Source organism: Balaenoptera ricei, chromosome 3, assembly GCF_028023285.1.
Source record: "Balaenoptera ricei isolate mBalRic1 chromosome 3, mBalRic1.hap2, whole genome shotgun sequence".
Taxonomy (NCBI): Eukaryota; Metazoa; Chordata; class Mammalia; order Artiodactyla; family Balaenopteridae; genus Balaenoptera; species Balaenoptera ricei.
This window is the reverse complement of record NC_082641.1, coordinates 51,610,646-51,731,660: the sequence shown is the minus strand read 5'-3', so window position 1 is coordinate 51,731,660 and position 121,015 is coordinate 51,610,646. Positions and strand designations below refer to the sequence as shown.

The window sequence follows — 121,015 nt, the reverse complement described above, 5'->3', positions numbered from 1 at the left end:
ATTGCTAATCTGAAAGAAAATTACCAGCAGGAAGCTGAGACAGTTATCTCATGGAACTACACCTGAGAAAGTCCTTTGGTAGGTGACAGGGGAGTAGGGTCCGCTCCTAACAAGATACATTGGCATACCTAATGGGAGATGGTGAATTACCCATTGCAGCTCTGAACCAGGATAGGTTATTGGGACTTTGAGTGCTAAATGTAATTTTAGGACTTGCTATAGTGAAAGAAGATCTATAAATCTTGGAGTATGTCCACGGGAACTACAAAATTGATCCAAGGCCGGGAAACAGGCACTATGAATAAAAGATAAGGTGGCTGAATTTATTTACCTTAGATATGGAAAGCCTAGCTAGGGAAATTAGACAAATCCCCATCTCCATGAATAGCTACTATAGCCCTCCCCAGACATGGAGGTGAGACCTGAATTTATTAACAGTCTTCAGTTGTACAAAGGACAATTGCACGGAAGGTGTTACTTTCACACTGAGGCTAAGGCAAGAGTGAGCACAAATTAACCAAGCAGACGTGATTTAGGTCACGCATTTAGAAGAAGGTGCTGAACACCAAGGCTGGGCTTATCTGTTAATAACTCTGCATGTATTTTTTTTAGTAGGAACTAGATTGAAGCTAAGGGTTCAGTATAGTGGAAGGTGGGAGAGGGCAGAGATGGGAGCTGAGAGCGTGCCAGATTGGGCTCCTTCATAATTTCTAAAACAATGGACCTGAAGTGAATTAAACTTCACGGGATGAAAATGAACGGCATTCAGGAAAGTATATTAAACTTGAATCAAACCTGATTTATGAAAATCAGGGTTTGAGGACCAGGTAAATTTGGGAGTGGTTACCTGCTTTGCAAAGGAGCAGTCACCGTAGGAGTTTTTAAATAGCATATTCCCACACTGTACTACAAGTATTTGATTTAGAAAATTGTGATTTTTCTCGTATAACTTTCAAGGGTACATCTTGATATGAAGCTAGTCATACCTATAGCCATGCATCAATTGCCAACTCACTGGAATACATCTCTGGACTCCAAGAATAAGGCCAACAACCAGCTGGTGTGATCTAAATAGAGGTATGCATCGCCTTTTGAGATCTCTTCCAACTCTTTAATCCTTTCACTTTCAATCAAAACAACTAGAAGACAATTTCAAGGATAATTTCCATAACATCAGATATTAGGTTGAACTATATGAAGCTGCCATTTTTTAGGTCAAAAACAGTCAAATATCAGCAATTTCATATAATTCAACCTAATATGATAATTATTCCATTAGTTTGTCTGTACCTCTCTTGCCCTTCACTAAAGCTAAAAGCTTGAGTATATTTACTTTTCAGGTCAAAATACTGGTGGACTTATAAATGCCTGTGCACATAAATACTGAGAAATTATAGGGTTGGGATTAAAGATGCATCTTGGATAAACCATGTATATAGCTCATCCTTTTATTGTGCTGGTCTCTGGTGCCTCTTGTCTGACTTGAGGAATTTCAGACTATGGAAAACAAGAAAAGAAGTCCAAAGGCTTCATCTTTCAACCCATGGGAAATTCTGTCTGGGACATGGGCCAAAGGAAGAACAAGAGAAAATATAACAAAATCTGTATCATGTTACAAGTTTAGTGGAGGAAGAGCACAGCAGAGCTGTGAGCAGAAAAACAAAGCGTGTGGCTTCCTCCTTTCTAAAATAGAGTATTGCTTAATGTGTCCTGCTTTTAAGATTCCAAGCATAAGACAAGACACCAAGTACACGTTGGAAAAGTCCTATCTGCATAGTCATCTAAAATGAGACAAGCTTAGCTTAACTAAAAACATTTTATTAACAATGTAAAATGTTAAGTATTTTTACGATCTGAGCTAATTCCAGCATGCCCTATAAGATTTAACACTATGCTGATGTGCAGACATCATGCTTCAAATTTCAATTAGAACAAAATATGATAATACTCAATTTTACATTTGAGGGTAATTGTATATGTTACTACACCATTTCCTAACTGGATTACTTCATTCTCCAAGAAGCTGAAAAAGACACCATTGGATTGAAAGGAAATTAGTTGCCCATATGCATTGTAGGCAGCTATTAGGATTATTGTGTATTTACAAAATTTAAATACTTTTCATATATGGTTTTTGTTGCATTATAAATTAAGATATTTTTACGTTGAAGCTCTTAGGTTCTGACAGAGTGGAAGACTAAACGTAAATGAGTGCAGAGAAAGCAATAGGTTGAGGTGGTGTACGTTTGATTATAATATTATTCCTAATATTGGTTGGATTTTGAACAGTTTTGCAGTTTTAAATAGATTTCTATATTTAAAGACTCTCATATGTGATCATTTGTTGACATGAGATCAGCAAGAGCTATAGATATACTATTATACACGAAATAATTTTTCTCTGTGTAATACTTAAAAAACCTTTAAATAATTTAAAAATCATAATTCTTGCATCTGTCATGGTGTGGTTTGGAGCAGACATGCACAATGTCAGCTTTAAAAATCCTTTTAAAAACAGCCTGCTTTTCGAATCTGTCTTTTTTTTTTCTTCTTGACAGCAGCTGCTTTCAAATGTAAAATCATTTCTAAGGGCAGCGGGAGGTGGATAAAAGTAATAAGGAAGCATAGAAAACATAGTCAAAAACCAATAACTGTGGTTCAGCTGTCTGGAGGTCCTCGGGTTCAGTGATATTTTCAGGTCTTCCTAGTGGTGGTTTCCAGGAGGAATCACCTAGCTTGAGACGAGACAGCACAGCCCAAAGAACCTTCTCTTCCGTCTTCTAACCAGGGGGTAGGGAGTTAGATTTAGAAGGCTGCTGTCATCTGTGATGGGATAGAATGTACATATGAGTGAGGTACAGACAAAACAACGTGTTTTTTATGAATTGGCCTTAAAAATCCACCATCCTTCGAATCCAACTTTCTCAGCCTTGGCACCATTGACATTTTGGACCAGATCATTCTTTATTGTTGGGGGCTGTCCTGAGCATTGTAGGATGTTTAGCAGCGTCCCTGGCCTCTACTCACTAGATGCCAGTAGCACTCCCCTACCAGTTGTGACAACCGAAAATGTCCCCAGATATGGCCAAATGTTCCTGGGGTGGCGGTGAGGGTGAAGCAAAGAGCCCACAGTTGAGAACCACTGCTTAGAGTTAAATCTAAACTGCTTAGAGGCAGTTTTTCACTTGGGAGATGTATACTTCTTTGAAAAAGCCCATGCTTTGGAGTAAAGCTGGCTTCTTTCCTACACTTTACCACTTACTAGTCCTGTGACTTTGAAAGTGTCACTTAAGCTCGTTAGGCTTCATTTTCCCCATATGTAAAATAAGGCTCAGTAATACATACCCTAGGTGAGAATTAAATGAAATAATCTATTAAAAACATTTAGCTTGGGTGGGGACATTGGTGCCTAGCATGGAGGAAACGCTCAGTAAATATAGCTATTATTAACTATTTTCCTTTACATAGGACCTTGTCTTACCTCCATTCACCTACTTTATGCCTCGGGAAGAAGCTTCAACTATTTCTTATTGAGTCTTTCCCTAGCACTTCCTATAGATATCTGCACACAAGGGCATTCAGAGAAGATTGTCAGCTGTTGAATTCACAAGTGGTGGTTTGAAAATTTTAATATGATGACAAGTAGAGAAAGAAATAAACCAGTAAACCAAATACAGTTTAATGAGCTGGGTTTTTGGGAAATAGTGCAGTTCGACAGAGACTGTGGGTAGAAACAGCCTGTTGGAGCGGAACTGGCCAATGTGGGTTGCAGAGGCTGGAGAAGGACCACAGGGAAATAATCTGGAAATTGCTAGCTGGGGCAGCGCTAAGATATGGTCAGAATGGAACTAGGGGCAACAAAATGGCTGGTTGGCTGGCAACTCTTATATACCTAAGCTTTGCTGGGATTCGTTGCACTGCCCTCCCAGAGCAGAGCTAAAATGTTCCCTCCTTTCCCTATCCTAATGTTGAAGATGCAGGACCTTGAAAAAGAGCCCAGAATCAGGAGTTAGATGAAGTGATTGATATAGTGAAGAATTGTGCCACACTTCAATAAAACTGGCTTGTAGATGAGGGTTGGTTTTCTTGATTACTGAGAGCCTAGACGCTCAGGAAACTATCAGGAACAAATGAGTCTTGGCTTTCTGGTCCTCTTACATAAATTGTCATCCAAGTGCCCTGGCTTTCCCTCCCCATCCCCCAAGGCTCCCATGTGTCATATTTATTTGTAAATTAGCATCACCCACTGAGTTGACAGTGTTCCTTGGAATGCTGCACTATGTTACACACGTAGATGAAACTAGAGTAGCAAGTCAGAGCCAGGGAAGAAAACAGGTGCCCCAGCTGGGCACATCAGATTAATCAAACACAGCCTTCCCCCCCCCCAGGCTCCCCAGATTAAAATCCTCTCTTAATACTCACACTCTGCTGATGTGGAGAAAAACAGGACTCTGTCTTTTTCACAGTGAAAAATAATTCACTATAATCTGGATGTCAACATTTTGAGGCAAAAAAATAGGACATCTCTCTTTTACAGTTAAACTTGCCCCAAATAGTTAAGATGCTGAAAGCAATGTCAAATCCTATATATAAGCCTGATTTCTCAGAAGAATAACTGAGATGAATCATAATATATTTGGAGCAGATAGAAATGATAACCATACTCTCTCATCATTTTTAGGACTCTTACTTCTTTAACCACCAAATGACCAGTGAACTTAACCTAATTGGATATGACCAAGATACAGCAGACCCTGAAGGGTAAAGAATTTTATTTTTTGGTATCTCTTTGAATACTGACTACACTTCCCAAAACTCAGGTTCAACTGGAAGTTAGTGCTTCCTTGGAACAGAATCACCAAAACTATGAAGATACTAATAGGAAAGAAAAATCTTATTTCTATTTCTATGAGATTTGGAGATCTATTTCCTGAATTCCCATTTATTTCCTGAATTCCGTATATGCTTGCCTTTCTTCAGTCATTTAAGAGACTTGGGAGTGACCTCACTGGTATTTATATATTATACAATAAAATGCAATTCTGATGTGTATTGTTCCCACTACATGAGGAAATGTCTACATACGTTGGTATGTTGTATTTACAAAGAAAGTGTGCACGTGTGTGCTGTGGTGGTATATTTGCTCTCATTCTCTCTTTTTTAGATATTAAAAGCACACAGGTATTATGAGATTTGTATCAAGACTGACCCTTGTATCTGTGCATTCATTACAGTGAATCAAAAAACATTTGTGCTATTGAAATTCTCCTCATTCAGTCTTCTTTTCATATATATATATATATATATATATATATATATAAAACATTCACTTGTGAGTGCTATATACACACATGCACACACACATACGTATATAGCATTCATAAGTGAATAGGAAGTGTTAGGATTGATGAGAAAGTGCTCAGATGTTAAGCGAAGGACAGACTGCCTATTAAGGACGACTGCTGGTTTGGGGCACCTTAGTTGAGCATTGGTGACACCTTTGCCTAGCCTGGAGCTTGTCTGATCATCACCTAGGGCTGAGGTGACACAAAAGCTCAAAAATTCTTGGCAGAAATTCAGAGCAGCTTTCTACACTCTAGGAGGCTGACACCTGCAGTAAATGCAGAAATTCACTGAGCAGTAAGTCTGCCTGGAATGGCTTGAAGTCAATTCAAAGCTAAGGAAAGATGTCTTCCCACATACTGAAATCCTGTCTCTGAAGTGAGGGGCTGTCAACAGAATGTGAGCAAAATGGGATGTTTCCCCACTCATTCTAAACTTTCTGCGCTAATCCATCTGAACTTGCTGGGAAATCTTTGATTTTTATTGGAAATGTTTGAGACTTTTATGGTATCTTTTCTCCAAAGTGCATACCCTCAGAGAACTGTAACTTAGGAGAGTTTTAAATGTGAAAATAAAAAGTGAGAAAGGGAAGAGGAGGCAGGAAAGCATAGCAGAAAGTGAAAGAAAAGGAGAGTAGGGTATTCAGCCATCAGTAAATTCAAACCCCAGTCATTTAATGTTTAATTCTTGGATGTTCAATGTTTAATCCCTACTAAAGCCAGGGATGCTGGAGTCCCCCAAGGTACAGTAATACCATTTCTCTATTGATCAAATTTCTTTTGCCAATAAAAGATTTTTTACATAAATGATACGTTAAGAAACAGAAGGACATGAACATGAGAAGTTTTCAAATAATAAACTGAGTGTTTGAGTTTAAAGCTATGTTCTCTAAGTCAAGAGGAGTGTTTATAATGGAACTGCAGTTGCACATTTCTAATCTGTTAAAAAAGGAGAACTTCAGCTAATCCCAGGGTTCCCAAGCATAAAATGCATCAGCTTCATCTGAGGGCTTATTAAAACACAGATTGCTGGCCCTACCTCCAGAGTTTCTGAATCAGTAGGTCTGGGGTGGGCCAGGCAATCTGCATTTCTTACAAGTTCCTGGACCTGATGATACGGCTGGTCCTGAGACCACACTTTGAGAACCACTGAATTAATCAAAGCTCTATGAAGTGTAGGGCTCTATGTCAGGTGCTGGGGGTAATACGAGATGGGTCCAAAGAGAAAGGTGAACCTTGGCCTCAGGGATCTTTGAGTAACTAGGAGGCTTCATTAGAAATGCCATTACAGAGATACAAATACAATGCTTTGAGAATTCCCAGAGGGGGAAATTACTCCCATCTGTAAAGAAGACATTTGTGGAAAATTCCTGGGGCCTCGGTGTTCATGCTGGGCTACAAGGTATGGGGAGAACTTGGACATTTGGTGAAGTAGGGGGGCAGGCGTTCGGGATGGAGAAAGCAGTGTCAAAGGAGGAGATCAGGGCAGGTCAAAGACAGGGAGGTCAAAGACAGCCTGAGTTTGGGTCCAAGTAAATGGTCCAGTCTGGCTGGAATGAAAGGCATATGAAGGAGGGGATGGTCTAAAATAGAACTACTTAGAATTCCCTAAATAAGACCATTCCTTCCCTTGCCTCCCTGCCTTTACACACACCATCTCTTTTTTCAGAAAAGTCTCTTCAGACTGCTCCGTGCTCCTACCTTCCTTCATGCTTCCAAACAATTGCTATAGCCCTTGGTACATTGTCTGCTTCCAACCCTGTTTAGCCACCATTCTATGAGCAACTCTTTATGAAAGACTTAATAAATTTACCCTTTCTGCCCACCTCTTCAGCTCCCACTTACTCCTCAACCCTCCTTAATTAGGCTTCCGGGCCCCCAATTCCAAGTAAGCTACTTTGGCCAACCTCACCAGTGACTCCCTTGTTGCTAAATCCTATGGACACTTTCAGTTCTTATCTAGCTGAACTACCCCACACTATCAGCCATTCCTTCCGTGCAACTTTCTTATTATACTATGATGAGTTTCTTCTCAGTTTTTTTTGTAAACTGCTCTTCTTTCCCCTCAAACCTTACATTTTGGTATTTCAGGGCTCTTCTCTATGTACTCTCCATGGGTGGTCTCAACCATTTTTAGGGCTTCGATTACCACTACGCTGCTGATGTTTACATCTGTATTTCCTGTCCTTCTTCTAGCTCGCGTGTCTCACCTCAGCGTAAGACATGTACATCCATCACAACCACTGAGCATTGCTCTTGGAGTCCCCCCACATCCAGAACTTCAACTGTTCTGTCCTCTACCTCTACTGGTACCGCGCTGTTCTAATTTAGTGATTGACACCATCATTCACTCTGCTTTCCAAGTCTGAACCCAGGTTTCATCCTTGATTCTGCCTTGGCCTTATGTACATCAGCCAACTGGTCATATCCTCTTCTCCAAGCCCCGGTCTTTAGGTCAGATTGTAAGCATTTCTCACCTGTCTTATTGTACTTGCCTACTAACTGAATCCCTCCAGTGACCTCAGGATAAAGTCCAAACCTCTTAACGTGAATTAGAGGGGCCTCCCCCAACCTCTCTAGTCTTTCTCTCTCTTTTCTTTTTACATATACTGCAATTTTATTTCAATCGCACAAACGAAGTTAGCATGTAGGAAATTTAAATGAACAGTACGGTAAAAATAGCAGAGAACCAAAAACTCTAATAAGGAAGTACACCTAAAGCATGAGAATTCAACATTCATTAGTGTTTCATCTTCAGTTTTGATTGACACTTGATGCTTGCAAAATTTTGAAACAAACTTTGAGATCATGATGACTATTCTGAAGAGATTTCAGCACCAGCACTAAGATTTGTACATTCAGTTGGTTTGCATTGACTTGTTAGCCATTTACATAGTGTATAGTACAGATTTGTCACAGGTCAGATCACAGTGTTGAAGGAAAGAAGTACCTTCCCGTAATTAGAAAGGATCCCCTAAACTGCACTCAGCTTAAGACATCCAATGTACAAGAGCATGAAAACCATCATAATATTGTGCCTCCAAGGAACATAGTTTTGATAAGGAAAATAACCTAAGCTTCTGTTTCCCATTTTAATTACTGAAATCTCTAACAATGACAAAACTGTCACATAGGACAGTAAATGTATACAGTAATTCAATCAAACTTCTTGGAAAGAACACATTTAGCAATCTGGGATAATGCAGAACGACAGGAAATAAAACGTGATTCAACACTGGTTCTTTTTGTCATTTTACACAGACATCATGTTAATATTAGACCAAGGCACAAAACATTTAGTGCATAAACCAGTTTCTTTTTTAAGATCTAGCATTTTTACTACAGTCTTTTATCTTACTTTGGACCACTTGTACCCAGTACTCTATCCTACTATAGACTGTTTAACTTAATCAACAAAATCAAAAGTGATTTCTGAGCAGATTTATGGGGGACATAAACATTTGTATCATCAAAGTGTTTGCATAACCGAAAGTACAATAATAAAGATGAAAATGCCACCTATTTCTTTTAAAAAGTGGTACTTCATAAGCTCGCTGCATCTTTAATGTCTTCACTATTGGATGACAATGAATAGTTGATAGAAAAAAAGAACTGTATACTTGAATTACGATAGCTCATCCATCACAGATCTAAAAATGAAGTTTCTACAGAAACAGAACTATTTCAACAAGGGAAGAAAATTCCCTCATTCAAACCTCTTTGAAGTGGTAATGGCTGCAAACTTGCAGCACTTAGAAAACTATGCTATCAACAAGTTCTGTCTTTAAGAACTTAGATTAAGAAATCTAGATAGCAGATGAAAGTGGATTATTTCTTCAAAATTTTAGTAAAGCTACTGGTAATCAAAAGTTTCAAAGCAAATATGGCACATAATAACTCAAGCATAAATCAAGATGGAGAGCCTGGAGAATTTTGATTTCCTAAAATTTCAAAAAATTCTATCATTGCAACATACAGGATTTCTCCCCTATTTTAATCTTAGAAGTTTCAAAGAAAAGGGAGTGGATAACATACACACACGTGAGTGCCCACACAAACATGCACGCACGCATGCACACACAGTGGTAAGTAGAGTATCTAGTTCCTTCTTCCCACCACCTAAATCTCACTTTATTTATTAAAAGAAAATTATGCAGGACCCCCCTCACTGTTTTCCCTTTATCTAATGATTTCTGTGACCTTAATTGCTGCCATCACTGTTACTTTTCTAGTATTTCAACATAAGATTCAAAAGCAGCTTTGTAGTCAGGAATGTGTACCTGAACACCTGTATAACTGCAGGGCGCCAAGGTAATAACTGCCAAATTCAGGGATGGAACTTTTGAGTTCCACAGTAAGATGTAATTCATGTGAAGCTCAGAATCATGTTTCAGACCACTGAACTTACTCAAGTTAAAATACAAATAGCTGAAGACATGATGTAAAAGATTAAGTACTTGATGCTGTTAACATATTTACCAATTAAAGTCACAAAATATTCCATATTATTATTCATGCAGATAACTGAGAACGAAGATAGTGCAGAAATTAACTTTAAATAAAAAATTATTCCTTCCCTTCCTTCCACTCCCCTATACTCTACAAAATGTTTTCCCTGGGACTAGGCCTTGAAAAGGCCACTACATATTAGTTTGACATGCATTACTGTCTGTAATTAAAAAAAGCTAATTTTGTGGTGGTTTTTAAATTTTATAATTTATAATTACATTATAAAAATGTCCACATGCATAAATCTAAAAAAGGTTGAAAACCTACAGTGAATCTACAATATATTGTTTTACATTTGACCACTGGTTTGTGTTATGTAGGAGTCACAGATTTGGTAAAGCATTGTAACAATTTAGGAAGGCATCTAAATCTTTAAATTATGGACAAATTTTATGTTTGAATCTACAAAATTGCATGAAGGCTAAACTTGAGAGACTTCCTATCATTCTAAAATTCCTCACTCTGAACAAATCATTTTTAGGACACTTTCTTATAAATATCACCCTTTGAAAGCACATACAATTCTGTTTGTTCCACATTTTATGATCTTAACCTACATAGGGCTGAACTCAATTATTCATGGAATATCAAATATGATAGGAAGACAAACCTGAGAGAAACATTTACAATACAATAGCATAACTTGCTAAATTCCTCATCACCATTCTCTGAAAAAAAACTTCTCAAGCCTTTCTCCTCTTTATTTTAGCAATGGATTGTGGAAAATGTGCGATTTTCTCTTGACATGAAAATATTTCAATGCACGGTGATCTTGCCTGATAGATTCAGTATTTTCTGCATAACTGATGCAGGAACTCCTATACGACTCTCTTCCATCCTGTTGTAAAGGTCAGAAAAAAGCAGCAAACTGGGAGGGAAACAGCTTATCACCAGGGTAGTAATGTCTGAAGGCTTTCAAAGTATGTTGTTTTTTCCCTGCTTTGTCTCCATTTTCTTCTTACAGCTCACAAAATGTAAGGGTTTTGTTGTTGTTACTATAGTTGTTCTTTGTAGGTTTTTTTCCCCTTTCTCCAGATTAAAGTCCTATCTCTCCTTAGTTTGATTCTCTATGCAGTATTTGACTTGCTCAGTTCCTGCCTGACTGCATCAATGAGCTCTGCTTTTAGCTTAGTTAATTCTTTTCTCATTTCATCTAAAACGTCCTGCTTCAGCCTGTCATAGTACAGTCCCTCCGCCTGGACTCCGTTGGCACTGGGCTGTGACGAGGGCGCAGATTTTGGTCTGTGTAATGAATCATAGGACGTGTTGTCAAAAACAATCTGATTTTTCCTTGGAGAATCCCATCTGGAAATAACAGGTGACTTGCTGCCATTCATTGTATTTGTTCTTTCCCAAGGTTTTCTTGTCGGTTCAGGTGTACTTGTTGAAGAGGCCTTAGAAGTTACAGGCTCTGAATCTTCATTTTTGTCCTCTTTTTGTTCTGTTTCTGTTGTTGATCCCTTTTCAGCAATTCTTCTCCTCCTGGCCAGCAGGGCACTCATTTCTTCCACTAAACCACTACCCCCTAACAGAAGGGATCCATTTCCACGACCCGTATCTGTTTTAGATGAGGCCGAATTCACACCAGTGGTGTTCCCTCCACTTGGAAAGGAGGCATCCTCCATCCGTGACACTCTCCTAAGTTTTGCTCCAGCAACCGCAGCTGCAGGTCCAGTTAAAGGGCGATTGTCTTCAGACATGCATCCCGAAAAATATCCAGATGCCGGGAGGGGAGGAGCAGGAGGTGGGGGGGGGAGGAGGGGGTACCTGATTAGGAAGAGGTGGTGGAGGAGGCGGAGGCGGGGGCTCTGAGGACGGAAGCGGAGGGGAAGGAGGGGATCCTGGGGGAGGAGGAAGCGCAGCTGATGCCTGGGCAGGACCTGGTGGGAGTGGAGGAGGGGGTGGAGGTGCAGGTGGTCCCAAGACAATGCCCTGTTGGGTTGGAGTCTCGGCCGGCTGAGAGGCTGCCTGCGAGCCTGGCTTAGAAGCAGAGGAGTCTCCCAGCACAGGGTTTAGAGGAGTCTCCACAGAGGCAGGGGCAGCGGCATTTGCCATTCTTCGCTCTCGCTCCCATTCCAGCTGCGCCCTTTCTAGCTGCCCTTGCCGCCCTCTTTCTGGCCTTTCCCGGTCCAGTCTCTCCAGCCTCTCCCGCTCCAGACGATCCTGACGTTCCCTTTCTTGTGTCTCTCTCTCCAGCTGCTCCTGTTCTAGTCGCTCCCTCTCCAGCCTTTCCCTTTCTAACCTCTACCTCTCCAATCTCTCCCTTTCCATCCTTTCTCTCTCCAGCCTTTCCCGCTCCAGCTCCTTTTGTCATTGCTGTTCTTGTAGTTGCCTTCTTTGAATTTCCAATTCTTCTTGTGATGGGCCATTCTGAACGTCAGCAGGCAGTTGTGAATTTTGTCTAGGCAATGTTGGCCTTGTTTCCTGTGAATGCAACACTTCTAAGACGTGCGTCATGGCACTTGCGAAGACATTGGCATCATCTTTGCTGCCAAAGTTGAGACCATACACCTGTCTAGCAACCCACCATTGGTGGAAGGTCTGTGTAGCTTGATTGTACTTCAACCCTTTAGGAATGGCACAGTATATCACGACCTGCTGGTCCTGAATCTTCCCACCCACCACTCTGAATGTGTTGTTGCCTGTATGATGATATAGATGAACTCTGATGAACCCCGTTGAACCACCAGCTGGCACCCACTTTTTATTGGCATCATCATAAACCATCACAGCAGCTCTTGCCTGACAGATACTCTGTTCACTTATTATTTTAAATGTATCCTGCCACTCCCTTCTGGTCTGCAGAGTTTCTGCTGAAAAATCAGCTGATAACCTTATGGGAATTCCCTTGTATGTTATTTGTCGCTTTTCTCTTGCTGCTTTTAATATTTTCTCTTTACCTTTAATTTTTGTCGTTTTGATTGCAATGTGTCGTGGTATATTCCTCTGTGGGTTTATCCTGTATGGAACTCTCCATGCTTCGTGGACTTGGATGATTGTTTCCTTTCCCAGGTTAGGGAAGTTTCCAGCTATTATTTCTTCAAATATGTTCTCAGGCCCTTTCTCTCTCTCTTTTCCTTCTAGGACCCCTATAATGCGAATGTTAGTGTGCTTAATGTTGTTCCAGAGGTTTCTTACACTGTCCTCATTTCCTTTCATTCTTTTTTCTTTTTTCTGCTCCACAGTAGTGATTTCCCCTACTCTGTCTTCCAGCTCGCTGATCCATTCTGCTTCATTTACTCTACTATTGACTCCTTCCAGTGTATTTTTCACTTCAGTTATTGTATTGTTCAACTCTGTTTGGTTGTTCTTTATATTTTCTAACTCTTTGTTAAAAAATCCTTCTAACTTATCCATTTGTCTCCCGAGTTCTTGGATCACCTTTACAATCGTTACTCTGAACTCTTTCTCGGGTAGATTGCCTATCTCCACATCACTTAGTTCTTCTGGAGTTTTATCTTGTTCCTTCATCTGAAACACATTCCTCTGCCACCTCATTTTGGGTTAATTACGTTTCTCAACTTTGGAGAAGTAGCCTTCTGTAGGAGACATCCTATGGGTCCCAGCAGTGCACTCACCCAAGGGCCAGGGGCCAGTGGTCCCAGGGTAGTGTCTGGCCTGTGTTTGCAGACTGCAGTCTACTGGATCATAGTTTTCTTCCTTCTGATTTCTGCCCCCTGGTGGGTGAGGCTGGTCTAGAAGCTTGTGTAGGCTTCCTGGCAGGAAGGGCTGATGCCTGCCCACTGGGTTGGAGCTGGGTCCTGGCCCTCTGGTGGGCAGGCTGTGTGATCAAGAAGTCTTTAGGCAACCTGTCTGCTTATGCCTGGGGCTGTGGGGCTGTATTCCCACCCCTTAGTTGTTTGGCCTGAGGCATCCGGCACTGAAGCCTACAGGCTGTTGGGTGGGGCCAGGTCTTGGTGCTAAAGACCCAAGCAAGATGTCTGCCTCAAGGAGAGTTCATGCCGATGAATAATCCCCAATATATCTGCCACCAGCTTTTATGGCCCCAGCATGAGCCACAGCCACCCCCTCCCCCCTGCCTCCCCAGGAGACCCTCCAAGACCAGCAGGTAGGTCTGGCCCAGGCTTCTATGAGGTTACTGCTTTTGCCCTTGGTCCTGGTGCACGTGAGTTTTTGTGCAATCCCTTTAAGAGTTAAGTCTCTGTTTCCCCCAGTCCTGTGGAGCTCCTGCAAATAAGCCCCACTGACCTTCAAATCCAAATGCTCTGGGGGGCAACTCTTCCAGACCCCCAGGCTGGGAAGCCTGATGTGGGCCTCAGAACTCTCACTCCTGTGGGAGAGCCTCTGCAAGGTCACCCAAGGCGGGGTGGGGGGGGGGAGGAGGTTAAGGATTTGATTATATTTCAAGTGCACCCCTCCTACCGTCTCGTTGTGCTTTCTTCTTTATGCCTTTAGATGTAGAAGATCTTTTTCTGTAGGTTCCAGTCTTTTCTATCGATGGTTGCTCAGATGTTAGTTGTGATTTTGGTGTGTTCACGAGAGGAGGTAAGCTCATGGTCCTTCCACTCCTCCATCTTGAAAGACTCCCTCTAGTCGCTCTCTTAAGCCTCTTTTCTTTTTTTAAATTTGTTTATTTTATTTTTGGCTGCGTTGGGTCTTCGTTGCTGTGTGCGGGCTTTCTCTAGTTGCGGTGACTGGGGGCTACTCCTTGTTGTGGTGCGTGGGCTTCTCATTGCAGTGGCTTCTCTTGTTGCAGAGCACAGGTTATAGGTGTGCGGACTTCAGTAGTTGTGGCACATGGGCTCAGTGGTTGTGGCTTGCGGGTTCTAGAGCGCAGGCTTAGTAATTGTGACGCATGGGCTTAGTTGCTCCACAGCATGTGGGATCTTCCCGGAACAGGGCTTGAACCCGTGTCCCCTGCATTGGCTGGCAGATTCTTAACCACTGTGCCACCAGGGAAGCCCTTAAGCCTCTTTTCTAACCACTTTCCCAAATAATGAAGTGCTTGTAGTTCATCAAAATGCCCTGCTCTGTCATCTCCTCAGACACCTTCACACATTCAGAATCTTCTGCCTAGACTGTCTTCTTTACATCTTTTTCTTTAGCTAATTTCAATTTATCCTAAAAAATCTCAGCTCAGATACTTTCCAAAAAGAAATTCTCCTTCCCCATTTACAACTAAAATCTGACTAGGTGAGAATCCAATATGCACTTGTAGCAACCTGTATCTAACTAAGTTGCATTTTAAGCACTATTTTTTTTTCTGTCTTTCCAATAGTATGTGTGTGTGTGTGTGTATCTCTGTGTGTGTGTGTGTTATCTGTGTGTGTGTGTGTGTTAGTTGTTTCCAGAGTTCACATGTCATACCCTGAAGGCTCCATCACAATCTGTGCAAGGGGAGGCTTATGTCATTTGAAAAAGCTTCCCAGGTGATTCTCATCCCATTCTGTCCTGTTGAGATGGAGAGCCTCTAGGGAGAGTCATCCCCAGCACCTTACACAGAATCTGGTGTATTGTAAGTGACTATCACATTTTGGATGATGGTGGGGACAAGGAATGATGAGGTGAGAAGTCTGTTTTTCCTTCAATGAACAATGTGTAGACACATAAAATTTGTGAGTAGTGGCTCAACATAATTAGAGTAATGTATTTAGATACTGACGTGTGATCAGTGATGAGTGGATTAGATTGGAGGAGAGGGGTGGGGGGATAGCATATGTCATGCTGAATCCTGGGCAAAATGTTGTAGAGATTGCAAAGGACCTGGGGTAACCAGTAAAACTGCCTAGAGTGGAATTCCCTGGTGGCGCAGTGGTTAAGAATCTGCCTGCCAATGCAGGGGACATGGGTTCGATCCCTGGTCTGGGAAGATCCCACATGCCGTGGAGCAACTAAGCCCGTGCATCACAACTACTGAGCCTGTGCTCTAGAGCCCGCGAGCCACAACTACTGAGCCTGCATGCTGCAACTACTGAAGCCCGTGAGCCTAGAGCCCGTGCTCCGCAACAAGAGAAGCCACCACAATGAGAAGTCTGCACACTGCAACGAAGAGTAGCCCCCGCTCGCCACAACTAGAGAAAGCCCACGCGCAGCAACGAAGACGCAACGGAGCCAAAAATAAATAAATTAATTAAAAAACAAAACAAAAAACTGCCCAGAGTGACATTCAGACACCAACTTGAGGCACAGAAAGTCTTTATATGAGGTGCTGGGCAAGGACCTAAAAAGTCATCTCCAGGCTAGCAGGTGGCATAACTGCTCAGTGTTCTTCAGCCAGATGCCAGAGAACTCTTCCGCCTGCCATGGCTAGGTTGGTTCTAGTTATGCACGTCCAGACTGGAGTGGATCAGGGGTGTAGAGAATGGGGGAACTGTTCCTAGACCCAGTTTAGTCTGGAGTAGGACTGTCTGTGGGAGGAGGCCCGTTCTAGAACAGCTACAATTCCTGACTGATCCACTTCAGACAGACTCTAATGCATGGTACCACCAACCGAATTCTAGGCAAGAGTAAATGTATTGACACACTGCACAGCATTCATGAAGTCAGAATTTTGGAAAAGGTGAAACTGTCTTTCAGGCTTAAATTATTTCTGCAGTGTTTTGTCTGATTACAGCCTGCATTTAGAAGATGCTTGTCCTTCACTTTCCCATCTCCTTTTAGCCTTTGTCAGTAACTTTGCAGGCTCTACACAGGTGGTTCCATTTGTAATCCATTTGACACAGCAAGACTCTCATAATTAATGAAGCTCTCTACAGCACTGCCAGTGACCTGGAATGTAGGACAGGAGAGGTGCTGAAGCAGAGGAAAGGACAGCGGGCTGAGAGCCAGGAGACCTGGATGTTGCCGGGAGGCTGCCGGGAGCTGGAGCCTAGCAAGGGAGTTTTCTTCTGTGCACCTCTGTCTCCAGCCTTAAACTGGAAGCACGGAAGCAAAGGTCCCGTCTCAAATGGAGGCATAATCACTAACCATTACAATTCCTGCTCTTGGCCACCTTCCTTTATTTGTCACTGAAAATCAATTTAAAGCATATTGTTTTTGAGTCAAGTTTTGATTGTGGTGGGAAGGCGGGAAGATAGGATTCAACCTTGAAATGCTAAAATCAACATGGAAGAGTTTTTGAGTTGAGGGACAGGATGGAGTCTGGAGAACAGGGGATTCAAAGCATTTCCAGGGTGGGTTCCCCACCCGCACCCCGTACGTGCCCGGCAGGATTTCCACATGGTCAGGGCTTGAGTAGGAAAAAGGGGGACCAGGAGCAGTATCTCTTCCCTTTTTCTCTCTGCTTCAAACTCACGTGTAAATGGAATGAAAAGAGAAAGGAAAGAAGCAGCCAGAAGGAAAACAGATGGCTCTCTATAATGCTTTTCATCCAGTTAGAATTATGTTTTGACAATAAGGTCCTACAGAAAAAAACTGGAACACGTTTTCCCACATTTCACCCCACACCATTTTCTGCATAGATTAGACCTGTTTAATAAATAAATCGCCTGAAATGAATTCCAGGAAGGTCATGGGACAGCCCCTATGCTCTATCTTGGTATACGCAGAGAGAGGGATCTGACTGATCTGCTTATTAAAATAGTGCCGCATGCATCTGCTAAAAAATGTTCCCATGGTGACTCCAACAGACCTGCCTTCCTTCAGGCCTTCTCAGACACCCCAGTGGAGACTCGCATTCCCCTTCCCCACCGCTCCGCTCCCAGTGACGTCATGCTGTCATGCCCAGAACAGAGATGTATCTTCACGTGCTAAGGGTTCCCATTTCTCCCCCAAATGAAGAAATCTTAATTTCCCACAAGACTTCACCTGAATTTTAAAAATTATTTTAAAATCATACAGCATTACTCCCTCCTGAAGAAGTCCTTCTATCTCCTAGCTTTTTCCTTTTCATGGCCCAAATGCATTTAGGATTCAAGTCCTGGGCATCACTTGTTTCGATTTTTCCCTTTTCACTTGTGTTTTTACTCATAGTATCAATCATTCATTACTATTATTATATTTTTAAAATGTATTTAAAATTCTAATTATTTTTTCCATTTATAAAAGTAATACAAAGTTATACAAAATATTTCTACTATAATTCTGGATTTTTTTGGCCACACCACTTGACATGTGGGATCTTAGTTCCCTGACCAGGGATCGAACCCACAACCCCTGCAGTGGAAGTGCAGAGTCTTAACCACAGGACTGCCAGGGAAGTCCCAGTATTTCTATTATACTTTTTATGATTATAAAAACGTCCTAAGTAAAGAAAATAAAATTTCTGTTTTTCCAATAACGCCTGATTCAAAAACTGTTTGATGAACTTTCACTAAATATAGAGGGAATGTTTCAGATATTTAATTTAAAATATAGGCTATGGCATCCATGAAACTCAGCCTGTGGGGCCCTGGGTTATCCTCCTAAGCAACTGGATGTGAAGTAAAAGAAGAGGCCCACGTGCTGTTGGTGGGGGGGACTTGCCCTACATAATAAGAAGGTGAGGATAGCTTCAGACATGAGCCCCAAATCCAAAGTCTCAGGGATCAATATTCTGGAGAGCTGGCTCAGGATCAACCTTTCATGGACGCTACACATAGTCTGCTTCAGAGTGAAATGTAGCAGGTATTGTTCAATTTGATGATGATTTGGAGTTTTCCTGAACTAGGTTGGTGGGCCAGCTGGTAAATATCAATAATAACAATAACAATAATAATAATAATAATGCATCTGTTGAGCGCTTGCTCTCTGTAAGGTTGGTAGTAGGCATTGACAAGTCTTTAATCATTTAATCCTTACAACAATCCTCTGAAGTAGGTGGTCTAATTTCTTTTTCAGGGATAAGGAAATGTACATTTCCAGAAGTTAAACTACTTGTTCCAGGAAAATGGCAGAGCAAGCATCGGAACCCAAGGCTAGCCTTAACCATGCTTATTTCTAGCAGCAAACTTGCATGCTGTGTCCAGAGGGCTCTCATCACTACAACACTCTGTAGTAAAACACTGTTTTCTTAAAACCCTACAAAGCCTCCCAAACACTGTACCCATGACTCAAGCCAGGAACCCTCAGTCAGCAGGCCCTTCAGGGGGTGCTTGCGGTTACCTGATGCACCATATTGCCGGTCTCTTCTTTTCTTTTCTTTCTTTTTTTTTTTTTTAACTTTTCTTATTATTCAATTTTATTTTATTTTTTAATTGAATTTTATTTCTTTTATACAGCAGGTTCTTATTAGTTATCCACTTTATACCTATTAGTGTATATATGTCAATTGCCCGCCTCTTATTTTCTGTTACCTGCCTCCGTCCCTTGCAGCTCAGGTCACACTACACTGTCTGGTGTTCTCACCTCCACCTCTCCACCTTCTGCCACGCTGCTCCTTGAGCCAAGCGGAGCTCCTGCTCTGCTCCCAAATCCTCTCCCTCCTCACCCAGAGGCAAGCAGCACCCTGCCCTCCCTCCTGCCTGGGCTTTGCTCGGTGGAAACGAGGTGTATCTTTCTTACTTCTAAAAACCCTCTCTCCACCCTCTATGGACCACTCTCTGAAGCTGATGCTTCCCTTAAGGCTGCTCTGGCCATATGTGCTTATGATTATTATTAGTCCTTTGTACATATCTTCAGACTCTGGGGCTGCAAAGTTGGTTGCAGGTTGAACAAACATTTAATGTTTATGCTGGGTGTTATTCTACTACGTTCCGAGCATTTCTCTAGGTACTGAAGAGAAAACAGTTAACAAAAGCATACAGAGGCCTTTCCCTCACAGAACTTACATTCTAGTGAATATCCCCTTTCCCTTTCTGTGTTTCTGCTTCCTTTCCTGGTGTATACTCCCATAGGATAGTTCCAGAGACAGGCTACCGGGGATCACATCCCAGCCTTTCTACTTACAGTCTGTGTGACCTTGGCCAAGTTAGTTAACCTCTCTGTGCCTCAGTTTCCTGTAAATTGGGAAACATGAATAGCATTTCCCTCAAAGCTGTTATTAGAATTAAATAAGTTAATGTAGTTAATACATCTAAGGTATTTGGGATAGTGGCTGTGATATTGTAATTTATATATATTTGGTCTTTGACCTCATTCTTGGCACAGAGCTACCAAAACTCTGGGAACTTCCCTAGAGAGCAATAAAGATCTTTTGTTATGTTAATGATGTGACTTTTGGAAAACACCTGAGGATGGGGGCTGGTTGCTAGGAGAACCAACTACGTGATTGGAGGGTTAGAAATTTCAATCCCACCCCCTGACTTCCAGGGAGGGGCGAGGGGCTGGAGGTTGAATCAATTGCCAATGGCCAGTGATTTAATCAGTCATGCCTGTGTAAGAAGCCACTATAAAAACTCAGAAGGACAGGGTTTGGAGAGCTTCTGAGACTGGGGAGGGTGGTGCTCCTGGAGAGGGCATGGAATTTCTGTGCCCTTTCCCCATGCCTTGCCCTATGCATCTCTTCTATCTGGCTGTTCCTGAGTTATATCCTGTAATAGTAAACCGGTGGTCTGGTAAGTAAAATGTTTCTCTGAGTTCTGTGAGCTGCTCTAGTGAACTAACTGAACCTAAGAAGGAGTTCATTGGACCCTCTGATCTATAGCTGGATGTCAGAAGCTCAGGTGACAACCTGGACTTGGGATTGGTGTCTAAAGTTGGGGGTGAGGGCGGGCAGTCTTTTAGGACTACTGAACCCTTAACTCGTGGAATCCGACGCTGTCCCCAGTTAGTGTCAGAATTCAGTTGAACTGCAGGACACCCAGCTGGTGTCCGATAATTGCTTGGTGGTATGGAAAAACCCCCATACATTGGAATTGGATGCAAAATCACAGTGGCAATATATGTTAATTACTATTATTACTTTGTTTAGGTAACACACAACACGTAGATGGCAGGGATCTTCCTCTGGAAGTGTTCTTAAGTCTCTTCCACTTGGCTGTAAACTTCTTAAAGGCAAGGGCCAAGTCTTCAGTCCTTTTGTGTTTGCCACACATGGTGTAGTGCTTTTCACAGCGTATACAATGAATAAATGCTCTTGACTGATAGGGCCCATGGAGGTGTGTGCTGTGGCATCAGTGTTTCTCAGCTCCCCCTCAGAGCAAAACTGCATTCACCTGATACACTATTCTCATTCTCTTGTCTTAAGGAAAGACAACTGTAGGCTCAATGCCTTCTATTGCTTGTGTAAAAAAAAAAAACTTGCTTTAATTTCTGAAGAAACAAGACCCAAGGTTATCATGTTAAAAACATCCTCTGCCTCAAAGAGAAATGACAAGACTCACCTTGATTTTTCAATGGTAAAGGCATAGTTTCCCTGAGTTTGCTTAAAAGGTTTTTCATTTCTCGCATGTCTCTGTAAAATTGATAAAAAGAAAAAATATCAACTGTAAATTTTTGAAATGTAATCTCAAACCGTCTGTTCTGTGAGACAACTGAAGGACAAAGTCTGTGCCTAATTGTACCAGCTCGAGCTTCCAGTAGGCAAATATTGCATTTATTTTGCTTTTATAAGAAAAAAGAAAATCTGAGTTGGGTTGGCTCTGGAAGGAATAAGAACTACTCTGACAAACGTGTCCGCAGGGCATTCTGCTATAGGAGCCCTCATATCTACCTTCAGTTGGACCTGGATGAGATCAGAGAAGAGCCTCTGGTAATGAGGACAGTACTTCACGTTTCCGAGGGCTCCTGAAGGGCACACAACTAGAACAACAGGGGAACCCTGGGCAAAGCTGAGGCTGGGTGATGATTTTCTCATCTGGTCCGAGGGCTGTCCTGCCTGTGTGGGTTCACTCCCTGTCGTCTCTCATTATTGTGATTGGAATTCAGAGTAACACAGCTGTTAAGCATTCCCAAGGGTCAACACATTAAATTGACTTGGAATGTTTTTAATGTGCAGCCCAGTTTGAGACCCACAGATTTCTTAGGGCAAAGTGATAGGGAGAAGCAAGGAAGCCCCTTCCCAGACCAAGTCTACTGTGCCTACTTCTCCCAGTCACGCCCACCTCCTTTGCAGAATCTGAACTTTTACGCTGAACTGAAATACCTCCAATGCTGAGGGCTAGACTCTCCTATTATTATTATCAGCCATAGCTTGCTCTCTGACAAGCTTACAAGACTTGGATAGAGATTCTGTGCAAGGTTTCTGAAAAGGAAAGAGGCTTTGCTGAAGGATTACACACTGACCATGGCACTCTGGCAGATATTTCTTCCTGGGAATAGAGCAAAGCATTTTCTACTTTATAAATTAAGAGAAATCACTCATCATTTGTCTATAGCTCTATCAAACTGTGCCAAACAGCTTTATTGTTTGAATTGTTGGATTTCCAAGCATAGACAAAATCCCAGTTTTATTAATAGCACGTAATTACCACATGCTTCAATTTTCTATAAACACAGAAATTTGGTAATTAGCTTTAGAATTATATTACAATCTGAAAGTAGAACTACAATGGCTCTAAATGTCACTGTGTGATACATTTCTAAAAATAAAAAAATAGTGTTCATTATCTTGTCAATGACTCAACCCCACACACACAGAGCCCTCGATGGAATTGCCTAGTATTCATTCAGCTGCTTCGTGCTGGCTCTGGGGACATCAGTAGCAAAGGACAAGATATCAGTGTGAAGGCCAATAAACAAGGGGCTTGTCCCTCTGCCTCACAGAATGGAATTTTTAGCATCTAGATGCGTTTATGATTATATTATTGTTATTGCTTCCTTTTCCCAAATGAAATAGAATCACTGTAGAATCTCTTCTTCCCAAGAAAGAAACTCCCTCTCTAGCTGTGAGCCACTGCTTGTTAAGACAAATGCATTAACTCACTTTGACCACTAAGGGGCCATCATCTACATCCTGTGAGAGTAAGAGAAGACAGCTCTTCGGAAAGCTGTCTGTGAACTGGACAGAGCCCTCAGCCCCTGACTGGCAACTGAATAGGCCATTACATACACCTGAAATCTGAGAATCTACTGGAGGCATCTTTGCACAATTTTGAATTCTTCTCCCTTAAACAAATGGAAATTTTGGGACCCAGCCTGGTGGGTGAGCTGTGATGGGTATATAGATCCACCTTTCTCCCTTCCCAAGGAAGCACTCCATTTTCATCTCCATGGAGATGCAAGGCTGTTGGAGTGGGCTAAGCAGAGGCCTGGGAGCCCACATCTCCTGGAGGTTCTGCAGTCATTCTGCAGATGGATTTGGACCCCTCACCGTCTCTCATCTCAGTTTCCTGAGAGCTCTGTTTCTGAATCTGAAAGAGAAAATCTCAACTCTCTCTAGCCCCTGAGTATTAACTAGAGGAGGATTGGCAGTCTATTTAGGGTAACTTCCCACTTACCTTTCAGTGTTCTCAATGTCTGTGGAAACCTGCCAGGAATGTTGCTGAATATCTACAGGGGATGATGAGGAGTCCTCTAGAGCAGGTGTTTCAGCACACTCTTCAATTTTGCAATCCAAACTCTTGGTTCCCCCTCCAGGCTCCTTTCCTAAGGGGGTTGGTGTTGGTAAAGAGAAGGGGATAAGAAATCATAAATGCAAATTCTATACCCAAGATATCATTGCAAACGTTGGCTATGCTTTGAGTCAAATGCTCCATTAACCCTAGAAACTTCTTTGAATACTAAAATTGTGTGTGTGTGTGTGTGTGTGTGTGTAGCATATTTTCACAACATTCTGGGAAAGGTATCTGAGGTCAATGCAACCTGAAGATCAAGATTAAAGTAAGGGCCCTGCCTTTGATGGAGTATTGGTGCTTTGTAACCCATTCTTTGTGAGTTAGATCGGATTAGCTACGGAGAAGAGATTCAGCCTGTGAAATTGTGCTGCATCTTTGGTCCTCAGATGCAGGGGCAGGTAAAAGGGCCAGGAGCAGGTGACGCCCAGCAGGAGGAATAGGAGCCCTGCTGTTCCCTCTGATTCTGACACTAGCCCTCTGGGCCTGTGAGAAGCAGCAGAGATTATGGACCTGCCTTCCATTTCCTTGGCTCTCCAACCTCCTTCAGTGTATCATTCTATGAGGAGAGAGCCCAATCTCAAGATCCAGCCTCACTCTGCTGAGACCACAAAGTGCCATCAACTAAAGCACCATGTACTGGGTAGCCGTCCACAGTAGTGAACTGCCAATGCAGTAGTAAACTGCCAATGCACTAAGACTTGTATTTACCGGGACTGATCTCAAGGGAATAAATCAATACTTTCTGGAAACAAATCTCCGAATTGGTTAGGCCATAAATTCATGTGAAATTAAGTGGGAATTATAGTCTGTGGCCCCGATATCCTCTGTTAATGTCTTTTATTCTGCCTTGAACTCCTGGGTATCTGCAAGGGTGTATCTTGCTATCATGGGAATGGCATACGAGGCCCAAGAACTGGGTTTTAATTTTTTATTTGTGTGTGTGTGTGTTTTTCTGCTGCGCCACATGGCTTGCGGGATCTCAGTTCCCTGACCAGGGATCGAACCTGGGGCCCCAACAGTGAGAGCGCCGAGTTCTAACCACTGGACTGCCAGGGAATTCTCAAGAAATGGGTTTTATTTATTTATTTTAATTTTTTTAATATACCTTTATTGTAGTATAATTGCTTTACAATGTTGTGTTAGTTTCTGCTGTACAACAAAGTGAATCAGCTATATGTATACATATATCCCCATATCCCCTCCCTCTTGAGCCTCCCTCCCTCCCTCCCTATCCCACCCCTCTAGGTCATCACAAAGCTTCGAGCTGATTTCCCTGTGCTATGCAGCAGCTTCCCACTAGCCATTTTACATTTGGTAGCGTATATATGTAAATGCTACTCTCTTACTTCATCCCAGCTTCCCCTCCCCACTCTGTGTCCTCAAGTCTGTTTTCTACGTCTGCATCTTTATTCCTGCCCTGCCACTAGGTTCATCAGTACTGTTGTTTTAGATTCCATATATGTGCATTAGCATATGGTATTTGTTTTTCTCTTTCTGACTTCACTCTGTATGACAGACTCTAGGTCCATCCACCTCATTACAAATAACTCAGTTTCGAAGAACTGGGTTTTAAACCTGGCTTTTTCAGTTGTTCATTAACTCACTCATAATATTTCCTGAGTGTCAGCTAAGTATCAGGTACTGGGTTTGGTACTAGAGAGACAGAGATGAAAGAAAGGATAGTCTTTGTCTCATGGAGCTTAAAGTGTTAGAGATAGACAATTTAAAAAATATACAAATAATTATAAAGCTGTTGTATAATATTATGTAGTCTGGTATAAATGGTAGCTATATTGTTGCTTTCACTCTTTCAACCAGTTTTATTTGTATTATGTAGCTACATCTCCAGACTGGTTGTTAAGAAATCGTTACAGCCAGTATCATTGAATATTCATGAGATAGCAGCTCCACGTGGTTACCTCATAGCTCAATTTCCCTAATCATGATATGATTGTTTTTGTATGTTTAAAAAAATAAAAAATAAAACAAAAACACTTATGAAAAGGAAGGCTGTTTATGGTAAAATCTAATGGGAAGCTTTTCCCTTGGATTCCTGACCTGAAGGCGACTAGCAAAAATCTCATCCCTGTCATTTCTAACCCATGTAGTAGCAACACAAGGAGAAAGAGACAAGCAATTAACTGGTAATTAACTGTACAGCATTCATCAGCCTGTAGTAGAGATGGACCTCTGAATATTCAGCCAAAGCACAAACACAAGTTTACTGATGAAAACTTTTGATCCTTTTGTGTATACTTTATGCACATTGATCCTGGATGATGGAATTGCTCTTCCAATTTTATGGCATTGCTGTTGGGTAGAAATTAATTAAGTACATAGCATATTACCATTAAGTACATAGCATATTACCATTTCCCAGTTGGAGGGCATTGACCTCTTAAAAGCACTTGCATTGAATCTCCTGGTAGAGTGCACGCATGCAGTCCATTTGGCACCTACCTCTGAGCAGTCAGCCTTGGGATGTGAGTCTGAGCAAGAGTGGCTAGGACTTGAGAGAGAGACAAAAGGGTGGTGTTCCCCCAAACAGCACTCTGCTTTTCAAAGCTCTAAAGGACAGGGCCACCTGAAAGCACACATGGCTCCTGTTCTGCTCTTTTGGGTTTGAAATGCCATGGAGAATGGAGGATGGTTTGGACAGCAAATGGTGGATGAAGAAGATTCACACAAAGAAATTCTCTGCTTTATGGGCTCTGCTTGGCGTGGGGCCACTGTAGCCCCTACCCTGTGGTCAGGACCTTAGAGCCCAAAACTTTCATTCATGGGAACAGGGAGGACTCAAGGTAGTAGCGTGATGTTCCTTCTTGGAGTCCTCTATCTCCTTCATATGTATGCCTCTTATACACGAACACATACGTAAAGTCCAATCCACAACCACTTTATGTACACTTACTGCCTGTACTAATTCTACTTACATAAGACAAAAACATTCTAAAAAAAAAGTAACATAACTATTCATGTATTCCTGAAACATGCCTATGAGCTTGCAATGCCAAGTACACCCTCCTTTCCCTCATTTTCAGAGACTAGATATAACTCTGCTAATGCGGATGCACAAGAATGAAAAATTTGGATGCTGGACTTGCAGTTTGGTGCTTTCTGTTAGCTTACAAAATCTCTGCAGAATTTTGATTATATTATATCTTCTCTGGCTGGCACATCTTGAAAGACAGGAGATTGATAGGAATTGTAGGGGTTTTCAATTCCAGAACATATGTGGGGAGATCATAGTTGCTCTCATTTACTGATAGCACTGACTTTACACTGGGCATCCTTTCCCACTACAGTCCCTGTTTATTGCCTTCATAAAACACTTATCACTAATAGAAAATTATCTTATGTATTTGCTAACTGGTTTATTATTTGCTCACCCCAACCCCACTCTCATCTCCCATCTCCCCATCTCCAAACTGGATGTGTAAAGTCTGTAAGGCTAGGAACCTTATCTGTTTTCTTCAGTTCTGTAAGTCCAGTACCGAGGATGACAGCTTACACATCAGATGATTTCAACAGATATACGGCATCAAAAAAAGTAATTATAGTATATATGTTATGCAACTTTCTTTGCCACATTATTATGGTTAGAGATACTTTCATGTTAATGCATACTGATTTATTTTATGCTTTTAAATGGATGCACAGTATCCCCTAGTAAGGCACTTACATTGTAATTCTTCCCTTTCTCTGGAGTATGCCAGTATTTGTATGGGACAGATCCTTTAAAGTAGAAAACTTGGAAAAAGTATATGTATTCACATTTTGTACTTTAATATATATTGCCAAATTGGCCTCTGAAAAGGCTATGCTAATTTACATTTGCCTTCCACCAACTGTAAATGAGAGAATCTATTTCCCTACACCTTTGCCAGAACTTCATATTATCAATATTTGATTTTTGCTTATTTGATGAGGGAAAATAGAATCTCTCATTGAAGTTTATTTTCACCTCTTTTATTACTACTGAGATTAAATGTATTCTTCATAAGTGGATTGGCTACCTGTATTTCTTCTTTTCATTTTCTATTCATATCATTTGTCCATTTAAAAAATAGAGCTGTCTTCAGGACCAGATGGCTTCACAGGCGAATTCTATCAAACATTTAGAGAAGAGCTAACACCTATCCTTCTCAAACTCTTCTAAATTATAGCAGAGGGAGGAACACTCCCGAACTTATTCTACGAGGCCACCATCACCCTGATACCAAAACCAGACAAAGATGTCACAAAGAAAGAAAACTACAGGCCAATATCACTGATGAACATAAATGCAAAAATCCTGAACAAAATACTAGCAAACAGAATCCAACAGCACATTAAAAGGATCATACACCATGATCAAGTGGGGTTTATCCCAGGAATGCAAGGATTCTTCAATATACGCAAATCAATCAATGTGATAAACCATATTAACAAATTGAAGGAGAAAAACCATATGATCATCTCAATTGATACAGAGAAAGCTGTCGACAAAATTCAACACCCATTTATGATAAAAACCCTGCAGAAAGTAGGCATAGAGGGAACTTTCCTCAACATAATAAAGGCCATATATGACAAACCCACAGCCAACATTGTCCTCAATGGTGAAAAACTGAAACCATTTCCACTAAGATCAGGAACAAGACAAGGTTGCCCACTCTCACCACTATTATTCAACATAGTTTTGGAAGTGTTAGCCACAGCAATCAGAGAAGAAAAAGAAATAAAAGGAATCCAAATCGGAAAAGAAGAAGTAAAGCTGTCACTGTTTGCAGATGACATGATACTATACATAGAGAATCCTAAAACTGCCACTAGAAAACTACTAGAGCTAATCAATGAATCTGGTAAAGTAGCAGGATACAAAATTAATGCACAGAAATCTCTTGCATTCCTATACACTAATGATGAAAAATCTGAAAGTAAAATTAAGAAAACACTCCCATTTACCACTGCAACAAAAAGAATAAAATATTTAGGAATACACCTACCTAAGGAGACAAAAGACCTGTATGCAGAAAATTATAAGACACTGATGAAAGAAATGAAAGATGATACAAACAGATGGAGAGATATACCATGTTCTTGGATTGGATGAATCAACATTGTGAAAATGACTCTACTACCCAAAGCAATCTACACATTCAATGCAATCCCTATCAAACTACCACTGGCATTTTTCACAGAACTAGAACAAAAAATTTCACAATTTGTATGGAAACACAAAAGACGCCGAATAGCCAAAGCAATCTTGAGAAAGAAAAATGTAGCTGGAGGAATCAGGCTCCCGGACTTCAGACTATATTACAAAGCTACAGTAATCAAGACAGTATGGTACTGGCACAAAAACAGAAATATAGATCAATGGAACAGGATAGAAAGCCCAGAGATAAACCCATGCACATATGGTCACCTTATCTTTGATAAAGGAGGCAAGAATATACAATGGAGAAAAGACAGCCTCTTCAGTAAGTGGTGCTGGGAAAACTGGACACGTACATGTAAAAGAATGAAATTAGAACACTCCCTAACACCATACACAAAAATAAACTCAGAATGGATTAAAGACCTCAATGTAAGGCCAGACACTATCAAACTCTTAGAGGAAAACATAGGCAGAACACTCTATGACATAAATCACAGCAAGGTCCTTTTTGACCCACCTCCTAGAGAAATGGAAATAAAAACAAAAATAAACAAATGGGACCTAATGAAACTTAAAACCTTTTGCACAGCAAAGGAAACCATAAACAAGACAAAAAGACAACCCTCAGAATGGGAGAAAATATTTGCAAATGAAGCAACTGACAAAGGATTAATCTCCAAAATTTACAAACAGCTCATGCAGATCAATATCAAAAGAACAAACAACCCAATCCAAAACTGGGCAGAAGACCTAAATAGACATTTCTCCAAAGAAGATATACAGATGGCCAACAAACACATGAAAGAATGCTCAACATCATTAATCATTAGAGAAATGCAAACCAAAACTACAATGAGATATCACCTCACACCAGTCAGAATGGCCATCATCAAAAAAATCTACAAACAATAAATGCTGGAGAGGTTGTGGAGAAAAGGGAACCCTCTTGCACTGTTGGTGGGAATGTAAATTGATACAACCACTATGGAGAACAGTATGGAGGTTCCTTAAAAAACTAAAAATAGAACTACCATACGACCTAGCAATCCCACTACTGGGCATATACCCTGAGAAAACCATAATTCAAAAAGAGTCATGTACCAAAATGTTCATTGCAGCTCTATTTACAATAGCCAGGACATGGAAGCAACCTAAATATCCATCAACAGATGAATGGATAAAGAAGATGTGACACATATATACAGTGGAATATTACTCAGCCATAAAAAGAAACGAAATTGAGTTATTTGTAGTGAGGTGGATGGACCTAGAGTCTGTCATACAGACTGAAGTAACTCAGAAAGAGAAAAACAAATACCATATGCTAACACATATATACGGAATCTAAGGAAAAAAAAAAAAGGTCATGAAGAACCTAGGGGCAAGACAGGAATAAAGACACAGACCTACTAGAGAATGGACTTGAGGATATGGGGGTGGGGGGAAGGGTAAGCTGTGACAAAGTGAGAGAGTGGCATGGACATATATACACTACCAAACGTAAAATAGATAGCTAGTGGGAAGCAGCCGCATAGCACAGGGAGATCAGCTCGGTGCTTTGTGACCACCTAGAGGGGTGGGATAGAGAGGGTGGGAAGGAGGGAGACACAAGAGGGAAGAGATATGGGAACCTATGTATAAGTATAACTGATTCACTTTGTTATAAAGCAGAAAGTAACATACGATTGTAAAGCAGTTATACGCCAATAAAGATGTTAAAAAAATAAAAATAGTGCTGTCTTGTTGATTTGTAAGAATTCTCTCTATGTAATAGATACTGATCATTTCCACTGCAGGTGAAACTAAATTACTACCATCTGAGATTTGGAACTTTATTGAAGGATGACTCATTGATTACTTTTTCAGTACTGTCTAGGTATAATGGTTTATTAAAAGATTTTACTCTTCTTGAGTTAAATTTGATAACTCATTTGTCCTAGAAAATTATTCACTAAATACATTTTTAATAGTATGGTTTTCTATTGTAACAGTTTCATATCTCTAATGCTGTGTATTTATGGCTTACAGTTTCTTTGTACACCACTGTTTCTTGGATTCCATATCTTCCTGTTTCTTGGATTCATTTTAATTTTGCTGGAACATATCTTTGGCTAATTATTTCAGAGGAGATCTCCGAATACAAAATTTCTTAGTCTTTATATTACTGAAAATACTTTTTCTTCTCTCTCTCTTGCTGTACGCACACTTAAATTCTAATTGGCTGGATATAAAAATCTATGTTCTAACTAAGTTTCTCTCACAACTTGGATATTGTTCCCTTTCTTCTATCTATACCCAAGGATGCTATGTATGTAGCCTGTTTATGGCCCTCTGAAATTTTTTTATCTTTAAACATTTGAGTTATGAAATGGTTCCTAAATATGTCTAGCTATGGGTTCTTTATATATTACTCCTTTTTTTTGGCATTTGATTGGCATTTGCAATCTACTTTCACCAATTTTTTATTTTGAAAATTTTTTAATCCTATAGCAAACTTGCAAGAATAATACAATGAATATCCAAATATTCTAGTTTAACCAATTGTTAATATTTAGCCATATTTTTCTTTTATCTCTCTTGGTCTCTGTGGGTGTGTGTGTATTATATATATATATAGGTTTCATATATATGGATTATGTGTATAACATGTATATGTATAAATGTATAATATATATAATTTTTTGTTGAACCATTTAAGAGTTGCAGACATTAATGTTACTTTATCCCCAATACAACATATAACTCCTAAAGAACAAGAATGTTTTCCTACATGGCCTTAAAACAATTAGCACATGAAAAACTTTATTTAATTTTGATTTAAATGATTCAATTCAATTTGATACAATGTTATTGTTTAATATATATATATTCTATATTGAAATTTCCCTATTTGTTCCAGTAATGTCCTTTATAGCTTTTTTTTTTACATTGAAGGATCCAAATAAGGATTATGTACCACATTTAATTGTCATGTTTCTTTATTCTCTTTTAATCTAGAATAGCATCCTTGTCTTTTTTCATTTTTCATGACATTGATATTTTTGAATAAAGAGTCCGGGCCAGTTGTTTTAAAGAATGTCTTTAAATTTGGATTTGTCTGATTGTTTCCACAAGTCTAGGTTCAGAGTAAACATTTTTTGCAAGAATATTATAGAAGTGATATTGTGTCCTTTTTAGTGCATTGCATTAGAAAGCATACGTGTTTGTCCCATTATTAATGATGTTAAGTATTGACTACTTGGTTAAGGTGATTTCTTCCAGCTTTTACCATGGTAGAGGACTCTTTTTCCCTTTGTAATTATTAAGTAATCTATGGAGTGATTTATTAAGATGTTATAGCCTTTTCAATATAAATATTTCTTTAGGTTTGCAAAAAGTTTTTCTATTTTTCTTAATTATCTATTTCTCTCTGTTTTCTCTGCTCTTTCAGAATCCTATTTCATGTTAGAGTCTCTGGATCTTAATTAGCCCTATATTCTATATTCACTGTGGGGGGCTGAGTTCTGGGAGAATACCTAGACTTGACCTTTCAGGTCCCTATTTTAGGCTCTCAGTATTTCCATTATAATAATTGTTAAGAACTGTGAAGGGTCTGAGATTTTCCTCTACCTGTGAATTAACCTGCCACAATCTCATGGATCCTGGAAAGAGACACGAGACTCCTGGGTTAGAGACAAGGAAAATTTAGTACTCACAAAATAGTAGTACAGTATCAGCATTTGTGTTAATTTCTTGAGTTTTAATTCCCACAGGGAGACACAAGAAGAGCCAGATCATTATACCTCCACACACACACAGGAGACAGGAACCCTGAGATTAAGGATCCGAAGTCTTCTATAAGCATGTCTGCCCTTTGCGCCAGAGGGAAACATTTTCATTATACTGAATCGTAAGCATGCCTTGCTCTGGAGGGGAGGCACTGTCTCTATTTTTCAAGAACATTTACTAAATAAACATCCTTGAAAAGATAGTGTAAAACAAAGGGCAGTCAGTGCCTCACTTTGCAAGAAAAACTCTGTTCCCTGAAATGCAAGAGCCTCAAGGAGAATTGTCTCCCAACACTAATTAAGCCATCTATTAAAATTTTATTTGATGGGACTTCCCTGGTGGCGCAGTGGTTGAGAATCTGCCTGACAATGCAGGGGACACGGGTTTGATACCTGGTCCGGGAAGATCCCACATGCCACGGAGCAACTAAGCCCGTGTGACACAACTACTGAGCCTGTGCTCTAGAGCCTGTGAGCCACAACTGCTGAGCCCGCGTGCCACAACTACTGAAGCCCGCACACCTAGAGCCTGTGCTCCTCAACAAGAGAAGCCATCACAATGAGAAGCCCACACACCGCAATGAAGAGTAGCCCCCGCTCGCCGCAACTAGAGGAAGCCCGCACACAGCAACAAAGACCCAACGCAGCCAAAAATAAATGAATAAAAAAAAAAATTTTTATTTGATGGATAACACTTTCATTTCCAACAAATCTGGTTGCTTCCTTTCTGTTACAGTTACTGCTTTTGAGGTATGACAGACCTAAAATAAATCTATTGATTACATTTATATTTTAAATTCTTCATCTGTTTCTACTTTAAAATTTGTTCATCAAGTATTAGTTGTTTGCGTGTTGCCATTTGGTACCTCCCTTTCAGGGTGTTGATTTTTCTTAAAAATCTGCTCATCCCTGGATGTCTGTTCAGCTTTGTCTTTGAGGATCTCTCTTTGCCCATCATCCTGATGAGTATCCTCCTTCTGGTGATTGGAAAAGGGGCAGGATGTGTGGCTGGACAATGTGTGTCTAAAGCTTGTCTTCTGGGTGCTTCTCATCTCCATTGATAAGTTTACCTGGGCACACAGCCTATTTTTTGGGTCCCGTGTTTGCTTTGAGCTTCCTGTTTACAACTCCTACTCCAAAGAGATATGTGGAACAATTTAGCCTGGGAAAAAACACTGGAGTCATGTGCTCACTTTCTTGTTCCTCTGCAGCAGTCCTTATGGAGGATTCGAGTTACTTCACCTTCTGTTCTGCTTTGCTGCCTGGTCCTGACACTCACAGCAGGTGTCCTCCTGGGGTAAGCAATGATGGTCTTGGTTACTCAGTGTGGGGCAGCCCAGCTTTTCCTGAATGCAATTTCAAACATTCATTTCCCTGACAGCAGTTCCAGAAATCCTTCCTGTGATTTGCATTTGTTGACTCCTACTTTGAAGTATCTCTGGAATTGATTTTATTTTTGTAGTGTTTTTCTCCTGCATGAATTTCTTTTGTTTCTTCTTGAGTTTCTTACTGGCTGTGGCTTCATTTCTTCATTTATATCCACCAATCCAATCCCTGTTGCTTTCTAGCTTTGAGAAATTCCTCAATTTCTGGTTTGTTTAAATCATACTTCCTTGTTTTTCAGGGCCATGGGAGACTGTTTTGTGTCTGCCGTCCTCTTTTTTTTTTTTCCTCTTACAATTAGTAGGGCCCATTTGACAGAGTTATGGCAAATGGATTCTGAATAAGAGTGGTGTATGCCTCTTCCAGATTGGCTTCTAAAAATCTTCCCATGGGAACGCCCATGCTTTCTTTTCTCCCCAGACAATTGGATGGATGTGGGGAATAGAAAGAATAAAAGGGCCCACCCCCCCCAGCTCTGGCATTGGACTATGACAGTGGTGAATAATGAACTCTCATTGTTCTCATCCATTGAGATTTGATGATGTTTCATGCAGCTGTTACCCTACCCTGACAAATACAAGAACGAATATGGATTTATCGTTTTCATTATATCTTTTGCTGTTATTTCGATGGATTTTTAGTAGGAGGGAAAATATACATATGAGTTCAGTCCAACACCTCTGGACAAGCTTTTTTTTCTACAATTATACTCCCTCTCATTTGACAACAGATGCAGAATGAAAGCAAAGTCCTTTGCTTATTCAGTAATTATGAATTGAAACTTTATCTGCTCCAGGCACTGTACTAAATGCCAGAGATACAATGGTGAACACACTCAAGGTGATCAACTCTGGAGAGGACAACAGACAACAAATCAGGTGTCTACCCCTCAATGTAACACGTGCCTGGGGGACACATTGCATGGGCATAGGCCCCGCCTTGGAGAGCCAGGAAAAGGTTTCTGCAGGAAAGTCCCATCTAAGTTACAAACCAAAGAAAGCATAGGGTAGACCAAGTGAAAGGGATGGTTGTGGAGTGGGGCAGGGTGGACAATATGTTTCAGGCAGAGGGAGCAACTGGAAAGAACTTCCAAGTTCAAGTTCCTCGAAGTAGTTCAAGATGCCGTGTGTGTGGCCGGCAGGGTATGGGGGGCAGATGAGATGGGGTTGCTGGTGAGAGATGAGGCTGGAGAGGCTAGCAGGGCCGGTCCATAGATGCTCTTCTGAGCCACATTAAAAAGTTGGCAGGGGAGCACCTCACAAACCTGGATGTTGGCCTATCTGAGTTCTGCATCCCCAGCTTCCCCCCTTTGACCAGTTATCCTTAGAAGGAGCACCTGTTTCTAACATCAGGTGGGCTCTCTGCTCTGCTCTCAGGAAAGGGTCAAGCTGCTTCTAGATGGTAACTTCAAGTCAAAGTTTTACTTTGCCCAAGAGTGACTATGCATTTAAAATCACTTTTTATTATGAAATGAAAGACTCTGTCCCCTGAAACATCAGTTTCAGGCCTCAGTGAACAAGTATTTTCTCGGGGAGGGGATGGAGGGGGAGGGGAGAAGGAGAGCCTTTAGAGCGCCTTAAAATCTCACTAAGCTGGCTTCACCACTGTTGAGAACCAGGATGTCAAAAAGTTGGCCACTTTCCTCAGGGCCTCGCAAAGCTTTTGGCCTTCAGCTCCTTTGGGATTTCCATGTATTTTTAGCCTGTTTATGGATAATATAATAGGCATGTTTGAGGAAAAGTTAAGGGAAACCACACATGAAGCACATACCAGTTTGGAAGGCTGGTTATTCTTATATTTGTGAGAAATGGTCAGTTGTTTAGGAGGAACAAAAACACATCTGACTGTGGGGCAGCCTCAAGAGTCCCACAGATCTCTTTCACCTCAGAATTCCTAGGCATTGGCCTCAGAAGACTGGGGTCCTTTATTTAGAGTGGAGGCCCCTTTATCACACTCTACTCTGGAGACCTCTTTCCTCCTCTTGATCTCATTTCTCCCATCCTCTTTCTTTTCTATTCATATTTTCCTCTCTCCATTTCCCCTTCTCCTCTCCACTCCTTGCTTGCCTGCCTGTCTTCAGCCTATAGTGACAGGAGGAAGCATTGCCATAGTGTCTCCTTGCAGGCCCTGAGTTTGGACTCCGATGTCCAGCAGAGTCAATTTTATCCATTTGTGTAAATTTCCCTAGGAATCAAAACAAAACAAACTAATCTTCTCTGAGCTAATATTCTGTCACTGCACTATCATTTCCTTGATGGCAGGGGCAAATTTCCTATGTCCTTTGTGCTCCTGACACATTATCTGCTATGATACTATACACAGGGAAGGCTCTCGGGACAGTTTTCATACTGACTGTGAACAACTAAATGAACACAGTTTACATGAGATGCGTGGAAGCTTGTCCACATGGTTACTCTCACTCTCATGCATTTTCATAACGGGTAGGAGATTTATAACTCCATCCAGTGTGAAAAGGACTGGGGAAATGTAAGCTGTTTGTTAAGTAATCCACTTTTACTCTTGCATTTCCAAAAAGCATGTAATTTAAATAGAAATAAGTTATATTAGTTCAGTTAGTTGTTTGCCTGTATTAAAAAATAGTTTCAAAGGCTTTTCTACATTGTGGTAAGAAGATATTCATAGTGCCATAAAACACGTAGTGGAAAATAATACTTATACCATAAACAGAAATCCATTCTTGTCCATACACTGGGAAATAAACATTTTCCGACACAGAGCTATTTCCCTCCCCGCCCTGTGTCCTTCTCTGTGTTCCTTATGACACTGTAGTCCTATCATTGACCCCAGAGTAGTAGTCATCTTGGTGGTTCCATTAGCTGAGTGAGGAAGCAGAATCACAGGGCACAGGAGAAGAGCAGACAATGGAAACACATTTAAGAGAGGTCCCTATGAGGCTTTCACTGCTCCATTTCCAACCCCTAAGGTAGAGCAGAACAATGTGCAGACGGTATTGACTGTATAGTTAATTAATTTCAACTTTCCTTTAATGGGTATCATGGATAAATCATGCTCCCTTTGGATCACAGCAAAATATCTTATAAATCATTAAGTGATCTATGGAATTAACTTTCCCTCTCATCTTAAAAGTAACTCTCTGAACTTATTTTGGTAAGAAATTAAATATACAATAAAATTTAGCCATTAAATATGGTATTTTGGAATATGTGCACCAATCATTGTCAGATGTGTGGATAAAATTCAGCCCATGGTGCTAGTATCTTTCATTTCCTGATTTGATATGTTCTCTTGCCTTTCTCCAATGTAGCTTAGTGGGAAATGGTCTGGTGTAGTGGAACAATCATGAACTTTGCAGTAGGATTAATGTGCTCTGTGACCTTGGACAACAAGTTACCTCTTTGAGCCTCAGCTTCTCCATCAGTAAAATGGGAAAAACGATACTTGAGGATGAAATAAGATGACAGGTATAAAGCACCTGGCAAGTAGAAAGTATACAATAAGTGGAAGCTATTATCATTGCTGTTATCCTAGTCCTCAGCTGACATCTACTTTGACAAAAGGTGATGAATATTGTGTCCTGTTCACTGTGTGGTATTGATGTATGAGGACACGGAGACAGAGTAATAGATGGTGTTAGATTGCCCTTAGATTCCAGAAGTTGGTTATATTTATGTTCTTCAGATAGTACAAGCTTGTTCTGATCTTGGGTCCTTTGCATTAGATACGAATGTTTACGAAGTTGTGTCCTTCTTGTCATTAAATCTCAGATTAAGTTCTACCTCCTCGGAGAGCTTTGACCATCCCTTCTAAAGTAGCCACCCAGTCATGGTCACTTTCTATTACATTACCTATTCTAATTATTGACATTGTAATTTTAGTGTTTGGGATTTTTAGAAATTTTTCCCCCTATTTCTCTGCACGAGACTATATACTCCATAAGAACAGGGATCTCCTCAGCCCTGATCGTTTCAGTCTCCCAGTACCTTACATAGGTGCTCAACAAATATTTGTTCAAAGAACAAATGCATGTTTCCACTCATAATTTGAATCATAATCTATTTTAAGATTTATTCTGCTTCATTTCTTCTAACCTAATGTTCTATTTTAGTATCAGTTGCCTCATTACATTGGAAAATAAGGCTTTACTTGTGGTTTTATTCTATTTCTGTCTTTGTGTTGCTTGTTTCTTTTATTGGTGTGGGTCTTTTTTTTTACGTTTCTTAATAGGAGGCTGGAATACCCTGGAGTCTTTACTGCTCATATTCTGTTCTTTGTCTTAAGTTTATCCTCTTTTTTCCTGGATGGATGGCGGTTCATTAATTTCTTATGAGAGCATCTTGAGCTCTCAGCTCCCACTAGATTTTGACATTTCTCTCTTCTTTCCCCCCCTTTTTTTTTAAAATTTATTTATTTACTTATTTATTTTTGGCTGTGTTGGGTCTTCGTTTCTGTGCAAGGGCTTTCTCTAGTTGCGGCAAGTGGGGGCCGCTCTTCATCGCGTTGCGCGGGCCTCTCACCATCGCGGCCTCTCTTGTTGCGGGGCACAGGCTCCAGACGCGCAGGCTCAGTAGTTGTGGCTCACGGGCCCAGCCGCTCGGCGGCATGTGGGATCTTCCCAGACCAGGGCTCGAACCCGTGTCCCCTGCATTGGCAGGCGGATTCTCAACCACTGCACAACCAGGGAAGCCCTTCTTTCCCCTTTTGTGACTACATTTCCTCCGCATTTTTTCTCTCTTTATATATCCTGGTGGCACATTGCAGGGGAAGAACCCATCTTATCTTAGGGGGAGGAAGGGAGAATGGTATACCTCAAAGGACCTGGGGACAATCTGGCTGTAAGTGATGGCAGAAGAGTGGAGCAGAGTCAGAGAAGACCCTTGAGAAAGCAAGGAGAGATGAGAATAAAGATGAAGGAGCAAGTTCACATGTGAAGGGGGGCTGCACTGTAGTGCTCTCTCTTCTCTGCTCCTTTCAGAATGGAAAGGTTGTCAAAACTGACTGACCGTGGGGAGAATGGGAGAGAGGAAAGCTGTGGTCAGAACGGCAGGATCATCCAATTCTCTTAGAAATCTGGCTTCACTTTCTGCCAACAGAGTGAATGAAACCCGTGGTCGCATTTTATCTGGTGTCAGGAAACAGGCATTAATGGTCAATATGATACATGGATTCAGTTGTGGGGAAAGACTTCCTACCTAATTAACTGTGAAGAAGTGAGAGAAACTATTTTTCACTATACACATAGAAATTAGACTTTGTCAAGTAATGGCCCAATCTAAAACTTAAAGTGTTAAAATATGAGATTACACAATGCCTGAAATTATTCCCATCTGTCATCTTCTCCACAGTTTTTCAGAACCACACTCTGCATGGTATATTCCAATAGCCTTTATTAAATGTGGATTTTTACCTCATATTACCATAATTTAATTTTGTTGGCCATGAAATAAGATGATCATCTTAGTACTGTTTGTCTTCATTTTTTTGGGCAATAGCATGATCTTATAAAGTATAAAAGATTTCCAAGTAGATTGTACCAATCAGACTTATGAGACAGCAAAAATTCAGAAACATGGTGCATGCAAAAAGCATGAAGGTCCACTGAAGATGTTGTTAAGGACAAAGAATACTTATAATTTGCTTAATTGGGAGAGAAGGACAATCTTCATTATTAAATTCAAGCTTTCTGCAGAAAATGAGATTTAAAATGATTTGAGGCTTATTTTTCCCAGAAACAAACCATACTCCTTGCCCCTGCGGTAACCTTGTGTGACCTTTTTCTTCAAAGAGTAAACACATGACTACTCAATACAACAGTAAAACTAAATGTAATATTCAATACTTTCTGGACTTACGGTGGCAGTCAGGGAGGTAATTAGAAATAAAAATAAATTAAGGGGCTTCCCGGGTGGCGTAGTGGTTAAGAATCTGCCTGCCAATGCAGGGGGACACGGGTTCAAGCCCTGGTTTGGGAAGATCCCACATGCCACGGAGCAAGTAAGCCCATGCGCCACAACTACTGAGCCTGCTCTCTAGAGCCTGCATGCCACAACTACTGAGCCCGTGAGCCACAACTACTGAAGCCCGTGTGCCTAGAGCCCGTGCTCCGCAACAAGAGAAGCCACTGCAATGAGAAGCCCGTGCACTGTAACGAAGAGTAGTGCCCGCTCGCTGCATCTAGAGCAAGCCCACATGCAGCAACAAAGACCCAATGTAGCCAAAAATAAATAAATAAAATAAATAAATTAAAAAATAAAAGTACAGATAATTGTGAAACAATTTGGCTTCAGAATCTAATCACAACAAAAAATTGACCAGAGACTCTCATATAGAGCCCAAATAATGACTCAATTACAATTCCTTTTTTTCCTTGATAGAAGACAAAGAGTAAAGAAGAATTGGCCAAGCTGTAATAAGAAATTAGGAGGGAGAAAAAATTAGTTAACCTAAAAGTTATCAAAATACCAATTTTTACCATAGCATTAAAAGAAACATACCAGAAAGAAATTCTAAGCAGAAAGAGATTTCGAGTGTTATAGACTAGAATGGGAATCACCATACCCCTAAGACTCTGAGGACTATACTCATCCCTCAGTATCTGTATGTGTGTGTGGGGGAATGGCATGTTGGTTCTAGGACTTGCCATGGACATCAAAATCCATGGATGCTCAAGTCCCATAGTCGGCCCTCTGTATCCGTGGTTCCATATCTGTGGATTCAAACAGCAATAGATTGTAAGCATAGTACGTGATCTGCGGTTGGTTGAATCCGTGAGGGCCAACTCTATTTGATTTCTTGAAGGGACTGAGTGAGCTCATCTAGACAGGACCCCTCCTAGCCCAAGGCCACACTAGAGATACCACTGTTTGGATAAAGAGTATATTATCTGGCATCTTAATTCTTGGTAGACAGACTTCTGTCTAGTGGTGATAAAGAATAAAGCATACAACAAAGTTGAAAGTATGTACTTAGGTGAGTAAGAATAGCCAGGTAAGGGCTTGAAAGTTTCCATTATTATACATATGATGGGGTGATTTCCTTTTGTTTCAAAGGTAGCAAAACAGTTATCCATCTTCACTGTGTTTCAGAATCACCTGGAGTGCCCTCAGATTCTGATTCAGTGGGTCCTGGACAGGATTCATGAGTCTCCATGTTTATCCAGCACCCTGGATAATTTTGAAGCACATTTTCTAAGGATTTACACTTTAAGTAGTAATGATTTTAGAAGAATCAAATAGAAATCCAACTGGAGACTTAATCCTACAATGGGGAGAAATCAAAGATTCCATCAGGTATATTCTTTTTAGAGTCATACTTAGAGGGTTAGGTGCTAGAGCAGGGAGCAGGGGTTTATTATTTCTAAAGGAAGAGGCAGGGAAGGATAGGGATCAGAGACGGACAGTGAAGATAGGAGGCAGTGCAGACCACATGAGCTGATCAGTTAAGAGATGATGTGTTTTTTATTTGTGTGGTCAAGACCAAATACAATAAGGAAGAACCTGGATGAGGGAATACCTTTTACTTTTAAGCAGAGAGCTAGCAGAGAAGAGTCTTCCTTTCAAAAGTCATTTGTGAGAAGACAGAAAGTAGGAGTGGATGGCAGGGAGACCAGGTGAAAAACCAAGGAGTTAGAGTGAGACAGGGAGTGCGGGTCACATGGTGTTATGGATAATCATCAAGGGCGATTTCGGGGGCAACGTGGGCATGAAATACTGCAAGCACAGCCAATGCAGACCTGGGGAAAAAATGGCCCATACCCAATCTAGTCAACCATGATTAGAAAGAATGCAAATACTACTCAGTGTGTGTGTTTATGTGTGAATGCACGTGTGTGTGTTGGGGGGTGATGGTGGCAGTGTATGAGAACAGAGAGGACAAACAAAGACATTGGGCCAATGACAACTGTTTGGGTCATCAGTGTGTCTGAGTATTCAATTTTCTGATCAGGACTCCTGAGTGTCAAGGGGATAATCTCTCCAAACATGAAGTAAAGGTGGAAACCCGTGAAAATTCAGCCTTTAGAAGGAAAAAGAAAAAGATAATATTCATGTATCGAGAAAATAATCTCTCTTTGGAGCAGCATAGCATAATCTTATTTTTAGTTCTGCCTTGTGCATACATATGTGTGTATGCAAGATTTGATTTTTACAGGTACTTTATCATGTCATCTAGTTCCTCTCAAATTGCATGCTCATTTGATTTCATATCTCTTCTTCAGCTGCTTCTTCACCTGAAAGGTCTTTCTTTTTCCTTCCCTATCTGAACCCTATCCTCACAACCTAGCTCAAGTCCCATCCTTTTGAAGAGATTTTCCCTGATTATTACAGTTTACTGACCTTTTCTATCTCTGAATTTAAATCATAGACAAAGATTACCTTCTGTGCATCCCTCTATTTCTTGATCTCAAGCACAAAATGTTTGCATTCAGGAGGCTCCCAAAAATTATTGTTCAATGAATTAGCAAAGAAAATATAGATTGAATCCTGCAGTGACAGAAACTTTTGGCTTCCTCCCCAGCATCCATTCCATTCCACACTGTCCCTTTATGCAATAGCCACTGGTTGGGTGGGGTTGACTCCTCTCCTAGCTCCAGGAATGGGCCTTGATTGCCTAAACCAATCAGTTTAATTCCATCCCCTTGGCTACCGTGATTGGTTCAAGTGTAGACATGTGGTCTGACCTGGTCCAGTTAGAACAAAGCTCAGGACACTTGCTAGTCTATAATGGGAGAAATTCTCTCTGTATGCATATGTGATGACTGAAACTGTTGGAATCAGTTTGCAAGTGTGGGGGAAGGGCAGCTTGAGGGTAAAGTCAACCCCCCGCCTCCCCGAGAAGGCAGAACATCACTCAGAATGGGAATCAGAAGTCTGATCAAGCCATGCTGAAGCCACTGCTGCCTCTAGAGGTTTCATTCATTTAAGCCAATATAGTCTCTTTATAGTTTAAACCAGGGAATGAGATTTTGTTTGTTGAGTTCCCCCTATTTTTAAATCTTTGGGACACAACTTGTAATTTGTCGTCTTGCAACCAAATACATTTAGGGAAATAGCAGCAATCTTGGATAGCATTTACTACCCTAGTTAAGATCATTATATATTTTTGCTGCCCATGCTGATTCTAGCCAAAGTCATGTTCACATGTGGTAAAATAATAAATTTGAGAATTGTTTCTACCACAATTTCTATTCAAGATGATCAATGTTCTTATGTACTTTGATAGTACTGATATAGACTTCTTTTATTCATTTATATCAAACATTTCCTGAACATTTATATCCATTCCAATTGTGTGTAGATAGACAAATGGTACACATAGGCCTTTGCAAAAAATGAGGTTTTGTTTAACATTTCTCAGTGTTTATGGCAACATATTAAATGAAGATACCTTTTCGATGAAATTGAAGAGACCCCAGCAGACACATGGATTTTAGCATCTCTGTTGTGTACATTTCTAAGCAGCATTGCAGCTGGATGTAGAGCCGACAGATTTCTGGATGGATCTCACCATCTTCTGGGCTGCAACAGAATGAAAGAGAAAAGCTGTGGACAGTCTCAAGATTTCACTCATCAGCCATTTGTCTCAGCTCTGAGAGGAGAAAATGCCCACTAAAGATTTCTAAAGCCTTGGGTCTAAAATATAGGACTTCTTGCTTTCAAACCAATAACCAAGGTCACAGTTCTTACATAAGTGTCTTTCTGAATAACAGCTCATAATATTTTTCCCCTTCAGCAGCAGATTTCTGCTAGGAGCTTAAAATCATAAATGTTTTAAGTAATTGAAAATATCAGACATTTTCAATTTAACTGTTGGAACAAACTTCCAAAATATATTTAAACCATAAGACTATCCTAGCTTGCAAGAAGAGATTAAAAACTCTTATTTTTAGAGAAACTAACGAAGAGCTATTCAGCTACCAGTTAGATGATAGCTCTTTAATATTAAGGCCCTAGCATAATATGGTTAGAGAGCCAAGATACAAATTATTTTTATCAGTCTTTTGTCTCAGTCTAAAGGACATCCTTTATTGTTTGCTATGGTTAATTTATCAAAGGCTAAGTGTTTTTAGTGAAAAAATGAAAAATTTATGAAAAAAGAAAAGTAATAAAATTCTAATAATTTTGCTTAACAATCTAAGCCTAAATAAATACTGAATTTATGCTCTAAAATTTATTATAAAGTACTTGAGCCTTTCTCTATTAACTGTGGTAAAGCAAACAAATGTGAATATGATAAAATATGGAGTGATCACTTTTTAAGAGGAGAGAAATTAGTTGTTGATAGAACACTTTATTTTAGATGCAGGTAAAATAGCATGTATTGAATAAAGCGAACTAAACAAAAGGGATACAATTTAGAGATAGATTAGAAATGGAAGAAGTCTAAAAGGGAACTCTGTCAAATGTCCTAATGTGTTATCTTTATTTTTATCTCCATTCATTTAAAATGCAATGAAATCTGACTAAACAATGCAGCATTTGGATTTGATTCCTTTGTAAAGTGGTCAGTGGCAAAATGTCAGGGGCTATTATCAGAAAAAAAATGGTGGCTTCATTTTTATTTAAGTTCGGGAATCACACTATAAAGAATTTGTATTTACATAGCACTTTACAATGATAATAAGTTGACATTTTGAATACTTATTTAGTAGATGAGCCAGGATTATTCAACTATATGGCTTATATTACACAGGAAAATGCAGAATTCTTTGCCTGAGTATGAGTGATGCCTGCAAAGTTATTCTATGTCTTTCCCGTGTCAGAACAAAGGAACTCAAAAGAATTTATATGCAAAATTTGGCTTTATCTGAAAAATAAGAGCCTACATTACTTTCTCATTTGTGTCTCATGGGTCCAGCCCTAGGCCAACGCTGGAATCAAGTATATCTTTGGCGAAAGTCCCAGATTTTCTTGCAGAGCTTCTTCCCCCAGGTGCTTTCCACCCTCAAGCTCTCCTCCTGCTCCCTGGAGTTCTCCCCCATCGCTCTGCCACACACACACAACGCCTCATTATTTCACATCATCTTCAGCCTTTCAAAATGTCTCTGCGTCTGTCCCCTCCCCTCTCCTCATGGCCCTGCTAGACTCTGAAGGAATAATGGGCATCAGTGGTTCATATAATAAAAAGTGATCCTGGTATATTACCTGCTAACACATTGATTTTGATAGAAAAATCTGAAGGTAATGTCTTATCCCAAAGACAGGCTAGCGGGAAAATATTTTAAAGCAGGCAGGTCTTTTCTGTGCTGCTTCATCGTCTCCATCATAGCTGCTTATTTTCACCTACGTATAACATTGGCCCTAGTGGCTCATATGCAGATTAAAAAAAAACTATAAAGAGTCTGTGGTATGTATTGTACATTTGATGAATGGGACAATTAGCCAGTACAGTATCGTTCCAAACCATGGAGTATTCTTATTTTCAGAAGTACAAAATATGTGTTTTGTGGCTTAGTTCCAAAAATATGCAAACTTCATATATATATATGACATTTTATGTAATCTAAACAAATGATTACTGTATTAACAAATCTTTAGAGCCAATATATTATTTTACAGCTGGACTGTGAGAGACAAAGCAATGTATTAAGTGCTTTTGAAAAAAGGCATGTCAGAACAGAGATTAAAATGCCTAACTCCTATCATTTCCTTGGGTGCCAGCTTCTTAATGCCTCTGTAACCAACGGAGATTCTCTAAACTGTGGAACCATTTTGCCCTTCTTACATGTTATGGGAGGAAACTGAATGGATGCCGCCAAATCAGCCTAACAAAAATTAATTGATGCTAAAGTTGCGTTATAAATTTTCTGGTTAAAAAATTCTTACATATGCTCATATATTATCCTTTAACATCTTGGAAAATTGAAGTATAGAGAAAGAAAGAAACTAGTCAAAGAGCAGTGGACAAGTTATCTTTTGTGTTAGTGTTTCCCAAGGCCTTGACTAGGCTACATTAGCCTCAGGTCTTGTACAATTTATTTCTCCCACTTTAAGAGCTCTAAGCTGTATTACTGCTACTGATTACTAAAAGTTCATTCAAAGAAAAATTGCTGAATGGGTTATAATACATCTAATATCATGATCAGTGGGCTGAAATACATTTTTGAGAAGAATTAAGAGCATTTAGGTTATTTTTGTAACAAGTGAGCAAGAGTCAGAGCCTGGAGAATGGAGGAAAGTCAAGAAAACAGCGACGTGGAAACTTGAAACTTCCTAGGGATAAGTTATAAGGCCTAGGGGAGATTTCACATTGAAACAAAATTAGGCCTACATACTTACTCCAGGAACTGAAGCAACTTAACTTAGAGGTAACTTTACCATGTGTGACTGATGCTTAGTCTAAAATGATTTACTCTTATTAATCCAGTTGAGGTCTATGAGAGTCACCCTGAGGTGATGCTCATTTAATTCAGTGAAAGAAATTTCATAAGTTAGTGACTTAGGTGTGATTATTTATTTATTTTTCTGTTAAGCAGAAGTCAGGAGCTAACCTGATCATTTTGATTAATTTGAAAGCCTAAGTATTAATAGAAAAACACCCTAAAAATTAACTTCGACAATATTTCAGTGATTTAGAGCTCAAGTTGAATCCCAAAACTTTTAAAATAACTGCCAAGTTATGAACCTTTCAATCAACTCTTTAAGGATGAGAAACAGGATTTAATGTCTTAATATTAGGACTTAAGAGACCTGCACTGGTGTAGTAATAGGGGGACATGAACACAGACATTGCCTAAGTCACTCCTTGATAATGGAAATGCTCTCTAATGTGAATATTCTTATTTTGTAATTCAAAAGTAATATGATGAACACCCACCAGAATGACTAAAATTAAAAAGACTGACAATGCCAAATGATGATGATATGGAACAACATCTCGTACATTGTTGGTAGGAGTTAAAATGGTACAACGCCTTTGAAAAAAGTTCTGGAAGTTTCTTATAAAACTAAACATATACCTCCCTATGACCTGGCAATTCCACTTCCAGGTATTTACCTAAGAGAAATGAAAATCTATTCATAAAAAGATCTTTTTAAGAGTGTTCATAGTAGTTTTATTTAGAATAACTAAAAACTAGAAATAGCCTGGGTGTCTGTCAAGAGGAAAGTGGATAAAGAAACTAGAATATCATACATCAACTATACTTCAATTAAAAAAAAAAGAAACTAGAATATTCCTACAATAGGATAATACTCAATAATTAAAAGGAGTAAACTCCTTATACACAAAACAATACTGGTAAATCTCAAACATATAATCTTGAGTGAGAAGATCCTTATACAAAAGAGTAAATACTGTATGACTCCATTTATATGAAGTTCTAGAACAGATAAAACTAATCCATGGTGATAAATATTAGAACAGTGGTGGAGAGAGTATCGACTGGGAAGGGGCATGAGAGGGAACTTTCTAGTGTGAGGGTAGTATTCCATATCTAGATAAAAGTTTGAGTTACCTGGGTGGACACATTTGGCAAAACTTATTGAACGGTACACTTGAGATTTGTGCATTGGATTATATGCAAATTTCATTTTTTTATAAAAGAACCATAGGCAGTGATATTTCATAAAGGAAAGTACAGATGAGTTCAAAGTTTGTCCCGAAGCTTTTGCAACATGTACCTGGAAAGTATTACTTAAGTGTAAAGAAAGAGAAAATTGTAGTCAGAGAGATTTTCAGTATATTACAAAACACTTATTCCTTAATTTTGTATTAAGATGTTTTAAAGCATGTTTCACATGGAAGTTGTTGTTAAGATGACTTTAAATTAAGTTATAAGCACTTTTCTTTTAAATATTGTATTTTCTCTCCTTTATCCTTTTCAACCCTTTCAACTGAGGCATAATAAATAAATGAAATTAAAAAAAAAGAACCATAGGCAAATATTGAACTCCACTTAAAGATAAACATGCTGAACTGTTTAGGTGTAAAGTTTCCTGATGTCTGCAACTTCAGAAAAATAATACAGATTGCGGAGGGATAGAGGGATGAACATACAGATAGATGTGTGGTAAAGCAAGTATAACTTGGCATAAATTGAACAAAACAACTGGGAAGCTTTATGACTAGTAAGGTCAAGTTCAGGGGTTAGCCTACTGGGGATTTTGGTTATGAAATGCCTTGGCCCTGCATCTGTCTGCTCTTTTGCCAAGCTTGCCAGACTTGGTGTTTTGTGCAGCTGCTAATAGCTTCTTAAAAACCAGCAAAATGTTTTTTATTTTGAAAGTCTGTCCCTAATGCAGTGGTTTATATATTTAGATGAAGGCAGAAAGACATAATAAAAGGAAAATGGGTTCCGGAGTCAGAAAACTTAGCTCTAAATATAGACTTTGCTGTGTAGAATTGTGATTGTAGGAAAACCACTTTAAGTTCTCCAAGACTCAGTTTCCTCAGCTGTGAAATAGGCATAACAACTATTCAAGACCAAAGTATCTAAAGGTTGGTGCAAGAATCAAATGAGATCATGTATGGGAAAACAAGTAAAAACTGTGAAGGATTGTTAGAAGTTGGCTGCAATCCATCTAAATACATCAAAGTTGTGTATAATCTTATACACAAGCCTTATGGTTGTGTATAATCTTTAGTATTAAAACTTCTCTGCCATTCTAAAACATTATTTGTTTACAGCTACCATATATGGAGCTGAAGGAGACTTTGGTTAAATAAACATACCCTTAGGCTGAGAAAGAAAGGTGTGACCCCATTGACAACCACTCAGCATTTCACAGACTTTGGTGATGACAGATAAACACTTGGGGGTTGTCAGCTAGCAGAGATGGAAACCAGAACTCCTGTTGCAGCAAATATATCCAAGTCGTTCTTCTCAGAACCACCTCTGTTGTTGGCTGTTAAGCCAAATGGCAAGGAAAGACTCAGGGAACCAAATGGGATGAGGGAAAGGGATGATATTCTTTGCTTTATTTTTCAGAGCAAATAGCTAGGGAGGAAAGGGATTAACTGACCTACCCTAGGATAGTGATCTCTGGGATATCTCTTCAAATACCCCCAGTGGTTTCCTCTCAGATAGATTCCACTTATACAAGGATATATCCTAATTCTGTGCCAAATTCAGTGAAGGCTTCAGAGCCCAGCCTTCATACGCTTTCATGAAGGAGATTTCTCAAGGAGGCTCCATGAGTTTACATAATCAGTGAATAGTCAGAGGGCAGAGAGGGCACAAGTGTGTGTGTCTGTGTGTGCACGTGCATGTGTGAGACCCAGTTATTAGTTTAGGTTTCAAATTCTTAAATGTAATTACAGGGTCTATGCAAGTTCATAAACACAGAACAGATGGCAGGTACCTACTAAACGACTATACTCTTTCATACCAAAATAAGCCCTGCAATAGAAAGAGGAGCCCAGTTAAGCAGAAGAACAGAAACAAGATATTTTTCAAGGTATCTTTATATAATAATAGTTGACTCTCTCTTTTGTCTCCAATTTTCTCATAATCTTCCTTTTAGTGAATTTTTATGAAACTTGTGTTTTAAGTGGCAATCTCCTATATTTTCTTGATAGAGAGTCATAGCAAGTTTGGTTCCCCCAGGAGCCTTTGAAGAAGTAATTGCAGTAATCCCCTCACTTCACCGCATGTCAGTTTCATGGGAGCATATGGCTTGGTGACTTTCCTGGCCACTGAACACGAGTCTGGATCAAACTCTGCCCTGGTGCTCTTCGGGTTCAGTCAGAAATGAAACTTGACTTTTAACAGCAGAGTAAAACCTGTAGTGCAACAGAATTATCTTTTGGTAGCTACTCTGCATACCTTTTGCAAAGCAACAGGCCTCAGAGGGGCTGCACCTTTTATGATTTAGGGCTGTATTCTGGTCTTCATCTCCCTGTTGTTTTGGTTTGCCCTCTGGCAGGACCTTTGACATTTCCCCATGACCCAGTTGAGAGGTTGATAAATAATGGGTAGCATTACCAAGCACCTTGTTCATTTTTTTTCCTATTTAAAGAGTAAAACCTATATTTAAACATATTCAAACACTTTCAAAAAATCAATAGCCATCAGTTTCCTGACATTGTGATACTTACAATGAAATAAGACTAAAAATATTACTATTGAATTGTAAATCATCTTTTATTCATCTTAAATGTTACTGTTTAAGGCATTACTGAGGAGAGCTGGGAGTAGGTGGTGACCTTTGTGATGCCTTTTCGGGCATATCCCAGGGCATCTGAGGTTGAAGGAGTTAATGGGCTGAACATCATAACTTTTTTTTCTTGATACCTGAAACTCATGCTTATTGATCAGGAGAAAACTAACATTTACAAGGCACTATTCCTTCCATTTCCAGAATAAAATATCTTATTCTGTCTTGGCTTCTTCTCCCACCCTTCCATTCTTTTTGGCTTGAGAGTCTTTTGGCCTTTCCATTTTTCCCTTTGATTTTCTCAATGTTTTTCTCTTTATGGTCTCTGGTTGGGACTTATGTGGGGTCTGCAAACAGCTCTTTAAGCCTTGACTCTCCAGGTCTTGTGATTCTTACAGCTAGCAGACGGAAGCCTGTGGCTGGTGGAATCTGAGTCTTAGATTCTTGAATCTTTGCTGAGATGACAATCAGCACCATGGGTTACATGGCGACAACCAGCCCTATCCCACTGTAGCTAGGATCAGTTTATTTTTAAATATATATGTATATACATACTTACATTTATATTTAAATTAAAGAAGTATATATATGTTTCCACATTTTAATTAGAAAATATTTTTTGCATCAAAAATCAAGATTTTCAACCTCTAATGCTTATTGTTTTCACCTGGTAGCAATGATCTTCAAAGATCAGTTATCATTCAATGATCATGTGTTACACTGGAAAGAACTCAGCTCATTAATTTTCACTATATTCAAAGTCTGGGTCATTAATTGCAGCAACTGGTTAATTCCTGCTTTTATCCACTGGAATTTTAAGGTTCAACATATTAAACTGTTGGTTTATCTAAATGGCATTTAGCTCCTCGTTCTTAATTATGTTATTAAGCTAGGTGATGCTGTATTTTTCTTTAGCTAAAGCTACAGGCTTCATCAATATTGCCAGAACAATGACATGACTTTAAAACAACCTGAGGTAACTGGGCTGACCAAATTTAACTCATTCAATTAATCCAAAAGAGAGTTTTTGATTAAAAGAAAAAGAAATTTCCTCATCTCATTTAACTGGACGGCACAAAATGTTGATCAATACTTTAATATCTAATGATAACAATTCAGTATAGTTACATATACTAATATGTATAGTTATAGAGTAACTAATTGTCAAATCCATTGTGGTTGTGGCTTCCTCTTATATGTGAGACACTGTTTATCTAGAGTGATGGCCTGAGGGGTGACAAAACGTCATGAGAGTCCAAAATATAGCTCACACAGGCCTGAAATTCTTTCTTTTTGTTTTTTTAGCCTCAAAAAACGATTAAACCAGGAAGGCTCTTTGGGGAGCGTTTAGGAAAAGGGTAGAAAGATGACATCTGTTTATCATATAAATAACAATGGCAAATACATATAGCTCCTCCTATGTGCCAGAGCTTCAGTGCTGCCAGTTTAGCTCTCTGGCTCATTTTTCAGTTTACATGAAGGATTTTGAGAAGACTTAGAACTTTTTTAGCATTTTGAGTCTACTTTTCCAACTTCAGACTCCTACCCAATGCTAGAAGTTCTTCAAACATTATACCTAATGGGATTCTCTCGTGTTATTCTGTCTTTCTATTGGCATGCAGTGATAATTTGTATTTTTTGTGTAACTCTCAAAAGATGACACTTCATGCCAATATGTTAATGTGCGTTTCTAAGACAGATGTAACAGCTATTTTCTACAAAAAGGCAAAAGCTTTATGCAAACAGAAGAGACCAGTATCTATACACATGGAAAATATCATATACTACCATGAGTTTTTTTCACTGGACTATAAATTCCTTGAGGCCAGAAAGTTTATCTTATTTATCTCCATAACCTCCAACACTTAACAGATTGTCTGGTACATAGTACGTTCTCAATTAAACAGTTCCCCAAGGCAGCCTTAAAAAGTAGCGCCTACATGATATGAAGAAGCTGAAGGCTGGAATTACAGTGCTTGGTTCTGCCATCACCAGGTCCATTTCACAATTAGAGATTGGTATCTTAAGAATTTCCTTTCTTGCAGCCTTATTTTTTCTTTAAGCTGTTTTATAAAAATAATTCATATTAACAGACATTTTATGTAGATAAGTAAAAAAAAAGGAAAGGATGACTTATACTAATACCAGAGGTATCCATTATTAATGTTTTGGTATATTTCCTTCCAGATTAATATCCCCAAGAGCATGAAGTTTTATCCATTACTTCTGTTCCCCGAGCACCTAGCAGAGTGCCTGGCTCACTGAAGGCTCTCAACCCATGTTTGTTTAAATGAATCAAACTGAACGCTCAAGGCTGACCATGTATGAATCCAAGTGTTACATGTAGTGTTCTCAAAGGGGCAAGGCTAGTAACTTCAGAGTGGTCAAGTCAGTGAAGGAAGCAACGGTAATCTGACTACCTGAGGGGGAGAGTCCATTTTACAGCAGTAGCTCACGTTTTCTCAAAGAAAGAAAAAATATTAACATAAAGGCCACCTTCCAACCTCCATATAAAGCATAAGTGGTCCTGCATCAAACAGTTCTGGGTTTAGATCTTCATTTCATTACTTGTAACTGTGTGATCTTGGGCAACTTTCTGAACCTCTCAGTGCCTCAAAAACTGAATTAGGATAGTAATACCTGATTCATAGCATTATTGAAAAGATGTAAGTGAAATAATAGATGGGAATTATATGGTCATAACAAGTACAAATGAATGGGGGAAGTATTCCAGGGAGGCAATTCTGCATGTAATACCTAGACATCTTTATGACTTTGTTACAGGCTTTTTTCCTATTTAATTATTAATTCAAATAATATTTATTGATTTCCTGCTATTAACAAAGGGACAATCTGGAAAAAAAAAAGGAAAGCATTACTTTTTCTGGAGTCCTTTTTTAAGAGTTCATGGAAACTCCCATTATCATCCTATGGTGTTTTTATTTGATGATAACATATCGTAAAGTCTCCCCTAAGACATTAATTTTTCTGAACAGTGACAGAAAACTTTCAGTCTTTTGTTTCTTCCTTGATGTGGTATCATTTTACTGCCATCAGGTTTTCACCTTAATGGCTCCATCATGGAGATCTGCATATAATTTTTTTTTTCTTTCTTAATGGTAAAGTATAATGTGCCATTAGGTGAAACAGAACGAAAGGACTCTGCACCCCTGCCAATAGTTAGCTCAAGAACAGAAATAGCTCTTCCAAGCAGACAGACATATGGGCAGGAGAGAGTGATTAACAAATCTTTAGGTCAGTCTCTCCAATAGAGGCATTACTTCTGATTTTCAAAATAGTATGAGTTATGTAAGATCATTAGCCTTTAGCTAGGAAAAAACAAAAAGGGTCGTGGGCTTCACTGTCACAGGGCTTGAGGGTAGGAACTCGCTTTATTATTTCTTGACATTTGATTCAGCATTAGCAAAGTGCAATAAAAAGGAACATTTCATGGGAGTTTACTAGGTGCCAGATACCACGCCAAGCACTTACATCTCATTTAATTCTCCCAGTGAATCTGAGAAGTAGTTACTGTCCTTATCCTTAATTTACCGATTGAAGGAAATGAAGTTTAAGGGAGGTTAAAAAACTTGTTCAAGGTCAAACAAATTGTAAACACAGTGACAAGACTCAAACCTAAATTTATGCTTTTAAGTAGTCCGTAATATTACCAGAACTGAGTGCTCAGGAACCGAACTGTATTTATATCTTTGTCACTCATCTCATGCATAGTTATTGAGAGCATACCTTATGCAAAATATTGTGCTAGGAATGAAATAATTTTTTTTCTACTTTTTCTTTGTTGAGGCCCTTAATTATTGTAGCTTAAGTTGGCCCTACTCCTAGTTCTTCAATTTTTCCATTTATAATAAGTGCACAGTGATATCTTCTGCCTGGCTCAGGGAAATGCATAACACTAAGGGAGCATAAGTGTATAACACAGGATGCACGCCAGGCTAGTGCAAGCTGGTGTATGTGGGGGGAGCGGGGAAGACTGCCAATGAGGACAGTGTGTCCCCTAAGCCCCCAGGGGTTCCTCCATCTAAGCAGAGCAATGAGAGTTGGGAAAGGGTGTGTTAAATATTGGGTATGGAGTTCTCTTTCTGGCTTTTTGTGCTCTTTTCTGATGCACAAACATGGATGGACTGAGTGGGGAGTGGGGAGGTGCCCTTGATGCTGTTCATGGGCCGTCACTATTCTCTCTTTTGCCTACTGAGAGGGAGAAGTCTCCAGCATGCAATGCAGAGGGCTCTTTTTACCACTTTATTATAAATGTGAGAGTTCTGTGCCCAAGAGGAGGAATAAACACTATAGATTATTTGCAAAGCATTTTAGAAGTGAGCAGTGAGATAAATATATTAATGCAAATATATGACATTGTTGGTGGCTAATGGCTCAGCCGACTTAGACCATAAGAGTTTTAAAATGTTAGACAAGTAGTCTTCACACTTTGTATATCATGCATCCCTATCCATAAAAAAATAAAGTATGCACTCCTACTATACATGTATTTGTTGATGAATCATACATATATAATGATATTAACATATCGGGCATATTAAAATATAAAAAAATAGAAATTAGAAAAAGAGACCATAAAATATAAAGTTATAATATTTTCTTTCAGATCATCTTGCACACACTTTGAAGCCCACAGGCTAAGATCAGAGGTTCTCAAACTTTAATGTGCATTAGAATCACTTGAAAGGCTTGTTAAACCATAGTATGCTGGGCTCCATCCCTAGAGTCTGGGCTGTGGACTGATCATTTGATTTCTAATAAGTTCCCAGCTGATCTAGGAAACACACTTTGAGATGCAACAGGTTAGCCTAATACAGCCTTACCCCTTAGGGAAGGTATGCAGCATCCAATGGAAAGAAGCAATAATGATGGCCAGTAGAAAGGCTGATATTTAAAGCAGACGACCCTATGGAGAACCCCCAAATCATAACACACAGCCACAGAACTGATTTCATTAAGCAAAAGCGTCTCTTAATGGAATCCAAGTATGTTCCAGGCACACAGAGAGAAAAATGTTTTCAGATAACATTCCAGATACACATTAAGGAAATCTTAGTAAGTGGATCCAAACCCACACCTTAGCTCAAACTTAAGCAGATGGAAGACCATGGGAGGTTCCAGGACTGCAGTGATACAGCGTCCCACATGGCAGGCACCCCTGAGAAGCCAAGCATGGCTTGGCAGATTCTCCTGAGAGGCCTCCTGGAGGGTGAGCATTCAAGTTGCAAATCCTATTTGGTTTGCTCTCCAGGTTTTACTGGGCAAGGCTTTATCCTAATTTTAAAAACGCCTTGTTTTAAAACTTCTGCTTCATGTTGGCCTTCTTTCCTTTCTTGTCTTTGAACTCACATCGCAACACTCTTAATGCAAACTGACATCTTATTGCAAACCAAAGGAAATGCAGTAACACCGACTTTACAGATTAGTATATGAGTTAATGAAGAGCCCCCAAATGCTGAGATGACTGGAAAGTGACGCTGTTCGGGCAAGGGCAGGGATGATAACCTCTGCCTCCTGCCCTGAACACATTCCTTACAGGGGTGCTCATTTGGACGCCAGGGGGAAAGTCAGGGAATGCACAAAAGTATGTTCGAGCTCACACTACTAATATTCCAGAGACTCATAACAGAAACCAAATGTGCCTACAGCTGATGAAAACTGCTTGAAGGTTGTGAGGCTGCAGCATGGACTGGGGCCTGCAGTCTCAGTGCAAAGTAAAGACAACTCCTCTCTGTCTTCGTGAAAGGTAAAAATCCTGCTTGTGTTCTCTGGACCTGCTGCAAAGAGCACTTGCACAAGGGTGGGAAACATCCTTCAGCGGAGTGTAACAGGGAAACTGGAAAAGTTGATCCAGGCAGGAAATGGAAGAATAATAGAAGCCTGGCTGACACGAAGACAGAGGGAAAGGACCAATGGGGACAATTCTGTGTGGGGACTTAACTACATTTCATGGTGGAAGGTTATGCATGCTGGCTGCTAAAGCTGCAGTGAAACATGGAATATAGCCCATTCTTTCCCAGGGGTTTGGGTGGACAGGAATTAATTTCTATTGAATTTTTACACTACCATTTCTCTCTGTCTTGTTTTTATTTTTTATAAACAGTGCAACTACTCTGTGTGAAGAATGTCATTCCTCTTCCAAGTTGATTACTTTGACTAGTGTGTGCTTAAGTTACATTTCCCAACATGAATATGTGAAGTCTCTGAGTGATATACACACATTCATTTCCCTCGACTGTGAATTATGAAAGGCAATTTCTGTTGCAATTTAAACATGTCGTCTAATTAAAGATGCAAATCTGGGCTTCCCTGGTGGCGCAGTGGTTGAGAATCTGCCTGCCGGTGCAGGGGACATGGGTTCGAGCCCTGGTCTGGGAGGATCCCACATGCCGCGGAGCGACTGGGCCCGTGAGCCACAACTACTGAGCCTGCGCGTCTGGAGCCTGTGCTCCGCAACAGGAGAGGCCGCGATAGTGAGAGGGCCGCGCACCGCGATGAAGAGGGGCCCCCGCTTGCCGCAACTGGAGGAAGCACTTGCACAGAGACGAAGACCCAACACAGCCAAAATAAATAAATAAATAAATAATAATTAAAGGTGCTAATAATTAAAAAAAAAAAAAGAGACTTTAGCCCATATCAATTTCATTAAAAAATCTCCCACTAAATTAAAAAAAAAAAAAGATGCAAATCTTGAAATGTTTATCTTTTTTCACCATTCTATCCTTGCTTTTACATACACACACACACACAGAGGCACACACAGATATTCTTATGTCAAGCATGCAGTGTTCTACCAGAAAGGAACAATGTCAAAAATAATAGCAAGGATAAAGAAAAATAATCACCCAGTCTACATGGAGCCAAGAGAAAGACTTAGAAAACAGAGTCAGAAGTTGTAAGGCAATTTTCCCAAGCATCAAGCAATATTATATTTGTTTGCTCTCTGAAAATGAGAAAATAGTATTATGACAAAGTTAAAATCATTTTTAGATGAAAAACAAATTATGCCCAAATCCCACATCTTAATGTATCTAAGTTAACTTTTGTGACAAATTTTCTAAACTTTGACTATCTGGGTATTTGCTTTTGCTCAGTTAGAATAATTGTAGGCCAATTTTGTATTTCTTGTTTTTTTTAAACTTATCACCCTATTGTAAACATTTTCCCATTTTAAATAATTTCAACATGGTAATGAGGGTTAAAAAAAACCAAATGTCTGTCCTCCAGAGCAGCATTGTTCAGCAGACCTTCCTGAAATGATGGAAATAGTCTTCTGCGCTGAGCAGTGTGGCAGCCACTCGGTTCATGTGGCTGCTGAGCCCCTGAAACAGGCTAATGTGACTGAGGAACTGAATTTTTAACTTTTAAAAAATTTTATTGATGTATAATTGATTTACAATGTTGTGTTAATTTCTGCTGTACAGCAAAGTGAGTCAGTTATACATATATATACATTCTTTTTCATATTCTTTTCCATTATGGTTTATCACAGGATTTTGAATACAGTTCCCTGTGCTATACAGTAGGACCTTGTTGTTTATCCATCCTATATATAATAGTTTACAACTGCTATTCCCAAACTCCCAGTCCTTCCTGAATTTTTAATTTTATGTAAATCTAAATTTCAATGCCTCCAGCATTATATAAGTATACCAGTTTCACTGCAGAACTACCAAACCTGGATGTAATTATTTTTTGACATTTTGCTAATTTACACTGTGTAAGATTCTCTATATTATTTTACCATGTGCTTTATCACCTATTAGCAGAGTTGAATCTTTTCCTTCATGTTTGCTTACTCCAATTGTGTGTTTATGCCCTTTGTCTATTTTAGGCTGAAGTCTTTGCTATAAATCCCATGCAATGTATTTCTTTATTTCTGGCAATAGTTCCTACTAATTTTATATGCTCCTTTTTTTTTCTAATTTGTATCCCCTAGAATTTCAGTACAATTTTTCCATTGTATTTTTTAAATAAGCATTAAAATATTTCTGCATTTTTACTTACAGTTTCTTGTTCGAGGGTTTAAAACAATTTTAGTAAGATTAACAGGTTCGCCTGTATAAAAACTAAACTAGTATTAAAACAAGAGAAAGATGCAACCAGTGATTGCACTGAGTAAAATGGACAAAGATATTTGTATAATATATGAAGCTCATTCAGTTGATAAGAAAACAATCCACTGAGAGGCGTAGCAAGGTTTTTTGCTCATTTTTTTTTGTGTGTGTGCCTATTAACTGCTACACATTTTATTCTATTGGCATCTGGTCTCAATTTTTGTTGTGGAGAAACCTGCTTTCAGTTTAATTGTAGTTCCTCTGTAGGTAATGCCTTTTCTCGCTGGTTGCTCTTAAGGTCTTCCTTTTTCCTTGGGTCCTGTTGTATCATTCCATTCTATTTTCTCTTTCTTATACTCTTATTAGAAATATGTTGGACTGTCTCATTCTAGTCTTCATGTCTTCTTAACCCTTCTTTAGTTCTTCTTTTGTGCCTTTATTATGATTTAAGACATGCATACTCTAAGTCATTATCAGGTAATGCTATTAACTAAAGTTCTTGGAGAGTTAAAATCCTACTGTTTATTTTGCATGTTATTCTTACCTTTTGCTGGGTTCTTTGTGTTTTACAATTTAAGCTTGTTCTCATTTTCAGCAGGACTTTATCTGTAGATTCCTGAGAAGTATTGCTTTTACACTACAATAGCAGAGTAAAGCCTGGTTATAATTTCTTAGAAGGCCAAGTCAAGTAAACATCGTGATTACTTGTGCTGGTGGTACATTATGCATGGACTACCTTTTCCACAGAATGAAGGAAGGAAGGGAGGAAGGGGAGGAAGGGGAGGAAGGAAGGGAGGAAGGGGAGGAAGGAAGGAAGAAAGGAAGGTCTACAAATTCAAGTAATACTAGGTCATCTGTAAGATTAACTGGGAAACTCCAAAAAGAGAAGATAAAAAGGCTAAAAAACAAAAGCACCAGAGATTCATTAATGTAAGAACTAGCATTAAAGTGTTATGTTTGCAGGTTTGAATTTGACATTGATTCTTCCATGGAAGCCATCATTAGGAGAGGAAAAAAAGTGAATCCTGATCATTTATTTTTCTCTGAACAATATGAGACTTGAAACAAAAATACCCTGATTTAAGATTATCTGAGCATTTACCACTATACCATGACCATGTTCAGAAACAGAATCAAAAGCCTCCAAATAGATAAAACCATCAACAGACACCTTAGAAAGAAAAAACAACATTTAAAAGTCCATAAAAATCTTCAATTTAAATTCAGACCCAGGTGTAAGAATTTGATGTAGACCACAAAGAAGAAATTCTGATTCCTGATTATGTTGAATCATATCACATAATTGCTTCATGTGTAGAAGAAATTAAAAATGAAGATGTGTTAGGCATATTAGGCCAGTTATATTTTAAAACTTTTGTTTTACAAAAGCAAAGAAAAATTCTGCATTGTTGAGAAATTAGTGCAAAGGCAAAAAAAAAAAAAAAAAAAAAAAAGGGTGGGGGAGTAGAAAAGAAAAGAAAAAGAAAAAGGAAAAAACCCTGGAACGCAGTAATATACATTCTACTTGAAAGGCCAAATAATCAAAAAAATGTCAGAAGTAGTTAATATAGGCTGAAAACTGAATGAATTTTGGAAGGCTATTTAGAAAATATTGCTTAGGAAAAATAATCAGAATTGATAGAAGAAAAAGGAGTTAAAAATAAAAAAAGATAATTTTCCTAATATGTATATTTTAAAATATCATTTGGGGAACTGTTATTCAGGGGATATACTTTTTACATTAGATCACATTATCAACATTTTGTGATCATCAAAAGCATAGTTTATTGAGTGTGGAGGTAATTTGCTTTAAGATATACCTTAAAAATAAGGAAAATGAATTCTGTAGATAAGAGATGAAGAGATGCATTGATTTTTCAAAAATATTTGACAAAGGTGCATATCCAGATTCTGATTAAGGAGAAAAGGTCAAGTTTGTAAGATATCAGACATGGAGATGGTATGCTAACCTGATACTGTTTGGGTACACTGGTAAACTTAATATGAGGATGTCAGGTTAACAAATACATTTTAAAAAGAAACTATTTGTGAACCAGATGATACTTAATTGGAAGACTTGAAAAATTGGCCTAAAATTTAAAAAGTGAAGGATTTTAGATTAACTACAAAGAATAGTGTGCTAATATGTAATGGACTAATTAATTCAATATTAATTGCTTAATATATAACGAAAGAAAAGAAAGATGCAATGTTTCACAAAAAATTGCAGCAAAACACACTGTATGATGCTGATTTAAAAAAGATCAGAAGCTGCATGGAAAAAAATCCCTTTGGTCTTATTAGCCAAGTGCTGATCTGAAATACTTTTTCTGAATACTTGATGTCTGAAAATGAATTGAAGCACACTCCTTTGTTCTGATATAGGCTGACTCCCATAAATATCCTTAAGACAAAGTATGTTTCTGTAGAGAGTAATCTTTGTCTATTTTAGTACTGTGTTGGCAAAAGGGGTCACATTCTAGAACGATGGTAACAAATAAATGGAAATCCCGATACAGATACAAGGTGGTAATGACTGGGGTTTCAACAAAATAAAATATCATTTCAGTGAGCATTTGGTTTGAGAAATTGCTGATATGATTTTATTCTGGTTTAATTGCTTTAGAAAATACTATTTTGATAGGTTTAGGCTGCTTCATGTTTAATATATTTAAAAGTGTGTTTGTTTTACAAAATGAGGAATGTTCTATTTATGGTCTGAATGTTTATGTACCCTCAAAATTCATATGTTGAAGCCCTGACCCACAAGGTTTTGGTATTTGGAGATGAGGTCTTTGGAAGATAATTAGGGTTAGATGAGGTCATGAGGGTGGTACCCTGGTCTGATGAGATTAGTGCCCTTATCAGTAGAGTCACTAGAGAGAGTTTGTTCTGTCTCTCTGCCATGTAAGGACACAGTGAGAAGGGAGCCATATGCAAGCCAGGAAGAGGGTTCTCACCAAAACCCAACCATGCCAGCACCCTGATCTTGGACTTCCAGCCTCCAGAACTGTGAGAAATAAATTTCTGTTGTTTCAGCAGTCTGCCTATGGTAGTTGTTGGGTGGCAGCCTGAGCAGGCTAAGACATTCTACTAAAAAGGGAGGGCTATATTCTTCAAAAATGGAAATGTCATAAAAGACCCAAAATAGTTTATAGAAATATCCCAGATTAATGGAAGCTAAAGAGACATGGCAACTAAATGCAATACCTGACCTAGAGTGGAGCTTGCACTGGAAAAGGAGAAAGTGCTGTAAAAGACAGTATTAAGTCAACTGACAAAAATGGACTATGGATGGTAGATTAGATGATTCTTGTTTCACTGTACATTTATGAAGTTGGTAACTATACTGTGGTTATGTGGAGTAGCCCTATTCTTAGGAAATATACACTGAAATATTTAGGCATAAAGGGCCATGATGTGTGCAACTTACCCTCAAATGGTTCAGAAAATAATCATATATATAATGACATGTACATATATAATGATAAAGCAAATAGGGTAAAATATTTACGAGTGGATAAAATATTTACAATGGGTATGCAGGTATTCTTTGCACTATATTTTTGCAACTTTTTTTATAAGTCTGAAATTATTTCTAAACAACAAAAATTATCTCATTTTGAAATTCAGGCAGAAAGGTTTTAGGTTCTTTTCAAGGTGATGTTCAGTAAACGGTATAGTCATACTGGTTTCAGTCCCTGAAAATAACAAACCAGTCACGATCGGCTTTGTTAGCAAGATGCATTTCTTAGATAACTGCTTAAAAAAACAACTCCTGAGGATCCGCGGAAAAGTCAGGAGTCCTGATCCCCCACTCCCCACCCCTCTCCTCTGACACAAGGAAAGAAGGCAGTTTATCCCTATGACCTTCTCTTTGTTTAATTATAAAAGTATGAGATCAGACTTATTTCAAATGCCTTCATAGGGTTTTGTGGAGATAATGTGTGAGAAAGTACTTCACACTTACTGGTACATAGTTAGATCAGACAGAAATACAGCAGGAGCTACAATCAAGTAGGGTTTGAACACTTTTCTGTGTAGCAAAAGGAAGTAGAAAACACTTTTCTCAAAAGACTGGCAAAGCTACCCAATAGGTCACTCTTTTAAGGGTAACATTTTTTCCTTAATAAGAAATTAACACATACTCATCCTAGAATCTTAGATAATTAACTTTAAGGAAGACAAAAGAGTCACCCATGATTCCACACAGTAATTTACTGTATTTTTCATATGTTTTCCTTAGTGAATATATAAATATAAAATTCATAAGTTTAGAATGAATGGGATCATATCATAACTAGTATTTTGTAAGCTGCTTTAAGAATAATGTTACATTGTGAACACTTTTCCATGTTAATATACCCACAGAATTCCTTTTTAAGGAAAACATCCACAAATCTTTGAAAAAATACATGACTGTTTCCTTGGGATAAGTCACTACAATTGGAATTTCTGAATGAAAGGTGGGAATTGTTTTTACAGCTTTATTGAGGCATAATTGACCAAAATTATATATATTTAAGGTGTACAATGTGATGTTTTGATATATGTATACATTTATGAAATGGTTACCACAATCAACCTAATTAATATATCCATCATCTCACATAGTTACCATTTGTGTGCCTGTGTGGTGGGAATATTTAAGATCTACTCTCTTAGCAAATTTCAAGGTCACAAATACGGTATTGTTAACTGTAGTCGTCATGCTGTACAATGGATTTTCAGAATTTATTCATCCTGCATAAATTAAACTCTGTAGCCATTAGCCAACATCTTCCCATTTCCCTCACTCCACGGCCGCTGGCAACTACCATCCTACTATCTCCTTTTATAAGTTCAATTTGTTTAGATTCCACATATAAGCGAGATCATGCAGTATTTGTCTTTCTGTGTCTGGCTGATTCTACTTAACGTAATGTCCTCTAGGTTCATCAGTGTTGTGGTAAATGGCAGAATTTCCTTCTTTTTTAATGCTGAATGATATTCCATTATATATATGTATATATGGCATATGTGTGATAAATAAAATTGTTTTAAAGATTATTTATTTTATTTATTTTTGGCTGCATCGGGTCTTAGCTGCAGCCCAGGGATCTTCATTGAGGCGTGCGGGATTTTTCATTATGGCCTGCAGGTTCTTCGTTGCAGCGCTTGGGCTTCTCTCTAGTTGTGGTATGCAGGTTTTCTCTTCTCTAGTTGTGGCATGCAGGTTCCAGAGCGTGTGGGCTCTGTAGTTTGTGGCACGTAGGCTCTTTAGTTGAGGTGCACGAGCTTAGTAGTTGTGGGGTGCGGGCTTAGTTGCCCTGCAGCATGTGGGATCTTAGTTCCCTGACCAGGGATCAAACCTGAGTCCCCTGCATTGTAAGGCAGATTCTTTACCACTGGACCACCAGGGAAGTCCCTAAATAAATGTCATATGTCACATTTTCTTTATTTGTTCATCTATCCATGGACAATTAGGTTATTTCCATGTCATGGCTATTATAAATAATGCTGCAGTGAACATGGATGGCAAATATTTCTTTGAGATACTGGATCTCATTTCTCTTAGATATATATATACCCAGAAGTGGGATTGCTGGATCATATGGTAGTTCTTTGTTTAATTTTTCGAGGAACCTCCATACTGTTTTCCATAATTGCTGTACCAATTTACTTTCTCACTAATAGTGTTCAAGGGTTCCCTTTTTCCCCATCTTCATCAATAGTTGGTATATTTTGTCATTTAATAGTAGTCATAGTAACAGATGTAAGGTGATATCTCATTGTGGTTTTGATTTGCATTTCCCTATGACAAGTAATGCTGAGATATTTCTCAAAAGGAGACATACAAATGGCCAACAGGCACTATATGAAAGGTAGGAATATTTTCAAGGCTTTTACGTTGCTAAATAGACATCCATCAAGATTAAACTAATTTATGTTCTCTACCAGCCACTTATGATAATATTTAGATTTCATAATTTTTTCAATATTTGGCGATCTAATTTGCATTTCTTTGATTACCAAGAAACTTGGAAATGTTTCCACAAATTTTCTGATCATTTTATTTCTTCTTTCATGATTTGGGATTTCATGTCCTTTGCCTATTTTATTCACAAAGTGTTTATCTTTTTTACTGATTTGTAAAAGCCATAAAGGTAAGTTATAAACTTATTTCAAAAACATTTCTTGAAACTATTTTTCTTAGTATGTTTATCCTTTAATTGCTAAATAAACAAATAGCTACAAAAATTGATTCATAAAGAAATTAACTTTATAATTAATACAGAAAGCATTCTTAATACCATCTAATATGCTTCCAAATTTTATCAATGGTCCCTAAATAACTTAAAAAAATTTTTAAACCAGGAATCAATCAAGGCTCATCACACAAGGTTAAGTCTCTTTCATCTCCTTTTAATCTACAACAGTCCCTTGTCTTTTTTTTTAAATTTAATTTAATTTATTTTTTTATACAGCAGATTCTTATTAGTCAACAATTTTATACACATCAGTGTATACATGTCAATCCCAATCGTCCAATTCATCACACCACCACCCCCACCCCCCACCACTTTCCCCCCTTGGTGTCCATACGTTTGTTCTCTACATCTATGTCTCTATTTCTGCCCTGCAAACCGGTTCATCTGTACCATTTTTCTAGGTTCCACATATATGCATTAATATACGATATTTGTTTTTCTCTTTCTGACTTACTTCACTCTGTATGACAGTCTCTAGATCCATACACGTCTCAACAAATCACCCAATATCGTTCCTTTTTATGGTTGAGTAATATTCCATTCTATATATGTACCACATCTTCTTTATCCATTCGTCTGTCGATGGGCATTTAGGTTGCTTCCATGACCTGGTTATTGTAAATGATGCTGCAATGAATATTGAGGTGCATGTGTCTTTTTGAATTCTGGTTTTCTCAGGGTATATGCCCAGTAGTGGAGTTGCTGGATCATATGGTAATTCTACTTTTAGTTTTTTAAGGAACCTCCATACTGTTCTCCATAGTGGCTGTATCAACTTACATTCCCACCAACAGTGCAAGAGGGTTCCCTTTTCTCCATACCCTCTCCAGCATTTGTTGTTTGTAGATTTTCTGATGATGCCCATTCTAACTGGTGTGAGGTGATACCTCATTGCAGTTTTGATTTGCATTTCTCTAATAATTAGTGATGTTGAGCAGCTTTTCATGTGCTTCTTGCCCATCTGTATGTCTTCTTTGGAGAAATGTATATTTAGGTCTTCTGCCCATTTTTGGATTGGGTTGTTTGTTTTTTAATATTGAGCTGCATGAGCTGTTTATATATTTTGGAGATTAATCCTTTGTCCGTTGATTTGTTTGCAAATAATTTCTCCCATTCTGAGGGTTGTCTTTTCATCTTGTTTATGGTTCCTTTGCTGTGCAAAAGCTTTGAAGTTGCATTAGGTCCCATTTGTTTAGTTTTGTTTTTATTTCCCTTACTCTAGGAGGTGGATCAAAAAAGATCTTGCTGTGATTTATGTCAAAGAGTGTTCTTCCTATGTTTTCCTCTAAGAGTTTGATAGTGTCTGGTCTTACATTTAGGTCTCGAATCCATTTTGAGTTTATCTTTTGTATGGTGTTAGGGAGTGTTCCAATTTCATTCTTTTACATGTAGCTGTCCAGTTTTCACAGCACCACTTATTGAAAACAGTGTCTTTTCTCCATTGTATATCCTTGCCTCCTTTGTCATAGATTAGTTGACCATAGGTGTGTGGGTTTATCTCTGGGCTTTCTATCTTGTTCCATTGATCTATGTTTCTGTTTTTGTGCCAGTACCATATTGTCTTAATTACTGTAGCTTTGTAGTATAGTCTGAAGTCAGGGAGTCTGATTCCTCCAGCTCCGTTTTCTTCCCTCAAGACTGCTTTGGCTATTCGGGATCTTTTGTGTCTCCATACAAATTTTAAGATTTGTTGTTCTAGTTCCATAAAAAATACCATTGGTAATTTGATAGGGATTGCATTGAATCTGTAGATTGCTTTGGGTAGTATAGTCATTTTCCCAATATTGATTCTTCCAATCCAAGAACATGGTATATCTCTCCATCTGTTGGTATCATCTTTAACTTCTTTCATCAGTGTCTTATAGTTTTCTGCATACAGGTCTTTTGTCTCCCTAGGTAAGTTTATTCCTAGATATTTTACTCTTTTTGTTGCAGTGGTAAATCGGAGTGTCTCCTTAATTTCTCTTTCAGATTTTTCATCATATAGTGTATAGGAATGCAAGAGATTTCTGTGCATTAATTTTGTATCCTGCAACTTTACCAAATTCATTGATTAGCTCTAGTAGTTTTCTGGTGGCATCTTTAGGATTCTCTATGTATAGTATCATGTCATCTGCAAACAGTGACAATTTTATTTCTTCTTTTCCAATTTGTATTACTTTTATTTCTTTTTCTTCTCTGATTGCTGTGGCTAGGACTTCCAAAACTATGTTGAATAATAGTGGTGAGAGTGGACATCCTTGTCTTGTTCCTGATCTTAGAGGAAATGCTTTCAGTTTTTCACCATTGAGAATGATGTTTGCTGTGGGTTTGTCATATATGGCCTTTATTATGTTGAGGTGGGTTCCCTCTATGCCCACTTTCTGGAGACTTTTTATCATAAACGGGTGTTGAATTTTGTCAAAAGCTTTTTCTGTATCTATTGAGATGATCATATGGTTTTTGTTCTTCAATTTGTTAATATGGTGTATCACATTGATTGATTTGTGTATATTGAAGAAGCCTTGCATCCCTGGGATAAGTCCCACGTGATCATGGTTTATGATCCTTATAATGTGTTGTTGGATTATGTTTGCTAGTATTTTGTTGAGGACGTTTGCATCTATATTCATCAGTGATATTGGCCTGTAATTTTCTTTTTTTGTAGTATCTTTGTCTGGTTTTGGTATCAGGGTGATGGTGGCCTCATAGAATGAGTTTGGGAGTGTTCCTTCCTCTGCAATATTTTGGAAGAGTTTGAGAAGGATAGGTGTTAGCTCTTCTTGAAATGTTTGATAGAATTCACCTGTGAAGCCATCTGGTCCTGGGCTTTTGTTTGTTGGAAGATTTTTAATCACAGTTTCAATTTCATTACTTGTGATTGGTCTGTTCATATTTTCTATTTCTTCCTGGTTCAGTCTTGGAAGGTTATACCTTTCTAAGAATTTGTCCACTTCTTCCAGGTTGTCCATTTTATTGGCATACAGTTGCTTGTAGTAAGTAGTCTCTTAGGATGCTTTGTGTTTCTGTGGTGTCTGTTGTAACTTCTCCTTTTTCATTTCTAATTTTATTGATTTGAGTCCTCTCCCTCTTTTTCTTGATGAGTCTGGCTAATGGTTTATCAATTTTGTTTATCTTCTCAAAGAAGCAGCTTTTAGTTTTATTGATCTTTGCTATTGTTTTCTTTGTTTCTATTTCATTTATTTCTGCTCTGATCTTTATGATTTCTTTCCTTCTGCCAACTTTGGGTTTTGTTTGTTCTTCTTTCTCTAGGTCCTTTAGGTGTAGGGTTAGATTGTTTATTTGAGATTTTTCTTGTTACTTGAGGTAGGCTTGTATAGCTATAAACTTCCCTCTTAGAACTGCTTTTGCTGCATCCCATAGGTTTTGGATTGTCGTGTTTTCATTGTCACTTGTCTCTAGGTATTTTTTGATTTCTTCTTTGATTTCTTCATTGATCTCTTGGTTATTTAGTAACCTATTGTTTAGCCTCCATGTGTTTGTGTATTTTACGTTTTTTCCATGTAATTGATTTGTAATCTTATAGCACTGTGGTCAGAAAAGATGCTTGATATGATTTCAATTTTCTTAAATTTACTGAGGCTTGATTTGTGACCCAAGATGTGATCTATCCTGGAGAATGTTCCATGCACACTTGAGAAGAAAGTGTAATCTGCTGTTTTTGGATGGAATGTCCTATAAATATCAATTAAATCTATCTGGTCTATTGTGTCACTTCAACCTTCTGTTTCCTTATTTATTTTCATTTTGGATGATCTGTCCATTGGTGTAACTGAGGTGTTAAAGTCCCCCACTATTATTGTGTTACTGTCAATTTCCTCTTTTATAGCTGTTAGCAGTTGCCTTATGTATTGAGGTGCTCCTATGTTGGGTGCATATATATTTGTAATTGTTATATTTTCTTCTTGGATTGATCCCCTGATCATTATGTAGTGTCCTTCCTTGTCTCTTGTAACATTCTTTATTTTAAAGTCTATTTTATCTGATATGAGTATTGCTACTCCAGCTTTCTTTTGATTTCCATGTGCATGGAATATCTTTTTCCATCCCCTCACTTACAGTCTGAATGTGTCCCTAGGTCTGAAGTGGGTCTCTTGTAGACAGCATATATATGGGTCTTGGTTTTGTATCCATTAAGCAAGCCTGTGTCTTTTGGTTGGAGCATTTAATCCATTCACGTTTAAGGTAATTATCGATATGTATGTTCCTATTACCATTTTCTTAATTGTTTTGGGTTTGTTTTTGTAGGTCCTTTTCTTCTCTTGTGTTTCCCACTTAGAGAAGTTCCTTGAGCATTTGTTGTAGAGCTGGTTTGGTGGTGCTGAATTCTCTTAGCTTTTGCTTGTCTGTAAAGCTTTTGATTTTTCCATCAAATCTGATTGAGATACTTGCCAGGTAGAGTAATCTTGGTTGTAGGTTCTTCCCTTTCATCACTTTAAGTATATCATGCCACTCCCTTCTGGCTTGTAGAGTTTCTGCTGAGAAATCAGCTGTTAACCTTATGGGAGTTCCCTTGTATGTTATTTGTCATTTTTCCCTTGCTGCTTTCAATAATTTTTCTTTGTCTTTAATTTTTGCTGGTTTGATTACTATGTGTCTCGACGTGTTTCTCCTTGGGTTTACTCAGTATGGGACTCTCTGTGCTTCCTGGACTTGGGTGGCTATTTCCTTTCCCATGTTAGGGAAGTTTTCAATTATAATCTCTTCAAATATTTTCTCTGGTCCTTTCTTTCTCTCTTCTCCTTCTGGGACCCCTATAATGTGAATGTTGTTGCACTTAATGTTGTCCCAGAGGCCTCTTAGGTTGTCTTCATTTCCTTTCATTCTTTTTTCTTTAGTCTGTTCCACAACAGTGAATTCCACCATCCTGTCTTCCAGATCACTTATACGTTCTTCTGTCTCAGTTATTCTGCTATTGATTCCTTCTAGTGTAGTTTTCATTTCAGTTATTGTAGTGATCATCTCTGTTTGTTTGTTCTTTAATTCTTCTAGGTCTTTGTGAAACATTTCTTGCATCCTCTTGATCTTTGCCTCCATTGTTTTTCCGAGGTCCTGGATCATCTTCACTATCATTATTCTGAATTCTTTTTCTGAGAGGTTGCCTATCTCCACTTCATTTAGTTGTTTTTCTGGGGTTTTATCTTGTTCCTTCATCTGGTACATAGCCCTCTGCCTTTTCATCTTGTCTTTCTTTCTGTGAATGTGGTTTTTGTTCCCCAGGCTGCAGGATTGTAGTTCTCCTTGTTTCTGCTGCCTGCCCTCTGGTGGATGAGGCTATCTAAGAGGCTTGTGCAAGTTTCTTGATGGAAGGGACTGGTGGTGGGTAGAGCTGACTGTTGCTCTGGTGGGCAGAGTTCAGTAAAACTTTAATCCGTTTGAGTGCTGATGGGTGGGCCTGGGTACCCTCCCTGTTGGTTGTTTGGCCTGAGGCAACCCAACACTGGAGCCTACCTGGGCTCTTTGGTGGGGCTAATGGTAGACTCTGGGGGGGCTCACGCCAAGGAGTACTTCCCAGAACTTCTGCTGCCAGTGTCCTTGTCCCCACAGTGAGCCACAGCCACCCCCGCCTCTGCAGGAGACCCTCCAACACTAGCAGGTAGGTTTGGTTCAGTCTCCTCTGGGGTCACTGCTCCTTCCCCTGGGTCCCGATATGCACACTACTTTGTGTGTGCCCTCCAAGTGTGGAGTCTGTTTACCCCAGTCCTGTCGAAGTCCTGCAATCAAATCCCACTAGCCTTCAAAGTGTGATTCTCTAGGAATTCCTCCTCCCATTGCCGGACTCCCAGGTTGAGAAGCCTGATGTGGGGCTCAGAACCTTCACTCCTTTGGGTGGACTTCTGTGGTATAAGTGTTCTCCAGTCTGTGATTCACCCACCCAGCAGTTATGGGATTTGAATTTACTGTGATTGCACCCCTTCTACCCTCATTGTGGCTTCTCCTTTGTCTTTGGATATGGAGTATCTTTTTGGTGAGTTCCAGTGTCTTCCTGTCGATGATTGTCCAGCAGCTAGTTGTGGTTCTGGTGTTCTCGCAAGAGGGAGTGAGAGCACGTCCTTCTACTCCGGTATGTTGGTTCCGATTTTTCAGTCCCTTGTCTTTTTTCCCCCGTGACATTGACTTTTTTTAAGAGACCATGTCAGTTGTCCGGTAAATTGTTTCACATTCTGAATCTGTTTTTATGTGGCATTATTTTACTCAAATACACAAATTTAAAACTTTTAAAATAGTTAAACGTGTCAAACATTTTATTACTTATGGTCCTGGCTTTGGTGTCATTTCTAGAAAGGCCTTTCCCATTACAATTATATAAATGTATATCTCTATTATTTTCCAGTACTTTTATCACTTCAGGTTTTACACTTAAATCTGTAACCCATCTTATTTTGGTAAAATTGTGAACAGATTTCTTAATAGATTTACCATGACACTTGTGAGAATTAAGTAAATTATTAGGTGATGACATCGACAACCAATTTTGTGTGTAATAGTAACATGAATAAACATTTATTTAATGCAACAATAAATCATACAGGTAATGTTATTTGAGTGTCATATATTCATTTTCTTTGTCAGGTTTCAGATATTGCATCAAACAGAAACTGCATCAAACAGAGGGAAAGATTGTGAGTCAGATTACAAAATAATCAGTATTTAATTTTGTGTCCACAGTTTATTCTATTTCATTATTTTCCCCCAGAAGACTCACTAGTATTCTTCAAAGTAGTGGAGTCTATAATTCCGATCATAGTGAGTGATGATTTCAAATACAGTTCATTTAAATGAAAATGAGAAGAGGAAACAGAGCCATTATCTCCAAACTCACTACTTACACAGAATGTAAATTGGAATTATATACCAATGAAGAATTTCTATCATCATATAAACCACTCCATTCTTACTAGTATATTGGATGGTAGTATTTCCAACATCTTCATAATTAGGACTGAGATTCTTTCTGACAGGATTTTCCTGATCATTATGTTATAATTTAGCTAACTTTAAAGGAGAATTAAATTATCTCTTTCTTATGAAGCATCCTGACTTATGTTTACATGTTTTTAATATTAGATTTGGTTTACTGAAGGGCAGTAGCCAATGCTGGGAAATACTTAAGGTAAAATGCTTTGTAATTTTTATAAGTACCAGATGAGAAGCTGTGGTTTGTAATCTCAGAAAACCTGACTTTCAAAATATCTGCTCACCAGAAAGGTATAATTAAAAAGACAGACAGTACCAAGCTTTGGTGAGAGGAATTTCTATATCTTGGGGGTATAATTGGTACTTCAAAAACACATGGCTTTATTTATTCAAGCTAAATATACACCTATCCTATGATCCAGCATTTACCCCTAGGCATTTCCCCAAGAGAATGGAAAACCTATGTCTACCAAAACATAATATACGAGAGTATTCATAGCAGCTTTATTCATAACAGCCCCAAACTGGAAACAACTCAAAGTCATTCAACAGGAAAATGGATAAATTGTAGTACATTCATACAATGAAATATTTTACAGCAATTTAAAAAATTACTGCTGCACGCAACACATGGATGCATATCACAGATATGCTATATGATTTCATTTACATGAACTTGAAGAACTGGTAAAGCTAATCTATGGTGATAGAAAGCAGAATAGTGGTTATTTACCTCTTGGGGATGAGGATGAGTGAGAAGAGTCATGAGGGAACCTTTTGGGGAGCTGGGAATGTTCTACATCTTGATCTAGGTGGTGTTTATTCACATGTAGGAATTAAATAAACTGTACACTTAAGACTAGTGCATTAACTCACTATTCTGCCTCATATGAGAAAAAAATTCTGTTGTTGATGGTTTTAACTGTATGAAGGTTAGAATAAATATATTCAAGTTTCTTCCAGCTTAGAAGAAATCCTTAATCCTGTGTCCCCTCCTAGTACCTTCCTATCTCTGTCCTTCCCTTTACAGTCAAAGTTCTTTCAAAGATGTCTAGATTCACTTTTTTATTTCTAATCTCCCAACCACTTGCTTCAACCACTGTCCTCTTATCTCTCCTGAAACCCTTTCCAAGTCCCTATTATACTTGCTATCAAATCTAATGGACAACTTTTTATTATTTTATGACCTCTCTGGAGCATTCCACACTCTTGACTTCTTCCTCCTCTTTGAAATTCTTTCTTGTTTCTGTTATGCTGCCTTACTTATTTTCATTCCTACCTCTGAGGGTGCTGCTTCTTAGTCTCCTGTGCTGACTCTCTTATCTGTCTGTCGTTAATTTTGGTGTTCCTCAAGGTTCTGCCCTGGCCCACCTTACACATTCCCATTACTTCCATTAATACTTGTAACATTTACTTCCAGTCCAGGCCACTTTACTGAAGTCCAGGTCCATTTATCCAACAGCCTATTAGGCATTTCCATTTTGATTTCCCACAGGTGCCCCAAGTTCAGTGTTATTACCCTGCCCTCAAGTCTTTTCCTCCTGTATTCCCTACCTCAATGAATGATACCCCCAATAAATCATATGACCAAGCCAGAATTTCATGGGTTATTCTTAACGTATTCCCCTCTTTCTTTTCTCAGATGCAATTAACCACTTTGATTCCACCTTCTGAATAATGCTCAATTTCCTCTGCTTCTTTCCATTTTCACTACATTAACAGAGTTCAGATTAACAATCACACTAACATCCTCCTAAGTTTAGACCCCTTCCAAGTCATTCTCCATAGTAGAGCCCAAGTAAACTTTCTACAGGTATTCCATGAAAATTGTTCCACACGTAGATGTATTTTTGACAGATTCGCGGGAGGGTGTGAGCTCCACATCCTTCTACACCTTGATCTGCTCCCCGCCCCCGCAGAGTAAACTTTCTAAAATACAAACTTGATCATATTATTCCTTTGCTTAAAACTCTTCAATGGCTCCCCATTGCCCTTAGGATAAAACCCAACTGCTTAATATGGCTTACAACATGGCTCTTGATTACCTCTCCCGCCTAATCGCTCTCTTCTGCTCATTGATTACTACACTACAGCCTTATATTAAAACTACTTTCAGTTCTAAGATGTGCCATCATTTCTGGCATCTCAGGGCCTTTGCACATGCTTTTCCACTGGCTGTCACACTTTTCTCAACTCCTTTATCCTCTCCAACTACTGTACATTCTTAAAGTCTCAGATGTCAACATCATTTTCTTTGGGAAATTCTCCCTAAAATCTCTAACCTGCATTAAGTGCCATCCCTGTGAGATACTTATCCCTCGGATGACCTGTGTCATGCTGTCTTATCGTTGCTTGTTTGCTCCTCTCCATCTCCCACTTCAGTGTAAGCTTGATGGGCGCAGGGGCTGTGACTTGTTCACTTTCGTGCCCCAGTGCCTGATACAGTGCCTGACACATTGGCTTAGTATTTGTTAAGTGAAGAATAAGCCAACCATTCTTAAAGTACTATATTTTAAACATCATTAGTGTATTTATATGCATAATTGTGCTACTAACAGGAAGTAGTGAATCAGAGGTGTCTAAAGCATCATCTTTTTGGCATTTCTGGAAAGGGAACTCGATTCAATTTTTTTTTTTTTTAAATACTCGAAGTCCACTGGTTGTACAGAGATACCAAAGACTTTATTTTGGCCACAGAAACTAAAACTCGGAACTTAAAGTTTGTGATTGAAGACCATGGTTTAAAGGCCTCTGCCCTTCCCCCTTCTTTGTTCTTTACAGGAAGGATAGAGCGGGTACCCTTTTCTCTGCCCTCCACACTCTCCACGTTTGTCTGAGCACTGATCCTCTGGGAACAACTCCTCTCCCTGCTCCACTCATGCAGCTCCTATATATCTGTCATTTTCTTTGATGACCCTGCTTTCCTAGACACAGTAATTGATAGAGGTGGCCAGCAGACTTAAGCTGTTTCATCACAGTACCCATCCCTTGACCCCAGCTGATTAGCCTAGAGGTGGGAGTGAATCTGTTCGTCTCCAGGATTTTTTTTTTCAACTTTCTCTCCAGGTGGAGGGAGTTAGTCTTGAGTGAGGGGTTGAACTGTCACAGAGATGACAGAGACTCCTCATGGTGTTTAAGCTCTGGATTCAGTTATTATGCAAGTTATTCCTGAAAGGACAAGGACCTCCCTATCCTTCCGACGTCTGATTTCAACACTTTCATAGAGTTCTTGTGCCAATTAATTCTCTCTCTTTTTTTTTAACATCTTTATTGGAGTATAATTGCTTTACAGTGGTGTGTTAGTTTCTGCTGTATAACAAAGTGAATCAGCTATACGTACACATATATCCCCATATCCCCTCCCTCTTGCGTCTCCCTCCCACCCTCCCTATCCCACCCCTCTAGGTGGTCACAAAGCACCCAGCTGATCTCCCTGTGCTATGCGGCTGCCTCCCACTAGCTATCTATTTTACATTTGGTAGTGTGTATATGTCAATGCTACTCTCTCACTTCGTCCCAGCTTACCCTTCCCCCTCTCTGTGTCCTCAAGTCCATTCTCTACGTCTGCATCTTCATTCCTGTCCTGCCCCTAGGTTCTTCAGAACCAGTATTTTTTTTTTTTTTTTAGATTCCATATATATGTGTTAACATAAGATATTTGTTTTTCTCTTTCTGAGTTACTTCAGTCTATATGACAAACTCTAGGTCCATGCACCTCACTATGAATAACTCAATTTCATTTCTTTTTATGGCTGAGTAATATTCCATTGTATATATGTGCCACATCTTCTTTATCCATTCATCTGTTGATGGATATTTAGGTTGCTTCCATGTCCTGGCTATTGTAAATAGAGCAGCAATGAACACTGTGGTACATGATTCTTTTTGAATTATGGTGTTCTCAGTGTATATGCCCAGTAGTGGGATTGCTGGGTCATATGGTAGTTCTATTTTTAGTTTTTTAAGGACCCTCCATACTGTTCTCCATAGTGGCTGGATCAATTTACATTCCCACCAACAGTGCAAGAGGGTTCCCTTTTCTCCACACCTTCTCCAGCATTTATTTGTAGATTTTTTGATGATGGCCATTCTGGCTGGTATGAGGTGATACCTCATTGTAGTTTTGATTTGCATTTATCTAATGATTAGTGATGTTGAGCATCCTTTCATGTGTTTGTTGGCAATCTGTATATCTTCTTTGGAGAAATGTCTATTTAGGTCTTCTGCCCATTTCTGGATTAAGTTTTTTTTTTTTTTGATATTGAGCTACATGAGCTGCTTGTGAATTTTGGAGATTAATCCTTTGTCAGTTGCTTCATTTACAAATATTTTCTCCCATTCTGAGGGTTGTCTTTTCGTCTTGTTTATGGTTTCCTTTGCTGTGCAAAAGCTTTTAAGTTTCATTAGGTCCCATTTGTTTATTTTTGTTTTTATTTCCATTTCTTTAGGAGGTGGGTCAAAAAGGATCTTGCTGTGATTTATGTCATAGAGTGTTCTGCCTATGTTTTCCTCTAAGAGTTTTATAGTGTCTGTCCTTACATTTAGGTCTTTAATCCATTTTGAGTTTATTTTTGTGTATGGTGTTAGGGACTGTTCTAATTTCATTCTTTTACATGTAGCTGTCCAGTTTTCCCAGCACCACTTATTGAAGAGACTGTCTTTTCTCCATTGTATATTCTTGCCTCCTTTATCCTAAGTTAGTTCAGTGTTGGTTTCTGTCCCTCATAATTGAAAGAATTTTATCTAATTTACAGTGAAATGTTTCTGTCTTTGCTGATACTACTACAAGAAAGCTCCCCAAACATCTCATAATCTGGCCAAGTAATCAATACACAAACTATGGATAATATGGTCCTATTCTGCCAGCAGATGTCATTCCTAGCATAAACCTTGTGTGTGTATCCACAGAGTGATTCCTCCTCCATTTTACTTGTTCAGAGGGTGACTCTTTGTGAAAAATTCTTGTCATTACCCTATTTCTGGCTCTAAAATGTTGATTATTTTCAATGTGTTTTTCTGATATATGTTAACTCTCCTCAGTTTTCTAATATTTTTTTACTGATGTTTCTTGTGCAAAGTAAAAAGGACTTTGCTTAGAGTTATAAAGGTTTTTGTGTATTTGGCCACACTTAAGTAGACTTTTTATGTTTAAGACATGTTCTATTGAAAGAGTTATATATTTTCCTGCATATATCATATGTATTCAAAGCATTTTCCATTTAACTATTATGAAATTCCAATGTAGTACCACTTATAAAATGGGGATATGCCTCCTGTTATGGATCAGAATTAGGACATTACTTCCACATGGAAGGAAATGTCTGGAATGAGTTAAAGGGGTTTTCCCCCAACACTGACTTTAGAGCCATATGGGACCAAACAGGAATGATGCATGTACAGGAGACAAGTATCATATGCTTAGTAACTTTGTATTTATTTATTTTTTGTTCTTTTTTTTATATTGGAGTATAGTTGATTAACAATGTTGTGCTATTTTCAGGTGTACAGCAAAGTGATTCAGTTATACATATACATATATCTATTCTTTTTCAAATTTTTTCCCATTTAAGTTATCGCAGGTTATTGAGCAAGAGTCCCCTGTGCTATACAGTAGGTCCCTGTTGGTTATCTATTTTAAATATAGCAGTGTGTACATGTCAATCCCAAAATCCCAATCTGTCCCTTCCCCCCACCTTCCCCTCCAGTAACCATAAGTTCATTCTCTAAGTCTGTGAATCTGTTTCTGTTTTGTAAATTAGTTCACTTGTATCATTTTATTTTTTAGATTCTGCATATAAACGATATCATTTGATATTTTTCTTTCTCTGTCTGACTTGCTTCACTTAGTATGATAATCTCCAGGTCCATCCATGTTGCTGCATATGGCATTATTTCATTCTTTTTAATGGCTAAGTAATATTCCATTGTATATATTATATGTACCACATCTTCTTTATACATTCATCTGTGGATGGACATTTAGGTCACTTCCATGTCTTGGCTATTGTAAACAGCACTGCAATGAACACTGGGGCATGTGTATCCTTTCAAAGCATGTTTTTCTCCAGATATATGCCCAGGAGTGGGATTGCTGGATCATATGGTAGCTTTATTTTTAGTTTCTTAAAGAACCTCCAACAGTGTAGGAGGGTTCCCTTTCCTCCACACCCTCTGCAGAACTTATTGTTTGTAGACTTTTTGATGATGGCTATTCTGACTGGTGTGAGGTGATATCTCATTGTATTATAGTTTTGATTTGCATTATTCATTCATTTTTGTGATGAAAATGTGGTACCATAAAATGCTGATGAATTCTAGGCACAGAATTCAGATTATTCAATTCATGGTGCTGGAAGGGACATGGAAATTGGATACAAAAGAAATTGTGTATGTTACCTTTTATTGGTAAATCAAATGATACTCACATGGGAAGTAAAGAGTTAACAGCAGGCCTGGACTCCCGACCTCCTTACTAGGGGAGTAGGATTGACCACAGCCAGAGCTACTTATAAACATGCTGATGGTACTTGTTAGTGGAAAGATACCCGAGAGTCCCTATCTGAAATACTAATGCTTTTTGGCAGCATAGACCTGGTCTGTCTAGAATGTGTATTATAAATAAGCCAGCGGTTTATGGTTTGATGTGGCAAGGCTGGCTGGAGATTGAGAGGGAGTCATGTAAGCATTTTCTGTCCAACTAAAGGAGTATAAAACTGGGAACCCCAAAATCAAAATGATGGGTTTTGTTTTGTGTGTGTGAGAACAACATGTTCACATAAATTGTTCAGAACTCAGTTGTCAATCTGAAACCAAAACATATCCTAACGCAGGAAAAAGGGACAGTTTTGGGAAGCTGTGTCTGATGGACTCAGGCTTCTCCAGAAAGGAATAGGTATCATCTGTGATGGGTTCTTGTCAGTATCCTTTGTGTCACTTGTAAAGCTTGGTGTTGGGTAAGATGTATGATACTCAGGAGTCTACTCTGATCTTTCAACTCTTTGGCTAACATATCATGTATACACAAGAGACAAGAAGCTGATGAATGTGGCATAACAGAACAGAGAAAGAGTATAGATTATTTATAAAAATAGTGCTGTGAAAATTGGTTAATATTTAGAAATAAATGGATTACTACTCTGGATAATATACTAGAACAAAAATTAAAAAAGGAAAAATCATTAAAAAATAGAATGAAATAGAAAATGTATGAAAATATTTCTGATTTTGACTTAGGGAAGCTCTTTCTAAGCCAAAAAAAACACAAAAGATGAACTAGCAGAGAAAAGATTGATAGACAAAGAATACACTGAGGAAATGTATTTGCACTGCGTTTAACAAAGGTAGATTTAGTATATTAAGAGTTAAAAAGCACTGAAAAAAATTAATACCACTGTAGGAAAAGGGCAAAAGTGATGAACAGTAATGACTAAATGCAAAAATATAAATTATCAATGAACATAAGTACAACTATATTACTTATCAAGAAAACTCAAAATAAGTTTAAAAAATAGATATTATTTTCTACTACATTGGCCATGCTTAAGAGTAATGTTAACATCCTTATGGTTGGAACTGAATGTGGCAGCCACAGGAGAGAGAACATGCTGTGAGGAGTGCAGCGAGCTCAGGGCCTCTGGCTGCTGTACCTCTGGGATCCAACCCGGTGTGCATGCCAATGCCACATTCTGCAGAGCTCCTAGCAAGTGACTGAGGACGGTGGGCCACTAGAACTGGGCCACGCCTGCCCAATGCAAGATTCCTCTAAAAGGTCATCTTTGCTCAAGGGCTGCTCATTGGCCTGGCTGAGAATTTTTCAGTGCTGCACTGCAGTTTGAGGCTCTGCTCACCCATTCCTCCTTTCCTCCCACTCTTCTTTCACAGGTGTCAGTCCTGCTGAAAGCTTTCTCCTTGTACTGCTGTTCCTGCTCCCCTTAGTCTTTCACAAATGTTTCCCCCAGTAAATATCTTGCATTTCTAACTTCATCCTGAAGAAAATCAATTAGTACAATCTTTCTGGAAGTCATAATAGTAATACTCTTTGACCCACATTTCACTTCTAGAAATTGACACTAAGGAAATTAACAGATATATTTATAAATTTTATGCAGGATTATCTGACAGTATTATTTATAATTGAAAAAAGTGAAAAGAAACTAATAAAGGATTGGATAAATTATAATATCCTATAAAATAAAACAGTATATATGGTCTTAATTTTAAAGATATGGGATGTTACTTATTATATTTATTAATGTAAAAAAGTTTACAAGGGGTACAATTTTATTAAAATATATATGTAGACAAAAGAACAAAATATATATTCAAGGACGTAATTTTAATTTTCTTCTTTGTACTTTTCCCTATAATATCTAAATTCTGCAATGAACACATTGCCTTATGGTAAAAATACATGTTATTTAAATTATACCTATATAGGCATTTAAAAAACAGGAAAAATACCAAAATATAATTAGCAGTTATTCTTTGAGTGATGATATTATGAGTAATATTATTTTTTCTTTACTCTCCTGAATTTTAAAAATTTTCTAATATTAAAAATAATCTTCATTAAAATTAGATTTTACTGATTTTTTAAAACAATGCAAATCAACTTAAAATGGTGCTTGAACAATTGGACATATGTATTCAAAAATATAAACTCAGCCTATGCATCATACTTTATACAAAACTTAGCTGAACATGGATCACAGGTCCAAATATAAAACATAAAACTATAGAAATTTTAAAGGAAAACATAGGAGATACTCCTTGATGTTTTACATGAGACAAAGAGGTCTTAAACAAGACACCAAAAACATGATTCATAAAAGAAAAATTGATAAATTGAAGTTCATCAAAAATTTTTAAAATTGTTCTGTGAAAGACACTGTTAAGAAATTGAAGAGAGGGCAGACAGCAGAAGCAAGAAGAACTACAATCCTGCAGCCTGTGGAACAAAAATCACATTAACAGTAAGATAGACAAGATGAAAAGGCAGAGGGTTAGATACTGGATGAAGGAACAAGATAAAACCCCAGGAAAACAACTAAATGAAGTGGAGATAGGCAACCTCCCAGAAAAAGAATTCAGAATAATGATAGTGAAGATGATCCAGGACCTCGGAAAAAGAATGGAGGCAAAGATCGAGAAGATGCAAGAAATGTTTCACAAAGACCTGGAAGAATTAAAAAACAAACAAAGAGAGATGAACAATACAATAACTGAAATGAACACTACACTAGAAGGAATCAATAGCAGAATAACTGAGGCAGAAGAACGTATAAGTGACCTGGAAGACAGAATGGTGGAGTTCACTGCTGTGGAACAGAATAAAGAAAAAAGAGTGAAAAGAAATGAAGACAGCCTAAGAGACCTCTGGGACAACATTAAATGCAACAACATTCGCATTATAGGGGTCCCAGAAGAAGAAGAGAGAGAGAAAATATTTGAAGAGAGTATAGCCGAGAATTTCCCTAACATGGGAAAGGAAATAGTCACCCAAGGCTGGGAAGTGCAGAGAGCCCCATACAGGAAAAACCCAAGGAGAAACACTCCGAGACACATAGTAATCAAATTGGTAAAAATTAAACAAAAAGAAAAATTATTGAAAGCAGCAAGGGAAAAATGACAAATAACATACAAGGGAACTCCCATAAGGTTAAGAGCTGATCTCTCAGGAGAAACTTTATAAGCCAGAAGGGAGTGGCATGATATACTTAAAGTGATGAAAGGGAAGAACCTACAACCAAGATTACTCTACCTGGCAAGGATCTCATTTAGATTCGATGGAGAAATCAAAAGCTTTACAGACAAGCAAAAGCTAAGAGAATTCAGCACCACCAAACCAGCTCTACAACAAATGATCAAGGAACTGCTCTAAGTGGGAAACACAAGAGAAGAAGAGGACCTACAAAAACAAACCGAAAACAATTAAGAAAATGGTCATAGGAACATACATATCAATAATTACCTTAAACGTGAATGGATTAAATGCTCCAACTTGAAGACACAGGCTTGCTGAATGGATACAAAAACAAAACCCATTGGGTTTCCCTGGTGGCGCAGTGGTTGAGAATCTGCCTGCCAATGCAGGGGACATGGGTTTGAGCCCTGGTCTGGGAAGATTCCACATGCCGCGGAGCAACTAGGCCCGTGAGCCATAACTACTGAGCCTGAGCGACTGGAGCCTGTGCTCCACAACAAGAGAGGCTGCAATAGTGAGAGGCCCGTGCACCGTGATGAAGAGTGGCCCCCACTTGCCGCAACTAGAGAAAGCCCTCACACAGAAACGAAGACCCAACACAGCCAAAAATAAATAAATAAATAAATAAATAAATTAATTAATTAATTAAAAAAACAAACAAAAAAACAAGACCCATATATATGCTGTCTACAAGAGACCCACTTCAGACCTAGGGACACATACAGACTGAAAGTGAGGGGATGGAAAATGATATTCCATACAAATGGAAATCAAAAGAAAGCTGGAATAGCAATACTCATATCAGATAAAATAGACTTTAAAATAAAGAATGTTACAAGAGACAAGGAAGGACACTACATAATGATCAGGGGATCAATCCAAGAAGAAAATATAACAATTACAAATATATATGCACCCAACATAGGAGCACCTCAATACATAAGGCAACTGCTAACAGCTATAAAAGAGGAAATCGACAGTAACACAGTAATAGTGGGGGACTTTAACACCTCACTTACACCAGTGGACAGATCATCCAAAATGAAAATAAATAAGGAAACAGAAGGTTGAAGTGACACAATAGACCAGATAGATTTAATTGATATTTATAGGACATTCCATCCAAAAACAGCAGATTACACTTTCTTCTCAAGTGTGCATGGAACATTCTCCAGGATAGATCACATCTTGGGTCACAAATCAAGCCTCAGTAAATATAAGAAAATTGAAATCATATCAAGCATCTTTTCTGACCACAATTCTATGAGATTACAAATCAATTACAGGGAAAAAAACGTAAAATACACAAACACATGGAGGCTAAACAATAGGTTACTAAATAACCAAGAGATCAATGAAGAAATCAAAGAGGAAATCAAAAAATACCTAGAGACAAATGACAATGAAAACAAGACAAAGCAAAACCTATGGGATGCAGCAAAAGCAGTTCTAGGAGAGAAGTTTATAGCTATACAAGCCTACCTCAAGTAACAAGAAAAATCTCAAATAAACAATCTAACCCTACACCTAAAGGACCTAGATAAAGAAGAACAAACAAAACCCAAAGTTAGCAGAAGGAAAGAAATCATAAAGATCAGAGCAGAAATAAATGAAATAGAAACAAAGAAAACAATAGCAAAGATCAATAAAACTAAAAGCTGCTTCTTTGAGAAGATAAACAAAATTGATAAACCATTAGCCAGACTCATCAAGAAAAAGAGGGAGAGGACTCAAATCAATAAAATTAGAAATGAAAAAGGAGAAGTTACAACAGACACCACAGAAATACAAAGCATCCTAAGAGACTACTACAAGCAACTGTATGCCAATAAAATGGACAACCTGGAAGAAGTGGACAAATTCTTAGAAATGTATAACCTTCCAAGACTGAACCAGGAAGAAATAGAAAATATGAACAGACCAATCACAAGTAATGAAATTGAAACTGTGATTAAAAATCTTCCAACAAACAAAAGTCCATGACCAGAAGGCTTCACAGGTGAATTCTATCAAACATTTCAAGAAGAGCTAACACCTATCCTTCTCAAACACTTCCAAAACATTGCAGAGGAAGGAACGCTCCCAAACTCATTCTATAAGGCCACCATCACCCTGATACCAAAACTAGACAAAGACACTACAAAAAAAAGAAAATTACAGGCCAATATCACTGATGAATAGAGATGCAAACATCCTCAACAAAATACTAGCAAACAGAATCCAACAACACATTTAAAGGATCATACACCATGATCAAGTGGGATTTATCCCAGGGATGCAAGGATTCTCCAATATAGGCAAATCAATCAATGTGATACACCATATTAACAAATTGAAGAATAAAAACCATATGATCATCTCAATAGATGCAGAAAAAGCTTTTGACAAAACTCAACACCCATTTATGATAAAAAGTCTCCAGAAAGTGGGCATAGAGGGAACCTATCTCAACATATTAAAGGCCATATATGACAAACCCACAGCAAACATCATTCTCAATGGTGAAAAGCTGAAAGCATTTCCTCTAAGATCAGGAACAAGACAAGGATGTCCACTCTCGCCACTATTATTCAACATAGTTTTGGAAGTCTTAGCCATGACAATCAGAGAAGAAAAATAAATAAAAGAATACACATTGGAAAAGAAGAAATAAAACTGTCACTGTTTGCAGATGACATGATACTATACATAGAGGATCCTAAAGATGCCACCAGAAAACTACTAGAGCTAATCAATGAATCTGGTAAAGTTGCAGGATACAAAATTAATGCACAGAAATCTCTTGCATTCCTATACACTATATGATGAAAAATCTGAAAGAGAAATTAAGGAGACACTCCCATTTACCACTGCAACAAAAAGAATAAAAAACCTAGGAATAAACCGACCTAGGGAGACAAAAGACCTGTATGCAGAAAACTATAAGACACTGATGAAAGAAATTAAAGATGATACCAACAGATGGAGAGATATACCATGTTCTTGGATTGGAAGAATCAATATTGGGAAAATGACTATACTACTCAAAGCAATCTACAGATTCAATGCAATCCCTATCAAATTACCAATGGTATTTTTTGTGGAACTAGAACAACAAATCTTAAAATTTGTATGGAGACACAAAAGACCCCGAATAGCCAAAGCAGTCTTGAGGGAAAAAATCTGAGCTGGAGGAATCAGACTCCCTGACTTCTGACTATACTACAAAGCTACAGTAATCAAGACAATATGGTACTGGCACAAAAACAGAAACATAGATCAAAGGAACAAGATAGAAAGCCCAGAGATAAACCCATGCACCTATGGTCAACTAATCTATGACAAAGGAGGCAGAGATATACAATGGAGAGAAGACAGTCTCTTCAATAAGTGGTGCTGGGAAAACTGGACAGCTACATGTAAAAGAATGAAATTAGAACACTCCCTAACACCATACACAAAAATAAACTCAAAATGGATTAGAGACCTAAATGTAAGACTGGACACTATAAAACTCTTAGAGGAAAACATAGGAAGAACACTCTTTGACATCAATCACTGCAAGATCTTTTTTGATCCACCTCCTAGAGTAATGGAAATAAAAACAAAAATAAACAAATGGGAGCTAATGAAACTTCAAAGCTTTTGCACAGCAAAAGAAGCCATAAACAGGACGAAAAGACAGCCCTCAGAATGGGAGAAAATATTTGCAAATGAAGCAACGGACAAGCGATTAATCTCCAAAATTTACAAGCAGCTCATGCAGCTCAATATCAAAAAAACAAACAACCCAATCCAAAAATGGGCAGAAGACCTAAATAGACATTTCTTCAAAGAAGACATACAGATGGCCAAGAAGCACATGAAAAGCTGCTCAACATCACCAATTATTAGAGAAATGCAAATCAAAACTACAGTGAGGTATTATCTCACACCAGTTAGAATGGGCATCATCAGAAAATCTACAAACAATCAATGCTGCAGAGGGTGTGGAGAAAAGGGAACTCTCTTGCACTGTTGGTGGGAATGTAAATTGATCCAGCCACTATGGAGAACAGTATGGAGGTTCCTTAAAAAATAAAAATAGAATTACCATATGATCCAGCAATCCCACTACTCGGCATATACCCAGAGAAAACCATAATTCAAAAAGACACATGCACCCCTATGTTCACTGCAGCACTATTTACAATAGCCAGGTCATGGAAGCAACCTAAATGCCCATCGACAGACGAATGGATAAAGAAGATGTGGTACATATATAGAATGGAATATTACTCAGCCATAAAAAGGAACGAAATTGGGTCATTTGTAGAGACGTGGATGGATCTAGAGACTGTCATACAGAGTGAAGTAAGTCAGAAAGAGAAAAACAAATATCGTATATTAACGCATATATGTGAAACCTAGGGAATGGTACAGATGAACCGGTTTGCAGGGCAGAAATAGCTACACAGATGTAGAGAACAAACGTATGGACATGAAGGGGGGAAAGTGGCAGGGGGTGGGTGTGGTGGTGTGATGAATTGGGAGATTGGGATTGACATGTATATACTGATGTGTATAAAATTGATGACTAATAAGAACCTGCTGTATAAAAAAATAAATAAAATAAAATTCAAAAATTAAACTAACTAACTAACTAAATAAATAAAAGTGAAAATACAAACCTCAGACTGGAAAAAATATTTGCAACTTACATATTTGACAAAGGAGGTTTATTCAGAAAATACAAAGTACTCTCAAAACTCAACAGTTAGAAAACAACCCACTAAAAAATAAGCAAAACACTTAACCAGACACTTCACAGAAGAATATATGTGGATGGCAAATAAGGACATAAAAATTGCTCAGGGACTTCCCTGGTGGCGCAGTGGTTAAGAATCCACCTGCCAATGCAGAGGACATGGGTTCAAGCCCTGGTCCCAGAACATCCCACATGCCGCGGAGAAACTAAGCCCGTGCGCCACAACTACTGTGCCTGCGCTCTAGAGCTCGCGTGCATAGAGCCCGTGCTCTGCAACAAAGAGAAGCCACCGCAATGAGAAGCCCGAGCACAGCAACAAAGAGTACCCCTGCTCGCCGCACTAGAGAAAGCCTGCACACAGCAACAAAGACCCAACGCAGCCAAAGATAAATAAATTAATTAATTAATGGGAAAAAAAAGATGCTCAACATCATTGGTCATTAGGGAAATTCGAATTAAAAACACGAACTACCTTTATAAGCCTTTAGAATGCGTAAAACGAACAAAAGCTAACAATACTAAGTGCTGGCAAGGGTGCAGGGACACTTTAATTCTTATACATGCTGGCTGGAGTGCAAAATGTTACAATCACTTGGGAAAACAGTTTGGCAGCTTCTCATAAAGTTAAATACATAGTACATAATTGCCACGTGACCCAGACATTCTACTCCTCTGTATTTACCCAGAATAAATGAAAATTATGTTCGCCCAAGAACCTGTATGTCAATGCTTGCAGCAGGTTTACTCATAATCACCCAAACTGGAAATAACCCAGATATCCTTCATTTGGTGGATGGATAAACAAATGGTGGTGTATCTGTATGATGGAACGCTACTGAGCAATAAAAAGGAATGACCATTCAACAACATGGAGCAAGCTCAAGTAGAATCAAGTAGAACCTCAGGGGAGTGAAAGAAGTGAAAGAAGCCACAGTTAAAAGGCCACATGCTATATGATTCCATTTACATGACATTTGACAAAGACAAAATTAGAGTAACGGGCTGGGGATTCCCGGAGGGACTGACTATGAAAGGGAGCATGAGAGAATGTTTTGGGGTAATTGAACTCTTCTGCATCTTGATGGTGGTGGTGCTTAAATAACTGTATGCATTTGTCAAAACTTATAGAAATGTGCAACAAAAAAGTAAATTTTACTCTATACAAGTTAAATAAATTTTTAAAAGATAAAAATAAAGTAGGGGCACTAAAATGGAAAAGCTTGGAAAAAGTTAATTGTTGAAGCTGAAAAAATTGTTTTCTATCAAAACAGATCTAACATGAATTAAATTAGCTATATGTATGGTTTAGGTTAAGTGGATACAATAATGCATATTTATTAGGTTTATCAACTTCTAAAATTCACAAATCCACAAGAAAACATGTTAAAGCAGAGGGAAAGAGGAGCTTTATAATTAATCGGTTGAGACAGTTACGTCAAAGGCTGTGATCTTTCTCCTCTTCCTTTCCTGTCTCTCCTACTCTTCCCATGTGGCTGCCTTCAGGCATTTAACGCTGCGTGAAGTTTTCCTGTGGGTCTTCATGTACTTTGAAGAGTGTATCAGAAAGCTTAGAATAGCAGTTTGACAGACCAGGCAGAGATAGTCTTCATATGATCATCTCTTTTATGGATTCTTGATAAAAGTCAAGAGTCTAACACTAAAACATTTCTCTGAAGGAATATCCAGCATAATCTAGATCAAAATGGTCTGTGATGTAGCTTTCTGGGGATCTGACTTGATCCAGGGATAGAACTGAGAGAAACTCATGGCTAACCTATTTCTAGGATATCTCTCTTGAATATAAATGATTTAGCCAAGCTTCTAGTGAGAAGTAGAGCTCAGAGACTCCAAAATGAACAACCCTAGCAGGTACAGTAGAAACTCTCTTATCCAGTATCACTGAGACTGGTAATTGTGTGGTTAGTAAGTCAGCTCTAACTCTATATCTTAAACTGTTATTTTAAGCTGAGACATAATTTTACAATCTTCCACCAGTTTTCTGATGAAAGGTTAAGGTCTTCCCTTTGAATGTGGATTCATTGATTGGGGTTCTCCGTCTGACAACAAAACCCCACACCCATAACAATCATCTCCAATTTCCAGTTTCAATTTCTTTAAAGTTCAGCAAGAACTTAAAGACACTTGTGATGCACACCAAGTGCGGAATCCTCCTAAAATTTTATGATTATTGTTCATAGCGTTTTACAGTTATCTTGTCCATACCTAATCTGATAGTAATTTTCTCTTACCAGCTCACATTTATGGTCACTTTCTAAGGTGTTCAACTACTTAGTTTGTATGTTAACAGCTCTGTTTTTGCCCCTCCTATCTCATCAGTTTACCTAATCAAAATTACAGTGTAAAAATAAACATGTTTGGAAACCAACATAACTGACTTTTGATAAGCATACAACTCAACTGGGGTGGGGTGGGGATGTGCAGAAGTCCATGGCATGTATTAGATGCTTGCTAACGTAGGCATTTGGAGGTTCTACAGAGGAAATGGAGAGCTTCCCTTAAACCAGTGGCTCAAGTAAGTGAAGGTCAGTTAAAAGGATACCTATGGAGAACAGTATGGAGGTTCCTTAAAAATCTAAAAATAGAACTATCATATGACCAAGCAATCCCACTACTGGGCATATACCCTGAGAAAACCATAATTCAAAAAGAGTCATGTACCACAGTGTTCATTGCAGCACTATTTACAATAGCCAGGACATGGAAGCAACCTAAGTGTCCATTGACAGATGAATGGATAAGGAAGATGTGGCACATATATACAATGGAATATTACTCAGCCATAAAAAGAAACGAAATTGAGTTATTTGTAGTGAAGTGGATGGACCTAGAGTCTGTCATACAGACTGAAGTAACTCACAAAGAGAAAAACAAATACCTTATGCTAACACATATATATGGAATCTAAAAAAAAAAAAAAAAGGTTCTGATGAACTTAGGGGCAGGACAGGAATAAAGATGCAGACATAGAGAATGGACTTGAGGATACGGGGAGGGGGAAGAGTAAGCTGGGATGAAGTGAGAGAGTGGCACGGACATATGGACATATATACACTACCAAATGTAAAATAGATAGCTAGTGGGAAGCAGCTGCATAGCACAGGGAGATCAGCTGGGTGCTTTGTGACCACCTAGAGGGGTGGAATAGGGAGGGTGGGAGAGAGATGCAAGAGGGAGGGGATATGGGGATATATGTGTACGTATAGCTGATTCACTTTTTTATACAGCAGCAACTAACACAACAATGTAAAGCAATTATACCTCAATAAAGATGTTTTTAAAAAAAAGGATACCTTAGTAGCTAAAATGTAGATATTCTGTGCTGTTGGTTGACAGATGACACGACATGTATGCTTTATACACATTTTGTTTTGAAAAGTGTGTGATATGTATTCCTTGCCTTGATGAGAAATCAACCCCTCGAACAAAGATAAATTGCAGGAATAAGTGCAAACAGGATTAAGATTTTCATACTACTACTACTACATATTCGGATTTTTTAAAATTGTGAGTGTACATGGCAATGAACACCAGAAGGAACATAATCATCGTGGTTAACATAATTTCTTTTTCTTCATGATGTCCTCTCCCAGGATATCTGATGCTTAAAAGGTCCCTCTCAGAATTTTATTTCTCCACTTCCTTACCGTGATCATCACTTCCTGCTCCCGCTTGAGGTTTGCCCACAGAAGTCAGAAATATCTTGTTTTTACTGCTACAACTACAGGCTTCTGTCTTTAAACGTGGCCCTGTTCCAAGATTATGATCCACTTTTTGGCTGTTCCTTGATATTTAATGAGGATATTACCTACCTGAAGAGACTTCTGGACTCAAGTTCTGAAAGCCCTGCTATACAGGGCAAGGCTATTTTGACTTTGAGAGTTACAAATTATCCTTTTCTGCAAAATAGAGAAAAGGATAAATTGGTATCTCCATAGCATTTTTTTCAATCATGACTGCACCCCAAAGGCTTGTCTATATGGACACTCTAGACAACTAAGTCTCTGAATCTTTTTTGTGTTTTACATTTTGATTCCCAAGACTCTTTTCCAAAAGACTAGATTTTGGGGCTTCCTTGGTTGCACAGTGGTTAAGAATCCGCCTGCCGATGCAGGAGACATGGGTTCCAGGCCTGGTCCAGGAAGATCCCACATGCCGTGGAGCAACTAAGCCCGTGTGTCACAACTACTGAGCCTGCGTGCCACAACTACTGAAGCCCACGTGCCTAGAGCCTGTGCTCCACAACAAGAGAAGCCACTGCAATGAGAAGCCCGTGCAACGCAATGAAGAGTAGCCCCTGCTGGCCGCAACTAGAGAAAGCCCACACGCAGCAATGAAGACCCAACACAGCCAAAAATAAAATAAATTCAAAAGACTAGATTTTTTCCTTTTTAAAAACTGATATTAAGCTGTTCCACTGACAGTAACTAGGCAAGCACATTCAATTGCTTCTTGAGGCCACCACCTAAAAGGTGTTGGCAGGACAATTTAATCTCCATAACGGAAGACATGCATCTTTCTGCTAGAGAAGGAGGGTGAAAAATCTAGTTCAGCTAAAAGTTTTAAATGGAAATGAATAGGAATTTGAGGAAGTCTTACTTTATGCTATTTAATATCTAAGCTATGCTAGATAGCCTTTTTGTCATTTAATAATCAACTTTTACTTATAGCTTTTAAGCTGACCATACATTTTGCTCTTTGATTATGATGGTTAGCTGGAGAGGTGAGCCTGGTAGGAAGCATCTTTCCAGAAGTTATTCATGCTTGGGGTGAGAGCAGAACCAATCCTATCCCAAGCATTCATTCAAGTTTCTTGCAGCCATTATGCCAACCAGGGGATGCCTTGAATATATGACATTCAAACTGGGATCAGGCATCTGATGTATTCACCTGCCTTGACAAGAGAAATGTGTACACTGTAATGGGTTTCTTCAGTGATCTAGATCAGGACAGAGATAAATACATGCTTCTAAGGTACAGCAAAACTTCTGTCTCCACTTCCTCACCTCCCATTGTCTCTTCAACCCTCCAGTCTGGACTTCTGTCCCCATTGCTCTGCTGGCTGCTCACATCAAGGTCACCAAGAACCTCCCTCTCACAAACTGCCCTGGTCCCTCTGTCCTCTTACTTGACATTTCAGCAGCATTTGACACGACAGTCACACCTTCCATCTTGAGACACTTTCTCTCTTGACTCCCAGGGCCCTCCAACCCGAAATTCCTGGCTCCGTCTTCTTGACTAGATCTCTCCTTTCTTCCTAAACTGGCTCAGCCCTGAGCTCTATCCTGTTGTCTATCTACATTATCTCCCTAAGTCAACTCATCCAGTCCCAAAGTTTTAAATACCACCCCTATGCCAATGACTTCCAAATTTAAATGTATAGTCCCGACCTTTCCTCTGAGCTCCAGACTTGTCCTAATGGACATTAGCTTCTAATGGATATTAACAGATGCCTAAAGGAATCTCACAGTTATTATGTTCAAACAGAGCTTTTGATTTTTGCTCTCTCATCCCCCGAAATGCGCCTCACCTAGACCTCCTTGTTTCATGACAAGGCGCTACCATCCGGTCAGCTGCTCAGGCCAAAAATGAAGGACTCATTTTTGATTCTTCCCTTCCACTCATCCCCTTCCCCCAACTCACCCCCTCCAGCTTTCAGTCCATCTGGAAGTCCTTCTGGCCTCACCTCTAAAATAAGCCACTCCCACCCACGGAACTGATTCCTCTCTTGTCCTCTACAGTCTTCTCCCGTATATTTAAAAAACATAAATCTCATACTCCTATGGCTTTTCACTGCATTTTGAATCACATCCACCCTGTGACCTCGCAAGGCCCTGCTGGTCTAGCTTCTAACTCCCTCCTTGACCTTGTCTTGCCCTGCTCTCCCACCCTCTCACCACTCCCCAGTCTGTCAGGTTCTGGAGCTCGCCAAGCTTTTTCCTGCCTCAGGGTCTTGGCACTTGCTTCCCCTTCTGCCTGGAATGCTCTGCCCCAGATCTTCACAGAGCTAGTTCCTCTTACCATTCAGGTCTCATCTCAAATGTCACCCCTTCAGAGAGGACTTCCCTGTCCACCCAAACCAGCTGCCTTTCCCTTGCCCTGGATATGACACACCTGTCATGTTGTCCTTTTATATTATACTCTTTGTACACATACCACTTTTGTAATTATCTTGTTTGTTTTCTTATTTATCATGTCTCCTCTAGCAGGTATAAATTCCATGAGGGTGTATCACATCTGCTTTATTTCCTGGGATATCCCCAATGCCTGGTACATAGTAGATGCTCAATAAATCTTTGTTGAAATAGTAACTGTAGTTCAGAAATAAGCATGAGAAAAAGATTGGAGTAACCTCTGACTTTTACTTGGGATACAGTTTTACTGCATTGTGTTGAATTACAAAGAGGCATAAAGTTTTGAATGGGTGTGAAATTGTTCTTAAAATCCAGGTTTCTTGAAAGTATATAAGTTCATTTATGAAAGAAAAAATATCAGGTGATGATCTCCATATTTAATTCCTTACCCTGCCACTTTCAAGGGCAGTGGTTCTCAACTTTGGCTGCCTCCTGGAATCACCTGGCTGGCTTGTCTGACTCGTAGAGATGCTGCTATAACTGATGTGGGTTGTAGCCTGAGCATCAGTGGTTATTAAAAACTTTTCAGGTGATTCTAGTATGCAGCCAAAGTTGCGAATCTTTGTTCTAGGGGTTATTTTTCGACCTCATGAAATATGGTTTCCAAAGCCCATGAAATGTGGAAAATAGAGCCATTCGTCTTAGAACCTAGTATTTGAGGTTTCCACAGCTTCTTATTCATTAATACAACCAGGGTTGGAAAGGCCTACTTTATCCTGGCTGAGTTTCAGTATCACCAACCGCGTCAGTCTCTCTAAAGCTGGGAAGGCAACAAAAATGCTGATGACATCTCAGAAGCAATAAGAAGAGAATTGAATGCAGGTAAGAGACGATGTTCCACTCAAGAGGCAAGAAAGTAAGGGGCTACGTGTGCGGTTCAGTGGAGAAATTGGAATGATTCTCTCCTGGACCATATCAATAGATGGAAGAGTTCTCAGGGGTAACATCCGGGGGATGCTTGGGCAGGAGGAGAGATTGACTGGTAACAGCAGCCTCATGTTAGCGGTGTCTTGGGAAATGAAGACACAGAGCAGTAGTCTCGATTTCAATCAGTATGTGTATAGGATGAAGCTGTGAGGAAAGAGATTCAGAGACACAAGAGCCAAGAGCAATCCTGGAGTGGGGTAGTCTGGTAACATCAGTGACTCAGGCTGCAGCATGGGCTGACTCAGCAGCGCACATAGGACAAGCCCCCTGTTAGCCAAATGTACCAGAGCAGAATGGCTTGGAAAGGGAGTCTGGGAAGCACCAGACTCCCCAAAGAAGGTCAGATGTGGACTAAAGGTAAGAGTAGTCCCTCAGGGGCTGAAAAACAGAGAAACATAGTTTCATTATTTATAGAGGTATTTGAGCAGCTGATGCTTTTACTTTCTCTGTGAAGTAGGAGACTAGATCATCATTCTTTTTACTCATTGTTTTTAAATGGAAATGACCTTCCAAATACTTAGAAAAGCAAACATAGATGCTCTAACAATTCAACTTCCTGAAACAAAAGGTTATTATTTTGACACTTGAAAAGGTATTTACACAATTTCTCCTAAAAGTAAATGCTCTTTATAAAGCCCATTCTGCCTCTCTCTGCTTTACAGATGAAGCCCCTTTGTTCTAGGAAGCTCTTTCTGTTTTGGTTTTGTGAAAACAGACACGGAGCTGATACAACCCAGGTTCAGCTTCAGGAAAAAAGGATATTACAACAAACTGTGGTGGTGCTTGCACTGTTTAGAAAAAGATTTAAACAATGATAATATTAAGTCATTGTACAGCTCTTCCCATTTACAGTTCCAGCTCCATTTTTATCATCTAAATTAGTCTGACTTTCAGTATAAACTTGTCTTTGGTGAGGTCCCTCCTTTGAATTTTTCTGAAAGGCAGTAAGCATGTCAAAAAATTTTATGGAACAAAATCTTTCAAGACCTAAGATTCTCTCTAAAAACAGCACTTACCAGTAAGGAATTTTTACACTTTAGTTGTGCGTGTATGCACATAGCAGAAAAGGGGGAAAAACCTAGCAAGTAGGAAACTAGAAGATAGAACAGGAGGTGAATTTCCAAGATGATGAACATTTTTAACACCGTTTAAACATATTAGTCTCTCTAACACTCCAGTGTTATCACTACGGGGTTCTCTAAATCACCTATGTCCACTACGTGGTTTGAAAAATGAGATTATCTCTAATTCTTACATCGCAGCATACTTAAGACCGGAGGACTCAAATTCATACATGCAAGGACAAGCCCCCCACACACATGAACAAACAAGATACTGTTTGTGAGGATCTATGAATTTTTAACTTTGAAATCCCAGAACGAAGTACTGGAAGCCTCAGTGCCTAGCACACAGAGAATTGCATGATGACTATAGGAAGAATAAATGAACAAACAGGGAGGGCGTTTCCAGAGTCTGGCTTGGGGCAGGCATGACCCAGTTGTGTGGGGTGTCTGGCTTGGGGCAGGCATGACCCAGTTGTGTGGGGTGACTTTTCATGCACTGGAGCTGGATTAGAACCCTCAGGAGAGTGTGACCCTCACACACCTACGAACTTGGGAGATAACGAACTCCCCAAGTGCGGAGTTTTATTTTCTTCTTGTTATGCAAATTGATGTCTTCAATGACTCTGAGGCATGAACCACAGACTTTTCAAATTAGAAGAATGAATATATAAAAAAAAAAAGGTCATGAAGAACCTAGTGGCAAGACGGGAATAAAGACACAGACATACTAGAGAATGGACTTGAGGATATGGGGAGGGGGAAGGGTAAGATGTGACAGGGTGAGAGAGTGTCATGGACATATATACACTACCAAATGTAAAATAGATAGCTAGTGGGAAGCAGCTGCATAGCACAGGGAGATCAGCTCCGTGCTTTGTGACCGCCTAGATGGGTGGGATAGGGAGGGTGGGAGGGAGACGCAAGAGGGAAGAGATATGGGAACATATGTATATGTATAACTGATTCACTTTGTTATAAAGCAGAAACTAACACACCATTGTAAAGCAATTATACTCCAATAAAGATGTTTTAAAAAAAAAGAATGAATATAGATATTTTTCTTTTTGTAGTAGCTTGTAATTTTCCTTAGAAACCTCTCTTGTGAGGTTTTTTTTCCTAACACTGCAGGAAAATAGAAAAATGCAGATATATCTTTTAAACCATTGTTTTGCAGAAGACATTTGTCCTTTCTTGGGCCGTCCAGCCTTCGACCCTTCTTCCTGTTGGGACATTGCCCATTATCAGTGGTACTGAGGGGTCACAGTGTCCTGCTTCCCATTATGGAAGCTGAAAGGAGGTCAGCCATCCTCTCCTTACTCCCTGCAGCCAGGATGTTGCACATGACCAGCTGGGCAATCTTACCAGGGCTCTGAAGCTGCATGTGTGACCCGCGAGGAAAGGGTGGTTAGGACTCAGCTGGGGCAGCGATGTCTATCAGTGGCACTGGCCAGGGCAACACCCTGGCCAGCCTGTTGCTGCTATGCAGCTTGTAGAGTCTCCTTGGTTCATGTCTATTTTCCAAGCCCTCCCTCACACTCCCCCATTGGATTGTATGATCCCCACATAACCTTCCAAAATATCCTCCTATTTGCTTAAGATATCTAGAGCAAGCTGCCCTTACTTGCAACGAAAACCCAAATTGATATTACAATTACTGATCAATAACAAAACAGTTCCTGGCAGTTATTTAAAAATGGAGAGGAAAGCAAAAAATTATAAATTAGCAAATGTCATTCAGACATTATTTATGTTCTTCCAGTGGTGGCACAGGGGAACATCTAGTGGCCCTTGAATCAAGAGGTCATGAGTTCAAGTACTGACCTTACCATTTATTGACTACGTGACCTTGGGCAAGACACTTAATCTCTATGAGCCTCCATTTCCTCACTTATAGCACAAGAGTAAAAATATCACACAGGTATGTTCTAAGGACAATAGGAGATTATTTTTATCATTAAAGCAGTTTTAAATCTTAAAGCTATTTTATCACTCCAGGCCAACCAGTCTCTTCTATAGAATCTCGTCTTGTCCATGGTCCACATCTGTTATGTATTTCCTAGTTTCTTCTTTGGGTATAGCCTGAAAGGTGAAATACTTATGGCTTCAAATTCTTGTTTAAAAAAGTACCTTATATTATTACTTCCAATGTAAGCACTAAAACTTAAACTCTGTTGAAAATATGAGTAGACGACTTCCTTCCTTCTCAATTCAACAGCTGAGTTTATATTTGACCCAACTTATGTCACTCCCCTACAGACAGACAGACAGAGCAGAGCTCAAACCATAGCTTGTTTACCTATTGATCACCAGATCCTTCAAAGCTACCATTTGAACTTTGGCTTCTACCTAAAATTTGTGATTGAAACATGTTTTCCCAGTTTATTGATGTCATTTAGTATAGAATTAAAGGCCTGCCCATGGAGGCTCTTAAGTGGGACATAAATGGAAGCTTTCTGGTCATGTGATGCAGGCACAGCTAAAGGAAGACTGTGAAAACTGAGGCAGAGAAAGGGAGGTGGCATGATGCTGGCCCAGCAAGGATTACAGTCTGAAGTCTGGTCATTGGTCTTAGATGATGTAACATAAATTGTTTACGGGCAGTTGATATAACTCTTCCAGCAGAGGGCAGGAAAAAGAGGGGGAAGGAAAGAGGGTCCCATGTGGGGCTGCCCTCCATTGCCACAGCCTGGGAACATCCCCTTGAGGAAAAAGGAAGGGAGACGTCTGGGAGCCATGTTTGCTTGGTGGATCCTTTGTCTGTGCCAGTGGTTCTCAAACTTGTCTACGCATCTGAATCACCTGGGGATATTTAATAAATTCTGGAGCCCAGGCCATGCCCCCTACCCTTAAATCAGAACCTCTGAGGGTGGGACCCAAGCCCTAATATTTTTTGAAGCTTCCCAGGTGATTCTAGTGGGCAACACAAATTTGGGAACCTCTGGTCTATGTTGTGCTCAGATCCTGTTTATGTTAATAAAGCTTGTGAATTGCAACCATCAACGTCAGAGTTTCTTTTCCCCCATTCCCCTCGTAGTCCTCTTGAACTTCGAGTCTGACAACAAAAAGCCAAGATGCACTCATTATATTATATGCATGTAGTGTGTTGTTTTGAAAACATTTCTAAAGGCCTAACCACTTTTATAAAAGAAAAAGACTTGCCTTAAACCCAAAGTCATTTTCTAGTGTAACTGCCTTTATCGGTGGCTCATTATTTCTCTAAGGCATTTTTTCTGAAATGAAATATTCTATTCTTGATGTCAAACCACAGAGGGATTATTCTTGAGCACTTGAAATAATACTCTTTTTTTAGTACTGAAATGGTAGGAAAAATACATTTTTCTAATCAAAATATAATCTTCCAAACTATTTTTATCATTTCCCTCCCAAATTGTTAAAGCTGTAAGCTTGTACAATTCTCTTTTTCTGGATTACAACGAAAGTCGTACCGAAAGGTGTTTTTGGTTAAGGAATACTGGAAAAAGGTGTAATAATAATAATAATAGCTGGCACTTATGAGGTGTTTGATGTTTTGCTTAAGTGCTTTACCTACATCACATCATTTAATTTTCACAGGAACCCAGTGAGGTTGGTGCTATTATTACTCTTACTTTTTCAGGGGTGGAACCTGAGGCTTGCAGGGCATGAGGACGCTGTGAGGTCACACTCTTGGTAAGTAGCTAAGTTATTCCCTTCACAGAGGCATGCGTGAATGAATGGAAGTTTAGGTGAGCAATTGTGTACAGAAAGGTGTGCTAAGTCCTTGCTCTGATGTCTCTCATTTTATCTTCATAACCGCCGACACACAGGCAAAAAATATGACAGGATGCTCTAGGGAAGAAGAACAGATCAAAAGCTTCCTGGCTCTCTGTCCTCCCGACTTTCTCGATCCTGCTTCCTCTCTAATTATTCTCTCCAGTGAAATGGGGGCAGCCCCGCCAGGACCCAGAACAAATACTGCAGGAGAAATTCTTTCTCCCATTTTTTTTTCTCTAGATCAGTAGTTCCAAATCAGGAAAACGAATGCGTCTAAAGCTAGTACAGTTTTGAAGGTAACGTAGAGGACAAGCAAAGCCATCAGGTTTTTGCATATATCTGCCCAATAAATAGAAGAGCTAGAATTCCACATAGACAAATATAATTATTTTTGAGATTTTCTACAGCTGTGTTCAAAACAGATATTCAGGGCTTGACATGTGAGTTGATTTTCCCCCTTAATGTTTAATATGGAATATTTAGAAAACACAGGTATATAAAAAAGAAAACGAAAATCATTTATCCAGAAAGGAAAAACTGTAAAGATTTTGGTGCATATCTTTGCAATTATATCTAGCTGTATAATTTTCATTTCTTTTTTCAAAAATGGGGTCATACTGTAAAACTGTTTTATAATCTGCTTTTTCCACTTACTGTCATTTTCAGTGTTTGCACAGTATTCCAGCACCTGGGTGTATTGTTTTTCATTTAATTAATCCTCTATTGGATATTTAGATCATTCCTCATTTTTGACCATGACAAGTGATTCTGTAATGTACAGACACACGTTTTTGCAGCTTGAAGGAAACTTAGAAATGATATGAAAACTACAGCTCAGAGTAGGGAAGGGATTGATCAAAATTACTCAGTTGAAAGCTTGGCTGAAATTCTAAACTGACTACCAGTCTGGGCCTCATTCCTCTACACCAGTGGTTCTCAACCTTGCAGAAATTTTAAAAAATATTCTGTCCAGACCTCACGCTGAGACATTCTGATGTAATTGATCTGGGGTGTGGAATCCAGGTATCAGTATCTTCAAAAACTCCTCCAGGAAGTCTAATGTGCAGCAGAGTTAGAACCACTGCTTGACACTGTGGGGCTTCTGGAATCAAGACCACAGAGGTGTTCTGGGATCCTCTCAGCATTCACTTGCGCAAGTTAAAGGGGGAACGCGAAACATCCTACAATTAATTTTTCTTTCTTGAGCTAATAGCACTCGAGTATGTTACTCTGGTGACTTCTTAGTCAATTTTCATGGGACATTTGGTCCTGAAAGCTGAAAGACAAGTGCATATTCTTGTAACCGCTCAGATTTTAGACAGCTTTGAATGTTTGCTTTAGAGCTGGTACAGGGGGAGGGCTGGAGGGCAAACGAGGAGCTGCAGCCTGAGGGATATGTGAGTGTCTTCATGTACTCACAGTTACAAAGCCCTTTCGAATTAGCCCTGAGATCTCAGAGGCTCTGATTCTGCCAGCTGTGTGGCTGCAGCCAGCCTCCCGAGGCAACTCCAGGAACCCCAGGGTTGTGTTTCTGGAAAATACTGGTAGGTGTCTAAACAGTCACATTAGTTGCTCACTGGCATAGTAAGCTGGCCTGAGGCTTTGTTGTCCCAGGTCCCAACTATCCCACAAAGGCGCCAATCGAACTAAAACTGGCCATCACTGCCATGGCCTCTTTCTGGCTGCAGTGGAGTTGGAAATTGATTGTATCCTGAGGCTGGGGAAAGTGAAGCTCACCCATCATTCCAGCAGGTCAGAGATTGAAAGTTAGAAAAAGACTGTTTGCTATGTCTTCTATTTATTTGGAGAAACATCTGGAAGCAAAGTTAGTTGGACTGCAAAACTCTAGCATTTAATGATTTAGCTTTCAGTTCAAAGCCACAGGTTCTATCCCAGGGCCTGGGTTGGAAAGAGTTTAGGGACCACGCTATATCAAGAATACTACTCTCTTAGAAATTACAGAAAAGTGCCAGATTCTTCCTTCCTTATCGTGGATTTGTCCCTGGGGACTCCCTGCTGTCCTGCCTATGATCTGGATTCCTCAGATCTGTATAATATATCCGAACACCAGCTGAAGGGAAATAAGGAAATATTTACAAATGGGGGTGATGCATGTCCATTTACAAGAGAGAGAAGAATCTCCATGGTCTCAGCTCTGGTTCTCCAGAAATTCCTTAGAGACAAATAAGAGGATGATTGGAGAGTGGTACCTGGGGGGCGGTGGACAGGATCATGGACTCGAAGGCAGGAGACCCGGCTTCTCATTCCAGCTCTGCCACTTGCATGCTCTCTGGCCAAAGACAAGTCACTTCACCTCTCAGAGCTTCAGTTTCCTCATACATAAAATAGGGATAATAATTCCAGCTCAGAGAAGTATAAAAAAGATTAAAAATGACTTAATATTTGTGGAAGCATTTTGCATCCTGTAAAGCAGTGGATATCCATCATGACAGGGGTTCTGTTTATTTAGTAAAGGGTAAGTGCACCTCTCAGGGGCCTCTAAGGCTCCAAGAAATCAGGAAATACTAGAATATTAGACAGCACCCACTTTGGCTCTAAAGGTGTAGGCGCAAAGAACCCCTGCAATGATAGGCAGGGGAACAGTCTTCATAAGACCACCTGGGATGGATTATGAGCCCCAGTAATTGTTCTTCCAACTGCTTGAGGGAGGGAGGGGTGGGCAGGGGGAAGGGCAAGAGAAGAATGGATGATCCACTGGGCTACATTAAATCTTGAGTCTGGAAGGGACACATTGAGTTAAAGGAAATGTTTGATGTAGGTTCCACACTCGTAAGCAGAGAAAACTGATCAGAGAATGATACTCTTTGCTGGGAATTCAGAAATAGCTATCTAGAAATGGCCTAAACTCTTTTGTGCAAATTGACATTTGTCACTATTTCGTATACCGCATCCTCTTTCAGTTAAATCCTACTAGATACTAAATCATATAAATAATACAAAATCAGGTTAAGAGAGTATTTTCCCCCCTTAGGATCTCATTTAGATAAAGTAAAATATGTATGTCCTATATTTAATTTTCATGTAGAACTCAGACTCTGTTATATGTCTGACAGGCTATTTGTCTTGATCTTGATCCTAATAAGATCAATGGGTCCTGTGTGATATGAAAGAGTAATGTGTAATATGATAATTTAAATAACTGTCTTAGCAAAAGAGAGGATCTTTCAAGCAATTTGACTTCAGGACACATGTACAAATATTGTAATTTCTTAGGTTCAAGTCCAAAAATGTTTAACATGTTCCTAAGGCTAATTAAATAACTTTAACCTTCATTAACTAACAATTCAAGGCCAAAATATATATCTCTGTTTTTTTTCTATATTTGGTAGGGTTTTTTTTTTTGCAGGGGGGTTTGTTTTTGTTTATTGAGGTGACAGGTATTGACAAGTTTTAATACTCCACAATGTGCTATTCGGAAAGCAACAAAGAAATTAAGAAGGGGATACAGTTACTAACATAAACAGAAAATGGTAAGACATCCTGGCATCTCTCTAATTCTTCACATCCACTGATCTGCAAATATTCTGAGCAAGCAAGTGCGTGCTAATTAACAGAGGTAGACACTAATGGCTGAGGGCCACTTTCAGTCGGCAGACTTTTTTCTGTTGGCCAACTTTTAAAAATCATATTTCACACACAAACATGAATTCATGGATGCTCTTAAGAAAAAAAAGCCACAAGTATGGCACATTTGGCCCATCTTTCCGCATGGGAATCAGTAATCAGTGGAGCTTGTGTGGCAGCCTGCTTCAGACCCACAGGCATGGGCTCCCCAGACCACCAGCACCCCACCTGACCCGCTTCACTTTTTCACATCGCCTCTCTGGCCCCTGATGGATCTGGGTTTGGAGACCTTGAATTGCACACTGCCTCCAATCCTACAACTGCATTTTCCCTTTTCTTTCCCCTTTAGCTTCATTCCTTTATCCCCTGGCAGTGCCCACTCCTTAATCAGCATAGTTCCCAAAGAACTAATTACTTCCTCCTTCCCTATTTTCTTTCCTCTTTTCCAGCTGAATCATTCCCCTTTTCTGCCTCTTCCCCCCTCACATCCCACAGCATTTCTTTCTCAGAAGTTGGAGATTGTCTTTATAAAGGTGAACCATGAAGCAAGACTTTCCCCAAATGAACCGTGACGACATGTCTTTTGGAAAGATTACACCTAAATAGATATTTTAACTCGCTTCACATTTTCACATCAGGTCTACCATGGTGCCTGTACAGTAACCTAATATGAAAATTTCGAGAATAATTTCAAGCTACTCTGAGTCTGAACAGACTTGGTAGCTTAAAATATATTTCCTCCTCAGAAAACAAAAGATTGAATGCATGAATATAAAAATAGTTGATAGGGCTTGTTTTCTGGAGGGAACATTTGCTGAGTGATTTTGCATTATGGTACATGCTGTGGCCTAAAATAATCTGAGCATGTTTCCTCATTATTCAATGATGGTACAGTACGCAAACAGATGCAGCCATTTGAGCTCAAACTTCAGATAGTAAGAGAACATGGTGTATGGCAAAAAATGTTCATGGAAGTCACCCAGCTTGGAAGATACAGCTGTCTCCTTTAAACACTGTGTACTCTCAGGTGAGGGCCGATTGAGTCCTGATTCCTGACTATGTGCTGACGGACAGGAGCCACCTCAACTCTCCCCTCTCCCTGTGCACAGAGAGAAGTCTTCTCAAATGTCCACAGGTGATCTCCTCACAGCTACTCTCAGAGAATTATGAATTCTGGGGCTTTCAGCCATCTGCTATGGTCAAGGCAACTGACCCAGTGTAATGATTAATTTTATGTGTCAACTTGACTGGACCACAGGATGCCCAGATATGTGTTTAAACACTGTTTCTGGGTGTGTTTGTGAGGGCGTTTCTGGAAGAGATTAGCATTTCAATTGGCAGACCAAGTAAAGCAGGTGGTCCTCTCCAGTGTGGGTGGGCACCATTCAATCCCTTGAAGGCTCAAATAGAACAAAACGGTGCAAGAAGGTTGAATTCTCTCTCTCTCTCTGCCTGATTGTTGAGCTAGGACATCAGTCCCCTCCTGCTCTCAGACTGGGACTCACACCATTGGTTCCCCTGGTTCTCAGGTCTTTGGACTCTGAGTGAATTACACCACTGGCTTTCCTGGGTCTCCAGCTTGCAGATGGCAAATCGTGGGACTGCTCCGCCTCCAGACATAATTGTGTGAGCCAATTCCTCATTTTATATTACAGCCCCCAGCCCCTGCTCACACACTCCTGCTTGTTGCTGTTTCTCTGGAGAATCCTAATACGCCCAGTTTGGGAAACATTTTCCACTCACCTCTCAGTCGTGTTTCTCTCTTCCATGGTGAGGACGGCTGTTCTCATCCAAACTGTACATCCCCAAATCACAAGCACAGACAGATTCTGATCATTTACATTCGCCTCATATAGCTCATTTGGGAGTGAAAACTCTGCTGTGGTCCTCAGAGAGAAGGTCTTTCTACATCTGCCACTATTTTTGAGCAGGACCCAGATGCGGATTATCACAAAACCAAAACAAATAGATTTTTATAAAAGTTAATAAAGTGCTAGTAAGAACAAGAACAAGACTCTTCAGGTGATGTATCCTTGCTCACTTTCCCAATACTCATTTCTTACCACATCTGCTTCTTCTTACAGCAGAACAGGACAGACAGGAGTGGATTTTTTTTTTTTTTTCAAATAATTCCCCTTTAAACAGAAATAATGACACAAACCCCCCAAATGTTTGACGTGTATAATTCAAGAAGCATGAATTATACATGATTATACACCAGAGGTAATTTTAGGAATTAATTTCTATTTTCTACCTAAATTTTTCCTACATCAGAAATATTTTGGTGAGGGTGAGGGGGAATGGTTTATTCTTTAATTCTAAGACAAATAGGAATTTTCATAGTAATGGACTAATAGGAATATGAAGATAAAAAATCGAAAATTGGGCTTCCCTGGTGGCGCAGTGGTTGAGAATCCGCCTGCCAATGCAGGGGACACGGGTTCGAGCCCTGGTCTGGGAGGATCCCACATGCCGTGGAGCAACTAGGCCCGTGAGCCACAACTACTGAGCCTGCGCGTCTGGAGCCTGTGCTCCGCAACAAGAGAGGCCGCGATAGTGAGAGGCCCGCGCACCGCGATGAAGAGTGGCCCCCACTTGCCACAACTAGAGAAAGCCCTCACACAGAAGTGAAGACCCAACACAGTCAAAAATAAATATAAATAAATTAATTAATTTAAAAAAATGTACTTTAAAAAAAAATGGCTAATTGAGGCTCTAAAAAAGAAAAAAAAAAAATCGAAAATTATCTGTATACTGATAATGAAAGCTGAGAGAGAAAAAACCATCAGCTTCGCAAAATTCCTCAGCTCAGGGAGTGGATGGCAAGAATGGAAATAAGAATTCCAAGCCAAATTTGAATGCTTCAAAATTAGACCCACTAAGGGAACAAAAGGGCCTAAAACTCAGAGCCTGAAGCTCTAACAAGCCATCATTCTGGCTGAAAACTAGAAATCCCACAAAGAGGGCAATTTAGATAATTACTATGTATTATGATTTTAAACTCCATTTGCGGGAAAGCAGGACCTCTTGTGGGTTTATTGACAAGATTTGGGTATTTAAAGAAGTGATGTTTTGAGACTGGTCTGGAAATCTCTTTCCATTCTTGTCACCGATGAGTCCTTCCCATCTTTTCACCCAGCCTCAGTGTTACTTTCTTGAGTGTTCCCATCACCCAGTGGGAAGCTCTCTCTCCTCTGAGCCCCTCTAGCCCTGGATACCACTCCTCACCCTCCCCTCCATTTCTCTTTTCACCCCTGTGCTCACTGATGTCTTGGAGTGGAGCTGGGCGGTCAGTGTCACTGTGGTAATGGAGTGTCCTCCTCCTCCTCAAATGTCTTCTGCTGGGAAGAAGCAGGTCGGTTCTTGAAACCCAGAATTCAGCCTACCTTGACCTGGGTCCAACATTTCTAGGACTTATGTAGGCAAACAAACAAGAAAGTCGGTGCTCAAGGATGGAGCAATTTGAGATAGACACAGTACTGAGAGAGGAAGTCTGAAAAATTGAGGGCCCGGAGAGAAGTGCTGAGGCCCCGAGAATGCAGAGCCGAGATCCATTCACATTCCAGTGGCAGCTTCAGCAAGGCCATAATTGTGTTATTTTTTTCCTGCCTGCCTGTTTTCCTCTCCTTACTAGCTGAGGAAACCTTAAAAACCCTCAAATCAGCTGTGTGCCGGCTGAAGAGGCCCTCGTGCTGAAGTGAGTCCAGGGAAGGAGAGAGACTCGGAGTGGAAATAATACTTTGTGACAGTGGAAGGGAAGAAAAGCAGGTCGGCCAGTCCTGGGGCCTCTCCAAGAAAGGAAGGGGCCGTCTGGGGAAACAAAACAGCCCAGTGTAGTGTCAAGAATAAAGACTCTGGCAACAGAGAGACCAGTGTTCAAACCCCAGCCCCACCCAATATCTTGACCAAAGGCCTCAACTTTCTGAACTAAATGTACTAAAAAATGGAAATTTAAAAAATATTTAGCAGTATGGGTGCTTTGGAAAGCTTCCAGGTGAGGCATGCTTCATCTAGAATCAAGAGTCAGCCCTGGTGTTTTATTGGCTCTGGATGGGGCCACTATCTTGGAACCACAAGGGACAAGTCACTAGGACTACAAGAATCCCTAGGACCACTGTCCTGACATGCTCCAACTTGTGAAATAATCCCAGCTCCCACCTACCTACAGAGTGGCCTCTGATTAGGCCACTAGGGGCTAGTTTCTGTTATTTGTAGGTAAATGCATTTCTTAGCCAACATATCTCACTTTAAAACATTATCTCACTGGGTTCTAAGTAAATATTATTTCAGATGAACTCATTTAATCAGGAAGGAATGTATGCAAAGGGTATAGCACACAGTTGGTTCTCAGCACATTTAAACTCCTATTTCTGCTTCCCCTTGGCTCAAGACAGACAAATAGCACCCCTTAAAGTTTGCTCATGGCAGGAAGCCCAAGGCTACACAAATAAAAGCGAAAGTACACTGCTCGTTGCTCTCAAAGCTCAGTCCAAGTGGCGTCCTGTCCTTTATGAAGTTGTCTTTCCTGGCTACACCCACCCAGGCAGAGCTGATTGCCGCCTCCTTTATGCCTCTCCTATATCATCCACATATTTCTATTGTAGCAGTGATCGCACTGTTTTGCAATGATTTGTTTACATGTCTGTCTTACACAGATGCTAGGTGATGAGCTCCTCAAAGGGCAGGAGCTGTGTTGTATTTATCTTTATACTTCCAGAGCCTAGCACAGTGGCTGGCCCGTAGTAGGTGTTCAATGTTTAATGAAGAAATGGATGGACCGATAAACCAAGAAGGAAATGGGCAGGAAGGAGAGGTGGATGCTAGGGCATCTCCTCTCACTACTTTCTCCCCCTCTAGCACCCCTTTGCTCACTTCTCACATCCAAGCTCCCTACCCTTCCTGTCTGCCCAGTCTTGCTAAAGTTCCCCTATCCGAGGCCTCAGGAAGCATCACTTTGGCTTACAGATTGGGAAATTTTTGTCCTCACTAGACAGCTAGTATGGAGAGAGATATATATAAATCAGATCCTGAAACTTGTAGCCAAGAAAGCCACAGGACACGGTCCTGGTCAACAAGATGTTCGTGGAAGTTGCCGTGTGAGGCTTCTGAGAAAGCTCTTTTAAAAGGGACACAATTGTCTTATGTTTTTGCGTTTTGCTATCTGTCCTTCCTACTTGCTGGGAGCATGGACAGAATTTCTGGAGGTGAAGCAGCAATCTTGGGACCTAGAGGAAAAGGCCTGATTATAGAAATCTCAGGCCTGATATCTTTAAACCATGAAGCAATGTGTGCTATCCCCTATCCCTGGGTTTATAATTATGTGAGAAAATAAACCTTTATGTATGGATGTCACTAAAATCTGGTCTATGTTACTTGCAGCTGAAGACAATTCCAAACTGAAAATCTAGTCTCCTTTCTTTTCTTCAGACCTGCCAAGGTCATTTCATTTTAGGACCTTTACACTTGCTATTCCTTCTGCCTGAAATGTTTTTCTCTTAGTTGATCTCATGACTGTCCCTTCTCAAAGTCAGATATCAAGTTAGAACGCCACCTTCTCAGATGTCACCACATTGCATCCATCATTCTTTAATAATACTATCCAATTTTATTTTCTTCATTGCTTTTATCACTCTCTGAAATGCTCTATCCTTTGCATGTTTCTTTTTGTCTTTGTCCATTCAGGCTGCTATAACAAAATACCACAGACTGGGTGGCTTAAAAACAACAGAAATTTATTTCTCACAGTTTTGGAGGCTAGGAAGTCTGAGATCAAGGCACAAGCGTGGTCATGTTTGGTGAGAGCCTTCTCCCTGGTTCATAGCTAGTGTCCTCTTTCTGTGTCCACACATGGTGGAAGGGGTGAGGGATATTTCTGGAGCCTTTTTTTTATTAGCGCACTAATCCCATTCATGAGGGCTCCACCCTCATGGCTTCAGTACCTCCCAAAGGCCCACCTACCAGTATCATCACACTGGGCATTAGGATTTCAACATACACATTTTGTGGGGACACAAATCTTCAGACCATAGCACCTCTTGATTATCCTCACCATGAATGCAGGGCCCTTCTCTATTTCAGAACTGCTATGTCTCCAGCACCTAGAAAAGCATGTGGCATATGGTGGGTGCTCTATGAATAGGTTCCCAGAAAGGAAGATGACTTCCAGAGTTGGAAATGAATATATTTCCCCATCGAATATACTGTCATATGTGTTGAATAGGTTTATAATTTAGGAAATTATGGATTAAATACCATTTATGTCCTGACTACTGGATATAACATTGTTTACATGAGATAATGAATTTCAAGTTCCATTTCTTTTAATAAACTCATAATCTTGATCACAGATCATCTTATCCCCATATCCAGAAAACCCTGCCTCCCTCCCTTTTATTCCTGTTATAACAGATTTTAACTCCTTGATGGGATTTTTTTCTTTGATTTAAAAGAAAGCTTAAATTTATCTTTTAAAAGAAGAGTCCCACTCAATCTCTGGTAGATTTTTAGAAATTGATTTCTTGAGTGCCACTACTTATCCTCCTTACAGGCCCCTATCCTATTTCACATCCTGCTTTGTGAAAATTATACTCAAGCCCTTTCAAAGGCACCTTGCCTGACTTCCTGTCCTCCCAAGTGGTTCCTGAACCTCTAATCTTTTCCATGGGTCCATTTAAAAACAGCAAAATTTTCTTAATCCCTTTGGGACCCTTCCATCTGCTCTGAATTTCAGTGCGAGGAGCATGGCAGGCAATGAGACTGCAAGTAAGACCTTGACATTTAGGAGAGTAAATTATTTCTTTGAATAGCTAGAATCTGCTTTTTCATATAAAAACCATAGATGTAGACTCATAGACTAGGGCCATCCTGTTACACACCCTTAAGGAATAAAAAGCAGACTAGTTTGAGTAAGTAAAGCGTTTACAAGTTAAATAGTAAAAGTTAAGTCCGGGAATACAGGCTGGGGACAGAGTTCGTTAGTTGTTTCCCAGTATCTGCTCTCTCTCTTTTCCTTAGTAATAAAGTCCTCCTTTTATTTAAGGTGGCAGTGATAAAAGAATACATTTCCTAGTCTCCCTTGTAGTTAGATGTGACCATATGATGCAGTTCTGGAAGAAGTTTTGTTTGGGTCTGCTTAAAAAGAGCACACCCAGCTGGGAAGCGTGGCTTTCCCCCTTCATCCTTTCTTCCAGTCTGGAACTGGGACTCATGGCTGTAGCTCCTATAGTAATCTCACATCATAAAGTCAGACTGAGGATGGAAGACATAAACAAAGAGTGGGTGACGGAAATGCCGATTTCCTGGAGCCAGCACACCGGTTCCGAATTGGCCGTTCTAGGGCTTCTTTTCTGTGAGAGAATAAAACACTGGTGTCTTTGAATTTTTTGTTCAGTGTAGCTAAATGTAATCCATTTTTATACAAACGCTCACTTGGGGAGCTTTAAAAAATATCCCAGTGCCCAGGCTGCCTCCCAGATCATTTAAATCAGAAACTCTAGGGATAGAATTCAAACATCGACAATGTTTTAAAGTTTCCTGGGTGATTGCAGTGTGCAGCCCAGGTTGAGAATCACTGCTTCAGGCTGACAGGCCTCATATTTAGCAAGTTCAAGAATCTCCTGGGGGATGGGGTGGTGCTTGTTAAAAAAATTGGATTTTCAGGGCTCATCCCCCAGAATTTTGGTTCTTTCGGTCCGAGGGCACCCCAGGTGATTCTGAGACGGGCAACGCAGGGAACACATGTGAAGAAACACTGCTTTAGGCAATGGGACATCTTTGGAAGTTTTAAAGCAAAGAAGTGACAGGATCAGAGGAGAGTGTTAGGAGGATTAGTCTGGATCTAGTGAATAAGTTGAAAAGAAGAGGTGAGAGACTGGTGGTGAGGAGAACAACTGGGAGATACTACAATAGTTGGTGGCCTGAGGGGACATGCTTCTGAACTAAGTGGGCGGCCACAGAAATGGGGGAAAAAGGGGAAGATACAATAGACATTGAAAAAGATAAAATACTACAGGACTTACTAACTGACAGAATAAGACTGAGGGGGACTTTAAGATACTTATTTTTAGTGACTGAATAATACACTAGGGGTTTGATGACTTCTGGGTTGGCATGCACTTCCCCCTTTTGCTCGGACTCAGTTAAATTGCTGTAGATTATTAGTTTACTGTTTATCTACACCTGCAAATGTAATTTTTGTTAACCTGATTGTATCTAGAGTTTTCCATTAGATTGGAAACATTATTTGCTAAATCAACACTTCTGTTTAAAAGCTTAGACACATTATCCTAGCAAGAGTCTATTTCACAAATTTTAGTATTTGTTTATAAATATATCTAAATACGTGTATATGAACAAGCAATATACATATGTGTAAATATGTATATAGACAAGCAATTAAATGTTTTTCATGAGATTTTTCCTTTTTAAAAAAAGTCATGTCTTCTAGAGCAGAGGAAATAAATGAACTGACTGGTGGTTTAGTTACTGCTCTGGAGCTTGCTTTATGTAGATATCTTTTCGGATGAGACACATCTAAACTTTCAAGGGCTAAAAGTTTAAAGAATGGTTTTTAAAAAATGACCTCAATAGAAAATGGTTATTTAACTATTCAATATAAAGCCACCAAGCAGAGGTTAGGGTGATATTTTATCAAATAACCTCAAACATGATTACCTTCTGAGTAATTCTAAAATACACACTGCCCACTAATTTCTTACAATAAGGAACGCCTATGCCTCAGAAAACAATCTTAAGTGTGCTCTTCAAGTCCTCTCATTTAAAAACCAACATTGGTTTTATAGTTACAAACCAGAAAGAAATAACAGTCAAATGTAATAGAAATATAAAATGTAAGCTAATGTATTTGCTCCTTTTTTACTAAAGTGTGTGTCTGTGTCAAGACACAGTTTCTTTTTTTCCTCGTCAACATTTTCTGTTTTATTGTTCTTTAAAAATTTTAATTTATTTATTTGTTGGCTGTGTTGTGTCTTCGTTGGTGCGCGCGGGCTTTCTCTAGTTGCAACGAATGGGGGCTACTCTTTGTTCCGGTGTGCAGGCTTCTCATTGCGGTGGCTTCTCTTGTTGCGGAGCATAGGCTCTAGGCACGCGGGCTCAGTAGTTGTGGTGCACGGGCTTAGCTGCTCCGTGGCATGTGGGATCTTCCTGGACCAGGGCTTGAACCCATGTCCCCTGCATTGGCAGGCAGATTCTTAACCACTGCACCACCAGGGAAGTATAGCTGATTTTTAAATTGAAGTATATAACACAGTGTCTTTTAAGAATAGATTTAAAAATACCAAGTAAAGTTAATGAACAAACAAGATGCACATTTCCTCACGAGCTTGGCACTTGGTGCAAACATGAATGAAACACAGCCTTGCTCTCTTGTACTTCATGGTATAAATAATAAAGTGATGATGAGTTTCCTAGAGTTTGTTTTAGGTTTAATTTTCCCTCTAATTGGAACATCTATTAGAAAGCTCTAACAAGGTGAAAGTCATTAGATCTGTTCAAAACATAAAAAGGCTAAACTTCAACTGGCAGTGGGAGACCATGTATCTAGATTCCCTATCACGTTTAGTTTGTTTGATAAGAATAGCACGCTTCTTTAATTTGGTGGGAGGCAGTCCTTTGTCACTTGCTCCTGAGTATGCTACGGCCCTGAAGCAACAGAATCAGCACCACGGAGGGACCACCACCTAATCACTTCTGGCCACGCAGACCAGAGAAAGTGAACGTCCTACGTGTGGATTGTAGGTGCATCTATTCCTCCTCCTAACATTCTCTTTGGCAGTTGGATTTTGCTCCACCTTCAGACACCAGTAATTAAACTGGTTATAGCAAAATGCTAACCATATTGGGAATTCTTTGTGAACACATCCATTTCACACAGAAAGCATTCTATTCCATGGTCACAAACCCCACCCCTAATATGAGCTACAGTCTTGCAAATGATAAAACACTGGGTGCTGGGAAGTCTTTGTGCAAAAGTGTTGAGAAAGTATGTAGATAGTGTTGGGCAAAACTCCATCCCCACTGGGCGAAACAAACAACCCGAAGTGTGTATTCTACTGCAGATGGGTGAAGGGAATTTGCTATGGGTGGAACTTTCTTCTCCCCACCCCCCAAATTCATATGTTGAAGTTCTGACACTCAGCATCTCAGAATGTGACCTTATTTGGAAATAGGTTGGTGCAGATGTAATTAGTTAAGTTAGCGTGAGGTCATACTGGTACAGTAGAGTGGGCCCCTAATTCAGTAAGACTGGTGTCCTTATAAAAAGGGAAAATTTGGACACACACTCACACAGAAGAACATGTGAAGATGGAGGCAGAGATACTTCAACAAGCCAAGAAACACCAAGATTGCTAGCAAACCACTAGGAGCTAGAGAGAGGAACAGATTCTTCCTCCCAGCCCTCAGAAGGAACCAACCCTGACTTACCTTGATCTTGGACTTCTAGCCTCGTGAACTGTGAGACGAGAACTTTCTGCTGTTTAAGCTACTCAGTTTGTGGTACTCTGTTACTATAGCCCTAGAAAACTAACACAGAATTGTTCTCCCATCATTATCTCAGGTGGATAGCATATTCTTTTGGTGCAGATATAACTCACCTTTCACTATTTGACCAGGGAGAGTTAAAATTTAAAAACCCAAACACCTGTAATAGGAAGGAAACATAAAGGACAGTGTAGGTGGCTTGGCATGCTTGCCAACCAGGCTTATTTTACTATACCTCAGGCCTCCTCCATCATGTGGATTAAAGAAAGCTGAGTGAGCTGCCTCGACGGTCAACAAATACTCCTTCCGCTCTCTACCACCCCACGTAATTGCTGCAGTCTCAGCCAAAGTGCTGAGAGGAAGCATCACTGACTAAGCTGCAGTTCTGTATTCTCTCTCTCCCATTTCAACATCCTAGCAAACACGACAGGGAATGGACAAAAAGGGGGACTGGAAAAATACAGAGCAGAAAAGTCAAATAAGAATCAAACAAAACTAAAATAGACCAAAAAAATAGAAGAAAAAACACAAGGAGAGATGCAAGGAGAAAGGAGAAAAACACAGACATGGCTGGCCAGGAAAATAATTGCTGAAAGGAAAAACCTAAAATCTGTGGGTATGGATCCCTAGGATAATCATTATATTGTTCCCGGAAGCCATTAGGAGATTAAGATTCTCCTTGTGATCATAGTATGTTCACATCCTGACAAATTATTTCTGGACTTCAATCATCAAACTTCCTGCACGTGCTGAATTTTTCATAGCTCAGTTCTGTAAACAAAATCTATGTGATTCTACATGAATTAACATAGAACACTAGAATGATGAAGCCGGACAACTCAGAAATCATTCAATTCAATTATTGAGGTGTACAGAGAATTTAACAGTCTTGTCCAATAGCATAAGCTTGTCCACATAGCTTATACCAGAGCTAGGCCAAAAGGTTTTGTAAACATTATGATCTATGAAGAATCTAGGTTGATTTATACCAAGAAAGTATTTCTAAACTTAACTACTTTTGAACCTTCACATCTCCATATTGCTTTTAAGATATTAAAGAAGAGGCCTTTTGGTAGCCATCTGGGAAGTTTCAACCGAGAAAATTCCTCAGAACATAATGTAAGAAACCAAAGTAAACAAAAATTTATTTCAGCTAAAATATTTATTTGTAAAATATTTGAGGGGCAGATTTTTTTTTATATAAATGTATCTTGACCACCTGAATTTTAAATGTCTTATTAGTAATTACAGTAACACTAATCTGAGCTTAATAATAGCATTTGCTGTATGCTAGGCAGTCTTCTAAGCGCTTCCTGTATGTTACTTTACTCAATCCTCAGAATACTGTATGATTTGGTCCCATTACGTATTAGCCCTATTTTGCTGATTAAGAAATTGAGGCAGAGAGAGGCAGCATCTTTGCCCAAGGTCACACTATTTATGAGTGGTAAGGCTGAGATTTGAACACTGGCACTCTAGCGCCAAAGTCTATATACTTAACCACTGTGCCACACTGCCGTTTACCACCCTGTGAAGCAATTTGCAATATCATTACACATGTATCCCTAGTAAGTGGTAAAACCAGGATTTTATCCAGGTCTAATCTGATTTAGAGTCAATGCTCTTTGCCACGACAGCTATATTGCCTCTCACATTAGCATAGTCAAACCTCACTTTCACTCTAATCAGCAGCCACTAACAGAAGGTCATGGTGTGAATATCCAGTGCAACAAAGGTACCACATCAGCAAAGGAAAAGGACTCCTAATAACCAGCCCACCAGCCATAGCATAAACTCCTGGGGTTTGCTGGAGGATATTGGTTCTTCTGGGCCCTCCTAGCTTATATTGCTGTACTCTTCTCTCTTCATTCTCAGGAGATGGTGTGGTTGATAGAACAGGCACTAGACCAGAGAGCATGAAACCTGGGTTCCAGTCTTAGAGCAGCCTGGGACTGGCAGAGTACCCCTGTCAGGGTACTGGCTTCCTAAATCCTGTCTCCCTAAATCCTCTCAACTACCCCAGGAGTGAGCATGACAACTAGTTTACAGATAAGGGAATTGAGATTTAGAGAGTAAGTAATTCCATCAAGGTCAGCAAAGATGGTATTCAGCCCCGATTTGCCTGACTGTAAAATCCTCATGTACACTCGACCAAGTTGTCACTTTAAATCCTCCAAATCTCAGATTCCTCAAACATAAAACAAGGATATTTTGCTAAATCAGTACTCTCTCTATCATGGAGCCTTAGGGATTCTTCAAAGGGGTCTCAGAAGTCATTTTTGGAGGGAAGTCCAAGGAGACAGGGTCCAGACAACTTCCTACCCCTGATGTGTGTGCATGTGCACACACATAAGTGCATGTGTGTGCACACACACATACACAGAAACATTGAGCAGTGCCCCTCTTAGCTTTAATGCCTAGGAGAGGATCAGCATGGTGAAGGTACAATAACTGTGGTAAATCAAGCCATTCAGAGGAGACTTTGGATTCAGCTGGCTGGCTCTGCCCAGAAAACATTCAATGCCTTTGAAAGAAAAGGCTGTACCTGAACTTCTGCTGATCTAAACACAATTTGAGAAATTGTTTCGATTGTATCTGTGAAGATGGTCTTCTTACCCAGGGTCAGCTAGTGAGAAACACAGTCCGAGTTTTCTTCTTTTGTGGTCACCATTCCTTCAGAGTTTCAACTGGTCAGGGATGAAAGGGATGTAGCATTTCTGGCTTAATTCTTTTTTTTTTACTTTTAACCCAAACTGTATTTTATTAAATTTAGACATCATCCATTGTAAGAAACACCACTGTTTTATGTACCATTAGGAAAGAAAAGATGCTGCCACTCAATATGATGCATCATCCATTGTAAAATGAACTGTAAATTCAGAGACATTAAAATGTTAAAGACCTTAGGGATGATGAAGTTGTGGGTCTCAATAGAGAGGTCTCACAATGCCATGCGCTACCTGTGTGGTTTAATCCTAACTCTGTTTTTTCTCTTCCTCTCTGTTTATCTTGCCTCATTTTCTTTTTACCCTGTCCACTTTCAACCCTGCCTTCTTCCTCTGGCCCCAGAGCCAGGTGGTAGAGAAGAAAGGAGTGGTCTGTGTTGGTAAGAAATGAGAGAATTCATTTACTCCTTCAAGTCCTGCCTTTCCCCCCACCTGTATTCCTACAAAGAACAACGCATTGGTGCTTAGATGATCACTATCAGGCAGGCATCTTGATGAATGCATGGAGAGCCAAGATTTACTTTATCCCATCCCTGTAGCTCGTATCCCTTTCACTAAAAGCTACATATGTAGAAAAGAATAAAGCCAATGAAAGTCAAGTGTTCATCATACCTTTTTGATGGTGATCATACCTTTTTAAAAACATTTATTGAGGTATCCTTTACATACCATAAAATTCACTCATTTTAAGTGAATTTGATTGATTTCAATCATTGATTGAATGATTCATTGATTTTCAGAAAACATACAGTTGTACAAGCATCACCACAATTCAAATTTGAATCATTTCCATCACCCCAAAAAGATACCTCAAGCTCATTTGCACTCACACCCTGTTCCCACCCCAAGCCCTACTCAACCACTAATCTTTCTGTTTCTTATAGATTTGCTTTCTCTGAGCATTTCATATAAATGGAATCATATAATACTTGGTATTTTGTGACTGGCTTCTTCCATTTTGTGTACTCTTTTGGAGGTTCATCTATACATTAGCACGTCTCAGTACTTTGTTTTTTTACGTGACACCTTTTTGAATGGCAGCATTATATGGAGGAAAGTTCACAGATTTCAGACGCATGTAAACCTGGGGCCAAATCAAAGTTGTACCACTTCTTAGTTGTGTGTCTTTGGGCAATTTCCTTAACCCCTCTAAGACCCATTTGTAGAATAAGGATACTAATCCCTCCCTCAGAGGATTATTCTATCAACTAAATGGATTTTGCCAGCAAACAATGGGCAGTCAAGAAATCTAGTCTTTCTGTCTGCATTCCCCAGGAATCATTGTTTTCTTACCCCTGCATCAAATTGTAAAGTGAATCCTACAGCCTCCCTACCAGCCTTCACATGAAGCTTGAAATGAGAGCCCACATAACTAGCAATATCAGGAATGGAATTCCGCCAAGGACAATCACATCCTTCATTAATGGAGCCCAGATGGTGAGGAGCTAAAGGGATTTCCTTCAATATTGCTGTCACTTTTTAGAAAGAAGGTTAAGCTGTATTTCATTGTTATTTTAAGGAGGAAAATGTTTCAAATTCTACTCTAGAACATTCTACAGAGTTGGCCTTACTTTTGCAAGGCTCTAAGAACAACCTATTTTCCCACTAATTCTTATAAAACTGCCCCCAATAACATCAACCCTCAGATAACATGTAAGTAAGTAGTAAAGGGCTATAACCCCCTGAATTCATAAAATTCACCTCAAATCCTCAAAACTCAACTTTTAGCCAATAGTTTCAGACTTTTTCTTTCCTAAACCTTTAGAAGAACCTGAATTTCATGTGTGTAGCAGAATAGACTAAATTGAACTCCTTGTTCATTTCTCCAGTGCATCTTCTCTGATTAGAACATATCAAATTGAGTTCCAAGTTAAAGGAACTCTGGATATAACCACACCATACACTCTTAGACACAGAGTTTACATAGATGCAGTTCCTTAGCCCTGAGCCCTCTTTTTCCTTCTGAATCATTGTTTCTCCACAGTTTTCAGTCCACCACGATTCCCTTTTGTGTTTCTGATTGTTTTTCTCTCTTCTTCTCTGAGATTTATCACAGCTGCATTTCTTCCCCAAATTCCTTAAACACTTAATTCCTTTGCACCTCCTAGGTTCACTCCCAGATTTACTTCCTGTTAAGTATAGTATAACAGTTAAAGCAGAAAAGGATAATACTTTTCAATATTTCTACTAAATTAAATAGGTTTGCAACGTATTTTATGTATCTCTCACTTCCAGGAGGTTAGCACAGCGAATCATTTTTCATCATGTAAAATGCCTGTTGTCAAATGTAGACTAGTTATTAAGAGAGGCAACATATGGTTTTCTAATCTTTATATACTAATAATTGTCACTATACATATTAATGGCGTTAAAGATAACAAAGAGTGATTCTTTCAAAAAAGTAAATTAGATATAATTCCTACAAGTGATCAATCTGCAACATTATCAGGAGAGTCTGACTAACTAGAACTTCTACTGTGATAAAACCATACTCATGAAGACAAATAGATAAAAGCTATATCCAGACCGAATCAAACACTTAAATCAATGTATCTGCATAAGGATTCCTGTGTTTCCTTGCTCTCTGTACTTATCTGAAAATAGGAACTGTTAACAAAATCCAGGACTAACTTTTCTCCCACTATTGAGAGATCGGGAAGGAGTGAGTGCGGTCTCAGGAGAGAAGTTTTCACTCACTGTCTTATCACCTAAAATAGGCATGAGAATCCATAAATGTGATAAAAAGAAATAAAAATAATTTGGGGGGGCACAAAAAGCTTAAATTTAGTTAGATTTGTGAATTTCCCCAATCTTTAAAAAGCTTTTCTCATGTTAAAACTTCCCTTTCATACACTACAGTAAAGAGAGTAATTTATATCCAAGATTTTATTTTAGGGATTTTATTTTAAATGATGTCATAGGAATTTATCTCATGGTGTAAAAAGTTTAGTAAATCTGGGATTTAGCAAAGATTTTCCCCCTACTGCACAGGACTTTTGTGCAGTAGATGTTTAGCAGCAGATGACAAAATAATCTTGAGGCATGATGATTTAACTTCAGTTTGGTGCCCAAACATTCTGCAAAAACATTTTAAGCCCCAAATTCCAACATGTAGCCAGCATATTGAAAGTTAATTTTTTTAAAAAATCACTTAATAACCCAAATATTCAATACATATATAAGACTCACACAGCTTTTGGATTATAATTTGGTCTATAGTCTGTTCATAGCTCTCTAGAAAATCCTGATCTCGGGGTGATTGGTTAAAACCTCACATTTGCAGAGAACATCTCTCAGGCCTTGGTCACCATAAATATCTGCCAGCATGCACACATCATGTATATGAATTACCAAATAATGCCAAGAGTCTCCTACCCCGAGATGGCAGCAAGTTTTTGGTGTGCCTGGCGGGCCATTTCACAGCCTTTGGTTCTTGTCTTGTGCATTTCCGCCCTGAGTGAGGGGCAGCTGACAGAGACGTCCCCGATAGAAATGACCAGTTCTCGGTACAGGGCCACTTGCGTGTTGAACTCTTGGACAAGCTGGAAAAGAGAGCGAGTTTCTTTCATAAGACACTGGTCAGGAAGTTTCCTATTTTGAGTACCTAAACAGAGGCTTTCGCTGACCCCTGAGCCACCTCCCCAAATCTCCTGCTGAAGAGCCTACAGATTGTTTAAAGATTGGGGCACAAAGATGTAAGTTCTCTTCATCCAAAGCAAGTGTTTATTTTTCATCGGTACGTCTCGTCATGGAAGCTCTGTTTCCAGACCTACTTGCCACCACCCGTTCAGACTCAGTTTCTGAAGAGCCAGAGCGTATTTGGAGAGCTACCATGCCACTCCCAGGTAACTAGAGAGTGATGCTGGGAACTCTCCCATAGAAGTCTCCCCTCTACCACAGCTGGGATGTGGATTTGAACTGGCCTGGGGACAAAGGCCGAAGGTGGGTTATATTAGGCAAACCATTCACCTCCTGCCGGACCACTGAACCGCTCCGGCTGGGCTCCGAGCTTGACGGGAAGACCGGCTACAGCGCCTGAGCTGGAACCTTCGTCCCCTCCGCAGAGCCCCGTGCACTCTATTTGGGTTTGTTTGCTACTGTGTCCCCACAAAGCAGCACTCTTACCTACTCAACCCCTCCCTCCCTGGTGAGCCAGCCAGTTTACCGTGTCTTTCGTATCTGCCATTCTCCGAGGGGGTAGAGGCACGACCTACAGCCGCTGACCCCAAGACCCTTTCCGCGGCACTTCTTGGCGGGGCCATTACGACCCGGGTGTCACCGCGAATCTGGGGGACTGCAGATTTAAAAATAGTGCATGTGCACGTGACCGGCATGGAGGAGCTGAGGGTGGCGGAGTTCCTGGCACTCAGGCGAAAGATTAACGTACACGATTCCCCCACCTCTCCAAAAAAAAAAAAAAAAAAAAAAAAAAGGAGGCGCATTTTCCACCTACCATCTTGCAATCGTCCAGGGCTCGTTGGGTCTTGTGGGCGCTCTCGGAGCCGCTGCCCCTGCGCTCCCAATCCCGGCTCTGCAGCGGGGGCTTGCTGATCTGGAAGATTGAGGAGCGGGTGGACCGGCTGGGGCGCTTTTTGCGCCCATTCGGTGCAGAACTCATGCATACACATCCACCAAGCCGAAGCCGCTGGTGCAGTGCGCCCCGGCGCGGGCGGCCAGGTAGTTGCCCTGCGCGCCGCCGCCAAGCAGCCGGAGCCGGGACCCGAGGCGCGGCGCTCACAGGCTTGGGACTGGCTGCGCGGGTGGGTAACCTTCAGCTTGAAGGAGAGCCGGGGAAGCGCTGGCTGTGCCGTGCAGCATCGCTCCCTCTAGCAGCGAGGAAGGGGCTCGGTCAAGTTCTGCTCAGCAGCACTGCGGGCCCTGTCCCGGGAGCTGGACGCTGGCGCGGGCTCGCACTGCCTTCCCCTCGGCATGGATCGCGAGGCTGGGCGAGAAGGAACACGCCGCCCGGCGGTTCCTAGTTTCCATTCAGATGGGTGAGCAGCTTTCAAAGCCTGCGCTGCCAGGTGGAGGGGAGGGCGGGCAGGGGGAGATTGTCGCTCTAGCTTCGGGTGTCTTCCCGCAGCGGCGCTCCGTTCGTCTATCTCCTCCCTCCCCCGTCACCAGGCCTGGAAAGGCTGGCAGTCCCCGAAGCAGGCAATTGGCTCTAATCCGTTGTCTTGATTCCTCGTCTCCACGGGGCTCATCTGTTTGAGGATCCCTAATGAATCCGTGGCGGGACCGGCAGACGCAGGGAATCGGTCCGGCTGACGTTGTTCGCGGCCCCGCACATTGATAGGACAGGAATACTAATGTGATCCGTCCATACAACCCCCTTCCCCCTCCAGGGTTTATGCACTTATCCAATCAAATCCCCGGGAACATCAATTGCAATATTACTTCATCTGCTCTATTATTAGAAACGAAAAGTGTCATCAGAGTGGAGCACATTGCCACATGCTGGGACATAAACACGGATTTCAGATCAACCAGTGTGGCCTTGAGGCCCTCACCTTCCAACACATTCCCGGGCCACAGATTAGTAAAGCCCAGCGAGGAGGGAGTAAGTTTCTTGCCTCAGAAGGAAGATCTCTTGATAACAGTTTTTAAAAATAGCTTTGTTTCCGGGAGTTTTGTTGTTGTGGTGGTGTTTTTGTTTTTGTCTATGTTCACCATGTGCCGGGAGAGAAACCTGCAGCAGTGGGGGCAGAATGCAAGAGGCCTTCAGTCAAACTGGTCCTCAACCCATCTCATCCCACCTTAATGAGTCAAGCTCCTGGTCTTCCATTCCAGAGTCTCAGGACCCAGCTCTGAGAGTTTCCCAATAGAGATTTGAACAAGTAACAGCCAACAGGCCTCCTTGGGCACTCAAGATGACTCAATTCTCCTTTACGGGACATCGGTGACCCAGAGGCCAATGGAGGTGGCCCAGGATAGTGGGGAAGATGACTGACTGCATGAAAGGGGGCCTTGGGGGGTGAGTTCCTTGGCCATTTAAGTTCACCCTTACCACTGACATCCTAAGATTCTTCTGGAAGGAAGAGAGGTAGCATGGGCATTCAACTCCAATGCTCTGAGAATGCTTGTTCCCATGAATGGTTTGTTTGGAGGGGACCGATAAAGAAGTCTGCCACAGGGGAACTACTTATGTGTTGCAGAGCCTAATGAAGAACAAAAAGGAGGTTCTGGTCAATCTCTTAAGGGGTTATAGAGAGTACACAGAGAGGGAGAGCCAGAAATAGCCAGAAGGGCTAACCCCCTAAGGAGACATTTCTAGAATTTTTTTACAAAGCAGGTGAACATAATGGGGTAGTATAATAAGAAAGATATTTGGTCTTTGTCCTCAGTTCCTGGCACAGAGCTCCTAAAACCCTTGTAATTTCCCTAGTGATAAGGGTGATAGGAACCCCATGTCACCAGAGAGACCAAGCCTTGATTAGGCATTTGGAACTTTCAGCCCACCCCCCACAACTTCCCCAGAAGGGAGAGAGGCTGGAGAATGATTTAATCATGAATAGCCGATAGTCTGACCAATCATGCCTACATACTGAAACCTCCATAAAAACCCCTAAACAATGGGGTTCAGGGAGCTTCTGGGTTGGTGAAGACATGGGGTTGCTGGGAGGCTGGCATACTCAGAGAGGGGGCATGGCATCTCTCCCTCCCCCCTCCCATACCCTACGCATCTCTTTCTGAGTCGCATTCTTTATAATAAGCTGGTAAGTAAAGTGCTTTCCCAAGTGCTGTGAGCCATGCTACCAAATTATCGAATCTGAGAGGCATTTGTGGGAACCACCCAATTTGTAGCCAAGTTGGACAGAAGTATAGAGGTAATCTGGGGACTTTATTCTTGTGACTGGTCTCTGCAGTGAGGGCAGATTTGTGGGTCTGAGCCCTTAAACATGTGGGGCCTGATGCTAGCTCCAGGAATTGAATTGTAGGACACCCAATTGGTGTTGGAGAGTTGGAGAAGTAGTGTTGAAAAAGATACCATGTATTTGGTTGGGGAGGAAAAAACCCTAACCAGGGGCTATCTGAATGGATA

The 121,015-nt window shown here is 39.7% G+C and overlaps 2 protein-coding genes across 4 annotated transcripts; both read right to left on the bottom strand.

Moving 5' to 3' along the window:
* Positions 1-2,453: 2,453 nt before the first annotated feature.
* Positions 2,454-119,224, bottom strand: RGS7BP (regulator of G protein signaling 7 binding protein). Of its 3 annotated transcripts, none has more exons than XM_059919316.1 (6): positions 118,427-119,224; positions 117,349-117,515; positions 42,881-43,011; positions 23,108-23,255; positions 21,053-21,123; positions 2,454-2,823 (listed from the first exon to the last, which is right to left on the bottom strand). In XM_059919316.1, exons 1-6 carry the CDS (start codon positions 118,589-118,591, stop codon positions 2,732-2,734), a joined length of 774 nt encoding a protein of 257 aa, XP_059775299.1. In that variant the 5' UTR covers positions 118,592-119,224; the 3' UTR covers positions 2,454-2,731. The 3 variants fall into 3 exon arrangements, with proteins under 3 accessions (XP_059775299.1, XP_059775300.1, XP_059775301.1); XM_059919317.1 differs by lacking the exon at positions 118,427-119,224 and adding an exon at positions 118,139-118,219; XM_059919318.1 differs by lacking the exon at positions 2,454-2,823 and having other exon boundaries at positions 21,049-21,121.
* On the bottom strand, positions 10,908-12,611 carry LOC132363634 (protein enabled homolog). Its single transcript, XM_059919315.1, is given in 2 exon segments — positions 10,908-11,605; positions 11,607-12,611. Coding segments are annotated over 2 exon segments (1,659 nt in total). The 5' UTR covers positions 12,579-12,611; the 3' UTR covers positions 10,908-10,918.
* Positions 119,225-121,015: the final 1,791 nt, after the last annotated feature.

Bases quoted from the DNA above. Each gene is read 5' to 3' on its own strand.
- RGS7BP (XM_059919316.1), bottom strand. From the start codon at position 118,591: ATGAGTTCTGCACCGAATGGGCGCAAAAAGCGCCCCAGCCGGTCCACC. The intron at 43,012-117,348 runs GTAGGAGACTCT...ATTCTGTTGCAG, and splicing joins AAACTTGCTGCCATCTCGGG to CCCAGAAGATGGTGAGATCC. The intron at 2,824-21,052 runs GTGAGTCTTGTC...ATCCCATCACAG, and splicing joins TTTACCATTGAAAAATCAAG to ATGACAGCAGCCTTCTAAAT.